This window comes from Pinus tabuliformis, chromosome X (assembly GCF_031772625.1).
Source record: "Pinus tabuliformis cultivar Carrire ecotype Pingquan chromosome X, CPIR1, whole genome shotgun sequence".
Lineage (NCBI taxonomy): Eukaryota > Viridiplantae > Streptophyta > Pinopsida > Pinales > Pinaceae > Pinus > Pinus tabuliformis.
In genome coordinates this window covers 1,490,028,447-1,490,172,625 of record NC_142308.1, presented here as the reverse complement: position 1 = coordinate 1,490,172,625, position 144,179 = coordinate 1,490,028,447, and the positions used below count along the sequence as shown (strand labels likewise).

Here is a 144,179-nt window from a genome sequence, read left to right as displayed (position 1 = left end):
TTACATTTTTTTACTCTTTGAGTTACTAATATATAAGGGAATATTTGTATATTCCATCTGATTCTCTTATGTTTCTAGTTATTTTGCAATTATAATATCTATATACATGGTTGTGTTTCAATTTTAAAGGGTTAAGGGACACTATATGACACAAACCTTTTTTAAATTTGTTTTTACATTGCTAGGAATATTACTCCCTAATGAGTATTATTATGCTAATAGAATTCCCAAATTCCTTATATACTCAAAGATATAGGAATTGCATTGTTTTCCTCAAGAGATTAAGGTTTTCCAGGCCCTAAGGATAAAGGAATTCTAGGTACTATAGCTCTTTGATATATTAAAGAGATTCAAATAGCAGTACTCAATTGAATCTTTCATGGAACTAACTAAGAAGGATACATTGTACTCTTATCTATACTACAAGATTCCTTAGTATGTGGTAGTGATGTTTCTAAGTGTTTTTCTCAGTGTATTATAGCAACATGACTATTACATATTCATTAAGGAAATTTTGAGGTAAAAAATAAGCCTCGAAACAGAAAATGTACTAAAAAAATTATCTTTAAAAGAACCAATAGGATTCAAGATGATGATGTCATCCCTAGGGGAGAATATTTTGGAGTGAAAAGAAGAAAACTGCATTTTTAATTGTATTTCCAACTTATATCCTTGTAGGTTTATTCAAATCTTAAGTGTAAACACTAATTGGATGTGAAATTAAATTCCACATCCAACGTACACCCACTATGCATACCTCTGAGTAGACCCACATCGAAAAAATTGAAAATACATGAAAAAAGTGTGTGAACATGCTCTTTTTTCACTGTGGGTTTACTCAGAAGTATGCGTAGTGTGAACTCATTAGATGTGGAATTTAATTCAACATTCAACAAGTGTCTACACTTGACATTTAAGTAAACCAACAAGGAGATAAGCTGGAAATACAATAAAAAAGTTGTTTCTTTTATTTTTCTTTAAAAAATCATAATTATTATTTTATTATTTCAACTATTATTTTATTATTTTCCTTAGGAGGCCCATTTTAGACCTCAAAATTCCCCTAATGTATGTAAAGCTAGTTTTAGGTGTGTAGAGAGCTCCTGATATTTTTAAAGAAAGGAAAATGTCAACCATTTCTATTGATAAAAAAGGAGTACATGGCTAGCTGTAGAGCAATACTTATCATGCAAGGAGAGCAAGCAATTATATAAGGATTTTACGTGTACAAGTTGTGGAAAAACCATTAGCAATAGTTGTATACAAAAAAGACATATAGATTATTTGATAAAAGAGAAACATAAATTGACTAAGATTTTTAGATATAAGTTCAAAGTTATAGTTATATTGAACAAGATGATATGCATAGATGATCCGATGATACCCCGAAGAATAGAAAAAAGTATTGTGACATTCACATACTTGTAACAAAATGAAGGACATGGTTACTCCACAGGAAGTTCATAACTTGTGGACAAATGTATTCTCTCACATTTTAATAATAAGTTGCCTTTCCTTTCCTCAAAAACAATGGAGCCTTATTCTACATATAAGGCCGCCTTAGATAAGAAATTCGTTAGAATGTTCCATTCCCTATGAACATGATGGAAATAGGGGAAAAGGAACTTTTCCTTCAGATTTATGATCATATCTTTCCAATATATCAAATATAAAACCTCAATATTTTGTCTTCCAAATAACCAATCTATGATGCACTTTGAGTCCTTTTATACCTATAAAGAGTCAATTTACAATGTGAGGAAAAAAACAAGAGCCCCAGACATGTAATAATCTATACCTTGGTGTTTGTGGCAAGTCCCAGGTTTAGCCAAATATGGAAGGAGAGATCCCCTTGGAAACGTAAGTATGCACCCCCACCACAACTACCTTCTTATGCTGCACCATTGAAAAAACCAACATTATAGGATAGGGGGCTCATTGGAAACCTGAAAGACCAACCAAATTTTTGCTTCAGAGGTATCAAGAAGTATTCAAAGAAGCCAAGTTTCTATGCAAAAATAACTAGCTAATAGATAAGGTGAATTTCAAAGATAAGCTTTTTGCGGACCTTTCATATGCCCCAAGAAATGAAGACAGCTAAAGATTTGTAAATACCCATATTTTTATCCCACCAATAGAGGAATGACTAAAAGGAAATATGAAGTCCATCAACATGTGTATTGAGAGGAGTTAAAACATCATACCATAGATCAGAAGAAATTGTGCAATTAAAGAAAAGGTGATCTATCAATCCAAACTCTCTCAGGAAGATAAAACAACCACTAAGACATGTGAAACTCCTGTGAGATAATTTATCCTAGGTGAAATTACAATTCTCCAAGGCAATCCATACAAAATATCTAAGCTTTGGTGGTAAGGTCCATGCCCAGATATTCTTGTGCCACCAAGTGACCTTCTGGTCAAGAGAGGAGGCATAAATGGAAACATAGGTCTGATTGGTATTGATGTGCCCTGTATATATGTGTTCCAACTCCATACAACAAGATCCTCTTCATTTTTTAGATAAATCCCACTAGATGAGATATTTTTAATAAAAGTATCCCATTCGATGGCAAGAGAAACCTTGAAACCCAAAACATGAGAAATTTTACAACAACAGAGAGATACAACTACATAGCTAGATAAAGAGGCATGGAAAAGCCAAGATATGCTAGAGGCATTGAGATAGGAAATAAGTTACGGAGAGAGATGATAGAAAAAAAAAATTCCCAATAAAAGGGTCCTTCCTGAGGATTACCTTGTGGCCATTTCCCACCTTCCAGACAAGCCATTTAGTAATCCAAGGAAAGCCTCTAAAAGACCCCTCCAAGTAATCAACCTCGAAGGGGATTTCCATACATGAAAGGACCTCAACCACTCTCGAAAAGACCTATTATGTAGATATTTATCATAAATAATCTAACTCCAAATTCTAGTACCCGAAACAACCCTCCAAAATCTTTTCATAGCAAGAGTGAGGCCAAACTAATGAATGTTTTTACATCCTCACCCCCCAAAGACCTTTAGATGTGAGAGAAGTTCCTATTTAGCCAGATGAAAGCTAGTGTTATTCTTCTTACTGGACTAGAGAAAAATAAACATACAATTTCAAATTCTTCTAATGATTGTTTTGGAAATATTGGATAGAGTAAACCAATAAACCAGTATACTTTCTAGAATAGATTTAACCATTGTCATTCAACCACCCAAAGAGAACCACCTGTAACACCATTTGTTGATCCTGCCTTCAATCTTTTTGATGAGCCATGATAATATTGGTAGTAATTTGGTTTGAGATGGTAACCCAAATAGATGAAGCCAATGTCTATAGGAGCCAACTTCAATGGAAGAAATGAGGTGATGGAATTAATGGTCTACTCTTATACATTGTACTGGAGAAAGAATGATTTATGAGCGTTGATCTCCATACCAGTCGCAAAACAAAAGGTAGTGAAGATGTGATGAAAATGAGTCCATTCAGAAACAAAGTTGTCCCCAGAAATTAGAACATCATCTACAAAAAGTAGATGTGTTAGGTAAAGAAGCCCAGAAACTTTAACTCCCTTAACTATACCATCATCTCTAACCTTAGATATCATCCTGCTAAGACCTTCGATAATTAGAAGAAATAAAATGGGGGATAAGGGATAGCCTTGGCACATGCCTCTAAAACATGTGAAAAATGTAGTAGGGGAACCATTGACCAGGATAGAAAAATTAGTAAAAGAAATGCATCCTGTGATCCAATTGGTAACCTTAAGATTGAGACATGTATGTGTGAGAAACAACCTGAGAAATGCCCAATTCACCCAGTTGTAGGCTTGGACCAAGTCCATTTTGAGGATCATTTCACTACACTTTTTGTCTTGATTGAATGGAGAGCCTCTTGAGCCACTCCAATAGTTTCATGGATCGTGTGGGCGCAGAGGAAGTCAAGTTTTTCAGGAGATGTGAACGAGGAGAGAAAATTTTTGAGTCTATTGGAAATGACTTTAGCAACTTCTTTGTATATCAAGTTACATAAATATATTGGTTGAAAGTCATTAAATGTGAGGGATTTTTAGAATTTAGTGATAAGAGCAATGAATGTGGCATTTATTTCTCCATAAACCCTCCCTAATGTCCTGGCCTTCCACCATCTGCAATATATCATTCCCAAAAAGGTCAAAATATTCCAAGAATAGTTCAACTGTCCACCCATCGAGGCCAAGATTCTTGTCCTTTGCAAAAGAGTGAAGGACACCTTGTTGGGTGTGTTTTATATTCTTTCCATGAATATTTGCACACACAGACCCAAGGATGGGGGGCATACCCAAAGATGGTGGAAAAACCTACCAATGGTTTTGTGCATGGGTTTTGCACATGGTTTTGGGCATGATGGTTTTTGCCCATGGTATTTTGTAGATCTGATCAAGGGAACTACGGTTATGCTCTAATCTAGGGTTGGAGATCGACATGTATATATATGTATTGTAACATTGAAATGAATATAATGAAAATCAACCTGGTAGTCCCCGTTTTGGGATCTAAAGGAAAATATATGTGTATTTGTTTTACGTTCTCGCCATTGTATATTTTTTATTTTAAGAATTCGTTTGTAGGTAATTGTTGTACAGGGTTAAAACCTACTTTTGGTATCTGAGTTGTTTCGACTTCAAGAGGACGCCTTTGTTTCTAAGGGGTTTTGCTCCAGCCTGTGGTAGACCCTGTTTAGTGGCAGATCCGTGGGATCGATTCTTATGGTGAAAGAAGATGGCGAGCAGTGGAAATATAAAGATCGAGAAATTTAATGGTCAAAGTTTTGAGTTGTGGAAGCTCAAGATGGAGGATCTATTGGTGGATAAAGATCAGTGGATCATGCTAGATCTAGGTACTCAACCAATGGCTATGTCAGTAGAAGATTGGGCGAAGTTGGAATCGAAGGAAAATAGCATAATACGGTTGTTTATCTCGGATTTAGTATTGCTGAATGTATTAGGGGAAGCTACGGCGAAGGGTTTGTGGGTCAAGTTAGTGACTTTGTACCAATCTAAGTCTCTGATGAACAAATTGTTCATGTAGAAAAAGTTGTATAACCTAAGGATGAAGGATGAGGACTCAGTGACAAATCATCTAAACACCTTTAATATTGTGGTAAGCCAATTGTTATCTGTTGATGTAAAAATTTGAGACGAAGATAAGTGCATCAGTTCATTTTATTCTCTACCAGATTTGTGGGATAATTTGGTTGTTGTAATAGGTAGCAATACAACTACCTTGAAGTTTGATGAAATAGTCTCATCCTTGTTGTCAGAGGAGATGAGACAGAAAAATATGGAGAGTCAGAATGGAGATTCCTTTTCTGTACGAGGATGGTCCCAGAACAGAAATAAAAATAAGTCCTTGAGTGGGAGATCTAAATCTAGAGGGAGATGTAAATCTCCATGAAAAACTGTAAAGGTATGTGGGAAATGCGGAAAGTAAGGACACAACAAAAAGGATTATAGATCTAAATCTCCTGAGAAAGGAAAGGGAATTTATGATGCTCCTTTTGCAGAGGTGAAAACGACCTCAGATTAAGGTGGGGATGTGTACTTGTCTTCTTCTTCAAGTACATATGTAGATCATGAGGCATGGTTGATTGACTCAAGTGCATCCTTTCACTTCACTCCCCATAGGGAGTGGTTTTGCGACTATGAAAAATATGACGGTGGTGATGTCTTATTAGGGGATGATAGGAAGGCCAAAATCATCAAATGCAAAAAAGTCATGCTGAAGTTTCAAGGTGGAAGGATTAGAACACTTCCTGGTGTTTTGCATATTCCCGCATTGGCCAAAAATTTGATTTATGTAAGCAATATGAATGATGCAGGTGTAAAAACAGTGTTCGAGAAAGATACCTGCAAGATAAGCTTCTGGGTAGCACTATTATTGATCAGTGCAACAGTTCTGTGGTTCCTGAAAGTGGTGCAGAAAACCTAGTGGTCTCTGGAGAAAAGAGCATGTTATGGCATCAAAGGCTTGGACATATTGGAGAGAAGGGCCTTTGAATACTACATGGTAATGGTATGGTAGAAGATATGTCTAATTTTTCTCTCGATTTCAATTTCTATGAACATTATGTATATGGAAAGCAGAACCAGGTGAGTTCCCCCTCTGGTGCTAAGAGGGAAAAAGGGATATTATAGCTTGTGCACAGTGATGTGTTTGGACCTGTGTCGGTTCCATCACTAGGTAATTATGTGTACTATGTCTCCTTTATAGATGAATTATCAAGGAATACATGGATATATTTCCTCAGGAAGAAATATGAAGTCTTTGACAATTTTAAAGAATTTAAGGCTATGGTGGAAAATCAGACAGAGAAGAAGATCAAGGTGTTGAGGACATATAATGGTGGAGAGTTCTGCAAGAATGAATTTGAATAATTATGTAAGAAATGTGGTATAGCATGATATAATACTACTCCATACACACCTCAGCAAAATGGACTTGCAGAAAGAATGAACATGATGTTGATGGAAAAGGCAAGAAGCATGCTTAGTGGTGCCGAGTTAGGACAGGAATTCTGGGCAGAGATGGTGGAGATTGCATGTTACCTGGTTAACAGATCACCTTCATCAGCATTGGAGGATAAGACTCCACATGAGGCATGGACTGATAAGAAACCCTCTCTTTCACATCTGAGGGTATTTGGCTGTGATGCATATGTACATGTTCCAAAGGAGAAAATAACCAAGTTGGATAGTAAATTTGAAAGGTGCATCTTTATTGGGTATAAGGATGGTTTAAAAGGTTATAAGATTTGGAACCCATAAACAAGGAAGTTTGTGTACAACTGAGATGTGGTGTTTAGAGAGGTAAAAGATGTTATTAAACATGAATTCCTACCAAAGGAACCTGAGAAGATAGAGTTTGAGCTAAAGGAGAAAGAATCAAACTCTATAGCAAAACAAGAATCAGAAGATGAAAAGCCACAAACTCCAACTTTGAGAAGATTAGTTCAAGAGAGAAGGAAGCCAGAAAGGTATAGTCCATGATCTGCTTTCCGTTCAAATTTTTCTTTATCTATTACTAATGATGATCCCATAACTATTAGGGGGGTAGTAGATTCAAAGGATGAAAAACTCTGAAGAGAGGCCATGCTTGATGAAATGGCATCTTTGGACAAAAATGATGTTTGGGATATGGTGGAGTTGTCAGCTGGAAGGAAATCCATTGGAAGAAAATGGGTGTTTAAGAAGAAGATGAATGCAGAAGGCAAGGTGGAGAAATACAAAGCTTAGTTGGTAGTAAGAGTTTATTCCCAGGTGTCGGGAATTTTTTTTTGTGATATCTTTTCTCTTATTGCCAAGTGAGCTTCTATTATATTACTTTTATCTTTTGTTGCTTCTTTTGATTTTGAGGTAGAACATATGGATGTGAACACAACATTTCTTCACAGGGATCTAGATGAAGGGATCTATATGAAGCAACCTGAAGGCTTTACGATGAAGGGTAAGAAAGAACTGGTATGCAGGTTAAAAAATTCTTTGTATGGGTTAAAAAAGTGACCAAGGATGTGGCATCATAAATTTGATACATTTATACGGGGACTTGGCTTCACCAGAAGCAAAGTGGATCACTGTGTGTATCTTAAATTAATTAGTGATTGTGTTGTTTATTTGGTCTTGTATGTGGATGATATGTTTCTAATTGGAAATGACAAAGAAATTATCCAATATTTGAAGACCCAATTGTCCTCCAAATTCGACATAAAGGATCTTGGTGCTGCAAACCATATTTTGGGCATGGAAATTAAATGATATCGGGCAAAGAGAAAGCTCTGGTTAAACCAAAGGAAGTATGCCGAGACAATATTGCAGAGGTTTAATATGCAAGATAGTAAATTGGTGAAGGTTCCTATTCCTGTAGGTGTAAAGTTATCTGTTGAACAATGTCCCAAGACACAAGAAGAGGAAGAGGACATGTCTCGTGTTCCATATGCAAGTGCAGTCAATAGCTTGATGTACGAAATGGTTAGTACTAGATCGAGTGTTGCACATGCAATGGGAGTATTGAGCAGATTTATGTCAAAACCAGGGAAGAAGCATTAGACAACAATGAAGTGGGTTTTCAGGTATTTTTGTGGCACTAGTGATTATGGTTTATCCTACAAAGGAAGACCAGGATTAGACATATTTTTGGACATACGTGGCTTTGTTAATGCAGTCTGGGCTTGAGATCTGGATCAGAGAAAATATACAAGTGGTTATGTGTTTAACCTATTTGGAGGAGTAATCAGTTGGATGAGAAAGAAACAATTTGTACTGGTACTTTCCACTATAGAGGTAGAATACATGGCAGCTACTCATGCAAGCAAGGAAGCAATTTGGTTGTAGAGATTGTGTTAAAGTATGGGGTTAGTATAATGAGCTATAATGATAGACTGTGACAGCCAAAGTGCAATTTCTTGGCAAAGAACCCTGCTTATCATTCAAACGCAAAGCACATTGATGCTCAATATCACTTTGTGAGGGATATGGTTGACGACAAAAAGGTGTTGCTAGTAAAGGTGGACACTTTGAAGAATGCGGAGATGCATTAATGAAGCTTGTGAGTACTGAGAAGTTTTCTTGGTGTAGAGAAATAATGGGAAATGCATGGTTGGACCAATGACTAAGATCTCTTGTGACCCCCTGTGTGGAAAAGAAAACAACAAGTGGGATAATGTTTGGTGTCCGTTATACACTTTCCACGAATAGTTGCACGTGCGAGGGGGTTATTGCCCCCCCTTTTTGTTGCACCGGGCACAACAGGGGGGTGGCATCCCCCCCTATCAGGGGGTTTACGAGGGGGTGGTAGCCCCCTTACACGGGATCCGGGGCAACGCCCCGATTTTATATATATATATATATGTATATATGTATGTATGTATGTATGTATGTATGTATGTATGTATGTATGTATGTATGTATGTAGATATCATACATACATACATACATACATACATACATACATACATATATATATATATATATATATATATATATATATATATGCGGACCCAATAATTGGGGGCAGACCCAAAGATAATGATTGGACCTACCCATCGTTTTGTGCATGGGTTTTGCACATGGTTTTGGGCATGATGGTTTTTTGCCCATGGTATTTTGTAGATCCGATCAAGGGAACTACAGTTATGTTCTAATCTAGGGTTAATGGATTGGGGTTTATAAATTCTTCAGCATGTATAAATATGTATTATAACAATGAAAGGAATATAATGAAAATCAATCTAGTAGTCCCGGTTTTGAGATCCGGGAGAAAATATCTATGTATTTGTTTTATGTTCTCGCCATTGTATATTTTATGTTTGAAGAATTCATTTGTAGGTAATTGTTGTACATGTTTAACACCTAAACACCTTTAATCTCAACTAGTGAAACAAGCCCTCCCATACTTGAAGAATCTTCCTCCGAGAAGAATCGAAGAAACTGTTGAATAACTTGGAGCTAGTCTTGAATCCTATTAACACCAAGATCCCTATATATACCAACAAAATGAGTTATGGCTGAATTTTTGAAATCATGTTAGGAGTAGAAAGAGGAACTTGAATAATCCTATATGTCCCATATGGGATTTTTAATCCTCTTGTGATCAACATACATGTGGAAAAATTTAGTATTGTCACCCCCTTCCCTCACCCAAATCACCCTACTTTTTAAATGCCACCTCTGCTCTTTGACTTTGAGAAGCTAAGATTTACTTTCAACAAAATAGATTCAATTTCTTCCAACTCTCTTCTTTGCTCAAGGATATGGTCTTTAACCCTATGTTTGACACATATTTTCAGTTCCTGCATTTTAGATGTTCAATAATCCATCACATACATCGATCGATTCACTAGAATATGATTCTAGCAAGAGTGTATCAAAGATATGAAGGAGACCTCCTTTATCAAAGAGTGGTTGAATTTGAAGGGGTATTTGGAGGGAGAGATGTTAAACTCTAGCTAGAGGAAAATGGGGAAGTGGTCAGAGATGACCTCGGGCCCAATCTAAGAGTGGTATTTGCTTGAAGCAGTATCCAAGGAATATTCCATCAGGAATCGGTCTAATCACTTGGAAATCCCCTTATTAGCCAACCTCCCATTTTTCCAGGTTACAACTATGGGAAAAGGGAAAACATCAATGAGATTTGAGCCATGTATGAGCTAAGAAATGTAAGGAGTGAAGGGATCAAGCATGGCACAATCTCCCCAAACCTCGCTAAAGGAGGTGGTAAAGTTAAGGTCCCTAGCAAGGATGAAAGAGATTTCCTAAAGCAGATGATTTGAGGAATTCTCATATACTTGAAGGCACATGGAAGAAAATTTTGTATGCTAGCTTGATATGGTACTACACAAAGGGGTACCAACAGAGGTAAACCTAATGTCCAACAAAGTGATTCCTCTTGCACATATTCTTCCATGATAGTAGATGTACTTGTAAAACAATAGATATTTATGTTTTTAAGGATGTTTCTAACCTTAAAAGAATCTACTAAAATATGGTTACATGTTGGCCAAGGAAAGATCTCTAATACCATTTGTAGTGTATGTACTTTAACTCTTAGACTTGAATCGCATAAAAGGTATTCAAAGAAAATAAATTGAAAAAAATATTGAAGACAATTGAGATGAAATATCCAAAACATAACCCTTGTATTAATGATTTTTTTAAGAAAGATAGTAATATTCACAAGTATTTTAAGGTAGGATGTCATGTCACTAAGTAGAGCTCCATGTATAAAATCACAAGACAAAAACATTCCATAGTCTTCTAACTCTATAAATATATTGCCAATAACAAATCCCTACCTAGTGGGCATTATATTACAAAGAGGAGCCTTTCACATTAAATAATTATCCACTAACAATTGCAATAGCCCTTCTTTAAATGACATTTTATATTCATTGATTGACTAAGTGCTAAGTACTCTATAGTAGGTAGGTTAGGGTAGGACCCTAACACAAATGACCTTCTATGCTTTTTAAAAGAGATCATGGACCAATCAAGTGTTACGTCATGGATCTACAGTTATTGATATTAATAAGAAGCTGAACCATCTAGAACATAATCATGAATGTTAGATTAGATTACGAAAACACACTTTACCTAGAGACACATTAAGCCAAGTTGAACTTAACTAATTCCTAAGTATTTTAATATCCAAATAGAAAGTGTTATTGATAACATATCCAAATATTAGACCTTGATTCAAAAAAATGAGAGTGCATTGATCAAAGTACTAAACCCTGATTACTATTGGAAATTAGAAAAAATGTAGAATAAGGCTAAAACAAACTAAAAAACTTTTTAGATGTGTATGATTTACAGAACGCAAGAGATGCTCCTACAAATAATATATAAACACACGTATAATCATTAACTTAAATCTAATCATTTTTATGTGAATAAATAGTTTATGCATTTAGACACTCGTTATTAATTTCATAAAATAATAATTAAGAAGAGAAAATATCCATATCTATAAGGCACATTTCATTTTTCAGTACACGCTAAGTTTTTTATCATTAACAAAAAGATAAACAAACAAATTGAGGAAAGTTTTTTATCATTAACAAACAGATAAACACACAAATTGAGAAAAGTATCTATGTTTAGAGATGACAAGATTATTAATGTTTAGAGACGTTATATGTCATGTTGTGATGCTACTTACGATAAAGCCAAAACTACTCAATAAAACATGTAGACTTCAACGCTTTACATAATATTATATTTAATGTCTAAAAAATAATAATTTATAATATATATAAGTTAAGATAATGTTTTGTAAATTAAAATTGTGTTACAATAGTTATGTATATCGAATTATTCATAGTATATACTCAATAACAATGTTAATATACCTAATTGAGATGAAAAATTTTAGCATAAAACCAAACCCCTTAAATATAAGGGTAAGGGTATGACATTAGAGTGAGATATCTTGAAACAACATCAAGACAAGAGATCTAGAGCTAATTTAAAGATACCCACTATCGTCCACAGCTAATTTAAAGATACCCACTATCGTCCACATATGACACCTCTTTCTTTTGTTTATTCCTTTACCATTGAAGGAAACTCTATTTTCCCTATCATGTTATCTTCTGTATCATGCCTAACTCTTAGTAATATAATATTTATGTTTTTTTCCTTATGAAGGATGGCTCATGTTTAACTCTTAGTAATATAATATTTATGTTTTTTTTTCTTATGAAGGACGGCTCAGTTGACAATCTATCTACTTCATGTTATTCTCTTTTATAATGACACTTATTATATTTTTTCGCATCTCTACAATTCAAGTTTAGAATCCCTTCTCCTTTTGTTTCTAAGGCAATTCAATTGGGCACTTTATTCTTTTTTGATTTAACACTTCATTACATTATTTTATTTAATGTTTTACTGCAACATCTCCCCCATATTGAATTATAGAGTGTCTTTCAACGCAATTTTATTGCAATATATCCATATATCAATGATAGTGTCTTTCAACACAATTTTGTTTATACAGTGGGAAAATCTTTCATAACTCATTTGTCAAACCAACAATGGAGATAGCCATTGTTGTCTGTTATCCGGGAATGCAAGCTAACTCATTACTTTTATTCAAGGAAAACCACACCACATAGAATTACCCACTAGTGGTCCATAAGGGGTTCACTCTTGCTAGATGCCTTTGGGTCTTGGGTGTTAACTTGTTTCCTTACATCCGAGAAAGACAATATCTTAACCAAGCAGAAGCAATTTTAAAACACACTGCAAGCCATATTCAACAAAATTATACACAATAAAATGATTTTCAAAACTATTATCAAAATTTACCATAATAATAAATAACATTAAATAAATAAAACCATCCCAAAAAATCATGAGAGAAATATGTATACAAGATGGACATAGAGAGACTTTTGGAGAGGGTATCCAGCAAGAATGTTAAATCCTAAGTTTTCTTAAAACCCAAAACATTAATAAATTCGAAATAATGTTCAAATCTAAAGCACAAGTGTTCAAATCTAAAAGTATTTTAATAAATATGAAATCTAAAAGTATTTTAATAAATGTGTTCAAATCTAACCTTTAGTGATATGTTCGAATCTAAACTAACTAACAACAGTAAATGCTTATAGTTGGCCTTCTAATAACGTATATTTTAAAATTACTATCCTACATATATTTTAAAATTACCATCTTCCAACTAACCAATCTATGATGCACTTTGAGTCCATGTATACCTACAAAGAGTCAATTTTACATTGTGAGGCAAAAAACAGGAGCGTCGGACATGCATCAATCTCTGCCTTGGTGCTTGTGCCAAGTCCTAGTTTTAGCCAGATATGGAAGGAGAGAGCTTCCTATCAATGTAAGTATGCATCCCCACCACACCTGCCTTCTTGTGCTACACCATCAAAAAACCAACATTACAGGACTAGGGGCTCATTGGAAACCTAAAAGACCAACCAAATTTTTGCTTCAGAGGTATCAAGAAGTATTTAAAGAAGCCAAGTTTCTGTGTAAGAATAATTGGCAGATAGACAAGGCGATTTTCAAAGATAAGCTTATTGCGGACCTTCCCTATGCCCCAAGCAATGAAGACAATTAGAGATTTGTAAATACCAATCATTTTATCCCACCAGCAGAGGCAAGAATCAAAGGAAATATGAAGTCCATTAACATGTGTATTGAGAGAAGTTAAAACATCATACGAGAGATCAGAAGAAATTGTGCAATTAAAGAAAAGGAGATATATCAATTCAAGCCCTCTAAGGAAGACGCAACAAACATTAGGACATGTGAAACCCTTACAAGATAAGTTAACCCATGTGAGCATACACTTCTCCAGGGCAATCCATACAAAACATTTGATCTTTGGTGATAAGGTCCATACCCAAATCTTCTTGTGTCACCAAATGTCCTTCTAGTCAAGAGAGGAGGCATAAATGGAATCATAGACCTGACTAGCAGTGACTTGCCCCGTAGACGTGTTCCAAATTGATACAATAGATCTTCTTCATTTTTGAGATAAATCCCGCTAGATGAGATATTTTTGATAAAAGTATCCCATTCGACATCAAGGGATCCCTGCAAACCCAAAACATGAGAAATTTTCCAACAACATAGAGATACAACCAGAGAACTAGAGGAATAGCCATGGAAATGTTGGGATATGCTATAGGCATTAAGATAGGAAATAAGTTATGGAGAGAGTTGATGGAAAACTTCCCCCCCAATAAAAGGTTCCTTCCCGAGGATTACCTTGTGGCCATTGCCTACCTTCCTAGCAAGTCATTTGGAACTCCAGGGAAAGCCTCCAAAATACCCCTCCAAGTAATCAATCACGAAGGGGATTTTTGTACATGAAAGGACCTCAACCACTCTCGGAAAGGCCTATTATGTAGATATTTGTCATAAATAATCCGACTCCAAATGCCAGTACCTGAAACAAACCTCCAATATATTTTCATACCAAGAGTGAGGCCAAAGCTATGAAGGTTTTTAAATCCCCAGCCCCCAAATACCTTTACCTGTGAGAGTAGTTCTCATTTGGCCAGACAAAAGCCAACGTTATTCTTCTTAATGGACTAGAGAAAATTAAACATACAATGTTGAATTCTTGTGATGATTGGTTTGGAAATCTTTGATAAAGTAAGCTAATAAACCAATATACTTTCTAGAACATGTTTAACTAATGTCATTCGGTCGCCCAAAGAGATCCACTTGTAGCACCATTTGTTGATCCTACATTCAATCATTTTGATGAGCCACGATAGTCTTTTACTTGGTAGAAATTTGGTTTGAGATGGTAACCCAAATAAATGAAGCCAATGTCTATAGGAGCCACCTTGAATGGAAGAAATGAGGTGATGGAATTAATGGTCTACTCTTTTACATTGTACTGGAGAAAAGATGATTTATGAATGTTGATCTCCATTCCAGTCACAAAACAGAATGTAGTGAAGATGTGATCAAAATGAGTCCATTCAAAAACAAAATCGTCCCCATAAATTAGAACCTCATCTACCAAAAGTAGATGTGTTAAGTAAAGAAGCCTACAAACTTTGATCCCCTTATCTATACCATCATATTTAACCTTAGATATCATCCTACTAAGACCTTTGATAATTAGAAGATATAAAATGGGGGATAAGGGATAGACTTGGCGTAGGCCTCTAGAACATGTGAAAAAAGTAGTAGGGGAACCATTCACCAGGATAGAAAAATTGTTGGGTTGTGTTATATTCTTTCCACAAATAGCTCCCCTAGTTAACCAGGGGGGTTAGAGGGGGGGTGGAGCCCCCCCTCGTTGCGCCGACTGCGAGCGGAGGGGTCACAGGGGGGTTTGGGGGCCGGGGTGATTAGCCCCCCTCTATGGGGTCCGGCGTAGCGCCCCGCGGAAATTTTTTTGGACCCTATATTAGGTTGGGCGGACCTAGCTATGGTTTTGTGCATGGTTTTCGCACATGGTTTTGGACGCGATGGTTTTGGTCCATTATATTGGATGCTTTGGCATGTATAAATATGTATTGTAACATTGAAAGGAACATAATGAAAAATCAAGCTGGTAGTCCCGGTTTTGGGATCCAGGGAAAATCTCTATGTATATGTGTTTTATGTGTTATGCTCTTGCATTGTTTATTTTATGTGTTTTAGAATTCGTATGTAGGTAATTTCTGTACAGGGTTAAAACTTGTTGTTTTGGCTTCAAGGGGATGCCTTTGTTGCTAAGGGGTTTCGCTTGGGCCTGTGGTAGACCCTGTTCAGTGGGAGATCTGCGGGATTGATTTTGGTGCTGAAAGAAGATGGCAAGCAGTGGAAAGATAGAGATTGAGAAATTTAATGGTTAGAGTTTTAGTTATGGAAACTCAAGATGGAGGATCTGTTGGTAGATAAAGATCAGTGGATCGCGGTAGATCTAGGTACTAAACCAATGGGAGTGTTCGATGAAGAATGGAAGAAGTTGGATGGGAAGGCAAAGAGCACAATACGATTGTGTGTCTCAGATTCAGTATTGCTGAATGTATCAGAGGAAGCTACGGCTAAGGCTTTGTGGGAAAAGTTAGGGACTTTGTACCAATCTAAGTCTCTGGTGAGTAAACTGTTCCTGCAGAAAAAATAACTTGAGGATGAAAGATGGAGACTTGATGACAGAATATCTGAACGCATTTAATACTGTGGTAAGTTAGTTATTGTCTATTGATATTAAAATTTCAGATGAAGAAAAGTGCATTATTTTGTTGTGTTCTCTACCAAATTCGTGGGATAGTCTGGTTATTGCAATAGGTAGCAATGCAATTGCCTTTCAGTTTGATGAAATAGTCTCATCCTTGCTGACGGAGGAGATGAGATGGAAAAATATGGGGAGCCAGAATGGTGATGCCTTGTCTATACGAGGACGGTCCTAGAACAGAAACAAAAATAAGTCATCGAGTGGGAGATCTAAATCTAGAGGGAGATCTAAATCTCCAGGAAAACCTGTAAAGGTGGTGTGCTGGAAATGCAGAAATGAAGGGCACTACAAAAGGGACTGTAAATATAAAGCTCCTGATAAAGGACAAGGATCTGATGATGCTCCTTCTGCAGAGGCGAAAACCACCTTAGATGAAGGTGGGGATCTGTACTTGGCTTCTTCAAGTACACATGTAGATCACAAGGCATGGTTGATTGACTCAGGTGCATCTTTTCACTTCATTCCTCGTAGAGAGTGGTTCTGTGAGTACGAGAAATATGATGATGGTGATGTCTTCTTGGGGGATGACAGGAAGGCTAGAATAGTTGGTCGTGGAAAAGTAAAGTTGAAGTTGCAAGGTGGAAGGGTTAGAACACTTCCGGGTGTTCTGCATATTCTTGCATTGGCCATAAATCCGATTTTCGTAAGAAAGCTAGATGATGCAGTGTTCGAGAAGGATACCTGCAAGATGGTGCGGGGAGCACTGGTATTGATGCGGGGAGTTCGGATTGGAACTTTGTACAAGCTGCAAGGTAGCAATGTTGTTGATGGGTGCAACAGTTCTGTGGTTCCTAAAAGTGGAGCAGAAAATCTAGTGGTCTCTGGAGAGAAGGCCATGTTGTGGCATCAAAGGCTTGGAAATATTGGAGAGAAGGGCCTTCGAATACTTCATGGTAAAGGTATGAGTAATATCTCTGTGGATTTTGATTTCTGTGAAAATTGTGTATATGGGAAGGAGAATCGGGTGAGTTTCCCCTCTGGTGGTAAGAGGGTGAAACAAATATTAGAGCTTGTGCACAGTGATGTGTTTGGACCTGTGAAGGTTCCATCACTGGGTAAGTCTATGTACTGTGTATCATTTATAGATGACTTCTCAAAGAATACATGGATATATTTCCTTAAGAAGAAATCTGAAGTCTTTGATAGGTTTAAAGAATTTAAGGCTTTGGTGGAAAACTAGACAAAGAAGAAGATAAAGGTGCTGAGGACAGATAACGATGGAGAGTTTTGCAGTAAGGAATTTGAAGAATTCTGTAAGAAGTGTGGTATATCACGGCAGAAGGCTACTCCATATACACCTGAGAAAAATGGAGTTGCAGAAAGAATGAACAAGACATTGATGGAAAGGGCAAGAAGCATGCTCAGTGGTGTCGGGTTAGGACAAGAATTCTAGGTAGAGGCGGTGGAGACAACATGTTACCTGGTCAACAAATCACCTTCATTAGCATTGGAGTATAAGACTCCACAAGAGGTATGGACTGGTAAGAAACTCTCTCTTTCACATCTGAGGGTATTTGAATGTGATGCATATGTACATGTTCCAAAGGAGAAAAGAACCAAGTTGGATAGTGAATCTGAAAAGTGCATCTTTATTGGGTATAAGGATGGTTTAAAGGGTTATAAGCTTTGGAACCCAGTAATAAGGAGGGTTGTGTACAACCGAGATGTGGTGTTCAGAGAGGTGAAAGATGTTATTAAACATGGAATCCCATCAAAGGAACCTGAGAAGATAGAGTTTGAGCTAAAGGAGGAAGAATCATACTCTACAACAGAAGAGGAATCAGAAGATGAAGAGCCACAAACTATGGTTGTGAGAAGATCAGTTCGAGAAAGAAGGAAGCCATAAAGGTATAGTCCATCTGCTTTCTATTCAAATTTTGTTTTATCTATTACTGATGACGATCCCAGAACTATGAAGGAAGTAGTAGATTCAGAGGATGGAAAATTCTGGAAAGAGGCCATGGTTGATGAAATGGCATCTTTGCACAAAAATGAGTCTTGGGATATGGTGGAGTTGCCGGTTGGAAGGAAACCCATTGGCAGCAAATGGGTGTTTAAGAAGAAGACAAATGCAGAAGGAAAGGTGGAGAAATACAAAGCTCGGTTGGTAGCAAAAGGTTATTCCCAGGTGCCGGGAATTGATTTTGGTGATATTTTTTCTCCTATTGCCAAGATAGCTTCTATTAGATTACTTTTATTTATTGTTGCTGCTTTTGATTTTGAGGTAGAACAGAGGGATGTGAAGACAACATCTCTTCATAGGGATATGGAAGAAGAGATCTATATGAAGCAACTTGAAGGCTTTGTGGTGAAGGGTAAGAAAGAATTGGTATGCAAGTTAAAATAGTCTCTGTATGGGTTAAAACAATCACCAAGGATGTGGTACCAAAAATTTGATACATTTATATGGGGACTTGGCTTCTCTAGAAGCAAAGCAGATCACTGTGTGTATTTTAAATTAATTGGTGACCGTGTTATTTATCTGGTCTTGTATGTGGATGATATGTTGCTGGTTAGAAATGACAAAGAAATTATGCGGGATTTGAAGACCCAATTATCCTCCAAATTCAACATGAAAGATCTTGGTGCTGCAAACTATATTTTGGGCATGCAAATTAAAAGAGATCAAGCAAAGAGGAAGCTCTGGTTAAACCAAAGGAAGTATGTCAAGATAATACTGCAGAGGTTTAATATGCAGGATAGCAAACCAGTGAAGGTTCCTATTCCTATAGGTGTGAAGTTATCTGCTGAACAATGTCCCAAGACACAAGAAGAGGAAGAGGACATGTCCCATGTTCCATGTGCAAGTTCAGTCGGTAGCTTGATGTATGCAATGGTCTATATTAGACCAGACATTGCACATGCAGTGGGAGTATTGAGCAGGTTTATGTCAAAACCAGGGAAGGAGCACTGGACAACAGTGAAGTGGGTTTTCAGGTATTTGCGTGGCACTAGTGATTATGGTTTGTTTTACCAAGGAAGACCAGGATTGGACAGAGCCTTGGATATTCATGGCTTTGTTGATGCAGACATGGCTGGAGATCTGAATATGGAATAAAATTTTATATGTTAACTTGATAATAGATTTACTGGTCAAACAATAGGATTTTATGTTTTTAAAGGATGTTTTTAACCTTAAAAAAGCTACTAAAATATGGTTGTATGCTGGCTAAGGAAAGATCTCTAATATCACTTACAATGTATGTACTTTAACCCTTAGACTTGAATCACATAAAAGGTATTCAAAGAAAATAAATTCAAAAAAATATTGAAGACAATTGAGATGAAATATGCAAAACATAACCCTTGTATTCATGATTTTTTAAAGAAAGATAGCAATGTTCACAAGTCTTTTAAGGTAGGGTGACATGTCACTAAGTAGAGCTCCATGTATAAAATCACAAAGCAAAAGCATTCCATAACCTTCTCGCTTTATAAATAGATTGCCAATAACAAAACCCTACCTGGTGGGAATTATTTGATAAAGATGACCCTTCACATTAAATAGCTATCCTCTAACAATGATAATGACCCTTATTCAAATAAGATGTTTTATGCATTGATTGACTAACTACTAAGTACTCTATAGTAGGTAGGTTAGGGTAGGACCCTAACACAAATAACCTTCCATGCTTTTTAAACATAGATCATGGACCAATCAAGTGTTAAGTTATGGATCAAGAGCTATTGATATTAAGGAGAAGATGAACCATCTAGAACATAATCATGAATGTTAGATTAGATTACAAAAACACTCTTTACCTAAAGACACATTAAGCCAAGTTGAACTTAATTAATTCCTAGGTATTTTAATATCCAAATAGAAGGTGCTATTGATAACATATCCTAATATTAGACCTTGATTCAAAAAAATGAGATTGCATTGATCAAAGTACTAAACCCTGGTTACTATTGGAAATTAGAAAAAATGTAGAATAAAACCAAAACAAACTAAAAATCTTCTTAGATGTATAGGATTTATAAAACTTGAGAGATGCTCCTACAAATAATATTTAAATATGTATAATCATTACCTTAAATCCAATCATTTATACATGAATAAATAGTTTATGCATTTAACAATACCTATTAATAATTTCATAAAATAATAGTTAAGAAGAAAAAATATCTATATCTATAAGACACCTTTCATTTTTGAGGCTAAGTTTTTTATCATTAACACAAGATAAACAAACAAATTGAGAAAAATATCAATATTTAGAGATGACAAAATTATTTATATTTAGAGAAGTTATATGTCATGTTGTGATGCTACTTACTAAACATCAAACTACTCAATAAAACATATAAACTTCAACATTTTACATAAAATTATATTTAATATCTAAAAATAATAATTTATCTCATATATAATTTAGGATAATGTTTTGTGAATTAAAATTGTATTATAATTTTTGTATATATCAAATTATTCAAAGTATATATTAATAACAATGTTAATATACTTAATTGAGATGAAACAAATTAGGATAAAACCAAACCCCTTTAATATAAGAGTAAGGGTATGGCATTAGGGTGAGTTCTCTTGAAACATCATTAAGACAAGATATTTTGAGCCAACTCAAAGATACCCATTATCCTTCACATATAACACTTTTTTCTTTTGTTTATTCCTTTACCATTGAAGGGAACTCTATTTTTCCTATCATGTTGTCTTCTTTATCATGTCTAACACTTAGTAATATTATATCGTGTTATCTTCTTTATCATAACTTAGTTGTCAAATTAATAGTGGATATAGACATCATTGTTTGGTATCTGCGAATGCAAGCTGACTCATTATTTTTATTAAAGAAAAACCACGCCACCTAGAACTATCCACTAGTAATCCATAAAGAAGCAAGATTTCACCCCTGCTAGATGCCTTTAAGTCTTGAGGGTTAACTTGTTTCCTTACATCCGAAAAAAAACAAACTCTTAACCAAACAAAAACAATTTCAAAATGCACTCCATACTATTTTTCAACAAAATTATACACAATAAACTAATTTTCAAAAACTATTATCAAAATTTACTAAAATAATAAATAACATTAAATAAATAAAACCATCCCAAAAAAATCACGATAGAAAGATGTATACGAGATGGACATAGAGAGACTTTTGGAGAGGGTATTGACCAAGAATGCTAAATCCTTAGTTTTCTTAAAACCTAAAACCTTAATAAATTTGAAATAATGTCCGAATTTAAAGTACATGTTTTAAAATTTAAAAAGCATTTTAATAACTATGAAATCTAAAAGTATTTTAATAAATATGTTTAAATCTAACCTTTAGTGATATGTTCGAGGTTACAGCTGGCTATTTGAAAATTACCGTCCTACTAACCTGTACGATTATTTAAGAATATGCGGCATCCTCATTTCCACTATTTTAATAATTACAAGTGTACAAGAATCCGCCAGCAGATAAGTCGATTACAATCGATTACAATGATTAAATCATACGCGTCTCTTTTCGCTGGTTCGGTCGGCAAGCCATAAATCCCATGTTATAGGGATTTTAATGTTTTATAGTACGCCTTTTTATGTATGACCATAGCTATTTCATGCTATGGTTACGGCATCTGTACATTACTGGTTTCATGCGATGGGTTGGTACGGTATATTGGTGTATTTTCCCGTGTACAGTGGGCGACGGCGACCCTTGTCACATTGCAGCTTTAGGTTCCGAGGCTTATGCAGGTTTCCTGCCATATCTCATGCCACTCAATAAATGCAACAGTGATATGACCATAATGTGATATAAAATGGAGTTGTCTATAATGCGACTTTTTGGAGATTCTGGTGACGGAATCCGGCGGAAGAAATTGAGGTTAAATCTTGATTTGTTGCAGTTAAAATGGTTTTTTAACTGCATATTTGGATTCAGCACCCTGAAAAACCCTTGGGACGCTTTCATTGTGCAGAAACTAGCTATCAAACTTGCGATTCCAATAAATTCCTCCCGGATTTCGACCGGAAAAACCCGCCGGAAAAGCTTTCAAAAAGTCGCATTATAGACAACTGCTATATAAAATCACATAGTTTATATTTTCTTAAATGCAGTGATATGAGCATGATATGATATAAAATCGTATAGTTTATATTTTTTTTTAAAGTCAATTTTTCATAGGAATTTTTAAAAATCACTAATGGTTTAATTTAAAACATAAAATATTTCGGAATTTTTTCAAACTACTAAATCAATATATACATTTAAAAATATAAAAAATCATAATCTCATCTCCATTTCCTCATATCTGAATAAATGTAATGATATAACCATAATATGATATAAAATTACATAGTTTATATTAATTTATTTTTTAAAGTCCATTTTTGTTAAAATTTTTCAAAAATCACAACTTGTCTAATCAGCAAAAATAGAATGTCTCCGAAAATTTTCAAGCTACTAAATCGATATAAACATTTAAAAATATAAAAAATCATAATTTTACTAAAAGCTATTTCATGTATTACTTAAACTACATCGTATAAAATTACTACAAAATTACTGTTCTATAATTTTTTCCACTCATTTTAATTAAATATATGGTCCGTCAAAGCTCCGGTTTTTGTTTCGGGTGGCGTCCTTATATCAATAGTTCTCGCATCTAGGCCTGATATTGGTATTGATATCGTTGTTTATATTTTCATATGTCTTTGTTAATGGCGTGAAACGAGAAGCATAAAAAAAAGGTGTTTTTAAAGAATTTTAAATAAAATATTTTTTTATATTAATTATTGAAATAAATAAATTTAGAGATTTTAAATTACAATCAATAAAATAATTTATATTAATATTAAATTATATTAATTATATCATTTATAAAATTTGAAATTAGGTTGAGAATTTAAAATATAAATAGAAATGAAATATTATTATATTAGTATTATTTATATAATTTATAAAATTAAAATTAAAATTAAATATTTAAAATATAAATATAAATTATGTAAATTTAATATTATTTTGAGTATTATAAATTTTAATAAAAAATAAATATTTATTTATGTATTCAAGTTTTTTTATCCATAATAAATTAAGCAAAGTCTTTTGGTAGAAATCACATAAAAAGATTTTTTGGGGGACGCTTTACCAACCAATAGGGTTCCTAATTAATATAATAAAAATAAAAATTTAATATATATTTGAAATAATATTTTTTATTATAGTAATAAATAAATAAATTTTATAAAAAGAAATTTAAAAATTAGACAAATCACGTGGTTCCTAATTAATATAATAAACATAAAAATTTAATATATATTTGAAATAATATTTTTTATTATAGTAATAAATAAATAAATTTTATAAAAAGAAATTTAAAAATTAGACAAATCACCCACTGGAAATTTAATATATATTATAATAAATAAATTTTAAAATTTTAAATATAATATTTAAGTTTTCAAATATTTTCATGAAAAACTCATTCAATATAATCTATACTAATTTTAATTATACATATATACGTTCAATCACATAAGAACTTGAATTTCAAAATACATGAACTCTTTTTATATATATATCAAAAAAAGCACATAGAGTGGGGATTAGAGCTCAACATATTTATGTAAGGGCTATAATCCCCACTCCGTGTGTTTTTTTGAAATAAATACCCAAAAATATAATTTTATATATACGCACAAAATAAAAATAGAGTTCATGTATTTTGAAATGTATGAAAGTATGTATATATGTATAATTAAAATTAATATAGGTTATATTCAATAAGTTTTATGTGAAGTGATAAATGCGCTGAGATAAACTATAAATGAGAAATCATAATTGTAATTAAAATGCGGTAGAGATAATTTATACAACTAAATTTGGTAAATCTCAAATGTTCAAACTTCAAAACATCATTGACATTTCAGAGGTAAATACTAAAAATCCATCAATGATTATTTGGTTTGGTCAGGAGACTTGGAAAATAAATACTAAAATTCCATTAATGGTTGTTTGCTTTGCCTAGATTAGGAAACAATTCAACTTCAACTTGGCATTGCCTAACAATTTGCAACAATTCATTAAGTTTCTCTTCAGGGAAATGACATTTTTGAATCCCGTGACTCGTGTTCCTTATAAATGGGTAGCTACCCGCAAGGTAAATGACCCTAAACATGACTCATACATTGCACAAATATTTGTGACAATTCATTAAGTTTTTCTTCAGATAAATGACATTTTTGAATCCCATGAATCGTGTTCCTTATAAATGGGTATCTACCCCTGAGGTAAATGCCCCTAAACATGACTTTGCATTTATTGCACAAATATTATGGAACATAAATTTCATTTTCAAGTTTATTGATGAATTCCAAGAATGCACTGTTAGGTAGGTCCATTAAATCAATGTTGGAAGTTGAAACATCTGAAAAAGGAGTTTGAAAACATCAAAATAATTAAATATGAAATACTTAAGTAAATAGTATGACTACGTATGGATGTCTAATTTGGAACCATATAAAAAACATAGTTAGCAAGTTAAAAATTTAGTACATAAATATTAAATATTAAAGATAAATGTTTATGCTTTTGAATTATTCAAAAGATGATATTAGAGTTTATGAAAGACAAATCACCCACATCATATTGATAAAATTCCCAAAGTAATACATGGTTCAAAACTTTAAAAAATGGTTGAAATATTGTATAGTCTAAAACTTAGAAAATGGTCAAATTAATAAGTATTCCAAAATTCCCAAAGGCTAAGGCCAAAAATGTATCATTAACAATGAATATTATCATAAATTTTGATCTTCAATAACAAGGCTATTCATGTAAGGTTGAGACTCACTCCGAGCTACACCTCTATCATCACCGACACCACCACAATCATTATTTCCAAGATTAAATGAAATGTCAGCTAAGGGTATGCCCACCAAGTCTTCTTTTAGTGAAGGATTATTACTATTATCATCAATCTAAGTAGCATCTTGGACATCCACATCCCATTGTACTGTATGGCCTTCTAAATACTTAAGTAGCCTACTTAAACAAAGTTGAAGACTATTATGACCGTAAACTTCTTGCACCATATTAGAGGTAAGCATATTACTCTTAACAAAGTGGGTGACACTATGGAGGACATTTGTTTTTCATCTATTTAGGAACTAACAACTTGAGATAACAAGTGTAAAGCAAGTTGTTGAATCTCTTGGACTTTTCCCCATATATTCTCTGCCATCCAATGGGATACCTTTTTGCTTAAATTTTGATGTCCTTCTTTGCATCCTAAGTGAATGTATAGGAACTAAGGCACAAAATCAATAAATTGCACTCACATCACACCTGCATCATCAAGGTATACATCTTCCTTATGGCAGAAGGAACCCATGCTTTTCCCATTCATCATCAATGGGTAGAACTTTGTTTGGTGTTTCAATATATCACTTTGAATTAAGGGCATATAGAGAAATGCAAAGAGAGGTATTGAGTTTTATCCATCTCTTCTCTACCATATTGTAGATTTATTAGAAAACCCTAAACAAAGTGTTCTCTAATGAATTATGAGTTTTATATTTTCCACCATGCTACCCATACATTAATATATTCTCCAAAGAGTAATGGAATCAAAATCTATATACCTAATCAACATCATAATTGGAGTTGTAAAAGAATTGACATATCTACACTCAAGCCTCAACTCTTCTTCAAGAAGGGTATCTTTTATCTTTTTTGTTTAAGTTGATTAATATTTAGGCAGTGCATTACACTCTTGAGGAACGATAGTGGCATGTAAGGATGCATGCACCTCATTCATATATTAAAGAAGAATGAAGCATGTGGAAAAACATTGTTTGTTGTTGGAGACAATTTTTTTGGAAAAATTATATGTCGAGAAATTATAATGCTCGATATTTTGGGTGAACACTTCACCCATATTTAGGAACTGTAAGCTTAAAAAAATCACGATGAAGAGAGAGCAAGATCAGTTACTTTAAAGAGGATTATCCTTAATTATCCATTGGAAAAAAAAATAATTAATCAATTAAAAGGGGTTTTGAAATATTTTTCATAAATAATATAATTTTAAATAAGTTTTAGAGTTCAAAATTCAACTAAATTGGAATACAATTAAGAATAAAAAATAAATTAGAAATAAGTGTGGGTAAGACTAATAGAAGAAATGTCATAAATAATTATTAAATAATTTTAAGTAATTAAATAGTACACTATAATGATAAAAATATATTATAATTATCAGTGGTGGGAGGAAAAATTAATTGATTAATTAAAATGTTTTGAAAATTTATTCTTAAATAGATTAAATAAATTTAAGGTTGAACACTCAAATAAATTGGAAAAAAAAATGAAAAAAGATGAAATAAAATAAAACAATAAAATAAAAATAAGGATAAGTAAGATTGAGAAGACAAAAGTCGAATTCAAGCTTTTGTGATCCATATGATATTGTATAAGAATTTTTCAGAAGAAATCATCGTGTCTTGAAGATGAACCACACCATTGGTTTGAAACGTGTCGACCAAAATCTTCAATGTGATTTCTTCTGAAAAATTCTTATACAAAACAAAAGTCATAAGTCATTATTAAATAATTGTTGATTAATAAAGCAAATTATATAACAATAAAAATACATATAACAAAAATATTATAATAATTAGTAGTAGGAGGAAAACATAATTATTTAATTACAAGCTTTAACAGTGAAATAAATTGGGAGAAGAAAATTCATGGTAAAACAATAAATTAGAAATAATAGTAGTAAGATCAAGAAAGAAAATGTCGCAAATAATTATTAAATAGTTAATAGATTATTGTAATGATATTAAAAAATTAATAAAATAGTAATAATTATTACAGCGTTATTTTATAAAATTAATATTATTATTATATTAGGATTATTAATTAAGAAAATTATTATTGCTAGTAGTAGATATGGTTTATTTAATATCAGTGTTAATATTATTAGTACTAGATCATACTATTTTTTTTCTAAAGAAAAAGGCAACAACTTTCTATTAATTAAAACGGAGAGTTACATTGTAGTATATGTAATGAAGCATCCCAGAGTTGTCACGAAGGACTTGTGTGCATGAAGCACACAGAGTAGCAAGACTCGTGTGCATGAGGCACACGAAGTAGCAGCGCTACCCTGGAAAAATAAAAAGAAAAAAGAAAAAAATAAAATTGATATTACTCTTTTCTCCCTTTCTTTTTTTCCACTTTTCTCCAACTTCCGGTGTTGGGAGTGGTTACAATGGAAAGATGATTTTCACTTGTACGGTTGGGAGAGTCTTTGTCAGATTCGGATCCTTCTAATCCATGAGTTCGCTTGATGCCGATTATTTCCATTTATGTTGGTTGAGTTTCTTGGTGCTGCAATGGGTTGTTGGGGTCTTTCTCCTCATTAGGTGTGTTGTTCTCTGTCTTTTACTCCTCCATTTCTGCTTTGTATTCTGTTGTTTTTGCTTATTCTTCTTCTTCCTCCAAGGGGGTTGTGTATTGCCATCCTTTTGGTTGTTTTTGTTGGTTCTTGTTACATCTAGGTGTTTGTTTGGCTTTCGGGCATGCGCTGTGGAGGTGTCTTGTTTGTAAACACCCACGACATCGGAATGTTGTATTTTCGTAGTTTAGCTGTTGTGTCCATTGTGTATTATTAAAGTTCAATGTTATGCTTGCTGGTAATCCTTCACTGAGATCTACCTCAATACATATCCTGGAAAAAGTAAATATTCCTCTTGTAAGTCTGTCCTCGTCGATTTTAAGGAATTTTCCCAATGTATTTCCTATGGTGACTAAAACATTGTGGTTCTAGAAATGTACTGGGAGGTTGTGCAACTTGACCCAAACTGGCATCTTTGATACTACCATTGTGTTGGTGTCAAAATATGGAAACCAAGGGGTCATAAAAAGTCCTGCATTGCCCTAGAACCATGGTCCCTTGTTAAGGATATTTTCCCTTTCTTGTACTGTTCTGAATCGGACTATAAAGAATCCTTTGGGGCATAAGTATATTTCACAGTCTCGTGACCAAGAATCATATATCCATTGGTGTAGCATATCAGATTCAGGCTAGAACCCATTGAATCTGCATATCATTGATTTGGAATAGAGATCTATGTACAGGTTGTTTACCTCAGGCATTGCGAGGGTGAGAGCAGGATTCTCAGATTTTTATTCTACGATGTAAGGTCCTGGTAGCTCGGGTAGAGTTGTTGTATTGGCTTGTGATTTATCCTTACCTTTAACTGCGTCCTTAAAGGATCCAGTGCTTTTTGAGCTAGTTCCAGTGCATCAATCCCTCAGACATAGGTTAATCATGATGGTTGAGTTTGTGGCAATGCCATAGTCCTGGAGTATGTGTTGGTCCTGTACGTTGTAGCCTGAGTAGATCAGGTTTTGTCGGTATGCTGGTATATCGAGGTGGTTTTCGATTTTTAACCTTAGCTCTTGAATCCTCCTCCCCTTCCAGATCCTCCAGTAAATAGTCTTGCCCTCCAGTGCTTTGATGAAGATTTGTATCAGATCCTCCTCAGTAGTGGGTGGATCTATCTGAGGAGGGGCTCGATCTGTTGCCCATGTGCCCTATGGTGACAAATCTAAGTATAGCGATCCCATCCAGGTGCCCCATACTTTCACTTGCACTTTTGTGCTCGTCATAGAGGGTTTCCCTTCCACTGTTGTCGCAGGTTCTGCTTGCCAGTGGTAAACGATGGAAATTGGTATGTAGGTAGCCAGATGTGGTCCACTTCTGAGTCGATCTTCTTTCTGGCTTCCCTCTTCATCTTTCCCATGGTCAGATCCATTAGGAACGCTGTGTTTCAAGTGAGGGGGGGTCCTTTGTGTCTGCAGTGGAGGTTGTTCTTTCACAACGGTTGTGTACTCTGTTATCTGGAATCAACAAGGGTTATACACTACTGCTAAAGCGCCCCTGTGGCCAGGACCCGTGACCTGAGAGGTATCCTCAACCGACTCTCCACCGTTCTTGGTCTGTTTTGTGTGTTCTACGATACCCTTCAGCTGTTTCCAGTGAGAAGCCTAGAGGAGCACGCCAGCCCGATCCACAGTAGGCCACCCAATCTGGTCTGAGCCCTGGCTAGGGTTGCTTTGCGTTGCGGGGGCGAGGTTGTCTAGTGTGTTGGCGGCCTGGTTGGTTGTTGTAGAAACCCTCGCGCGCGCCATCTCCCCAACCTTCCTGTCTTTCATCATTATTCGACACTACAACCTGGTAATGAGATCATACGATTATATTATATTATATTTCATATTATTATTGATTATATTAATATATTTTAATATTCTAAATTAGTATAATAATATTATAATTGATTGATAGATAATGAAAGAAAGAACTCTTAATTAAAGGATCAAAATAATAAAGAAAAAAAATGAAATGATATGAGAAATATTACATGATGAAGTGATTATATTAATAACAGATTGTAATATTATAATCAATAGATAAGGATTTTAAGGAAGAGAAAAAAAACCTTAATTAGAGGATCAAAATAATTAAGAAAAGAGAAATGAAAGGAGAGATCTTAAAGGATTAGGTTTGTTTATTATTTACTCTGTCGTTGAAAATAAATAATAAGTTATTGGTTTAACATTCTTTTATTTAATTTTTATTGAATATAAATAATATAATAAGGTATGTTTCTAAGATTTTTTTTTTTAATATTATTAATATATTAAAACAATAACGAATGTTTATATTATAATATTTATTTTAACATAAAGCGTAGAGGATAATAAAATATGATTTGTGAATTTGTAATTTGAAATAAACATCAATTTCGAAATAATTTTTATAATATATACATATATATAATTGGTTAAAAATGTTAATAGAATAAAATAGATTAAAACAGTGATAGAATTATTTTCAATTAAATTTGAACATAATAATAATATATTAAAATTTTTTTTATTTTTTTTTATAAGGAAATTATATATATATATATTATGAGTGGTTCACGGACACCCTGATCAACGGTCAACGGGTGGCCTTACGTATGACCATAGCCATTCCATGCCATGGTAATCGGCCACAATAAATGTGGTTACGACATCTACACATCACTGGTTTCGTGCGATGAGATCAACCAAAACGGCAAGAACATCATACGGAAAGGCTTTTCGATACGACCATTATATTACATTGAATGCAATAGCATTAAATATTACATTCCGATCGTACGTGTCAATTCAATCGGAATTTGGTTTTTGTTTGTATCATATTTGTTAAACTTTTATGTTTTTAAATGTTTTTAAAAATAATATGTTATAAAATATAATTTATATTTAATAAAAAATAATTATTTTTACAATTACTTAAAATATTTTAAAATACATATTTATGAATTAAAGATTATAAGTTAATTAAAATGTTATAATAATTTAAATTTTTATTTTTTTATAAATAATAATTATTGACATATGGATATGATATAATTTTATATAAAAAAATTTATATATAATTTATAAAAAAATTGACAAAATTCAACATAGACATCAAACTTATTATTTAAATCTCATTTATTATTATCATTTTTTTATAAAGAAGAAATACATTGAATATAAAGAATAGATTTTAATCATGGAAATAATGGTATCTATATTAATACCAAATAATAATGTTTATGTTAATGTGATTATAATAATGATAATTCATGTTCATTGAGATCAAAATTAGTTTATCTCATTTTTAAAAACCAAGATTATTTAAATTTTTTAAAAATTTTGTTTTTAAAAGGGAAAGTTTATTTAAATTCATTGAAATCTTGTTTTTATGCTTTAAAAGTTGTAAGAGAAACATTCCAAGATTATCATAGTTTTTTAGATTTGGGAGGTTAGAAAGGTAAATGAGTTTTAATTTGAGAAATTGATTTTCATCTTCAACCATCACAAAGGTGACAAATTTTTACATCCCACGGTTTTAGGAATTTTCCCAATGACCATTGTAGTTATGTAGTTCATGGGAGTTGGTTCTTGTTTTAGTAATGTTGATTTCTTTTTTATACTAGTTAGAACTAAAAGATATTTTTGATCTTTTAGAATCCAAGTTACTCCCTCGTAATATCTTGGCTTCCTTTTAATGTCTAACTCTTCTTTGCACCACAAATCCTCTTTAAATTTAGATACAATTATATTTTTAATATTGTCTGTATGGGTAGGATGACATCCTGCTATATTCCCTAATGATTTAACCAACACATCATCTTGATGCCATCTTTGCTTAAGGTGTTGATAGTAATGGATAGAGTTCAATTTTTTTTTGGGGATTCTCTTATCATCCATGTTGTTTATCTTGTTCATGTACATTAGGTCCTTAACCATAGTTGATCTATAAACTATCATGGATATTCCACTAGATAGTCCATCAAAACATATATGTTACTTAAATATAAATCTATACTATGAAGGGTTAATTCCTTTAGATTCTAGATCCCTTATTACCAATTTTGTTGTTTATGTATGCAATAAATTAAATGTGAAAAATAAAGAAAAGTATTCACAATCACTCACAAACCACAATGAATGCCAATTATTTTATGGAAAACCCTTTCAAAAGAAAATTCATTCGAAAGGTGAATCTACTATGTCCTCTTTTATCTCGAATTGAAATAATGCAAGTGCAAAGGAGAAGACATTATCTATGTAGTTACCTGAGACATGTGGTCCATGGGCTATTACAAAATGTAAACCCTCTCAATTGTGCTCTCTTTGTCTCTATCCACTCTGAGCTACCTAAACTTGACATGTGGCACATATTCTATAAGGTATTGTAAAGTTCAATAGGATACTTAATTTGATCTACCTAATGGAATTTACGTAAGACATTATGTTGCATTGAGTTGTGTACATTATGTTACAGGGCTCCAAAGATAAATAAAGGAATTGTTAATATATATATATATATATATATATATATATATATATAATAAAACTTAAATAATACTACACCACTTATCAATAAAGTTTTCATCTCTAAATGTTAGTAGTTAAGTGGTAAAGGCTCAAATCATTATCTATTTTTGCAGATTTTCTTATATGGCATGTATAGTGTACTTTTCTTTTTCATATATTCAACTTTAGTTTTCTTTTTCATAAATAAAAAATTAAAATAAATCTAAATCCATATATATGCTCTCTTCATGTACATGATACATCTATTATTATAACTAAGCAAAGTTCCTTGGTAATGATATGTTTTTTCACGCGTGCAACATTGAGTAAGATATAAATATAAAAGTAACTTAACTTGCAAACTTGATAACTTGTACATGAAACAAATAAATCCATTCTAACTACATTCCTCAAAACTAATGTAACATTGATAGAATATAACATCAAATCCACATCATGAATTTAAAATTCAATGAAGACATTGTCATACACACAAGTTCAAATTCATGTATTTGTATTCCAAATTTGTCTAGTTATACATTTTTCTTTTCTACAAAATGGAACTTCATTCCCAACATAGATAATGGAAGTTCATGCCCATGGATGACATTATGGAAATGCCGCCTCACGACTGATCTAGAAATTGGGTGTATAAGTCACCATCGCCACTCTTGGCACTCCCAAGTGCATTTCCAAAGTGATATTGCTGCAAAAATTCAATAAACAATTAGTTGTAAAATCCAAAATGCATATAATCAATTTCGTTAATTAATGATAAGTTTTTGATCAACTACTCATTCTCACCATGAAGATCTAAGGCAATGGAGAAGACTGCCCTTCCTGGGTAGGTGGTGGAGCACTTGGTGATGGATATAGGCATGGTTCAGGGGTGATGGATAAAGGAATGGTGGGAGAAAAATTGGAAAAATGTAGTGGGTTGGGGCGATGATACATCCCCATTGGTTGTACGATAGTGGGAATAACCCTAGGGCGAGCGATCACCCTAGGGGGGAAATTGGAATGTTAAGGGTGGATGATTGGAACAATGAGAAGGGCGGATGGTTAAAGGGTAGGGGTGGGAATTGGGAAGGGTTTGGGGAGTCGGTTATAGGCATGGGAGAATTTATGAAGGAAAAAGGTGGTGGGTGTGGCCGACAATACATCCCCATTGGTTGTACAATAGGGGGAAGCACCCTCGGGGAGGGAATTGGGATAGTACTGATTGGAGAAGTGCTCCCAATGCTATAGTTTCTTTCATCGACATGCTCATCAAATAATTGGAGTCGACAAGTTGGCCCGTCAACTGTAACAACAAAAAAAGTTCATATAGTTATGCTTATGCATTGCAAATGATAGTATATCATATTTCACATGAAAAAATGCATAACATCAGATTTACCATTTTTGTGTATAATAGAATGTTGCACTAACTCAGGCATGTGGTCCACAGTTCTTTGTCGTTGAGAAGACAACTCCAACTGTTCATTCATGCTCTTTTTTTTTGCACGAACTCGTCCAACCCTTTCAAATTGTAGTTTATCTTTCCCTGCATTTGACTTGTGACCACAACACCTTTTCTTATTGACTGGGCTCAAGAAACTATGTTTTCTCTTGGTAGTGATCTTGGATGGAGTTATAGTATTGAAAAACATTTTGTTGTATTCTTGACATACTTTGTCTACCAAGTTGTTTAATGCATATGCCTGTTCCAAATTTGTGGGTATTATGGAACTCAATTTCTCATGAGTTGATGAGTTAACACGTTTCATCTCATCATCTTCAAATAATGCACTATCTGGTCGTACATTGGTCGTTTCAACATTATATGAGAAATTATCTAAATCATCATTGCTTGTTTCATTATGATAATTTAGAATGGGAGGAGAATCAAAGCATGGTAGAAGCTCTGTTTGGATTTCTGGGCCCAATATAGGTGACTCATTCAAATCAAATAAAATTCTAGGAATTTCTGTAGTAGGATTAGTGACATTAGGGAATACATTTTCACCCAAGCTAATGTTACTTGCCAACATCTCAACTTTCAATACATGTTTACAGATGTTTCCATTTAAGGCCCACTTGCAATTACAAAAGTGTAGAGTGGAATCTTTATATATGACATTGTACCAAATATCACGAGTATTGTTATTTTGGCTACGAACCCAATAATCGTTGTTACTCTTTTCATCAGGCACATAATCTTCATTTGGGATTTGGTTAGCTCTACACCTGGATGAATTCAACTGTTCCTCAATTTTTCTGGGTCGTACAAAACCAGCTTCTTTTAAACGTTGCATATGATTGTAATATAATACAACCTTTGTCAACAACACATAAATCAACCAATCAACCCGCCTATGGCATGCATTGTTTTTCTCACTTAGGTACCTCTGCTTGATATACCGATGGTAAGACTCAATTGCATTATTTGTATTTTGATTGGAATGTGGAAAATTTCTGTACGCTTTTGCCCACATATCTGTAGAAAGAAATTTATTGGTTATGAATTAATAACTATACATATGACATGCAAAAAAGAGTCATTAAAGCCACTTATAAGAAACTTACATATTTTGTTGTTGGCTAACCAAGTTGCTTTAAAATATTCCAAAAACTTTGTATGGTCACTGAATCCTTCAAATAAATTTTCAACTGCCTTTTTTACAGATTCATCATCTGCACATGTGTGCATGATTTCTCCTAAAGCACGGAAAATTCGGATTTGGTTTTCCCTTCCTTGGACTTTGTTTCCAACATTCTTCAACCATGCACGACGAACATGCCACACACATAATAATATTGTACAGTTGATTGAAGACCTGGAATAACATAATTTTTAGAGAGAATATACATTAAGAATATTTTTATGTCTCTTATAAAAAGAATAAACACATCACCTTAATGCTTCAATTTCAGCAGTAGCATCATCTGTAATGAAGGCTTTAACATGCCAATCTGGTTGCTCTTTCTTCCCAATGGCAAAGAGAGTTGACATCCATTTACAAATATCAACTATAGTATTGCGTGATGATATCACCCAAGCTACTGGAACCCCATTGTGATGTTTGTCGAAGACCATTAAAGTGTAAAGTTGATACTACATTACAAACAAAGTACATAATTATATTTATATAAGATACAAGCATTAAAATGGTGTTGAATAAATGAATTAGATTTAGGGTAATTTTGTACTCACCCCGTACTTATTTGTACCAAATGTTGAATCCATTGAGATTATATTGTTGTGAGAATATTTTAGCATCATTGAACGCATCCACTTTGTCTGTATGCCTATGATAAAAGGGATGTTTTCAACAAGATCTTGTTTCTGGTAGAAGAAAAAGCTCTCAGCGTGTTCCTTATACTAACATTCTACACTGATTGGATCACTTTGATCTTTAACATACTCTAGCCTTATGGTATCATTGTAAATGTTTAATATATCTTGTGTTGTCATGTATGTATCTCGAGATGTCCCTGTGTATAACTCACCGAATCCATCCTTCACATCAGAGATGAACTTATCCCATATCATTGTAACATTAAAACCTCTTTGGATTAAATGTTGGACAATAGATCGCATATCCCTTGTTAAATGTGGTGCATGACTGAATCTCATAGGCCTACCGATTGCATCTTTTCCATGACAAACAACATTGGATTTATCAATATGCCTACATGCAGTATATATTATTACAACATCATCTGGTCTAAGTTGAAGTCGCCGCACAATGAAGTGACATTGGCAACCAACTTTAATACTTTCATGTTGATTGTGTTTTTTGTTTTGATCTGAGGATGCACTCATAATTCTGTTGTTGCACTTCGGACCATATGCACACCAATAACTATATATAAAACATTTACAACAAATTAGATATAAAATTTATGCATATTGAAAAGAATTATACATATATTGAAAAAAGATATAAAGACTCACATCATGTACTCCAGATATGTTGAAAAATATGTTTGTCCAATATCCTCTGCTTTTTTACTTTGTTGAAAAGCAAGAAGAAATTGAGTGGGTGCCCGTTCACTCGATTCCTCTCCTCTTATAAAATCATCAAGTCGACAATATGGAATAATTGCAACTTGGTCCCCATTAATCTCTATCCATGTTAAATCTTCTGCTGAAAATTCAATCATATCCTCTGGGTCTTCAACTTCCAACTCATTAATCCTCTCCCACTTCTTCATTCTTCCAATACCTATAAAAATTGCATCAAAAATAATTTGGTTTGAGTAGATATTATGGTCTTGATTAATGCATATCACTAAGAATAGCAATCACATTTTTAGGTAACTATTTTATACTTTTCAGGTAAACCACTTTGGTAAAGGTAATATTTGGGTCATTAATCAACTTATAGATTTCATACAAATTTAGACTAACCATGTATGACATATGATGTCTTTGTGGAGGTGGTGTCACCATGTTGGTCTCATGGTACAACTTGTGATGAGTGGTTGAGGTGGAAGGGGTCGAAGGGAAATACAATTATAGATTAGTTGGGTTTTATGTTTTTTTAAATCTTAATAAAATGAGATATACTAAAGTAGTGTCTATTGTTATTGATTATGAATTGATATCTATTATTTACTAGTCATCTAATTTATATGGTTGCAGTAGTTTCATTGAACTTTTCTAATCAAACATATTGTTTTTCAAAAACACAAGCTTTGGAAGTAAATTTTTTTACTTTGATATATATTGATATAAACTTTGTGGCTAGTTGTAAGAATTAGAATCCTACTTTTGTCAGTACATTTGATGAACTCGGTAGGTTATTTATTTATTCAATATGTGTGTGCTTTTATTAAAATATGTTAGTTGTATTTCTTTCTCCACTTATAAATAAATGTTAAGAACATTGATTTGGCTCCTAAGACATAAAACTTAATAAACCATAACCGGTTCTATATCATTTGGTAACAAATTTCAAAATCTCAATGACAAATACGTGAATTATTTCCATTTTAGTATAACAAAATTTCCATTTAGATATTAACAAGAGTATTTTCGGAACATATTTCAATTTGTACAAAATAAATTATTTTATGGCCCCTGTGGGGAAATTTAGTTTGTTCAAGTTATGATTGCTTTTAGGTGTCTTCCTTCACTTATGGTGTGAAAAAGTAAGCTCAAATAAACTATTTTCAAAAGCTCTTGAAACTTGATGCCCTTTGTTCAAAGTCCCACTGCTAATGAAGTAAAAATGCTTTGGTTAGTAAAAAAATATGTGTGGATTATGGACCACTTACTCCTTTACTAATTAAGTTATGTGACTTGTGAAAAATAAAAAAACAAATTAAAAACGATGTCACACTTCGTTTCTCTTAAGAGGCTAGCTATAAACTTTCATTCACAAATATGTAGTGTTCAATTAAATAAACAAAATTATATCTCATCTCGCAGCTATTTTCGAAACCAAAATATGAGTAGATATGCATTTTTGAAACAAAAATCATAACAAATTCATATGTAAAATTATGCCAAATTAAATTAAATTAAATTGAAAAATCATGCAACCCAATATAGTTTTGGTAACCAATTTATTTTAACATTGCAAACTAATAAATAGTAACTAATACAAATAAACCAAATTATATAAACAAATATTATTTTGACTCAAAAGTAAATGTAATTAATTTTTTATAGAAAATAATTTATATTCCATAAAATTTAATTATATGTTAAGAAACTCGAACTGATCCATGCTATTGGGCCATTATTCCTTTCAATTAATGATTTTGACTATTTTGAAGAATGTTGAGGTAAAAAAAAAAAAAAGTCTTACATGATTTGAACAAAACACATGTCAACTTTTAACAACATATTTATTTAATCACGAATCAACCTTCCTTTAAGCACCTCATGAATGACTGAATTCATAGTTAAATCCTCATGGCATCATGCAACTCTGAGGTAGAATACCCTACACTTTTTAAATTAAGCCATGATTATAATGTTACTAGGTAAAATCAAAGACATTGTTCTACCGTTCAAAAACGACCAAAATTAGTTCATAAAATAACATTACCAATATGTGAGTTAATCGGTAAACACATACATGTTCTTACATCCATTATACATGTCGGTAGTATTCTATAAGAACATTTATCATTAATAATTAAAATTCAAGGTTAAAATTACTCGCTAATTAAACTAGAATCACTACTCAATCTTATTCCTATACACTACCATGGCCTCGTACACACATAGAAAATCATTAGTAACATATCATCATAGTGAATACTATCACATAATCTATGTATGCTAGTTTATTCTATCATCAACAAGTAACATCATCTAATAATAGATTCATGTCAACTTTTAACAACATATTTATTTAATCACGAATCAACCTTCCTTTAAAATCAATTAAAAACTAAAAAACTTCAAAAATAGGTGCACATAGTTAGTATTTTATCGAAATTCCTCAAACATTCTCTGACATATGTGGAGGCAAAAAGAGACAGTGATACCACTTTTCTGAAGAATAATAGCGTTAATAGCGTTAGTAAAGTTAATAGCGTTAATAGCGTTAGTGATACCCATTATCATTTCATAAACTAGCGTTAATAGCGTTAGTAAAGTTCCGCCATTTCTCTCCTGTTTAGGGTTGCGCTTGTAGAATAAGGCAGAATAATGGGTATCAAAGTATCAACAACTAATCGCTCATACAGTATCAAAGTATGAACAACTAATCACATTATTCTGAACTCTGCGGGGAATAGCAAATCCGCCCTTATATTCCGCTAATCCATGCTATTGGGCTATGCGAAATCGTAATGTTAGCAGAATAAACGTAATGTTAGCAGAATAAACTTACCTGTCAGGGCTGAGAACGCAGCAGTAGGTCTGAGTACGCGGTCGGAGTACGCAGCTTCAGCTCTGAGAAAAACTGGTTTCAAAACGCAGAAATGGATATGTCGATTTCGCCCATCCGCTGTTATTTAAAAGGCGGAATTCATTTATCAGACGGCGGGAAAATTATAAATTGGTAGATACGAGCCGATCCGGTCGTAAATGCCAGCCGCAAATCTATTGGGGTAAGCCGGAAATCTCGGTCGGATCTATACATCAGATCCATTCGCAGCATTGCATTTACTGCCGGAGGATGCCATGGGGGCGGGGTATGGTGCTGCATACGATGGCAAGCCATGAATCCCATGCTATAGGCATAAGATGGGGGTATGCATTAATGGCCCAAGATAAACAAACAAATTGAGAAAAATATCAATGTTTAGAGATGGCAAAATTATTTATATTTAGAGAAGTTATATGTCATGTTGTGATGCTACTTACGATAAACATCAAACTACTCAATAAAACATATAAACTTCAACATTTTACATAAAATTATGTTTAATATCTAAAAATAATAATTTATCTCATATATAATTTAGGATAATGTTTTGTAAATTAAAATTGTGTTATAATTTTTGTATATATCAAATTATTCATAGTATATATAAATAACAATGTTAATATACTTAATTGAGATGAAAAAAATTAGGATAGAACCAAACCCCTTTAATATAAGAGTAAGGGTATGGCATTAGGGTGAGTTCTCTTGAAACATAATTAAGACAAGATATTTTGAGCCAACTCAAAGATACCCATTATCCTTCACATATAACACTTTTTTCTTTTGTTTATTCCTTTACCATTGAAGGGAACTCTATTTTTCCTATCATGTTATCTTCTTTATCATGTCTAACTCTTAGTAATATAATATCATGTTATCTTCTTTATCATAACTTAGTTGTCAAACTAATAGTGGATATAGACATCATTGTTTGGTATCTGCGAATGCAAGCTGTCTCATTATTTTTATTAAAGAAAAACCACGCCACCTAGAACTATCCACTAGTAATCCATAAAGAAGCAAGATTTCACCCCTGCTAGATGCCTTTGAGTCTTGAGGGTTAACTTGTTTCCTTACCTCCGAAAAAAACAAACTCTTAACCAAACAAAAACACGCCATCTAGAACTATCCACTAGTAATCCATAAAGAAGCAAGATTTCACCCCTGCTAGATGCCTTTGAGTCTTGAGGGTTAACTTGTTTCCTTACATCCGAAAAAAACAAACTCTTAACCAAACAAAAACAATTTCAAAACACACTCCATACTATTTTTCAACAAAATTATACTCAATAAACTAATTTTCAAAAACTATTATCAAAATTTACTAAAATAATAAATAACATTAAATAAATAAAACCATCCCAAAAAAATCACGATAGAAAGATGTATACGAGATGGACATAGAGAGACTTTTGGTGAGGGTATTGAACAAGAATGCTAAATCCTTAGTTTTCTTAAAACCTAAAACCTTAATAAATTTGAAATAATGTCCGAATTTAAAGTACATGTTTTAAAATTTAAAAAGCATTTTAATAAATATGAAATCTAAAAGTATTTTAATAAATATGTTCAAATCTAACCTTTAGTGATATGTTCGAGGTTACAGCTGGCTATTTGAAAATTACCGTCCTACTAAACCTGTACGATTATTTAAGCATATGCGTCATCCTCATTTCCACTATTTTAATAATTACAACTGTACAAGAATCCGCCAGCAGATAAGTCGATTACAATGATCATACGCCTCTTCTCGCTGGTTAGGTCAGTCAAAGGGTGCCGCCGACATTCAAAAGGTGAGACGGGTACAATTATAAGGCCACCCATGTGGCTAGGTTCATGAATGTGTTGGTTAGTCTTATTCGTTGGATTTAAGTAAGTAAATTATCTAATGGCGTTGGAATTGAGTTCCCTTTGGCTTTTTTATTGTTATGGGCTCTTTGTTTCTCATTTTTCTCATATTCATATCATGCCCCTTACCCTAAACAGATTGCAGTTACTGCCCGTCACGCTAAACAGATTGCAGTTCCGGGTAGGCCGTCCCTTAAATCCGATTCGGATGGCCAATCTACGTTGTGTTTGAATCAAGTCTGGATTATAAGGATGGCCAATCTGCGTTGTGTTTGAATCAAGTCTGGATTATAAGGATGGCCATTCTGTGTTGATCTTGGAATGGAGTGTGAATATGGAGTAAAAAGAACTCCATATGGCCGAAGTCAGGGTCCAAAACAGGGATGTTTTCTTCCAATTGACTAATATCCTACATCTGTTATGACTCCACCGATAATGGTGTCTGTGAGTTCCTGCACCAAATCAGTGCTGTGGGGCTTATTATTCAACAGATCACCACATCATTGCTGTTATGCAACAGATCTATGATGGTATTCATTTGGAAAAAAAACTTTCCAGTTATAAACACTGTCTTCTCCCATATAAAGTCCCCCTTCCTCCATATTCACATTGGATTCCAATATCAATACAGAATGCTGCCGAATCCTAAATTGTGTTTGATTGCTGAGGCACTGAATTCGAAATTCCATGAAAGCTTCGACAATGATGGTATTGTGTGCATCTCTTGGAAAGAGAATATTTTTAGAATTTTTTGTTTTTCCCATACAATGATAGAAAATATTAGATTGTCTCCATGTTTTTTTTTGTTGATTTAGGTGTCAGATTTGGCAATGATAAGGGCAGAAAAGTCCTGATTTCCACTTGGAGATTAGAGGTGATTGCAGAAATGGGGAAAATGAGTGCTCCCCCTCCGAAGAGAAAGCATGGGAGTTGTTGCAGAGAAAAGCTTTCACAAATGGTGTTGCTCTCCACAAAAATATAGAAGATATTGCGAGACATATTGCCATGGAATATAAAGGTTTGCCATCGGCTGTAAATGCAGCTGGTACAGCAATGAATCTCAAAAAAAGTCTGGAGGACTGGAGTCGCGCTTTACTTCTGGTGAGAAATACAAATCCTAATTTTCTAAATATTCACAGGATCATTGATGCACAACTCTATCAACTGTTAAGTATAGTTATAATGGTTTGCCTGATAACTAAAATACATGTTTTTTGTTAAATCTATCTATTGTGCCGCCTTTCTCCATGTTGAAAACATTACAACATTACAATTTAAAAGATTAAATAGGTCAGAGAATCAATCATGATTATTTAATATGTGGAATGAAGAATTAATGCCTAAACTTCAAGAGTTTAGAAAATTTAGTTGCTCATTGTATGGGGAATAAGGTTATCCAATTTAAAGCTCTCCGCTTGTATGCTTCTGTCTTGACTGATTGTAAAACAACAATCCATTTTTGTATATCATAGTTGTCAATGCTGCTTTAGCCCATGAAGCTAACTGATGTTTTTTGAAATGCCATTGTCGCTGTGACAAGGATCCTAATACCCTTTGCCACAAGAAATTCACAAACTAGCACATAGCCTTGACTTTCAAATTGTTTCTTTCCATCTAGAAACAGAATAAAGGCACCTATAAAATACGGACCTACGTATGATGCGCAAGTTTCCAGTGCTACTAAGGATGCAGTCAAAAGTACTTCCTTCCAGAGAGAAAGGAATAAGCCTTTTGCTAATGACCAGTATATTTGAAATTATGAAATTATGGTATATTTTATGAAATTATGGTATATTTGACCTGCCCTCTCCACATCTGCAACTTGGGGTACATCATCAATGTGCAAAGGGCTCTTATAACCAACAACAAGCAAAGGACTCATCCAAGAAAATGATAGCCAACTGAGAAGGTTGGCTCTTGCATAAGTAGTGACTGCCTTAATGTTTCCACATTTTTGGGAAATTGTCTTTCAAGAGAGGTTCTTGAATGGTCTGTGAGGAGGAATCTTCACCACTTTTGGCACAACAACTACTATAACAAAAGAAAGCCAAAAAGGGAAGAACCATAATTTCAACAAAGATATCAACATCCACGCTTCTTTGTTCTGTCAATTGTTGAATGTCGAGGAAGATGAAGAAAGTACGAAGAATGAATGATAGGCTCCACCACGACTATAATAAAAGTGGGAACTTGTCTTTACCTTCTTTTGTGATGGAGTGATGAACATAAGCTGACATTGTAGACCAAGTCAGAGCCTAGAAAATATACTTGCCCACATTTGCAAAACCTTCATGCTTCTCCTTCAGCCACCAATACATAGGGATCCATATCCCGAGAACACTGTAGCATATAGACAGGAAAATGCAACCACCTACAGCTAGCTTTTGCATAATTCCCAGTTTAAACTTGCTGGAAAAGCTGTCAAATGGAACAAGAGGTGTATGTGGCCGAGATGTGCAAAATTTACACCACGTCCAACACAGTTCAAGGATGACAGAAACAAGAAAGAACAAATTAAGCCCAATTGCAAGTTCATGTCGAAAGAAATTCCCTATAAAAATAGCTCTAAGTCCCTCCTACCCAACTGTTTCACCCATTTCCAGCTAGAGGGTACTGTTATTCTTGTACAGTGCTCAAATGGCTTCCATGACTGCAAGTAAATAATTTACCAACAATATCAACAAAGTTCCTTATGGGTATATCTACTTTAGTAGCCACATGAAAAAATTCTAACAGAACTCTTGGTTACCATTTACAAATGCACATACACATTGGACTTCATACAACAAGGATGTTGCAGTGCAAAAACCTTGTTTATTGTACTACATAACTCAAGAAGAATCATATTAACATAACTAGCACTGAGTGATGGTGAAATTGAATCACAGGGCAATAGTTGATACTTATATGCTTGACATCTCTGGGTAGCTGGATGCATGCACTCTTCCTCTTTCATTGTGGTTGGCAAGCTGCAAACATCTGAAAGAATAGAGAAATGGGTGTATGAATTGAATGTTTTTGTTTAAATATTTATTTATTTATTTAATTTTAATTTTAATTGTCCCTTTCATTATACTTCTGGGACCTATCTTCTCATCTCAGTAGATTGGGCTCCTCCAAGGATTTGAATTTCAAGTCTCTTTATTTACATAATACAACAATTGAGCTGCACCCTGGTGACGCTTTCCATTAGAATATTATACCTGCTTTCAATTTTCAATGAATTTGTGAGTAAACCACTAGGCTTGCTCTCTCGATTATTGAAATAAACCAGAGTCCACAGTCACAAAAGGTCCTTTCCAACACAATAATTTAATTTAGTCTCAGTTTTCATGATCAATGTCAAGGCAATGTGAAACTCACAATGTGTCTTACAACAGTGGTTCATTCATCTTTTATAGCCTCTAGGCAAGCCAAGCAGACAGATTCACATCAAATCAACTAAAGAACACCCATAGAATTTCCTTTTCAAGCCAAAACTACCAATCTTGTGTGGTGTTCCACCAATCAAGAGCATGTTTACCCCCAGGGAAAAGGACCCTAAACCGATTGGGAAGAAGAGATCTAAATTGCTGATAGGCACTCTGTTTTATTGCAAAGGTCTTTAAAGCATTATTTGAAGGAAGGATAATCCCAAAAGGAGAACGTAACACTGAAAAAGGTCCTTTGGAAGGATTTCATAAGGAATTTTCAAATGGTTTGAGGCATACATGATATGATATATATTGTTGGTAGGATCTACAAGATCAAACAATTAATAATTGTTGAGACTCAGAGATTTGATAGAGATTTTGCCCTGATTTGAAATGTCTTATGTGGACTTCTTTCTGCCATTCCGATGTTGATATTTAAAGCTAATATAATGACTGGCCTTATAACATTAAAATCAACATCACTCAGATTCTCAGGCTTGTTTGAAAAGTTGTCAGGTGTCAGTAACATCTGCATCAGTAAAGATGAACTTTTAACATCCCCCAACTGTCTTGAGGACTTGGTTTATTTTATGCTTATAAGATGCGGGAAATTTATTTAGAACAAATGAGGACATTTTAGATGCAAATAAAAGGAATATTTTAACACCCAAGGTGCATCTTCTAGTACAGCTTATTTTACTGTAGAGGAATGGTGAAGATATTTGTCGTGTTACATTTGTAAAAAGAGTGATTGTAGCAGCAATAATCTCTAGAATAAAGCAACGACTTGATTACCTTTCATTTGTCATCAATCACTACTTATCTATAGCAAATTCTACAGATTGTGGGAATAAGTAGCAAAAAACACTGGGATGTTTTCAATTGGCAAGGTAATTCCAAAGGCAAAGTTTTCTTTCAAGCTTGTACCAGAAGCTGGAATTAGAATTATTCTCTGTGGAGTTGTCAAAAGTAATGCTGATATAATACAAATATCAGAACATGAAGGGGGCACTAGAGAAAGTTTGATAAGTTCTATTAAACACACAGGAATTTTGGGAGTCAAATGATGATCGTGAAGAACTCCTAGCAGCTGCAAATACTGCTATCAATGCAAGTGAAACTGCATGTTCACGACCATATTGGAATAACTGGAGCCTGTTTTTGCATTCTTCACTTAGGATGGCCTAGACCTCCTCAAGGAACAAATCAAATAGGTAGAGGACATACATGCATCTACAAATTATATGTCTGGAGATCATCAGAATGGAAAGGCTGGTCTCATTATTACAAGCAAGCAAAAAAATAGTCAAATGGAAGTGTGAATAACGAGGCCTCGAGGCCTGGAAGTTTGAATGACACAAAGGATATGGAGAGTTCCTCTAGAAAACAGTGATCGCTTGAAAATATGTTTCCAATTCCTCAAAGGGTGCTCTCAGCTTTAAATATTGAAGGCGGCCTCCAAGAAGCCAGCATAATTCTATATGATGGACACCGGGACGACTCTGTTCAATGCACTAGTGAGGATTCTCCTTATGATACTATCTAGATTATCTGTGACACTAAGAACATAAACAGTCACAATGCCTAAGGTAAATGGCTCCTCCAAATCACAGACTATGTACCATGATTTCAAAAAAAAATGGGAGAATGTTCCCCTGTAAGCCTTTTTCAAATTACGCATAGCATCCAACATTACCCTTATTGCTACAACTCCAACCTACCACAGTGTAATTGGTAAGGGTTGCATCATGAAGAATTGCAAAATTCGTGCAATTGATATGTTGGAACGTCTAAGAACGGATTCTGGTAAAGTCATTCTGCTTAAGCTTTATTTGGGAACACAGAGGACTGGTTGATATTGAACCAATCCAATAAGTTTGACGATTATACTGGAGGCCTTTACCTTTAAATTATTTGTTGGATAGATTCCATGATGAATCAACAAATTAATTGACAGCAGGGGATTCAAGTTATATTAACTAGAAGCACACCTTGCAAGAAAAGTTCTTTTGATGGATTCATCTTTGGCTGCATGGTTGGATCAAGTACATGGTGCGAGCTGACAGTGTTGAACAATTTATATGCATGCAAATTGATAAGAAATAATTTCATACAGAAATTGATTTCTAAGGAAAAGATCAAAGATGTGTAACACAAATCTGTTGTCCAAGTACATCAGGTGTTAAAGGCTTTGTTCTAACACTGGAGTAGGAGCACAAACCAAGCTCATCTATAACACTTTTAAGTGAAGTTGAAAAAGTCGATTGAGAAATAGAATTAGAAGTCAAAGTAAAAAATAGTTGTCAAGAATATGTTGAAATGTCCAATTCAAAGCCTGTACTTGATGTAAATTCCAACCAGCTTGTGACGTTGAAGAACAATAGTTTATTAATTGCAGTTGTGGCAAGAATTATAAGTCATTGGGATTTGATGTATGTACACAATTAACTTAGTGATAGTAAGAACTTTGAGGGGGTTGGAAGGGCAGGAGAACATAACTCTCCTCTATTGTCTCAGAATTGCAAATAGAATCATTGGTATTAGACAACTAAATAAACAAAAAAGGATTCCAGCTAAATAGAGATGCCTCTTTTACAATGATCAAGGCTTATAGTACAAGACTATGCCCAAACTGGACATTTTGATTCAATGAGAAGTAAGCTCTTGGAATTAGTTAAAACTTAAAATGAATGTTGGTGAATCACCACTGGATGACTAGTCTAAAGGTGTGCAAAACGATATCAAGAGAATGGTGAACCCATGAGTAACCAGAATGTAGTTCATATAGTCTCAGGTGGTTTTGATGTGGAAAAAAATACATTTAGAAACATGTGGAGGCAGTGTAGATCAGTAAGTTCTCACGTGAAGGCAATTGTACAGATACATTTGATGGCGTTTGCAACTATTTGTTTTGAAGGTGTATCTTTCCAAGTTAAATACACCAAATCATCAGATACTAGAATGACACATGTTTGTTTGAGGCATTGTATTTATCTCAAGTTTTATTAATTTTTCTATGCTAAGGTTAGCTACAGTCAGGCTTGAAAGCATTAGTAGCTGGAGAATGGTGGCTTGGGTACCTGGCTATACAATAAGAAGTAAAGCAAATGTACATAAAGTGGTCAAAGAGGAGATTGGGATAAGGTAGGAGACAAAGAACACCAAAGTTTTTCAAAGAGTTACCAAGAGCAGGAAGAGGTTCTATTTCCAGAAGCTCTATTACCTCTTCCAAGCTCTGTTCTATACAAACATAATTATTTCCAGAAGCTCTGTTACCATCTACCATGTCTTCATGTTTCCATAAAATCCTCCTTAATTCTAATAAATTTGACCTGCTTGAGACATAAATGACAAGCCTCCATATTTGGGTGAAGATTGTATAGAGAGAGATTGAAAAGGCTCCAAATAGATCTGTCTCTATTAGTGAGTAGGCATGACTCAAAACCACAACTTGCAAATAGTTCGAGTAAAACTCTCTCTGTACCACTTCCTAGGGCTTATAAACAAATCCACACTCCTAGAAATAGAGTATAAACATTGGGAAAGCATGCATTATCTGACTAAAAACCAAAATCAATAGACAAAGCGTGAACTAAATGTTAATAAGAAGTTAAGAACAACTACCTTTCTGAGAATCAAGGTTGGTTGCAAAGGCCAAATAAACATATAAGCCCACTTCCAGAGAGTAAAGTACAAAGATTTAAACTCAAATGTCCAATCCTCAAAATTTCAAATTCAAAACTAGTATGTCCATATCCAGAGAGATTAGAGATACAAGAAGCCAACCTCTGACCACAAACTATAGTCGACAGAAGAAGAACAAACAAAGTGAAAAGTGAAAAGTGAGCAAGAAGAGGTAACAGAGCTTGCTCTCCAACATCGAATCTAGAATTCATTACCTCAGCTAGAACAGAACTTTGCTTGCCTTAGACAAGCAATTCCACAGAGTATCGCCTCCCTTAGATAGGACAGAACGTCAACTCCACAGTCCTTCATTGGCATTGAATGGAACAAACACTCAATTCCACAGAACCTTGCTCGCTTAGATAGAACATAACATCATTATCCACAAAAACTTTGTTGCCTCAGATATAACCTTTGCCTAAAAATAAAGAGAAGTAATAAGAGGATGTCAACTAGATTGGAATCTTTCACCACCGAAATTGACAAGAGAAAAAGGGTCTTAAAACCCTTAGGGCTAATGCTCAAGAAACAAATGAGATTCTCCACATTTGATGATCCAAAATGAATTAAACCCTATTATATTTATAGATTTCCTAGAGGGGTCTCTTCTTCTTAATTAATTGAGTAAATTTTACTCCAAACCCCATTTTTGGGTTTCTTTGCCCAATTGCCCCAAAACTTGCCCAGAATTGGGTATTTTAGGGTTTTCCCCTTTATTTAGGATTGTAGCCTACGGGGATCGATAGCCTATTTATTCCTTCATTAATTCTCAATTCGTAGAGGACATTATAGTCCCCCATGCCCGAAATTGCTTGCCCTCAAGCAATTGTAGATTCAGGTGCTGCAAAATTCGTTCTCCTTCCCATGTTACGTCCTCCTCTGGTAGATTCTTCCATCTGATAAGGTATTCTGGAATGACTCTCCCTCTTAAATTTTTTTTTTGTACGATCATGATCGTCTCCATAATTAGTTCTAGTTGTCCTTCTTTGTCTAATGGTGGCAATTCGATAGAGGTGGTGACATGCTGCCCCACAACCTTCTTGAGGCATGATACATGAAATACATTATGGATTTTGTTGTCTCTCGGTAGTTCTAATTCACACGCCGCTTCACCAATCCTTTGGAGAACTTTATAAGGTCCATAAAACTCGGGCTTCAACTTTTCTGCACCGCTTTTCCTGAATGTGAATTGTTTGTAGGCTACAATTTTAAGAAAACAAGGTCTCCTACCAAAAAGTTGTGTTATGTTCGATGTTGGTCTGTGTACATCTTCTACCGATTTTGAGCAGCCTCATTGTTTTCCTTAAGTACCCTGAGGATATCTTGACTCTCCAATGTTTAGCAATGGGTGCTTTGTTGTCTCCAAGTATCCTATCAATAAAGGAGGGTGCATCATATCCATATAGTTCTCTGAAGGGTGTCATCTGAATGGATAAATGGCAGGTTGTATTGCATCAATGCTGCCCAAGGTACAACCATTTGATCCATGCTTTTTGTTGACCTGTCACAAAATTACGTAAGTATCCCTCAATACACTTATTCATGTTTTCTGTCTGCCCATTTGTTTGTGGGTGATAACTAGTGCTATGGGTTAATTTTGTTCCCACTAGCCTGAAGAGCTCCTTCTATAATGCACCCATAAACTTGTTGTTCCGATCACTGACTATATTTTTAGGTAGTCTATGGAGCCTAAAGACTTCTTTGAGAAGAGTTTTGTTACTTGTTTGGCCAAATAGTCAGTTGCGATTGCAAAGAAGTATGCAAATTTCGTCAATCTGTCCACCATGGTATAGATACAATCTTTGCCTTGCGTCTTGGGTAGCCCTGTGATGAAGTCCATTGAGATGCTCTCCTATTTTTGTTCTAGAATTGGTAGAGGTTGGAGAAGCCTTGTAAGATCTATGTGCTCGACCTTGTTCTATTGGCATGTCATGCATTCCTTGATGTATTTTATCACATCTTCCTTGAGACCTTTCCATGAAAATCGTTCCTAATCTGTCAATAGGTTTTGAAGAACCCCAAATGTCTAGTTGATGGAGTGTCATGCATAACCTTCAAAATCTTCTCCTTGAGCACAAATTTAGGAACCAGGTATATCTTGTTTTTGTAGTAAATAATATCATCGACTATTTTGTACTGTCATCTTGAATGAGTTGGTCAATGCACATGCACATGTATAGAGCTACATGTATAGTGTGTAGCATGAAGGGCAAAGATCATCACATCAATCATCTTTGTTTAGTCCTATTACCACAAAATTTAATGACCTGGTGCTAGGCCGCACTAGGGCAAAGATCATCACATCAATCATCTTTGTTTAGTCCTATTACCACAAAATTTAATGAACTTGTGCTAGGCCGCACTAGATCCCCAGCAACAATAGGATCCACCACCATCATCACCTTAGTAATGAATTCCCCTATTGTTTTGTGGGAGGATATTATCCCCATAACTATGTCTGACTCAGTCATGAAGCCATGGCAATGTCTTAGAGTAATGTGTAGTAAATGTAAAAAGTAGGTTTTCAAGAACTACCTACAACTTGGGGCAATTTGACTATCTTTATGTTGAATAACATATGTAACATTATTGTTGGTCCAACAACTCATGATATATAATAGCTAGATACAATACAAGTACATGAGTTATACAGGCGCCTTGAGCCTTACAAATACTTTTTGTTTCTTTCTATTGAAAATTTTGAGGTGAGATAAGTACAAGATAACACTCAACAATAACTCAATGGTTAATGATCTCAATCTGGTTTTGACAGCGTTACAGATGAACTTTGTAGACCACAACATATAATATTTTGTATATTGGAGCATTATCCCACTGCCTTTGCAAATTGAAATGATCACATGGATATTATTCCTTCCTAGTGTTATTTATAAGCAATGACAAACATAACCCATTTATGCATATCTGTGTAGTTTAGTGAGCACTTCATCTTAGTTATGTCTCGGTTGAAGTAATGAAGATACCAAGGCATGGATATCCCAACAAAAGCCAATAAAGACGATATTGTGATTTAAAGCAGCTAGGAAACCTGCTAATATTAGATAACCTAGTCAGTAATATTTTTGAAATGGTGATCAGTGATCGAGAGAAATTGCTACTGCACCACACTCCAAATTTGATTAATCATTTAGCCATCACTTAGTTACAAAATTAGTGTATATTTTTGGTAGTGTGATGGTTACCAAAAATAGTTACTTTCATTCCTATAACAAAACTAGTGATTCACTCTTTTTTAAGCTTGTCTAGACAAATTTTGGCCACCCAACTATAATCATGTCCTACAGGGATTCTACATTTCTCAACAACATTTGGCAAGCTCATGAAAGTAGTTTGGAAAAAAATTTCAATATTGACTTCGTTCCACATTGAGATTGATGGTAAAACTGGGGCGGTGCTGAGTTTTTTGTCTTTTCTCTAGACTTAGACTAGGTCCAACACTGTTGAAGTTTCTAATTTTACTTAGTTTAGAAACCCTTCATGCACTTTTTCTGATTTATTCCTACCTACTTGTTATTTTTCTTTAACAAGTTATTTACAAAGTAAATATTGAAAATAAACCCCATTGCATGCTCAACATATTATAGATCAGCAACTAAAAGAAACAAGAACAAACACACCACATGACACCATTATATTTGGACCAATGTCCCCGGAAAAACCCAATGCGGGAAAACCAGTGCAGCTATCTGAGGGTTTTCTTATTAAGCAATATCAGAGTACAATATGGGTGTCGTAACTGGTCTTCCCAACAGAGAATTTCCTTAGAAGCTATACCTCACAGTTTGAGAGAAATCTCCTGGCTAAAACCCCGGAAAACCCTTCAGGCAGCTCCTTAGCACAAAACTGCTCCTGCAACCCCAACTTTTGCCTAATCTGGACTGCGTCAGCCCCTCTCTGTCTCACGCTGGCCTTGCGTCAGCCCCAGGAGGCTCTGCGTCAGCTCTTGGAGCCTCTGCATTAGCTTCGTTGGCCCCTCTGGTGCTCTGCGCAGCACTTGGCTGCCTCTGCGTGAGCCCTTGCAGGCTCTGTGTCACCCTCCTTGGCTGCTGCGCTGCTCTCTTAGCACAATCTCTGCCTTCTCTGTTCCTCTGTACTCAATTCCCCTCAGCTGCTCTCCCGATCATTGATTCTATCTCTCTTAGCAAACCTCGCTCTAGAGAATAGAATCACTGATCATCTGGTATAATCTCTAAGTGACCCTTAAGCCTCCTCTTATACTTTCCTGTTGACGATTCAACGGCTGAGATTAAGTCCCTAATCAACGGCTAAGATTAGATCTGGCTTGATCCATGTCTTTTTGACCACTCTAACACAGATTCATATTAATACTAATTAATATTTTATTTTCCCTAAGTTCAAACGTAGGAACTCCATTAAAAATATTAATTATTTTAATATCTCATGATCTGTTTAGAATCTACGCAAACCCTTTTTGGGTATTGGAGATCTCATGTGCCCAACCTCTCCACCAAATTTCGTGGTTAGAGCACATCCGATGCTACCCCAAATCAACACTCCCTCTTAGCAAGGACTGTGCTCTAGCAATACTCCTCACTGAGTATTACTCTGATCATCCGGCATCGGTACCTGCGTTGATGCTAGGCCTTCCTGCCCAACATCCTCTACACTGCTGCCTCCTATACTGCTGCCCATGGTTCTGCCACTGCCACTGCTGCATTTGTACGACAACTCCCTCTGCATCCGTGCTGCTGCTGGTCCTTTCTCCCAGCACTACATATGCACTACACCTGCCCTCTTCATGTTGCATCGTGCTGCCCACTGCTGCACTGCAACTCAGTTACTGAGAAGTAAGTAACTGATCTCCCAACTAACCTCCCCATTGGGCTATAAACACCCACTGATGTTGAAGCTCCCTCTGCTGCTGACAAGTGCTCCCTCTCTCTGACCTCTACGCTGCTGCAACAACTCCCTGCATCTCGCACCGTTGCACACCTCGTTGTGCCTTCTGCACTGGTGCAACACTCCTGTGCCTCTCGCACTGCTGCAGCCTGCTAGCTCTGCGCTGTCTTGGGACTCCTGCACTGTAGCTCTCTTTGTCGCTCCATCCGCATCTGTCTCTACCCACCCAGCCAGTCCTGCTACTCCTCGTCGGGGCTCCCGTAGCAAGGTCTAATCCAAGAGGCTGGGTACCTCAAGGATCCTGCCCCTCATCGCCTGTAGTCCATTTGACTACAGCTCGATGTCTCCCCACTTCCGCTCAAGTGGTGCGTGTGCACTCATGGCACAGTCATCGTCTGTCAAAACTTCCTTCTCTGCCTGTGTTGGCGCTGCCTTAGTCTCGGAAGACTCTCCCGTACTCTTCTTCCTTGGGCATTGGGTCGCATAATGACCCATCTCCCCATAATGGAAGCACTTTATCTTGAGAGATCTTTCTTCTTCTGCTTCTCCTGGGGGCCATTTTTTTTCCTCCTCCTGCTTGACCTTGATCCCTTTGCTGCTGCTACCTGTTTTCGACTGTCGCCTAATCTCTTCCTGGCGAAGAGTTGCCCACATCTCGTCCCAAGGTAGGAGAGTCCCTCTACCCAGATTGCTCTTGACAAACACTTCCCACTCTTTTGAGACAACATTCAGTGTTGTCCTCACCATAAGCTCCTGATCCGGTGTCGCTCTATAGCAGTCAACTGGTCTCAGATCTCATTCAGTCCTTCGAGGAAGGGGAGTCAATCGATTGACCCTTCTTCATCTGATAAGACCTCATCTGGTTCTCGAGTAGCATTCTTCTCTGCACAAAAGTATGTTGGTATAGGTTCTTGAGAGCCTCCCACATCCCAACTGCCGTTTCCTTCTCGGCTATATGTGGTACCACATGATCCTTGACCCCGTCAAGGATAATGCACTTGGCCCTCGCCCTCGCCTCTTCGTACCTGTCATTATCATTGGGGTCCACTGGGATAGGTACTACCTTCAAGGCGAAGTTCTTGACACGATTCTTGTCAAGCACTGATAAGATTCTAGCCTTCCAAACTGAGAAGTTCGATGCTCCATCTAGTCTATCCTGGTCTCTTACCCCGTGTAGTGCCATGACGCTCCTCTACTTCCCTCCTGGAAGTTCTTTGTTCGACTCCTCTGAGTCTCTACTTCCCGTTTGGAAGTTCTCTTCTGGACTCCCTCTGAGTCCTGATTTCCCTCCTGGAAATCCTTCTGCCGCTTGTCGAGATGCCCCCTACTTTGATCGTCTTGTGCAACTGCACTGCTGATCTGGATTCCTCGGCTAGAAACCCTCGATAATAACTCCTCTGGCCTTGCTTTGTCAAGTACTGTTCAGACTACAGTACCTCACCAGCTCCACTCTGCAATATTTCTACAGCCTTCTAGGCCCCAACAATTGCCTCTTTGTGAACTGCGTCAGCTCTTCTCTGCCCCACGCTGGCTCTGCGTCACCCTGGATGGGTCTGCGTTAGCCCTGGGATGCCCTCTGGCCCTCTGCATCAGCGATGTTGGCCTCTTTGAGGCTCTGCACAGTCCCCAACTTCTTCTGCGTGGCTCTGGCTGGCTCTGCGTCACACTTCCTGGCTTTTGCGCTACTAGAAACAACTTCTGTCACCTCGGGACAATTGTTTTCTGCTGCTATTGCTCCGCTTGGCTGATGTTTCTTAGTCCTCCTGTGATCTGCAATCACCCTCTGATACCATGTTGAAGTTTCTAATTTTACTTAGTTTAGAAACCCTTCATGCATTTTTTTTGATTTATTCCTACCTGCTTTTTATTTTTCTTTAACAAGTTATTTACAAAGTAAATACTGAAAATAAACACCAATGCATGCTCAACATATTAAAAATCAACAACTAAAAGAAACAAGAACAAACACACCACATGACACCATTATTTTTGGACCAATGTCCCTAGAAAAATCCAATGCGGGAAAACTGGTGCAGCTATTTGAGGGTTTTCTTATTAAGCAATATCAGAGTACAATCTGGGTGTCGTAATTGGCCTACCCAACAGAGAATTTCCTTAGAAGCTATACCTCACAATTTGAGAGAAATCTCCTAGCTGAAACCCCGGAAAACCCTTCTGGCAGCTCCTCAGCACAAAACTGCTCCTGCAACCCCAGCTTCTGCCCAATTTGGACTGTGTCAGCCCCTCTCTGTCTCACGTTGGCCCTGCGTCAGCCCCAGGAGGCCCTGCGTCAGCTCTGGGAGCCTCTACGTCAGCTACGTTGGCCCCTCTGGTGCTCTGCGCAGCACTTGGCTGCCTTTGCGTGGCCTTGCGTGAGCCCTTGCTGGCTCTGCGTCACCCTCCTTGGCTGTTGCGCTGCTCTCTCGGCACAATCTCTGCCTTGTCTGTTCCTCTATACTCAATGCCCTGCATCTGCTCTCCCGATCACTGATTCTATCTGTCTTAGTAAACCCCGCTCCAGAGAATAGAATGACTGATCATCTCGTGTAATCTCCATGTTACCCTCAAGCTTCCTCTTATACTTTTCCTGTTGACGATTCAACGACCGAGATTAAGTCCCTAATCAATGGCTAAGATTAGATTTGGCTTTATCCATGTCTTTTGGACCACTCTAACACAAATTCATATTAATACTCATTAATATTTTATTTTCCCTATGTTTAAATTTAGGGACTCCATTAAAAATATTAATTATTTTAATATCTCCTGATCTGTTTAGAATCTACCCAAACCCTTTCTGGGTATTGGAAATCTCATGTGCCCCAACTTCTCCACCAAATTTCATGGCTAGAGCACATCCGATGCTATCCCAAAATCAACAAATACTTCCACCTTTAACTGAAATAAAACATCTTTTGCTTTTCTTTTATTGGCAATCCACCATCGAAAGTCTCCTGGAGAACAACGATGGCTTCAAATCCCTCAAGCCATTTCAAAGCCACATCTTTGCAAGGGATTTCACTTGTAATATCCAAAATTTTGTTGCAACAAGAATCCCTCATAATAAGTAGCCATTAGCAACTATTTGACTCCAAATGAGTGATAATTTATTCTGTTAAAGCCCTATCTTTTCCATTTTTTCTTCAATTTCCTACACCATCTTTGGTACATTGGATCTATCCAAAGTTGTCTTCTCCCTATTTTCCTACTTTGTCGATATAGACTCATATCTTTGAGGAGGAGGATGAAGAAGATTGCACCTCCACTCCTGGATGTTATTCACCATCTTTCTATTCCTTAAAGCCTTCATTTATTTTGTGATATTCTTTCTATCCCTTCCTTCTTAATCCTATATGCTTCATGCATATTCACAGTGTTAAAGTGACCTGTAATTATAACAATGTAGGAAATGCAGTGAGGTCCAATCCTCTCCCTATCATTTCATTCAAAAAACTACTTGCACTGTTGCAGATAATTTAATGAGACCTTATGACCTCATCTTGAACTTCATTTGCAACTACTATGATTAAGCCCACAAGCAAAAGCTTTGTTTTTTCATTTTAGAGCTTGATACTTAAGTGCCTATTATTATACAAGCTAGTAAACGTTTCTATTGTATGTTATTGAACAAGAAAAAGATGATTGAGCCTTGAATTGCTTAGTCAATACTTGTTCAGTAAATACTAGATTTACCACACTTGAGTTTTTTACACTCCCCTCAACGACCATAAGGGTTGAAGCTAATGCTCCAATTGTATTAGCAATCTAAGAATCATATGTGCAAGGCTAAAGACTTTCACCAATAATTGAAATTACTAAAGATAGTCCATGTGATATGTTGGCCATAGCACACATTACATTTTCTTGAAATGCTTGTGCGAATTCTCCTTGCATCAACTCTTTTGAACAAGCAATTATTGCAACTATCAAACTTGAAATACCATTAGCATTTATAATATCATGTCTTACATCCTTCAACTCCGAAGAAGAGTTTTGAGCACGCCAACAGCCTCTATTCAAATTAAGATTTCATTTCCAAGTTGAAAAAGCTTAAGTAGTTGTTAAGTAGCTCCAGATTACAAAACTTGGGAGCAAACGAACTCTTCTACCAACATCATACTAGTAAGGAGAAAACATGCATTTGCCCGAGCAATCTAATGCCCATTTGTTAGTAATTTTACTAGGATATCCACAGCTCCTACTCCTATTGTTGTTAGCCAAAACCCCTCTGTATTATTCTTTAATGCTCCTGTAAGAAGACCATCCATATATTTCCCAACCTTAATGCCTAGTCAGAGCTACTCCTCAACCAATGGGAACAACTCCTTCAATTGAAAAAAAATAAAAAATTGAACCGACATTATCTTTCATATCACTTTGCGAGACTGCATACATTTCTTTTGCTACAACCACTTGAGCTTCTATTGAACCAAACTTGAGGAGGAATGAATCTGTCTTTGAACACCAGCACGTCATGCCGTCAGAGGGACTTCAAGCTTGGGGAGGAGGGTAAATTACTTATAGTAGTACCCTTCTAGTTGGAATGTTTGTAATGGCCAACAAGGTCACAATTTTAATATTTAGGCCATGTCCAAGCCGACTCAGGGGAAAGCCTTCTACTTCCACATTTGTAAAACACTTTATCATCAATAGAGATCATAGCTTCTATTATTACCAAAACATGTGCCATTTATTGGAAAATAAAATCAAGATATATACTACTTCATCTCAACACTTTTGTATAAGTTCTCTCAACCTAAAACCAAAAGTTTGTTATGACTGTCTTTGAGGGATATAGTGTTGGGAACCACAACATTTTTCACAATGATCTATTGAAAAAAAAAATATATGCTGGGATGTTAGACAGAGTGCCTAGAAAAATAGTCCAACGGAAGTGTCCTGTAGAACTTAAAGCATAACAATGTTTAAAAATTTTTGATGCATTTGTACAGGTTCAAACAACTTCCCGAATTTTTTTTTTTTGGGTGAGGGGTGGCCAGTTTCAACTTTCAACCTTTATTTGTGACTAGGTTTATTAGAACTAGCACCGACAAAAGAAAAAAATTAAAATTAAAAGTTAAAATGTCTTGGATTCAACTAAAAGGGCATGGTGTTGACTCCGGGGCATTGAGATTGTCATATTTTTGGTCAGTTTCATTTTTTGAACACGTAGATTTGACTAAAAGGACATAGTGTCAACTACAGGGCACTTAGATTGTCATATTTTCAGCCAAGTCTTGTTTTTCTAGCTAGTCTAAATTTATGCATTGATAAAATTCCAAATCAAACGCGTTAATTAAATTTAATTTCGATTGACAAAATTTTATATAAAAAGAAGCGAGGTTGCAGAGTTTTCTTGTTATCTATGTAACAATGGGAAAGAAAACCAAAACATGCACTGCCCAAATCTTTCGAGAAGAGCTCAAAAATGATTTAAATTCAATATATAACTAAGACAATAAACATAATAAGAAAGCTAAAGCCAAAAAAATACTTGCATTTCACACGAAATATGGAAAATGAATTGGAAAATAGTCCAAAAAAATTTCAAATCGATATATTTTTGAATGAAATTGCAATGCTTTGGATCTCAAAACCAAAAAATGTCTATCCTGTGTTCCTTGTTGGGTGAAATGGTTAGGTTGGGGATTTAGTGGCGGTTTTTCTCCTCGCGCGTCTCTGTGTTCCTTGTTGGGTGAAATGGTTATGTTGGGGATTTAGTGGCAGTTTTTCTCCTTGCAGCACCTCATGTATTCTGTGCAATTTTATTATGTAGAATTTTGGTGGCTTCTTGGTTGTTTTTTTTGGGTGGTCGGGTCATATTTAAATTTTGGCGGTTTTGTTTTGGGAGGGATATTAGATAGAGTGGTTGTTTAGGTATGATGTTCGGGACTTTATTTTTAATGTTGGTATTTTTTCTTACTATTAAGCATTCATTCTTTGAATAAGAGGTATAAGTTGTCTCCTCCTGAGACAATCGAGTGTTAGGATTTCAAGTGTTAGATGTTAAGGGGACGAGGGGAATGAATTGTCTAATTGTTGGAGGGTAGTGTTTCATGGTGTATTTGTATGGGGAAATATGTGGATGTAGGATCTTTAGGTTGATGATTTATTTTGTTAAAGGTTTGAGCTTAAGAGGTTGAGGATTAGAGGGCTAGTTGGTCAACACTTAATGTCTTAAATAAGGTTTATTGATTAGACCATGTGGGTTAAAGGGAAACAAATTATCCACTAACTCAAAGAAAACAAATGTTTATGAGCAGTTACTCAAAGAACACAAATGTTTTGAACACATAACTCAGATGTTTTGAACTTAAAACTCAAAGAGAACTTCTTTCATATTATAGAAACACACGGAAGTTTACAAGTGCCTTGAGTTGAGGTTTGTGCTCCCTCTTATAGGATGAGCCCCCGAGGTGTTGCTCAAGCGTAGGATTCTTCTCGATCCCTAAAGTGATTTGGCATATCACATAAAATCTTAATGATATGATACAAAGAGGAGATTTCATCTGGGGGAACCCACGGAAGCAATAATGCATGTACTAAAAAGGGATACAAAGTGGAGATTCCGACTGGGGGAACCCACAAAAGCAATAATGTATGTACTAAAAGGTTATATACAATAGATATTCCATCAAAGGAATTTACGGAAGTAATCATGTCTGTACTAAAAGCTGATACACAGTGGATATTCCAATTTCTTGAAACCCGCGAAAGCAAAACTAGGTACAATGATTATTGACACAGAGGAGATTCTTTTAAGGAGAACCCTCGAAAGTTTAACACAGACTAGGTACAATGATTATTAACACAGAGGAGATTCTTTTAAGGAGAACCCTCGAAAGCCTAAAATAAAATCTCTTTAAATATTTGGTTACCAGACTTTGGGGCTATGGTCAGAGTCATAGTCAGGATCATAATCATATTCATATTCTTCAATATACCTATCAAGACTTAACCCATGAAGCTCTTGTAACCATGATGGTTCCCTTCCAAAACTGGCTGAAAAAGTTGAGAAACACATAAATGGATCTAGCTTATCTGGGGGAATTCAGACTTTGCCAAAATAGTCAATTCCATTAGTAAAATTATATCTTGTAGGAGAAGTACTGTCTTGGTTGATCTCAATGTAGGTGCCCTTATATAACAAATCAAATTCAAATATATCATATCTCTCTGCTCCATCCTGCATGTCATTATACAAAATAGAAAGGGCAAACTGCTGGCAGAGCCTGCCTTGATCTTCTTTTCTGGGAACAAGTGAAACAAGTAGGAGATTCATCCAACTACTCCAATAACTGAATAGAGACATGATATCTTCACAATACATGATTATTGAAATTCTTTCATAAGCATGGGCATACTGAAGAATAGCATAATATTATATCCATCTCAGATTAGGATCAAAAATATATACTTAGTCTGTGATATGGATATCTTACTGCACCAAATTAAGCACGATTATTGTTAATAGGTGCTAATGGAATATCATAGTTGTGTCTTATATCTGAAGACCAAAACCACTTCTCCATAATGATCTTTTGGATTTCCATAGGTAAAAACTGATTTTTTTCCAAAAGGCAATCCACACAAAAGGAATAATGGCATGAAAAGCATAATGTGACTTGGGTTTTCTTCTTGGAGGAGGATGAACATTCACCAAATTCAAGTTTTTTGACTGCATATTCTGTTTGTATAATTGCTCCTTCTCTGGTCATTGAATCTGCAAGATAATTCTCTTTACCAGCTTTATATATGATATCAAAATCATATCCGTCTAACCATAGGGCCCATCTTAGAACTCTGGAATTACCTTGTTCTAGCAGTCTTTTGTTTTGCAGCGTTCCCTTCATGTGCCTGAGATCTATCTTAACAATGAAATGGACACTTTTAAGGAATACCCTGAATCTCTTTATACCTTTTTTTACTGTTAGAATTTCTTTATGGGAGGTAGGATAATTCTTTTCAGCATCTGAGAATGTGGCTGAGGCATATGCACACACTTTTTCCTTTTTGCCATGTTTCTGTAATAAAATGGCTGCCCAACAGTAATATGAGGCATCTGTTTCAAGAATAAATGGTAGGTCACTGTAGGGAAGAGCCAATGGTGGTAGTTGTTTGATTTTCTGCTTTATATTCTTGATGGCTTTGGTCATTTGGTCATTCCAACTGCTACCCTTCTTTAATCTTTGTTGCAAAATCTTTGTATCTGCAGCTTGCTCCGGATAAAATTCCCTGATGTAGTTCAAACATCCTAAAAATCTTTGCACAGTCTTAACATCTGGCAAATAATCTGGAAAATTTGATAAAGAATTTAATACATGTGGTTGTAATTCTATTTTGCCTTGAGATATGATTAAACCCAAATACTCAATCCGGGTTTGTGCAATGATGAACTTATCTGGGGAGGCAGAAAGAACCAGACCATGTTTGAAAACAACTTGATAAAATATTTCTAGGTGTTTTTTATGTTCACTAATATCTTTGCTGAAAATTAACAAATCATCTATGTAGATAATGATAAAAGAATAATCTCGGAAAAGATCTTCCATTCCCTTTTGGAATTCTGATGGAGCATTTTTCAACTCAAATGGCATAACTGTCCATTGAAACTGTCCTCGAGTTACCACAAATGTTTTTTTATATCTATCCTCAGGATGAATGCCAATTTTCCAAAACCCACTTTTAAGATCAAACTTACTAAACATATTAGTTTTAGCGATCTTTGATAACAACATTTCCTTATTAGGTAAAGGATATTTAATGGGCACAAGAGTTTCATTCAGATCTTTGTAGTTGATAACTAACCTCTTTCTTGCACGTTTTTGCTCATAGTGCTTGTTGACATAAAGGCCTTGGCATGCCCAAGAACTTTTGCATGGTTTTATCAGTTTTCTTTCTATTAAATTGTTAATTTCTGCTTTGCAAAGCTCCTGTTCAGACGGGCTCATGTGATTTGTTGATGCTTTTCGTGCTTTGACAGAGCCTTCTTTTTGAAATGGAAGTGAAACAAAATATTTCTCCTTGAACTAGAATGCATCAAGGTGTTCTGTTGTACAGTCATTTTTCAACTTATTTACAATATCAGATAGAATGGTAGGGCCATGGATTTCTGCATGCTTAACAATTTTCTGTATCTTGGGAAGATCTGTTACTGCTTCATCAAAATTGCTTACCTCATCATGTTTTACCCTGAGTGTGTATTTACTCTTTTAGTAGGGACTTGCACCTTTTCACCTTGAATGCTGAAAATTATCAGATTCTTTTCAATGGTAATTGGCATGAATCTTTTCATAAAACCCCGTCCAAGCAACATATCAGCACCGGTATCATAATTATATAAAGTGACATATGCTTCTTGTGATCCTAATAGTAATGGAAAGTCCGGAGCAATGTATGGAATTTTTATTAGCTGTTTATTAATTGCTCGAAACTGGACTTGAGTGGGTTGCCAATAGTACGCAGGAATGACTTTGAATTTACAACAACTACTCATGGCTCCAGTATCAATCTGAGCATCAAGAGTATATTCCTTGTAGCCTGATACTTTTATCATTATAGGGATGACCATCCTATCATCAATACCACTGAGATCATGAATGTTTTCATTACTGTATTGATTGGATGATAGTAATGGAGTTTGAGAGGAAAGGAAAGTAGAAGAAACAAACTGTGAATTCAAATTATCAAGTTCTTGCATGTTGACTTGAATCCTTTGCGCAAGCTGCTTCATCTGGTTTCTGTCTCTCTGGAGATCTTCTTCTACCCTTTTAATCTTGTCCAATAATTTTTCTGTAGTATTGTCAGCGAACTTTTGCGATGCTTTTGGTGTTGTATGCCAATCTGAAATCCCAAATTCTTCTCCTTCATTTATCCTTTCTGAAAGAGGTTGAGGAATACAAGCCTGCAATTGGTCAATTTTTTCTTGAAGTCTTCTGCGAGGAATAATCAAGCTAGGATGAAGAGAGGCTTTTTGTCACTGGATTTCTTCAATTTGATGTTGGAGATCATAAAATGAAAACATAAAACAATTGGACAAATATATACACTCGCTATTGTCACTATTTTTGTCTGAAAGAGATATTTTTTGAAATTTTTCGTCAACCTCATAGCTATTGTTTGAATCAGAACTATGAACAAAAAAACATTCAAAGTCAGAGTTTGTTTGGGAAACTAAGTCCCAATCGCTAGATCATATGAAGATCTGAAAATTTCAGTGATCTTTTTCTGGATTCCTTTTTTCCCTTTATTGGGACATCTATTAGCCCAATGACCAGTCTGACCACAAATAAAGCATTTGGACTGCTTAGCTGGTTTAGATCTTTTTCTGAAGACAAATCGTGACCTTCTGGCTGTGGGAGATCTTGACTGATATTGCTTTTTCTTAGTAGTAGGATATCTCGACTTACAAGAACATTTATCACTTTGGTTTTTCTGAGAACCTTTTTTAGAGGGGTTCTTATAACACCCAAAATGATATGTTTCAGTAAAGGAGTCACAGATGGTGGGGCTAAAATGCCACTGCTTTTTGACATTCTTACGAGTTTTGTAGGAGGCACACTCATTTTTCAGAATAGTAAGAATGTGTTGGTGAAGTGCAGCTAGAGACAATGTATCTATAGAAATATGTTGTGCTGACAGTGATTGTTGAACTAATTCAGGTATCTTGCCTAGCATGGAAGCTATGTAATGCCGGAGATAAGCCACATTATGGTGATCAGGGATTTTATAATAAAGACTCTGCATTGTGCAATAATACTCTGATAGCAAATCTAAATTGCACAATCGCTGACTCATAAACATTTGGGCATAATGTTCATTATCAGAGGAAATAATTCCCAGAAATTCATGGGAGAGAGCCATTAAGATAGCTTCCAAAGGATCATCATTTTCAAGAATTTATGTTTGCTCTTCTTTTTTAAGCGTTTCCCACCATAGTCTAGCATTCCCTGTTAGGTTCCATGTGATTAATATGACTACATCTTTCCATGAAGCTTTAGTGTCTGCTTTTCTCTGAGAAGCTATGCATTAATCTGTTGCAGAAGAATTAATGTCTGATCCCTGTTTAGACAATCAAAGTTGATGAAGAAAGTATTGTTTTGATTTCCAAATTTTGTTTGAACACTCATGTCATCTCTAACTTCTGCAGAGGCAAGATGTTGAGTCCAAGAATGGAATGGACTCTTTTTATGATGGGAACTAACTTCACCTTCTGATGTCTTTGCAGCTTTGTTAGAAAAGCTGAAGGAACCTGTTCTTTTCCGCTTAGTTGTGGAAGATCCACTTTCATACCCTGACTGGCTGGCCATCTTTATTTCTCTGGTGTAAAGTTCTGAAATCTTCTTTTTCAAAAGATTTAGTTTTTCTCGTGCCAACTCAGTACCTTTTGCTAAAGCTTCAAATTGACTTTCATTCTTTTAAAAAACTTTAAGAGTGAGAGAGAGTAGATGAGGACTGGGAAGCTTTTAACAAAGTGAATTTAGGGCCTTCCTCTTCTATTCATTCTGTTCAAATAGCCAATTACTTGAAAAAATTAAAATTGTTTTTTCATTAAATTTAAAAATACTATTTCATAACCAATTTCAAATAGCCATTACTTGAAAAACAATGAAAAATAAAATGTTAAAATTAGTAACAGTCGGATTGATATTCATCATCTACCAATGGATCTCAAATGTCCAAATCTGACGAGCTTGGTGTTTAATCTGAAGCATATTACGGAACCGTTTCTGTCCAATGTCATGTCACTTAGGGTTCTGGACTGTGTTTTTACTGGTCTAACCTTTACTTTATTGAAAGTTTATTAGAACCAGCAACAAGAGGCCGCCTGTGCTATAATCAGTGTATTAGTCTTTTCTGTTAGCGAAAGTTTATTGCAATTTTTAAAGGTGGCTCTTCATTTAATTGTCGTACAGCTGTAATTGCTAGAAATGGTGTTTTACAAGATAATAGTGTATTAAAGTTAGTTGTTGTCAGTTTGATAACAGTAGAGGTGAACAGTTTTAATGGGTTTTTAAGAGCTTAGGTGAACAGTTTTAATGAGCTTTTGGAGGAGGCAAGACTCCACAAAATAGCCAATTTCTTACTACAGATCTATAACAGCATAATCAACATGGAAAATAATCTGAATATGGTCTAAGTTGATAGTTGGTGGTCCCTTAGACCGTGAGGGATGTCTTTAAAAATCAAAGTAGTCTTATTTATAGACGAACTTGTATTTTTCACCGGAATTCACCAAAATACGGCAATACAATTTCTAGATTTTATGTTGTTTAAAATAAGTTTTTGGATGAATAAATGGATTCGGCACCATTCGTCTATAAGTTAGACTAGGCCTTCAAAAATATAAATGAAGACCACCCAAATGCTTTAATAAATGTAGTATAGTGGAACATTAATTTCAAAATATAAGTTACTGGAACGACAATTGTAAGCATTTACTTATGGTGGTTCTAAAATTTTTAGATCTAATATATCTATTAAAATGTGTACTGTATTTTAATAGTTTTGTCTATAAAGTAAGACTTTTTGAAAAGTTTTCTGGCTTATTTTCCAATGAAATTTGTCTAAAATTTGGTAGGGATTCATTGAAATTACAAGTTTGACAGGTGCACTATTCACAATTGAAGTGCCTCAGGAGTTTTTGAGAGTGTTCAATCCATATAAGTTGTCAAAAAACCAGTTTAAACAATACAAATCAAGATTTCACGAAAAACATATTTGTCAGATTCCTACCAGAAATCTGCCAGAAACTCCAAAGAATCTCACATATAAACAACTCCTACTTTCATTATGCACTAGAAACTCCAAAGAGTCTCACATATAAACAACTCCTACTTTAATTATGTGGAGTTTTTTTTTTAGTTAAATTTTGTTTGAAATTTTGAAGTGTTGAATTTTGCTTGAAATTATGTTGAGTTTTTTTGGACTTAGAAATTTTGATTTTGTAATTTGTATAATTTTGAGTGTTTGTTGGTTTTTTTATATGTTGATTTTTTTTTTAAACAACTAAAATTCATAATATTGGCAAAAATTGTAGAGTTAGATTTTAATAAAAAGGGTAAAACATCTAATAGTTAGAGTACATTTTATTAAAATACTTTAAATTTGAATATATATACTTTATATTCAAACATTATTTCAAATTTGCTTAAGTTTGTTGTACAGATTGTATGAGTAAATTAAGGATTTAGCATCCTTTACCCTCGTTGGAGGATATAACATTCTTGTTTGGTATTGTCTCCATAAGTTTCTATGTCCATCTTGTATTCATCTCTTAACCATTTCTTTTTGATCTATATATGTATGTTTCCACATCTTGTCACAATATCATATGTAGTTTTTTGGATTTATAATGTGAGTAGAACTTTGAGTTGTCCAACTTTTTGGGTGGACTCATCACCCATAATCAAGGAGATCAAAGTCCCTAATCTCAACTTCTGCTCACAATAAAAATCCGAAAACCTACATATAACATGTTTTGTTTTGTTTTGTATTTATTTATTTACTTTAGTTTTATGTTTCCAACCCTTTAATGTTATTAAAATGTGAGAATATTTGTTTGAAAGTTATCTCATTGTGCGATAATTGATATTAGTCTTTTGATAGTGAGAAAAAAGTAATAACTTTGTAAGAATATGGTGTTTGGAGATTTGGGTATGTGCTTAGTTTGTATTGCTTATGGTAATTTTATGTTCATTATAGATTCCAAAATATTGTAGAAATTGAATGGGCATGAACAAAGTCAACCATTTAACTTCACTCATACTTGATTGATTTCTAAAATATTCTAGAATATACGAAGTGTTCTTAATCACGTTAAGCAACTTCTCTTTTTAGAAAATACACAAGTGAGAGTGTTACAACTTTTCACTAAACACAAGATGGTACAGTGCCCTCTAAAACAAATGTCACATGTCAGATATGAGGAATCTAAAGAAAGGAGGAATGTGGAAACACCTTTAAATCTTGTAAAACTGATGAGAAGCCTAAAGGTTGGACTCCAAAGTTGTAGAGTAGATAATGAAATATTAATCATGGATTAGGAAAAACAAGTGAAATTGAATGTCATGTTGCTAAAAATTCTTTTTGAAATTCAAAAGCAATTGCAGTAGGGACTAACTGCAATTCTATGTATGTATGTGTGCATGTTCTTTCCTTCATCAAAGTTAACTCCGTAGTTCTGAGCTATGTGGGGACAACCCATTCTTCATCGCTGACCAAAATTATGTTCCTAGTGATAAGTCTATATATATTGCTCCATATTCTACTTCTTCAATGATAGAAAATTGTGTATCATGCCAAATTCCACTTCTCATCAACAAAAGGTTATGTATCACGTGGTTCCAGACTTCCAGTTAACAATACAAATTAATTCTTAATGTGCCAAGGTATGGGGCTTACTTAGCAATGAAGACAAATTTGAGCACAAAGGACATTTATGGTACCGAATAGGATTTTCAAGGCGAAGGTTGGTTCATATCAATAAAATGATCCCTTACTTGGATAGTCCCAACACTATCATCTTCCAGTGATATGGATTATGTAATGCTTCAAGAAGTCAATTTTATGTGAAATGGTTACCTGTATTAAACAAGACATCACTTTTTTGGCAATACAATGACATGTAATTCTCAAATTTCTCCTTTCCAATTATACAAAGGTGGGTATCATTAAAAAATACATAGGTATGGAGAGGATGATAGACATATCACATATATGTGTCTCTTTTAGTGAGACAAGGGGAAATTGGGCTCATCATGCCAAAAGGAAGGTTACCAATCTTAAATCACTACCAAATGACATGTTTTCTAGTTAAAAGGAATATTTAACCAAGATTAAGTTTAATCGTGACATGGAACATAACTATAATTTGTTCAAATTACAATTTTCTTAGCAATAAAGGAAGTCGAGCGTTTAACCTAAGATTTTGGAAAATCCATTGACACGGGTCCCAACTAATTTAGAAATCAAATGGAGGAAATCCCAAAGGTTGCATGTTGGGGCTTGACTCAATGACTATAACAATGGTTTTGGGAGGTGTGTAAAGATTTGATTCACACCATTAAAGGAAAAGGCCTCACCAAGACATTCTCATGCCTAAAGCCTTTAGAACTATATGTTGATCCATGCTTGGTCTGGAAAGGACCTAATGGTAGATTTTTCACTACACCCATTAGTTTACCAGATTTCGCTTCTTAAACCTTTAACTTCAATGCTTGATTTGTAAGTTAAAGAGTAACTATAAGGCCCACCAATACATACTTAACACTAGTAATCCATTAGCATTAACAAAAAGGTTATCTCATTTCCCATTTTATTAGATACAATCTCTAATCATTTCAATATTGAGAACATGAATTCCAACCAATAGTCATGATAACAACCAAGTCATTTTCTCTAGGGATACCATGTTTCCAAGGCTTTAATTAATTTCATTAACAATTTAAAACTTACTATGGTTATCCTTGTAGAATTTGGGTAAGAGTATGCCCCACCTATCATGGCCAATATGTAACTCCAGCCTATGGCTTGTGACATGAAAATATAATGAAGAATACGTGCTTTTACATATGTATGTATACAATTGGGTGAGTTAGCCCATAAAGTAGCATGGTTGCTAGGCCTAAATTTTGTACTCCTTAGCTCCAAATTAGGTCATAAGTTTTCAATAATATATTAAGAAAAGCTATGAGGACCCTTATGGTAAAATCCAAAGCCCTCACATTTCCATCCAATCACTAAAGAGGGAATTATCCCTTCAACCCAAGCTATACTCAATGGAAGGATACTATTTGAGGAATATTGTGAGTGTAGGGGTGAGTCTGAGGAGTAACACCAACCCCCCACATGCTTTCTAGCTTGAGCTGACCCTAGACCAAAGTTACCAGGGAAAGTGAGTATATCAAGGAATATTTTACAACACAACATCAAATGCTCTAGGAATACTATAACCCATTTAGTCTTCTTCTGAAACATAAGATTTTAGTTGTGAAGCCTATCATCAAGCTAAGTATCCAAGCTTTCAACGTCATCTTCAAAGACACTCTTCAATAACCCCAATTATTTAGCTATGATAGAAAAATCATTATCAATAATCCAAACTACATCAATCTCATAAATTGAACAAGTAACACAAGATGTACATGGAAACCCTTTCGAGAGAAAACAACAAAAATTCTTTATATGAAATATATTTTAGGAATCAACCCACTATTACATTAACATGTAGGTTACGGGATCTTGGCATTATGGCTATATGTTGTCCTTAATGTCAACCTAGATTATTACTAATGACTTCACATGAGCTATACAACATTCACATGAATAGTATAGGTGCATAACTGAGTAGGTTAATGTTGATTGATCATCAAGTCAAAGTGAAGTTAATTTGGATAATGTTGATTGGTTATTACTCAGTTGGTTAATGTTAATTGGTCATTGGTTATGACACGTGATGGTTATCATTGTGGAGATTAAATCTATTGGTCCAGTAAATTGCATACAAAATGTTTTACTTATTGTGGAGGTCACCATTATATATGGTTGTGGAGTTGGCCACGGGTGGTTATACTAAATTCATTAATGGACCAATTCACTTTCATAAAATATTTTTTTTCTTATAAATTATTCATGTGTGGTCTAAATTATGGAGATATGTATTCCGGTTGTAGAAGTCGATTTTGACATCCATAGGTGGAGTAAAACAATAATTTACATTTGGTAAATAATATCCTTGGAGTCTGTTCGAATTGGTCAGTGACGGTTGGGGGTAAATATTTGTTTGAATAAAGTAAATAAATATAAAAAAAATTCATTAATGATGAGGCTTGGTTTCAAGGTCAAATACCATCAACTTTTCAATATTTTGAGTTTGTGGTTTTCCTAATGGAGTAGTCTACCTAAGCGAAGGAATGGCCTGGTTTCCGTCACCGCCCGGAAAATCGTCCGACTCCAGCTGCCGGCAATCCCTTCGCCCTCCGCGACCCTCCCCTAGCTCCGCCACCCTCCTTCTTCGCCACCCTCCCCTGGCAATCCTGACATTCCCTGACAGAAAATCCGATCGGAGTTGGCAATCCTGACAGATCGGATCGAAGCTGGAATTGCAGCCGCGGAGAGTTATTGCCATTTCCAATTCGAAATGAGGAATTGCGATCCCGCGTGCTGCTCACTCACCTTCCTCCTCGACTCGACGCCTCCCGCTCTGCAATTCCTCTGCTCTGCAGCTTGCCACCCAGGTACAATTTGGTGGCACCTCCGACTCTGTTAACCATTGATTGAGACATGCACCATTTCTGTGAAAGTCGAGATCAAAAAATTAAAATTAAAATGCCTGTCGCGAATAACCATCTCTATCTCTGTGGATTGAAATTCCCTAAAATGCGAAATTGAAAAATTAGTAAAATCCTTCCGATCAATGGTTGGATTTGCGACAGGTTCCGTCCGAAATCGAGATAAGAAATCAAAAGTCTTAAGTTCTCCTAGGGTCATCGAATTCGTGAAAATTTAAGACTAGACATATTCGGGGTTAGTGGCGTTACCAAATCACGAATGACCACGAGTTGGTATCAACAAGGCGAATTTCGTTTCGCATTCAGACGGGTTGGTATTATATTATGCCCTGTTGAACCCATACAAGAAGATAAAATCGCCTGAGCGAATAATGCAGACACACGGCAAAAAAATTAACAGAAACTAAAAGTGAACAGTGCGAAATCAGAATGACCACGAGTTGGTATCAACCAGGGGAATTTCGTTCCGCGTTCAGACGGGTCGGTATTATATTATGCCCCGTTGAACTCCAATAGAAGAAGATAAAATGGCCTGAGCGAATAATGCAGACACACGGCAAAAAAATTAACAGAAACTAAAAGTTAACAGTGCGAAATCAGGCATCTCACAACTAGGTTAATCACCTATACCACACCAGAAGAAGAAACCTCCATATAACTTCTAGGTAATGAAAAGCACATCATGACCCAAAAACCACCCATGATGGTACTCTGAGCAAAAAGTACAAGCTAGAAAAACCAGCCATCATGGTGTTTTGACTAGAAAGCACAAAGCCATTGTTTCAATCTATTGTTGATGAACTACAACAGCTAATCCAAACCATTGGTTCATTAACTACTCCTTTGGATTTGCGACATTACTAATTTGAGTCTGTGGCTGTAAGGTTAATGCATTTCTCTATTTTCTGCCTATGGCCTATTTATGAGATACAATTCTATATGTATTCAAGTAATAATACCTCAACATGTCGTAGTAATAATTCAGGTCCAAACATGTCGTAGTAGTCAAGGTCATACTTAGTACTCCCATTTACAATCATATATAGGTACTAAGCATCGGCAGTCATGGAAGAGGAAGTGATATGTCATCACTTCCTTGGCTTGTGTTGTGTGAAGAAATAGATTTCTATGAGATAAATTTGCTGAAAGAGCTCATCGAGCTCTGGAGTATATCATGACTGTTGATTGATGTAGAAATTTCACTGGAGAACAATATGAAGAGTCAAATTGACACACTATTTTGTGCAGAGTAGAGCTGAGCTTTATAGTTTTGGCTATAACTAAGTTCTCTGTTCTTGATAATAGTGCTGGGAAATAGCTTCAAACAATGTCTCAATTCTCTTGTATTTGATACGTCATCAGCGTAATCTTTTCTTTGCGATAAAGGTTTTTCTCTACATATAGGAGCTTCAGTTCTATAATTTTAGATTTAGATACAAAGCACCATTCTCCATAGATGCAATGTTCATGAGACATAAGTTGATTTCCTGAGGAAAGGCAAATCACTAGGGTGTGGTCTGAAGGATATTTTATAAGGAGTTACCACATTTGATGGTGTAGTTGTTGCTAGGTACAAATATTATTTTTGGTGAGGTGTTTTTCATTATATAGTTGAAAATGAATGTGCTAATGATATTTGAAAATCATCCTAACAATCCTCAAAAGTATTCTCATTGATGTTCTTTTATAGAAACACCCACAGGGGAAAGAGACGATCATCAAGAAAGAAATCAGATGGGTCAAATACCATTTATTGACCTATACTTGGACATAGCAGAAGGTAACAATCAGCTTCCCTTACAAACAAATCAAACCCTTGCATGCCTTAATTTGGTACTCCCAATGATTAATTTATTAATTAGAGTTTGTCAAACAAGATGCCCAATGAAAAAACAATTTCTTTCAGCAAAGATTAATATTCATGACTCTTACTAATTATTTATTGTTCATTAACTACTCCTTTGGATTTGCGACATTACTAATTTGAGTCTGTGGCTGTAAGGTTAATGCATTTCTCTATTTTCTGTCTATGGCCTATTTATGAGAAACAATTCTATGTGTATTCACGTAATAATACCTCAACATGTCATAGTAATAATTCAGGTCCAAACATGTCGTAGTAGTCAAGGTCATACTTAGTACTCCCATTTACAATCATATGTAGGTACTGAGCATCGGCAGTCATGGAAGAGGAAGTGATATGTCATCACTTCCTTGGCTTGTGTTGTGTGAGGAAATAGATTTCTATGAGATAAATTTGCTGAAAGAGCTCATGGAGCTCTGGAGTATATCATGACTATTGATTGATGTAGAAACTTCACTGGAGAACAATATGAAGAGTCAAAGTGACATACACTGTTTTATGCAGAGTAGAGCTGAGCTTTATAGTTTTGGCTATAACTAAGTTCCCTGTTCTTGATAATAGTGCTGGGAAATAGGCTCAAAAATGTCTCAATCTTCTTGTATTTGATACGTCATCATCATAATCCTTTCTTTGTGATAAAGGTTTTTCTCTATATATAGGAGCTTCAGTTCTATAATTTTAGATTTAGATACAAAGCACCATTCTCCATAGATGCAATGTTCACGAGACATAAGTTGATTTCCAGAGGAAAGGCAAATCACTAGGGTGTGGTCTGAAGGATATTTTACAAGGAGTTACTACATTTGATGGCGTAGTTGTTGCTAGGTACAAATATTATTTTTGGTGAGGTGTTTTTCATTATATAGTTGAAAATGAATGTGCTAATGGTATTTGAAAATCATCTTAACAATCCTCAAAAGTATTCTCATTGATGTTCTTTTATAGAAACACCCGCAGGGGAAAGAGACGATCATCAAGAAAGAAATCAGATGGGTCAAATACCATTTATTCACCTATACTTGGACATAGCAAAAGGTAACAATCAGCTTCCCTTACAAACAAATCAAACCCTTGTATGCCTTAATTTGGTACTCCCAATGCGTAATTTATTAATTAGAGTTTGTCAAACAAGATGCCTAGTGAACAAACAATTTCGATCAGTAAAGATCAATATTCATGACTCTTACTAATGATTTATTGTTCATTAACTACTCCTTTGGATTTGCGACATTACTAATTTGAGTCTGTGGCTGTAAGGTTAATGCATTTCTCTATTTTCTGCCTATGGCCTATTTATGAGATACAATTCTATGTGTATTCAAGTAATAATACCTCAACATGTCGTAGTAATAATTCAGGTCCAAACATGTCGTAATAGTCAAGGTCATACTTAGTACTCCCATTTACAATCATATGTAGGTATTGAGCATCAGCGGTCATGGAAGAGGAAGTGATATGTCATCACTTCCTTGGCTTGTGTAAAATGAATGTGCTAATGGTATTTGAAAATCATCCTAACAATCCTCAAAAGTATTCTCATTGATGTTCTTTTATAGAAACACCCACAGGGGAAAGAGACGATCATCAAGAAAGAAATCAGATGGGTCAAATACCATTTATTCACCTATACTTGTACATAGCAGAAGGTAACAATCAGCTTACCTTACAAACAAATCAAACCCTTGCATGCCTTAATTTGGTACTCCCAATGCTTAATTTATTAATTAGAGTTTTTCAAACAAGATGCCTAGTGAACAAACAATTTTGATCAGTAAAGATCAATATTCATGACTCTTACTAATTATTTATTGTTCATTAACTACTCCTTTGGATTTGCGACATTACTAATTTGAGTCTGTGGCTGTAAGGTTAATGCATTTCTCTATTTTCTGTCTATGGCCTATTTATGAGATACAATTCTATGTGTATTCAAGTAATAATACCTCAACATGTCATAGTAATAATTCAGGTCCAAACATGTCGTAGTAGTCAAGGTCATACTTAGTACTCCCATTTACAATCATATGTAGGTACTGAGCATCGGCAATTATGGAAGAGGAAGTGATATGTCATCACTTCCTTGGCTTGTTTTGTGTGAGGAAATAGATTTCTATGAGATAAATTTGCTGAAAGAGCTCATGGAGCTCTGGAGTATATCATGACTATTGATTGATGTAGAAACTTCACTGGAGAACAATATGAAGAGTCAAAGTGACATACACTGTTTTGTGCAGAGTAGAGCTGAGCTTTATAGTTTTGGCTATAACTAAGTTCTCTGTTCTTGATAATAGCGCTGGGAAATAGGCTCAAACAATGTCTCAATCTTCTTGTATTTGATACGTCATCAACATAATCTTTTCTTTGTGATAAAGGTTTTTCTCTATATATAGGAGCTTCAGTTCTATAATTTTAGATTTAGATACAAAGCACCATTCTCCATAGATGCAATGTTCACGAGACATAAGTTGATTTCCAGAGGAAAGGAAAATCACTAGGGTGTGGTCTGAAGGATATTTTATAAGGAGTTACCACATTTGATGGCGTAGTTGTTGCTAGGTACAAATATTATTTTTGGTGAGGTGTTTTTCATTATATAGTTGAAAATGAATGTGCTAAATGTATAGGCTTTGTCACCGAGTAAGTGAAAAATTGAAAATGAATGTGTTGAACGTATAGGCTTTGTCACCAAGTGATACATTTAGCACATTCATTTTCAATTTTTCACTTACTCGGTGACAAAGCCTATACGTTTAGCACATTCATTTTCAACTATATAATGAAAAACACCTCACCAAAAATAATATTTGTACCTAGCAACAACTACGCCATCAAATGTGGTAACTCCTTATAAAATATCCTTCAGACCACACCCTAGTGATTTGCCTTTCCTCTGGAAATCAACTTATGTCTCGTGAACATTGCATCTATGGAGAATGGTGCTTTGTATCTAAATCTAAAATTATAGAACTGAAGCTCCTATATATAGAGAAAAACCTTTATCACAAAGAAAAGATTATGTTGATGACGTATCAAATACAAGAAGATTGAGACATTGTTTGAGGCTATTTCCCAGCACTATTATCAAGAACAGAGAACTTAGTTATAGCCAAAACTATAAAGCTCAGCTCTACTCTGCACAAAACAGTGTATGTCACTTTGACTCTTCATATTGTTCTCCAGTGAAGTTTCTACATCAATCAGCAGTCATGATATACTCCAGAGCTCCATGAGCTCTTTCAGCAAATTTATCTCATAGAAATCTATTTCCTCACACAAAACAAGCCAAGGAAGTGATGACATAACACTTCCTCTTCCATAATTGCCGATGCTCAGTACCTACATATGATTGTATATGGGAGTACTAAGTATGACCTTGACTACTATGACATGTTTGGACCTGAATTATTACTATGACATGTTGAGGTATTATTACTTGAATACACATAGAATTGTATCTCATAAATAGGCCATAGACAGAAAATAGAGAAATGCATTAACCTTACAGCCACAGACTCAAATTAGTAATGTCGCAAATCCAAAGGAGTAGTTAATGAACAATAAATAATTAGTAAGAGTCATGAATATTGATCTTTACTGATCAAAATTGTTTTTTCACTAGGCATCTTGTTTGACAAACTCTAATTAATAAATTAAGCATTGGGAGTACCAAATTAATGCATGCAAGGGTTTGATTTGTTTGTAAGGTAAGCTGATTGTTACCTTCTGCTATGTACAAGTATAGGTGAATAAATGGTATTTGACCCATCTGATTTCTTTCTTGATGATCGTCTCTTTCCCCTGTGGGTGTTTCTATAAAAGAACATCAATGAGAATACTTTTGAGGATTGTTAGGATGATTTTCAAATACCATTAGCACATTCATTTTCAACTATATAATGAAAAACACCTCACAAAAATAATATTTGTACCTAGCAACAACTACTCCATCAAATGTAGTAAGTCCTTGTAAAATATCCTTCAGACCACACCCTAGTGATTTGCCGTTCCTCTGGAAATCAACTTATGTCTCGTGAACATTGCATCTATGGAGAATGGTGCTTTGTATCTAAATCTAAGACTATAGAACTGAAGCTCCTATATATAGAGAAAAACCTTTATCACAAAGAAAAGATTATGCTGATGACGTATCAAATACAAGAAGATTGAGACATTGTTTGAGCCTATTTCCCAGCACTATTATCAAGAACAGAGAACTTAGTTATAGCCCAAACTATAAAGCTCAGCGCTACTCTACACAAAACAGTGTATGTCACTTTGACTCTTCATATTGTTCTCCAATGAAATTTCTACATCAATCAGGAGTCATGATATACTCCACAGCTCCATGAGCTCATTCAACAAATTTATCCCATAGAAATCTATTTCCTCACACAACGCAAGCCAAGGAAGTGATGACATATCACTTCCTCTTCCATGACTGTCGATGCTCAGTACCTACATATGATTGTAAATGGGAGTACTAAGTATGACCTTGATTACTACGACATGTTTGGACCTGAATTATTACTACGACATGTTGAGGTATTATTACTTGAATACACATAGAATTGTATCTCATAAATAGGCCATAGGTAGAAAATAGAGAAATGCATTAACCTTACAGTCACAAACTCAAATTAGTAATGTCGCAAATCCAAAGGAGTAGTTAATGAACAATAAATAATTAGTAAGAGTCATGAATATTGATCTTTACTGATCGAAATTGTTTGTTCACTGGGCATCTTGTTTGACAAACTCTAATTAATAAATTAAGCATTGGGAGTACCAAATTAAGGCATGCAAGGGTTTGATTTGTTTGTAAGGGAAGCTGATTGTTACCTTCTGCTATGTCCAAGTATAGGTCAATAAATGGTATTTGACCCATCTGATTTCTTTCTTGATGATCGTCTCTTCCCCTGTGGGTGTTTCTATAAAAGAACATCAATGAGAATAATTTTGAGGATTGTTAGGATGATTTTCAAATACCATTAGCACATTCATTTTCAACTATATAATGAAAAACACCTCACCAAAAATAATATTTGTACCTAGCAACAACTATGCCATCAAATGTGGTAACTCCTTATAAAATATCCTTCAGACCACACCCTAGTGATTTGCCTTTCCTCTGGAAATCAACTTATGTCTCGTGAACATTGCATCTATGGAGAATGGTGCCTTGTATCTAAATATAAAATTATATAACTGAAGCTCCTATATATAGAGAAAAACCTTTATCGCAAAGAAAAGATTATGCTGATGACGTATCAAATACAAGAAGATTGAGACATTGTTTGAAGCTATTTCCCAGCACTATTATCAAGAACAGAGAAATTAGTTATAGCCAAAACTATAAAGCTCACTCTACTCTGCACAAAATAGTGTATGTCACTTTGACTCTTCATATTGTTCTCCACTGAAGTTTCTACATCAATCAGCAGTCATGATATACTCCAGAGCTCCATGAGCTCTTTCATCGAATTTATCTCATAGAAATTTATTTCCTCACACAACACAAGCCAAGGAAGTGATGACATATCACTTCCTCTTCCATGACTGCCGATGCTCAGTACCTACATATGATTGTAAATGGAAGTACTAAGTATGACCTTGACTACTACGACATGTTTGGACCTGAATTATTACTACGACATGTTGAAGTATTATTACTTGAATACACATAGAATTGTATCTCATAAATAGGCCATAGGCAGAAAATATAGAAATGCATTAACCTTACAGCCACAGACTCAAATTAGTAATTTTGCAAATCCAAAGGAGTAGTTAATGAACCAATGGTTTGGATTAGGTGTTGTAGTTCATCAACAATAGATTGAAACAATGGCTTTGTGCTTTCTAGTCAAAACACCATAATGGCTGGTTTTTCTAGCTTGTACTTTTTTGCTCAGAGTACCATCATGGGTGGTTTTTGGGTCATGTTGTGCCTTTCATTACCCAGAAGTTATATGGAGGTTTCTGCTTCTGGTGTGGTATAGGTGATTAACCTAGTTGTGAGATGCCTGATTTCGCACTGTTAACTTTTAGTTTCTGTTAATTTTTTTGCCGTGTGTCTGCATTATTCGATCAGGCCATTTTATCTTCTTGTATGGGTTCAATGGGGCATAATATAATACCGACCCATCTGAACGCGGAACGAAATTCCCCTGGTTGATACCAACTCGTGGTGATTCTGATTTCGCACTGTTCACTTTTAGTTTTTGTTAATTTTTTTGCCGTGTGTCTGCATTATTCGCTCAGGCCATTTTATCTTCTTGTATGGGTTCAACAGGGCATAATATAATACCGACCCGTCTGAACGCGGAACGAAATTCCCCTGGTTGATACCAACTCGTGGTCATTCTTGATTTGGTAATGCCACTAACCCCGAATATGTCTGGTCTTAAAATTTTCACGAATTCGATGACCCTGGGAGAGCTTAAGACTTTTGATTTCTTATCTCGATTTCGGATGGAACCTGTCGCAAATCCAAAGGATTTACCATTAATCAGAAGGATTTTACTAATTTTTCGATTTTGCATTGAAAGGAATTTCAATCCACAGAGATAGAGATGGTTATTCGCGGCAGGTATTTTAATTTTAATTTTTTATCTCGACTTTCATAGAAATGGTGCATGCCACAGGACAGAAATGGTGCATGTCTCAATCAGTGGTTAACAGAGTCAGATGTGTCATCGAATTGTACCTGGGTGGCAAGCTGCAGAGCGGAGGAATTGCAAAGCGGGAGGTGCCGAGTCGAGGAGGAAGGTGAGTGAGCAGCCCGCGGGATCGCAATTCCTCATTTCGAATTGGAAATGGCAATAACTCTCCGCGGCTGCAATTCCAGCTCCGATCCGATCTGTCAGGATTTCCAACTCCGATAGGAGTTTTTGTCAGGGAATGTCAGGATTGCCAGGGGAGGGTGGTGGCGGAGCTAGGGGAGGGTGGCAGAGAAGGAGGGTGGTGGAGCTAGGGGAGGGTGGCGGAGGGCGGAGGGATTGCCGGCGGCCAGAGCCGGACGATTTTCCGGGCGGTGACGGAAACCGGGCCATTCCTTTGCCTAGGTAGACTACTCCTTTCCTAATTCGAGACAACCCTTCGAAACTTATAAATTTGTAATCCAAAACAGACTATTGTGTGTGCGATTGATATGAGATTAATATGGTCTCTTTAAATTTGTAATCTAAGACAGACTATTGTGTGTGTGTTTGATATGAGATTAATATGGTCTCTTTATGAGGAGAATACAACGTGACTTGGTGAGATCGATCTGAAGGAGACAGAGCCTTTTTTTTTCAACGATGGGATAGATTGGTTATGATTTGAATTTGTAAATTGCAGTGATATACACACAGTATGATAAAAAAAGATATGAGAACATGACTACTATACACACTTTTTTCTCATAATTTTGTCACGAATTATCTTTATTGTATGATTTTATCTTATATTGGAGATGCGTTGTTCACATTCTGAGTTTCTTTTAACTTCTGAAGTGTGCAATGAAGGGATGAAGATGGTCATCATTGACTGAGCAATTATAATATGTGAATTTGTATTGTTTTCCATTTGATTTTTATTAATGTTGCCTTCTTTGAAGACACACAGAGGATCGATTACGTATAGTGTGCATAATGTCTTTGGAGATTTAGATTGTTGCTTTGATAAAATGTTTGAACCTAAGCTTGTTTTCTATTTGGGTGAAATGTCAAGTATTGACCCTCATGTTCCTCTATTTGAATTTGTTTGATATTAATCGTTCATGGCAGAACTGTTGTATGACATGGGATCTGGATTGTAGAATTTTGTCTTCCTTGTCGAAAATCAACGCATTGTGATTGGGACAAAGTATATTTAAATTTATGGTTATGCACATCTATTATTCAGTATTGGATCTAGCTAGAGTGTAGGTAAATCGATTTATGCATTTATCTTGATATTGAAAAGGAATTGTTTTAGAGGTATAATGTTTTTCAAGAGGTCATATATGAGACTAAGGACAGTCAGTATGTTTGTATTGATGGCTCCTATACCCATATGTTGTGTGGCTTGCATTATTATTGAGCAATGATTTGAAAGAACATGTATGGCATCAATTGTGTGATGATTGTAATGTGTAGAAGTTTGTGGACAGAGAGTTTGTTGCTACTTGTTTTCTGGAGAGATAAACTCAGGCTCCTTAGGGCTTATATTCTTCTTATGTTGAATGAGGGACATATATTTATAAGTCATGTTGTTGCCTGTCTTTTGTTGAGAAGTCTTTTTTACTGATGTGGTGTGTCTACTAGATGGTTTGACAATGATTCTTGTTACACCATTGTTCTTCTTCTAATAACAGTTTTATTCTTGTGACTACAATATTATTTTGGTGACAAAGTTGTTTGACTTACTTGATTGGTATTGATGACAAAATGTCCTTGATATATATGACAAAATTTTGATGATAGGGAAACTCTCTATTGGTTGATTTACATGATTTTGCTTGTCCTTTACGTGTCTCTTGCCTTCATGAATGCTTATTGATGATGTTGCAGCTTCTAAGATATATTGAATAATATGGTTATAGTTGCATATATGTATTTGACTTGGAATTGAGACAATATGCATTGAGTTGATAGTTGGATCATGTTATACATTCATAGAGAAGGTTTGGCATAGAGAAGGTTTGGCATAATAATGATGATGTATTGTTGAAGGGTTTGGCTAGGTATGGCTTGACAGTGTTGACTTAGTACTCAATAGGATTTGGCATTTCACAATGTTGTTCAGTTAGGGTTTGATAAGAAAGAGATGTGTTTGACAGTGCAATGAGTTTTGGCTTGACTTTATACAACGTTGAAGGGAAAAACTTGATCTAGTTATGGCTTGGTATTGACAGTGATCTGAATTGGCTTGATTAGTGATTTAGTGTTTGATATTCAGTTATTCAGTGGTTGGTATATTGGTGTTCAAATTTTTTGTTTGATTAGTATTTGGTATCTTGGTATTGAGCATATGATTAGTGTGGGTTTGGCGACCTACAAGTTTTGGTTTTTGATGGTTGATTAAGACAGATGGATCCAATATGAGTATTTTGAAATGTGGCCCACAAAGGTGTTGAGGGTTGTAGCCTCTAGTGAAGGAGTAGGAGCTTCCTTTCTGTGGTAGTCAGTAAATTTTTTGAGGGAGTAGGCGCTTCCTTCCAGCAGGAGCCAATAAAATTGATAATGGAGTAGTAACTTTCTTCTAGTCGAAGCTGGAGAAACTGGAGTTGGAAACCTCCCGTGGGTATGACCTTGCGTACTGGTAAGATTTCACACTAATACAAGATGTAAAATATTTAATTTATAATAAGAAAGAAGACAAAGACAACAATAACGGTGGTTTTCTCCCACATTGGGTTTCCACCTAAAAATCTCGGTGTTCCTATGTGTCTTGTGTTGATGTTGATGTGTTATGGTTGACATGCTTTTATACTTAAAGTTGTTCATGGTTTATAACACAATATCCTGCTAATGAAATAATGGTTCAAGATAACTTTGAAATGAAAGCATAAATTAAGTAAATTTAAATTGGGCATGAAATATTGATTCACCTCCACCCCCAAGTTGATTCACCCCCACCCCCAAGTATTTCTAACAATTACTATCAGAGCAGGTATCTCTAGTAAAGCTTGATTCCTTAGAGTAGATCAAGGACCATGAGAAGGAAGCACAAGAAGAAGGCAACTCAAAGAAAGATGCCAGTTTAGAAAACTGTTACAATGATAGTGATGTATCCGATGTCATGCAATATATGCAATCATCAATCATGGACAATCAATAGCAGAACGAGGCAATTCAGAAACTATGGATAATAAAGGTACACTCATACTTAATGATGCTAACTAACAGGATTTTAAAGAATGGATGAAGTCTAGGATAATATCTCTCGGATCTTATGTTTGGCATTTAGTCTGTAACAATTATACTAAAATCCCACCATTTGGGTAAGAACTCCAGAAGAATAGTCAGGAAATAAATGAAATCTTTTACACCGTACCTAATTCAGTATTAGAGAAAATCATGCATTATGAAACCATAAAGGAGGTATGGGATAACCTGCAGGACATACATGAAGGAGAAAGAAAACTAGTAAAGAAGGAAGTTTGTTCATCAAGTAAATTGAAAGGTAATCTTATTTCTGATAAATTTGAAGGATCTTGTAGTCTATCAGAAGATGAGTGTGACCATGAAAAATCCTTTACTATATCAGAAGGAATTATTGATTCAGAAGAAAAAATGTTAGACGAAGTGTTTAATCTTAGAATAAAACTTTCTTTTGCTTTAAAAAGGATTAATGGTCTTGAGAATAAGTTGCATGAATGTGAAAACAGGGACCATAAGTTAGTAAATGTTGCAGAACAACTTAATGAAAAGAAACAATATTGTGAAGGACCTTAAGCAGAGATAATCTCTCTCAAATTGGATCTTGAAAAGTCAAACAAACGATATGAGGAGATACTTCAAGTATTTGAAGAACAAGAAAATGACCTTAAAGAAGAGATATCAAATCAAGAACATAGTTGGAAGAAGGAAGAAAAATCGAAGAATGAATGAGAAAATAATATAAGGAAAGAGAAGATCAATGTCAAAAATTGGAAGTTGAGGTAAGTATTCTAAAAGGTAAATTAGCAAAAATGACAAGCATTTGAAATTTCACGATAATACCAAGATATTGGATAATCTTCTTAACAGTCAAAGGTCTCCCTCCATCAAATTTGGTTCTGGTTTCAATGAAACAGTGAAAGGAGAATGCAACTCACAAACTTGTGCAAGCGAATTTGAGGTTAACAAAGCAAATTTTGAAAATCATGATAAAGAATTTAAAATTCAGCCACCAACAACCAAGAAAAGTGATTTTTCAAAGGAAATCATTTGATCCCAACAATAGAAATAACAATCCATTCTCTCCTTTGGACAATGATATTGAATGTTTTATTTGTCATAACTTTGGACACATTGCAACCAATTGTAGAAGCAGATTGTTTAGATCTTAAGCAAATAGTCTCTTCGCAGGAAGAACATCAGTTCCCAATCATCCAAGTTTTTTTAAAGGGTATTGTTTTACATGCAATGGATTTGGTCACTAAGCTATTGATTGCAATAAGAAAAATATGAAGCAAAAATATTATGTTTCTTTTGCCCCCTTCTTTAGTCATTTAAGGAGTTATACATGTAATAAACTTAGATATGTAGCAAAAGAATGCAATACCAATTCAATGAATTCATACATACATTTTAGAAAACAAGAAGATTCCCTCGAAAGCAACCTAACAATAATGTTGTTATCAAAAGATCTGAAAAAGATGGATCCTTTCCTAATATTAAGCAGAAGGAAGAGGAACAAATAAGGTGTGGCCTTGTTCTATGCACATTTGAAGAAGAATATCAATGGTACATTGATAGAGGATGCTGTCATCACATGTTTGGAAATAAGAACAAATTTATCTCTCTCAAGAAAGACAAGAGTGGTAAAGTTATTCTTGGAAATAATGCACCTGCAAAAGTACTAGGAAAGGGTAATGCTAATGTTGATGTTAAGAATAGAGAAGAAATTGAAGTATTATTGGTTGAAGAGCTAAAGCAAAACATTTTAAGTGTAGGCCAAATAGTTGATAAAGGGCATTTAATTATATTTACATCCACTGGATGCAAGATTATAGAAGAAGACACTAGACAAGTATAGCAGAAGGATTCATAAATGCAGACAAATTATATGTACTAAAGAAGAATCCAAGCAGAAATAAGAGGTCTAGCTCCTCTTCTTCAGATTCAGAGTAAGGAAAGATAGTCCCCATTGTATTTTATTATATCTGATGTTTATTTCTAAAGGGATTACAGAAGTACATGTGGAGTAGTTCGCAATCAGGTCCATAGGATCAGTGGTGCATGATCTCATGGGGAGCCTTGCAATGATGATGATTTCATATGTTGTTTAATTATTATTTTGGTGATGATTTATGTGTTGGAAACTAAATCACTACTTGGGGGGGGGGGGTGAATCAGTAGTGATGGCCTTTATACCATTTAAAAATAAATAAATTGAATTCTCAATTAGCCACATGCAAAAACATTATTAGATTATCAAAACATGAAGGCTACAATAAACTTAAAGAATAATAACCATGAGAAACATCGAAATAAGCATGCACACATAAGAACACAAGTATTTCTGGTGGAAACCCTTTCGAGAGAAAACCACCCAATTATTGTTGCGTTGCTCAATTCTTTTATTAATCTACTGAACAAATTGTATATGGATTATATTACACCCAATAAGCTGAAAGACTCCGCTTCCTTCATAGTATGTTGGTCTTTTCAGATAAGAAATATGTTTCTCTCACAAATGTACGAAATATCTATTCGCTGAAAGCTCCCACGACCAACGGTCCTCGCCAAACTACCATTGGACTATCCAACTCCTCTTAGATGGAGAAATTTGTTCCTTTTACTGAAGCCGCCAAATCATTGTCTACTCTGAAGCCTCCATGCCTTCACTTCCTCCATGCAAATCATGTTTCATATATTTTTAAACTGGGTTCTCAATTCACTCAACATGAGAAAACCAACAACTATAATTATTCTTCTTGATGTAGGAGCATCCAGCGCAGGGAGGTCATGGCTGGGAGTTTGTCTCTTCTAATAGTTTGAGTTTCATTAGATTTCATTTTCATTTACATTTTTAGGAATGGCTGTCTCAACCACTGTTAGTGTTTTGCTTATGTGTTCTTTTTAACTTTTTAGTTTATTTAAAATTTGCTTTTAGTTTACAAAACAAGAAAAGACAGTTATTCAGAAACCACTTAATGTAACTACTGGTAGTTTGCTAACTGTCCAGTGTTCTCTACAAAACGAAAAGAGGAAACGACTATTGTAATCTTTTTGACCATTATAGAATTGAATAGAGAAAATTCATAGAAGCATTCTGAAGAACAAACACATCTGAATCCATTCATATTACAACTTTAACATCTTTTCTTCGAAATACAATTAAATTCATTTTCTTTTCTATAAGCACAATGATGACAGATAGTGAACAATAAGCACCGAAGCGAGGAGAGCACCCAAACAAGTTAGCAACGTAACATAGCAAGCCTACAGGAGAAACAAGAGAGCCACAGTCGGAGGAATACTAAGAAAACAAGCTACAGTTACAGAAACGAACGCATAACCATTTTCCTTGCAAATTTTTAACAATCAAAACTACTATATATATATATATATATATATATATATATATATTTGTCAAAGCCGAGCCTCCACAGTTCATTGTTCAGAGACCAACAAATAAAACAGAGTTGACAAAACTATAAACCACCGCGAGGCCATCACAGGATCGTATCAAGACAACCATGGTTACAATAGCAGAGCCATAAAAATATACAGTAAAGCTACAATCACAGTGAGGTCAGGGTGTAGCAAGGCCGAAGCCAAAACTCAACTAATGACCCATAAAACCCTATGAACAGCGAAACCCTCAAACAGTCAAACAGGAAAAACACCGAGGAGCGACCCTACCCGGTTCAGGGGTAGGGGACAAGGCATGAGGACGACGAATGAAGCCCGTCGCGCCCCTGCATTGGTCAACAAGCAGGCCATTAGAACCGAAGAACGAAACCACAGTTACAAAAAAAAAAAAGCAGAGGAAAGGGTTATTAAGAAACTCACTGAGGGAGAGCCGAGCTTGTGCACACTAGAAGAGAAGCCATGGAATTAACGTTACAGTCGCAGAGGTGCTCGCTGCCCACAAGGAGCCAAGACTGTCAGTGATAGAGGAAAACAAAGCAGAAAAGACCAGCATGGAGAGAGAACTCACCTTTTGGATGACCGCCAAGTGAGAGCCGAAAGCCGAGCCACTCCACAACCACAACCTGTGTCAAAAAACCAAGCAAACAATCAGACTGCGAAGCAAGTGCATTGAAGACAATCGTATACAACCAAAGCCTGCAACTGGAAACATAACCAGAACTGAGCGAAACTGATAACAGAGACCGAGACCAAGGGTTCCAGACCCAAAGCCTCAAAACCAAGCATGGAACCGGAAGCACTGAGAGCATATGCAGGTGGAAACCCTCGCAGAGTTGCACGCCCAGGCATAGTGAAACGAAACACCATCAAACTAACAGAGCAGACCCTCATTTTGTGAAACTGCAGACCTCGCAAGCAGCATAGAGAAACAACAATGGAATGAACAGTTTAGGGTTTCAGAGGATAGTAAGAGCGGGAAGGAACGAGGCCCAAGGCTAGGACACATGTCCTCGTCACAATTAAACTGTAGTACAATACCATAAAGGTCAACCAACCACATCATTAATATCATTCAATCAACAGTTAAATATTAACCCGCAGATATAAAGGGCTGGTCCCATCAAATTTTGGTATCAGAGCAGGTACAGTTAACTGTTTTTCTCTATAAAATGGAAGCTGGAAGAAGAGGTCGTGGCAGAGCTATTCGAAGAGTAGTAGATGAAGGATTGAGGGAAGAGATTAGGATCCTGAATGCTCGTTTGGTGGCAGTAGAAGCAGGAAGGAGAAGGGATCCAGAAGTAGGGGACGACAGTGAAGAAGAAGCTGTAGTTACGACAGATGGATCAGATGAAGAAGGACCTGAAATCAAATTGTTAAGGTCAGTTTTGTTGGCTAGCAGTAAGCCAAAGCTTGAAATTCCGAACTATGATGGTAGTTTGTCCACAGAAGTGTTGTTGGACTGGATTAGTGAGTTAGACAAATATTTTGAATGTGAGGAGGTCAACGAAGATAGGAGAGTTAAATTCGCTGCCACCAAGCTGAAAGGACATGCAGCCTTATGGTGGGACAGTGTCCAAGCAGAGAGGAGAAGATTGAATAAGTTACCCATTAAAAAGTGGACCAGAATGGTTGCCAAGATGAAGGGTAAGTTTTTGCCCAAAGATTACCAGATTGCTCTGTATCGGCAGGTGCAGAATTTGAAGCAAAGGGGAATGGCGGTGAAAGAATATATTGAAGAATTCTATCGGGTGAATTTGAGAGCTGGTTATACTGAAGACACCCCAGAAAAGACAACAAGGTTTGTGAATGGCCTAAGGTTGGAGATATTGGACGAGATAAGTATTCTTTCTCCAAAAACCATAGAGGAAGCATACCAGAGTGCCTTAAAAGCAGAAGAAATGTCGCAAGGAAGCAGAATGCTAGGAGAGGATGAGGAATTGGCATAGGGAAAGGACAATCCTTTGGCAAAGGAAGAACTGCCAACAATAGTGAAGAGGGCAGTAGTTCAAAGACCTCAGGGACAACAGAAAAAGAAGGTAGCACTAGGGGAGAAAGGCCATACCAAAGAGGAAGGGGAAATGGCAGGGGCAGAGGAGCTGCCTACCAGTGTTACAAGTGCCACAATTGGGGTACAGGTCCTTTGAATGTCCTGAAGGAGAATAGGCTGGTCAAAGAGGAGCATATGTTGCTCAGATAGAGGAAGCAGAGGCATCGCCTCAAGAGGTAGAGAATGTACCGGAGACAAGAGAGACCTTAGTCTTGAACAAGGCATTGCTAAAACCGGCAAAGGAGACAGCTGAACAAACAAAAAGGAAGGCATTATTTCGGACTGTGTGCAAGTCACATGGAAAGTGCTGCAAACTGATTATAGACAATGGAAGCACTGATAATTTGGTTGCAACAGAGATGGTGGAGAAATTTGGTTTAAAAAGACTGAAGCACCCAACTCCCTATAAGGTGTCATGGTTACAGAAGGGTCACCAACTGCTAGTTGATGAGCAGTGTGAGGTGGAGTTCCATATTGGCAAGTATAGGGACAAAGTGATTTGTGACGTCATGCCCATGGACGTGTGTCATATTCTGCTAGGTAGACCATGGCAGTATGACCGAAAAGTTGTTCATGATGGGAAAACAAACTATTACAAGTTTGTCAAGGATGGGATTAAGCATACGCTAGTACCCATCAAGGAAGAAGAAACAACAGAAACTAGTGGGACAAAAGTACTGCTGGTGGGTGGAAAAGAATTTCTAAAATAGATTGAAGATGACGAGGTAAAGTATGCTGTTGTAGGGAGACTAATAGTAGCGCTGTTGCACACTGAAATTTCTGACTTACCTGAAGAAATCTAGGAGATGTTGCAGGAATTCAACGACATTGTGGTGGATGATTTACCGGATAAATTACCACCAAAGCGGAGTATCAGTCATCACATAGATTTCATCCCTGGAGCTAGTTTACCGAATAAAGCTGCTTAGTGGATGAGTCCCAAGGACAACGAAGAGATCAGGAAGCAGGTACAGGAATTGTTGGACAAAGGCTTGATACGGGAAAGTTTAAGCCCCTACGCAGTTCTGATAGTTCTAGCTCCCAAGAAAGGAGGCAAGTGGTGGATGTGTACAAATTCACGAGCAATAAACAAAATTATGATCAGATACAGATTTCCATTGCCACGAATGGATGACATGATGGACTGCTTGAGTGGGGCAGCATATTTTTCGAAGATAGATCTGAAGAGTGGATACCACCAGATTAGAATTAGAGAAGGGGACAAATGGAAAACAACTTTCAAAACTAATGAAGGGCTGTATGAATGGCTGGTGATGCCATTTGGGTTGAGTAATGCCCCTAGTACTTTCATGCACCTGATGAATGAGATGCTGAAGGAGTTCATTGGGAAATTTGTGATTATGTATCTTGACGATATACTGATTTTCAACAAGACCAAGGAAGAACATTTTCAACACGTTCGATATGTTCTAGAGGAGTTACAGCTAAACAAGTTGCTAATAAATTTGAAAAAATGTACTTTCTTTCAGAAGGAGTTAGTCTATTTGAGTTTTGTGATTGCAGAAAATGAGCTGAAAATGGACCCAGAAAAAGTTGCAGCTATACTTAGCTGGCCATCCCCTAAGAGTCTGTTCAAAGTTTGAAGTTTTCATGGGTTGGCAAGTTTCTATTGCAAGTTTATAAAGAATTTTAGTGGAATTTGCGCACCTATGTTGGATACCATCAAAAAGGAAAGTCAACCTTTTCAGTGGACTGAAGCTGCAGAGAAGAGCTTCCAGATATTGAAGAAGAAGATCACTGAGAGGCCAATTTTGAGGTTGCCTGATTTCAACAAACTTTTCCAAGTTCGTTGTGATGCTAGTGGTACAGCCATTGGAGCCGTACTCAGCTAGGAAGACAAATCAGTAGACTATTTCAGTGAAAAATTAAATGAAAGCAGACAAAAGTATACGTCTTATGACAAGGAGTTTTATGCCGTCGTCCAAGCCTTGAAGCATTGGAGACATTATCTGTTGGGTAATGAGTTTGTCTTGTTTTCTGATAATTTTGCATTACAGTATGTTATGCAGCAACATAAGCTGAATCACAAACATGCAAAATGGGTGGAATACTTGCAGAGTTTTACATTCGTATTGAAACATATTAGTGGTCAAGCGAACAAGGTAGCAGATGCACTAAGCAGAAGAGTTCTACTCTTACAAGAGAGCACAATACCAGTGTTGGGATTTGAACACCTGACGGACTTGTATCAAACAGACACAGATTTCAAGGAGGCTTATGAAGCCTGCCAGAATCCATTGTTGAGGAACAATAGTCCATGGCTAGACTATAACTTGCAGGAGGAGCTGTTATTCAAGGGAGGACAGCTGTGTGTTCCAGAATGTTCGATGAGGGAGAACATCATCCGGAAAAACATAGTGGAGGTCTAGCTGGACATTTTGGTGTTGATAAGACCTTGGATCAGCTTAGTCATTTCTATTATTGGCCGAAGATGCGAAGAGACGTGCAACGATATGTGACCAGGTGTAAGATATGTCAGTTGGCGAAAGGGCACAGTCAGAACACGGGGTTGTATACACCCTTGCCTATTCCAAACAGACCGTGGGATTCAATCAGTCTGGACTTTGTCCTGGGTCTGCCCAAAGCACAACGGGGTTTTGATTCCATCATGGTGGTGGTGGACCGATTCTCGAAGATGGCACACTTCATCCCTCGCAGAAAAACTAGTGACGCTACCCATGTAGCACACTTGTTTTTCACTGAAGTCGTCAGATTGCACAACTTGCCCAAGTCCATTATTTCCGACAGGGATGTGAAATTCACAAGACATTTCTGGTGCACCTTGTGGAAAAAGTTGGACACGAAGTTAAATTTCAGCTCTACTTATCACCCATAGACTGATGGGCAGACGAAGGTAGTGAATAGAAGTTTAGGAAACCTGCTGCGGAGTCTAGTTGGAGAAAATTCACGAATGTGGGATCGTGTACTTGCTCAAGCAGAATTTGCTTACAACGATTCACCGAATCAAAGCACAGGAAATAGTCCTTTTCAGATTTTGTATGGAATGCATCCCTGAGGAGTGCATGAACTACGAGATTTGGGATAGTTAGAAAGAAGAAGTGCTGACGGGGAAGACTTTGCAAGAGAAATTAACGACCTACATGAGCAGGTGAAGACGAAATTACAGGACAGCAGTCAAAGGTACAAACAGAAAGCAGATCTAAAACGACGGGAGGTACAATTTAATGTAGGGGATCAGGTTCTAGCGCATCTGCGCAAAGAAATATTTCCTAAGGGCGAATACAATAAGCTGAAATTCAAAAAAATTGGACCTTGTAAAATTCTGCGTAAATTTTTTGCAAATGCCTATGAGCTGCAATTGCCTCCAGGTATAGGAATATCGCCCATCTTTAATGTGGCAAATTTATTCCCATACACTGCCAATCCGGAAGAGGATAGTTCGGCACAGCCAAAGCGGGATACCCAGGGAGAGAGTAGTTCGTGGATGAGACAAATGCCTTCAGCTCAGCCACTTGAAATCGAAGGAATCCTCGATACACAGGTGGCCAGGCGGACTCAGAGAAAGGAGTACCTACAATACCTCGTCAAGTGGAAGAACTGCCCTATTGAGGACAGTTCGTGGCTTGATGCAGGACAGATACAATGTGCAGGGTATTCTATCAAGGAGCTCATGGACCGGAGCCATGAATTTTCACCTACCCCGGGAGCCTGATGCAGGAGCATCCAACTCAGGGAGGTCATGGCTGGGAGTTTGTCTTTTCTAACAGTTTGAGTTTCGTTAGTTTTCATTTTCATTTACATTTCTAGGAATGGCTGTCTCAGCCACTGTTAGTGTTTTGTTTACGTGTTCTTTTTACTTTTTAGTTTATTTAAAATTTGCTTTTAGTTTACAAAACAAGAAAAGACAGTTATTCAGAAACCACTTAATGTAACTACTAACAATTTTCTAACTGTCCAGTGTTCTCTACAAAACGAAAAGAGGAAACGACTATTGTAATCTTTTTGACCATTATAGAATTGAATAGAGAAAATTCATAGAAGCATTCTGAAGAACAAACACATCTGAATCCATTCATATTACAGCTTTAACATCTTTTCTTCGAAATACAATTAAATTCATTTTCTTTTCTATAAGCACAATGATGACAGATAGTGAACAATAAGCACCGAAGCGAGGAGAGCACCCAAACAAGTCAGCAACGTAACAGAGCAAGCCTACGGGAGAAACAAGAGAGCCACAGTCGGAGGAATACCAAGAAAACAAGCTACAGGTACAGAAACGAACGCATAACCATTTTCCTTGCAAATTTTTAACAATCGAAACTACTGTATATATATATATATATATATATTTGTCAAAGTCGAGCCTCCACAGTTCACTGTTTAGAGACCAGCAAATAAAACAGAGTTGACAAAACTATAAACCACCGCGAGGCCATCACAGGACCGTATCAATACAACCATGGTTACAATAGCAGAGCCATAAAAATATACAGTAAAGCTACAGGCACAGTGAGGCTAGGGTGCAACAAGGCCGAAGCCAAAACTCAACTAATGACCCATAAAACCCTATGAACAGCGAAACCCTCAAACAGTCAAACAGGAAAAACACCGAGGAGCGACCCTACCCGGTTCAGGCGTAGGAGACAAGGCGTGAGGATGACGAACGAAGCCTGTTGCTCACCTGCATTGGTCAACAAGTAGGCCATTAGAACCGAAGAACGAAACCACAGTTACAAAAACAAAACAAAAAGCAGAGGAAAGGGTTATTAAGAAACTCACCGAGGGAGAGCCGAGCCCGTGCACACCAGAAGAGAAGCCACGGAATTAAGGTTACAGTCGCAGAGGTGCTCGCTGCCCACAAGGAGCCAAGACTGTCAGCGACAGAGGAAAACAAAGCAGAAAAGACCAGCATGGAGAGAGAACTCACCTTTTGGATGACTGCCGAGTGAGAGCCGAAAGCCGAGCCACTCCACAACTGCAACCTGTGTCAAAAAACCAAGCAAACAATCAGACTGTGAAGCAAGTGCATTGAAGACAATCGTATACAACCAAAGCCTACGACTGGAAACATAACCAGAACTGAGCGAAATTGATAACAGAGATTGAGACCAAGGGTTTCATACCCAGAGACTCAAAACCAACCATGTAACCGGAAGCACTGAGAGCATACGCAGGTGGAAACCCTCGCAGAGTTGCATGCCTAGGCACAGTGAAACGAAAAACCGTCAAACTAACAGAGCAGACCCTCATTTTGTGAAACCGCAGACCTCGCAAGCAGCATAGAGAAACAACAATGGAATGAATAGTTTAGGGTTTTGGAGGATAGTAAGAGCAGGAAGGAACGAGGCCCAAGGCCAGGACACATGTCCTCATCACAATTAAACTGTAGTACAATACCATAAAGGTCAACCAACCACATCATTAATATCATTCAATCAACAGTTAAATATTAACCCGTAGATATAAAGGGCTGGTCCCATCACTTCTCATCAAATCTGAATCAAAACTTTGTGTAGAGAGGGTTATTTATTCTCTTCTACTCACAACTATCTTTTCACTCTTAACACACCACAAATTGTCAATTATTCTCCACTCTACAACACATAAAATCTGAATTTTTCTTCCCAAATCATCTCTGAATTCTACATACAAAATTTTGATATCTCTGCAATACTGTGTGAATATTTGCAAAAATATCTACTCACTCACAATGCCCGCACAATGGAATTATCTCACACTCTCAAAACAACCAACCAAATAGACTCAAAGCCTTCCTCTATTTATCATTTTTCTGTGTTGAGTAACTTAGTAAATGATACAAGTTATGGACCACTCAACAATTATTTTCACACGCTTCAGATTTGGTTGAGATAGGCTTCTTGACTAAATCAAACCAATTGCTCCACTAGGATTTTGACATCTTCAACCTTGATAAGCTTCTAGAGACCCCATGAACTTTTCCAACCATATGTCGAGAAGTTTCAAACAAGAATGTCGCTATAACACCAAATTAGTTGTGTTGCGCGAAGAATGCAGAGAAAAACTCATGAAAAGGCTCGTTCACATGCACACCATTGCAAAAACTCAAGTGGATCTTCTTAGTCACTCCCACAGGACTTCCTTCCAACGACTGGAACTTTTCAATCACTACCATGACTCATCATCCATGTGACTAGGGTAGAGGATGGTCAAAAAAATATTTCCTTAGCTCAGAACATGCCCAAACTTCTTCCAAAGCTTGACAAGCCTCTATAGGACCTTTAAAAGTCACTAGCACCTCTGCAATACTTCACCAAATCACTGCCACATCACTATCATCATTATAAGTCAAACTAGGTTGACTAGGATGCCAACCAACAACCATACTAAACATCTGAGCCATCAAACTGCTCCACAACATCTTTGCAATCAGTATGTAACTCCAAAATATATCAGACATCCTCCAACACCTGTACAACCAACTTAAGCATTCACCGACGCTTCTAGATCTTATCCAATCTCTATGTATCATAACATCAACGTGTAGACCTAATCCGGGACATGGAGACCTAATCATAAGGCTCCTCAACTCTAACTCTTGTAGCAGCCACCAACACCTGTATGCAACAACATGATCAAGAAGATCATCACATCTCCAAGCTAGTCCCATCTACACATCATCCATACACAAGCATAACCAACTCACATGCAACTCAAGCAACCAGGTTGACATCAATGCCAACTAACAACACATTTGCAACACACATCAATGTCAATAATCTCCCATTTGGCATTGATGGCAACCCCAATTGAAACAACCATTTGAAACTGTCCTCTGCAAATTGATCCTCGTCCTCACATTCTCCCCCTTTGACATCAATGGAAAATGTCTAAACATGTCAAGGAAAAATGCTATATGCTCCTCTCCATGCAATGGGATCCATCAACAAAAACATAAACTCCACTCAAAATCATATGCAGGTGATGAAAAATGGAGTGCAAGACTGAAAGACAACAACACTCCCCCACATAACTGAAAAATATGTGCAATAAAATCCCCTTGGACATAAGCTATGCCCAAACAATAACACACTAGAGCAACAATATACATCTCCTATCAGAAGTAACAATAAACTCTCTCACTCCTGAGGCAAAATGAAAATAAGGAACAATAGAAATAACTGAAACACATGCTCTCTCTCTTGAAGCAGTAGCAACATAATCCATGTCATAATAGTAGCAGTAGATCAAATCACCAATGCATAGTAGTAACAACATAACGTGACCGACTAGAAGCAACAACTCTAATCAACTCCATAACAACAACAACATATATCCAACCAACTCTAAAGCGACAACATCAAATAGATCCTCTCCATAATGTACTCTCCAACAACAGAAAACTCATACATCAACAACAACAATGACTATCTAGAACTAACATATCTCACTTTTATGAGAAGCTATAACATCCTCTAAGAAAAACATGGTGGAAGCAAATGCATGATGACAAAGTCACAATAGCATGACCAACCATACTCCACTGAATGCAAACATCTCTATGGCTGAATGTGCACTGATATATATATATATATGTATGTATTGTTGTCAATGCCACTTTTCCATATGCAAGAGACTACTCCACATGGACCAATGACTATGACCAAATGATATGCAATAGAGTACAAAGCTTCATATGCCTATTACATGGCTTCTAAAATGATAATACATGATTGTACAATTACATCAATGGGATCATATATGGCTTAAACATGACTCATATACCTATCTCTCTTAATGCATGCATGGATCTAGATTGTCTCTCCATGAAAGTGTGAGAGTATACATGAATAATACATGAAATACATGGCTACAACAACACTACCAACAACCCATACATAGCTAGACTAACTCTCATGACTCGTTATGCAACATATGCCAAACATGGCTCTCATAACAATCCTCTCATCAATGCAAGTCTTGTACAATGCCATAATGCAAGTACATGGAGCATATAATTAGTGACATGTTGTCTTTATGACAACAAGATAGTATCAATATAAATAACATAAGAGACATGTATCAACCTCTCCAAATCATCAACCATGAATCGATATATCAGCAACAGTAATAAGCAACGCATAACAATACATAGTGTCCCAACAATAGCATATATCAGCGTGATCATAAACCAACAACATAGCACACCAATCGATCCAATATATCAGCTCTCTATAGTTATACATAACAACCGCAATAATCATCATATGGAGCATGAATCTTTGCAATATAAATTGAACCGACAATAGCAACAATATGTAGTGACAGCAACAACATCGCATCAACAACATCACATCAACAACCATACTCAGAAATATAAACACCATCCACCATCATACTACTTCATAGCAACATCACATGCAAAATATCATCAAACCAAGATGCATAATACATGCCAACTGCATGTCAACTCATATAGGCAACATATAATCCATGCACAACCAAATTACAAGCTCTTGCAACAACCTCATGTTAGATAAGCACATAGCATGGAACATATAGTAAACTCATCCAAGGAACCATGATGCCATCAATATCATTGAAAACATTGGAGGCATATGAGATGCTCCCCCTGAGCATGTGCCATCCTTCTTCCTAATCACAATAACCTTAGCAAAAACAACATCAGTAGCAAAAATCCATCATCAAGAAATCATAATCAAAGAAATAAGCATCATTAACATCACAACCTAACTACGTGCAAAACAAGATGTGCCATATACTTCCCCTGAGCCTATGAAGGCTTCACATTCATTTTGCAGTCTAAAATATCTATCATGCAAGAGTGGACTGCAATATGTGTTGATCTCTTTTACTCAGAATCTGAAGATGAAGAGTACTTCTTTGATATCCTTTCTTTGCTTACTCTTCCCTTCAATACATAAACATTATCAGGTGTCTTGACTCCTTTAGCTATCACCCTCTTTGATCCTTCTTTTCGAATGAAACAACCTTTGGAGTTGAAGACCACTTCCTTTCCTCCATCAACCATTTGGCTCACACTTAGAATATTGTGCTTAAGACCCTCAATGAGACATACATTTTATGCATTGGTCCTCATTTCACCAAGGTTGGTCTTGCCACTTCCCAATATTCTTGTTGGCTCACTTCCTTCAAAAACAACATGACCACTTTTGATTTTCTTCAAGAAGTGAAATTTGCTCCTATCTCCTGACATTGACGTGAACATCCTCTATCAATAGACCATTTATCCTCCTAATCACATGAACAAAGAGAAACACCACACATTCTTAATTGTTCCTCCTTTTTCTTCCACATAGCTCTTGGTTGGTTCCTTTGTTGTGCATGCTTCTTTGGTTGTTGCTTTTGTATCGAAGGTCTCATGGATCTAGGCATATGGAAATCCTTGGTCATGTGTCCAAAGTTGTGACACATATAACACTCTACATGACCAAGATAAGAAACTAGAGGATTCAATATTTTTTTACTCATGCTAGATTTCCATCTTCTTGTACTAGATTTGCAATCAATGGCCTTATGGCCAAAAATGTTACAAGCATAACATAAACCACTAAACAAAGTTGTATACCTGAAAGAAGATCATCTTCTTTTTTGTCCAAGTTGCATAGATGTGTCCAATTTGCTCCTACGAATAGTTTACACGTGTCCAAACTATGACAATTGAAACAGTGAATCTCATTCAACAAAGGGGAAAATGAGTTATGATTTTGCCTTTGAACTCTGCTGCTATCAACTCTAGGAGTGTATGGTTTTCTTGACATAGAAGCTCCTTTCGAATATCTTCTTTGTTGCTGATGATGAATTTGTTGCCTCTTTTCTCCAACATTGTCATGGCTGCTCACAATCTTCATTGTAGGCTTCTTTGGTTCTGCTGTGTTCATCTTTCCTACATCTGAACTTGTCTCTCCTATTTGAGGGCTAGAGCTAGATCTGTTCACTGCTATGTTTCTTTATACTTTTTCAAGATGTTGGTCTTTTTCTTCAAGTTGCTTTCTCAATTTATCTACCACATTTTTGAGTGCTTCCATATAGTATTTCTTTTCCTTTTTCTTGCTGCACATGAATTCTTCGATTATGTTTGAGTCTACTAGCTGGGTCCTCAAGGTAGTGAGATCCTCCTTGAGATTTTTCTCTCTCACCACAAATCTACAACAATTTCTCATGATCACTACATGTAGTTGTTAGTCTATCCACTTGAGCAGCTAATTCTTGATTACAACCATTGCTAATTCATATTTAGCCTTAATACGAGCAAGAACATTTGCTTCTTCACTATGCAACTCAACAGAATCATCAAAATCATAATTCAAAACTGCTTTCAACATATTACCCTGTGACACAACTTCTTTGGATGATATTTCAAATTTTACTGCTTCATTTGCAATGGACTGAATATTTTCATTCTTTAAACCCTTCTTTTGAGACATCCTCTTTTTGCTTTTGGCCATGACCCACAATCTACTCTCCAAGCAGCCAAGCTTCACTGAAGAGCACTTGCTCTGATACCAATTGTTGGAAACTAGATCACTACTGAGAGGGGGGGTGAATTAATAGTGATGGCCTTTATATAAATTTAAAAAAAAAATCGGATTCTCAATTAGCCACATGCATAAACATTATTAACATATCAAAACAAGAAAATATCAATAAACTCAAAGAAGAGTAACCGTGAGAAACATCAATATAAGCATGCACACATAAGAACACAAATATTTATGGTTTAAACCATTTTAGGAGAAAACCACCCTGTTGTTGTTACACTGCTCAATTGTTTTATTATTTTGCTGAACAAATTGTACATAGATTAGCTTACACTCATAAGCTAGATGACTCGGCATCCTTCATAGTGTGTTGGCCTTTTCAGACATGAAATTTGTTTCTCTCACGAATCTACAAAATATCTATCCGCTGGAAGCTTTCACAATCAACGATCCTCGACGAACTACCATTGGACTATCCAACTCCTATTGGATGGAGAAATTTGTTCCTTCTATTGAATCTGCCAAATCACTGTTCACTCTGAAGCCTCCACCCCTTCACTTCCTCCATGCAAACCGCGTTTCATATATTTTCAAAATGGGTTCTCAATTCGCTCAACATGAGCAACCCAACAACTACCATCGTTCCACTCATAAAATTTGAACAAAAAATTTACTTGGAGAGGTTTATTTATTCTCTTCTACTCACAACTATCTTTGCACTCTAACACACCACAAACTGTCATTTCTTCTCCACTCTACAACACATAAAATATGAATTTTTCTTCTCAAATAATCTTTGAATTCTGCATACGCAATTCTGATATATCTATGCAATATTGTGTGAATAGTTGCAACAATCTATACTCACTCACAATGTCCTCACAATGGAATTCTCTCACACTCTCAAAACAACTAACAAAATAGACTCAAAGCCTTATTCTATTTATCATTTTTCTGTGTTGAGTAACTTAGTAAATGCTACAGTTTACGGACCACTCAACAATTTTTTTCACACACTTCATATTTGGTTGAGATAGGCTTCTTGACCAAATAAAACTACTTGCTCCACTAGCCTTTCGATATCTTCAACCTTGATCAACTTCTAGAGACCCCACGAACTTTTCCAACCATATGCTGAAAATTTTTGAACAAGAATTTATCCATAATACCAAAATTAGTTGTGTTGCATGAGGAATGCAGAGAAAGACTTGTGAAAAGGCTTAGTAACATGCACAACACTGCACAAACTCGACTGGAGCTTCTCAATCGCTCCAATACGCTGCTTTCTAACGAATGGAACTTTTTATTCGCTCCATGACTCATCATCCATGCGACTGGGGCAGAGGATGGTCAAAAACATCTTTCCTCAGCTTAAAACATGCCCAAACTTCTTCCAGAGCTTGACAAGCCTCTGTAGGACCTCTGGAAGTCATTGACACCTCTGCAACACTTCACCAAATCACTGCCACATCACTATCATCATCATAAGTCAAACTAGGTTGACTAGGATGCCAACCAACAACTATACTAAACATATAAGCCATCAAACTGCTCCAAAATATCTCTGCCATCAGTATGTAGCTCCAAAATATATCAGACATCCTCCAACACCTGTACAACCAACTCAAGCATTCACTGACACCTGTAGATCCTCTCCAAACCCTATGTATCATATCATCAACATGCAAACCTAATCACAAGCCTCCTCAACTCTCCTGTAGCGGTCACCAACACATGTATGCAACGATATGATAAATAAGATCATCAAATATCCAAGCTAGTCCCATCTACACATCATCCATACACAAGTCACCTGCAACCATACATACACAAGAATAACCAACTCACCTGCAACCCAAGCAACCAGGTTAACATCAATGCCAAGCAACAACACATCTGCAACACTACAACACACATCAATGCCAACATTATGCTACTAATGTTTCATCTGCGATTTACAAGATAAGATATGACATGTTCAAGGGGAGCTTCTCATTTTCGACAACAACACATTGTTGGCATCATGGTTCTAACATTAGTTTACTGCAGACTATTGATCTAATGTTTGGGTGAGTTGATTTATGATGTATGCATCTACTATGATAAGGATCATTGATCGGCACAAGTTCAAGGGGAGCTCTCCTATGCTTCCAAATTATTCATTATCGGCATTATGATTTGTTATGGGAACTACCTATCTAATGAATGCATGGCTTACTGTTGGATGATGTTTATGTATATATATATATATGTGTGTGTGTGTGTGTGTTGTTTTCATGATTGATATGTTGTTGATAAATCCTATTCTACTTAATGGCTTGTGTTGTTGTGTTTACATATGTTTATTAGTCATTATGATATCATATGCCATTGTTGATGGATGCTTTGGTCATGTCCTATATATATCCTTGTTGCTTTGGGTGATTCATGTTAACATGGGATCATAAAATCAATAAATGTGTTAGTCATGCTTATGGAAGGATGCATTTCGAGGCCCAATATATTATTAAGGGGAGCATGGTCAGTATGAGAGGTTATGTACAACAATGTTTCTTATTTCACATAATCATATCATATTTATAGTGTCGAGCATTGCAGGAGGAGAATTTCTCTCAGTTAGGTTCTGCCCTTTTCCCTTGATGTCAAAGGGGGAGAGAATACTTGGTGTTGTTTTGCAGGAGGTTGACATAAAGTCCAAAGGCGGATATTTTTGGCATTATGGCTATATGTTGTCCTTGATGTCAACCTAGAATGTTACTAATGACATCACAGGGGCTCTACAACATTCATAGGGATAGTATAGGTGCAAAACTCAGTTGGTTAATGTTGATTGGTCATCAAGTCAAAGTGAAGTTCATTTGGTTAATGTTGATTGTTGTTATTTAGTTGGTTAATGTTAATTGGTCATTGGTTATGACACATGGTGGTTATGATTATGGAGATTAAATATATTGGTCCAATAACTTGCATACATAATGTTTTACTTATTGTGGAGGTCATCGTTATATATGGTTTGTGGAGTTGGCCACTAGTGGTTATACTAAATTCATTAATGGACCAATTTGTTTTCATAAAATAATATTTTAATATAAATTATTCATGTGTGGTCCAAATATTTATGGAGATATTTATTGCAGTTGTAGAAGTTGGTTTGGACATCCACGGGTGAAGTAAAACAATAATTTACATTTGGTAAATAATATCCTTGGACTTTGTTCGAATTGGTCAGTGACAGTTGGAGGTAAATCTTTGTTTAACCAAGTAAATAAATTAAAAAAAATCATTAACATTGACGCTTGATTTCATGGTCAAATACCATTAACTTTTCAATAGTTTGAGCTTGCACTTTCCCTGTTTTGAGATAACCCTTCAAAACTTATAAATTCGTAATCCAAGATAGAGTATTGTGTGTGCATTTGCTCTGAGATCAATCAATTTGGTCTCTTGATGAGGAGAATACAAATTGTAGTGATATGCACACAATATGATCAGAAAAGACACGAGGTATATGAGATAGGAATAATGCATTGCTATACGCACTTTTTGCTCATAAGTCTGTCACGAATTACCTTTGTTGTACGATTTTATCTTGTACTGGAGGTTTGTTATTCATAGTTTGAGTTTCTTTTAAATTCTTAAGTGTGCAATGAAGGGATGAAGATGGCCATCATTGACTGAGAAATTATAATGTGTGAATTTATATTGTTTTCCAATTGATGTTTATTAATGTTGCCTTGATTGAAGACACATAGTTAATCTCTTACATATAGTGTGCATAATGTCTTCAGAGATTTAGATCGTTGCTTTGTAAAAATGTTTGAAACTGAGATTTTTTTTCTATTTGGGTGAAATGTCAAATAGTGACCCTCATGTTCCTCTATTTGAATTTGTTTGACATTAATCATTTATGGCAAAACTATTGTATGACAAGGGATATGGATTGTAGAATTTTGTCTTCCTTGTAGAAAATCAACACAATGTGACTAGGACCGAGTCTATTTAAATTTATGGTTATGCACATCTATTACTTAGTATTGGATCTAGCTAGAGCATAGGTAAATCAATTTGTGCTTTTATCTTGATATTGAAAAGGAATTATTGTAGAGGTATAATTTTTTTCAAGAGGTCATAAACATGACTAAGGACAATCAATATGATTTTACTGACGGCTCATATATCTATATGTTGTGTGGCTTGCATTATTATTGAGCGGTGATTTGAAAGAACATGTATGGAAGAAATTGTGTAATGATTGCAGGGTGTAGAATTTTGTGGATAGAGGGTTTGTTGCTACTTGGCTTATGCAAAGATAAACTTAGGCTCTTTAGGGCTTGTATTAGTTCTCATGCTAAATGAGGGACAAATATTTATAAGTCATCTTGTTGCCTTCCTTTTGTTGAAAAATATTTTTGGTGATGTGGTGTGTCTAGTAGATGGTTTGACAGTGATCCCTGTTACACCAGTGTTCTTCTTGTAACAACAATCTTATTCTCGTGACTGTAGCATTATTCCTGTGACAAAGTTGTTTAACTTGTTTGATTGGTATCGATGACAAAATTTCCTTGATATCTATGATGGGAAACTCTCTATTGGTTGATTTATATGATGTTGCTTTTCCTTTATGTGTTTCTTGCCTTCATGAATTCTTATTGATGATGTTGTTTCTTATAAGAGATATTGCATAATATGGTTATAGTTGCATAGATTTATTTGGATTGACATTAATATTGTTGTATCTGTTTCTTGAAGGCAGTGCTTGGTTGTCAAACTACGCCGAGAAATGAACTTGACCAAACTTTAAGTTCAAGCTGGCCCTCAAACTAGAGGGGTCTCCCTCAACTGTTACAAGCATTTTTAATGTTGTTCACTATCACTGGACAACAACCTATGAAGCACAACGACCATATCTAGGATTTGCATAGGTGGTTGTTGATGAGTATCCAATCTATGATCAGAAATAAATCCCTCTCTTGCAGAGGCCTTATCAAAGTGCCAACGTTTAACATCAACAAAATACCATAGCTTTAAAGAGTTTGGTAGAAGAATAGAAGAGAAATTAGATAACTAGGTATCCTTCTTGAATACTTAATCATCTAACAAGAGCAGATGCGCAATGGATAATATTTGTAACCCACATAAATATGTTTAAGAGCCGACAGAAGGCAATAATTTAATGATGTAGAGGAACTAATTTAAGCAGACAGTTCAATTAGCTAGTCTCAGTGTAGATGATAACTTTGTAATGGGTTGTCAGGGAGGTTGATACTCAAACCTATCCTTGTCATAACTTCTATATAACCTCAAACATATTATGAAATCATTGGAAAAGACATACATGAGAAACAAATTATGTCATAAACTAAATCCAGAAACCTTCAATTAAAAACTCTACAATAGAAGTCTTTACAAAAATGGCAGGGTTTTGGCTTCAAAAGGCAACCCTTTTACATTCAAAATCATACAATATATAGACCATTACATCCAACTGATTGTATCTAGCTTCCTGGAATAAAAATCTAAACAATTCACTAAAAATAAAAATAATCTCTAAATAATTGCAAGAATCTGGAGCTGATTGAAAGTCTTGTGCCTCGAAATCTGTGAATTGGCTCACTGATTGTTGATTGATTTCCTTTATTCTTGTAAATGATTCCTAATTTTTTGTCACAAATATGCCTTAATATTATGCTTGTTGATCCTTTGCCTTAGAATCTGGAGGTTGTTAAAGTTGCTCCCTTAAACTCTGTTATTTTCCCTTTAATCCTGCTCAATTCTTCCACCTATTCTCCAATTGTCCTTTAACTATTCATGGTTAAAATATGGTTCAATTTTCACCATAGTTAATGATATCCAAAGCAATATTTGCTAAGGAATTCACCTCACTTCTTTTATCTATAATATTTTTCCTATTCCATTTAAGTTATCTCTAAGATTACCATTAGACATATATTTATCCACTAGTAGTCTTTGAACTTTTTGTCAACTGTATTTTGTACAATAGCCCATGAGTAACTCAACCTGGATAAAAGCTCAACTTCAACTAGGAAATCGTTGTTTGTATTAGGTATATTTCAACAGACAAGTTGCTTAACATGAATATTTTTTATTTTTAAGTTGACCTTGATAGACACTGTTACTTCCTCCATGCATCCAATAAGACCCAACTCTTCTTTCTGGACAGCCACGTTGTTAAATTGTTTCATGGTGAATGTCTGCTTGACTGGTCTATTTCTTATGTCGCTTGTCATTAACCTTTAATAACCCTGTAACTTTCCTATGCCCTGATAATGTAGATCCAATTAAGTTTATGAGCATGTTTAATTCCAACAAAACTGGAACAATTATCTTCAAAAAATTTTAAACAACTGCCTCAGCGATAAGAGCATCACACATCACTGATTTTCCATGCCCTTTCAGTTATTTCCAACATTCTTCCACTTTGGAGCAAGTTTTTAGCCATATCTTCTGCAATAACTATTGTCATTCATCGATGAATCAATCTATATTTTGTTATAATATAGATATCATAAAGAAAAGATAGGAATCTCACTGCTATGTTAACGAGAAGAGGAAGAAGCATAATGTACTGGAGAAAATAAGATGAGTCGACAATTGATCTTTTTTGTTGGGGTCCATTTTCTTTGATGAAATGACCTTGCTTTTCAACTATTATTCGAGCCCATTTTTCTTATATGTTTATTTTATGTAAATGTCCTTCCTGTAACAAGTTTTCCAAGGAATTTCCATAATTCTTGGGCTTCTCAACTCCTCCATCACTTGGATCATTTTCTACAGATGCTACACTACCTTGGAATTCAACTCCACACTTTTCATCACTTGGATCATTTTTCTACAGATGCTACACTACCTTGAATTCAACTCCACACTTTTCATCACTTGGATCATTTTTCTACAGATGCTACACTACCTTGAATTCAACTCCACACTTTTCTTCACTCTTGTATGTATTTTTCTTAAAGTGCTCTTTCTCAAGGAATGCTGGCTTAGACTCTTCCTTCAACTCATTTGCAAACTGCTTCTGATTTGACTGATGAAGCATCCTTTTTGAATAAAAGAGATACTTTATCATCCTCATACTGAAAATTAGGCAAATGAGTTCAATTTATATAATCTCTAGTGTTTGATCTTTGCCACATAATCTGGAATGAAACTCGAGTGCAAGACATGTTTTTCCATTGTCAAATGTTAATTTTATTTATTTATTTTACAGCTGATGAAAAATCACCATAAAATGTTTTTTCCGATAGAATTTCCCTTGCATACAAGCACTTTTGATTGCTATAGATGCACTTGATAGGATGTTGATTTTTCTTGTACACAGAAGAAAGGTTGCAGGTATATTGATAATATAATCCCAATAGTAGGTGATCTGAAAATAGGTAGGGGCATTGGAACTATCCAGGCTTAAAAAAGAATTCACAAAAGCATTGATTACACATCATAATTTATTTTTCAAATAGAAGATTTGATCTAGAATATGGTGCTCATCTTTTCCATAATTGTAATTACACATCATAATTTATTTTTCAAATAGAAGATTTGATCTAGAATATTGTGCTCATCTTTTCCATAATTGTAATTTCGCTGAAACGTTGAGATTGATTTTCAATTCTTGGAAATTTGGAATTATGTTGATGCTTTTCTCTCAAATTTGAAATAAGAATTTGTTTCTTGAAAATGCTGCCGTTTGTTTACTAAATATTCCCAAGTCTGGAATCAATCCTTTGAATACTTTTCATTGCTGCCAGGTGCTCAAATGATGCTTGAACATTGTGTTTAAATCTTTGCAAATCTGGAAATGACTTTTATTGACCGCCACCTTTCTATCCAACTGTCATATAATATTTTTGCCTTTGACTTGGTGTTTGCATCTCATGCAATTTTCTATATTTTAATTGATGACTGCAAGAATGGTGAATGCTAGCTATGAGGCTAGCACAGTTTTGATGCATGAAATCCGAGTTTTCATTTCTGCGTTTTTTTAATGGAAGGCACAACCAATCCTAAGTCAAATGGCTAGTCCCTGGAGTAGGATATTCCCAAGCTTAATTTTACTGGATATTCGATTTTCTATGAGCTGATCTTGGTCGTTGCATTTGTTGGATGTCTTTCCAGTCCAACCATTTACAAAATATGAATGATTCCCTTTTAAAGAACCCACGAAATCTCTCAACCCATTAATAATTTCGCGAAAATTCTCCCGAAGGATCTAATTGATGTTGTTATACACAAAACCCATGTTCCGGATATTGAAATTTGACTCCAATTGCCCAGAAAACACATCTGAAATTTGTTGTTTGTAAACTGCCACAGAATTTTTCCAAGTCTAACACGCAGTTATAGAATATTTGTACAATTTGGATCAAAACCACTAAATCATTTCATTGATTTTCCGTTCAAAATTTTTGGGACCCTTGCAATATCCTCAATTTCGAGAATTGAACTCCTCTTTTTAATGGCGTCAAAATAGAATATTAAGTTCTCTCCATATTTCGACATTATTCAACTCCTGGTCAAATAACTCTAGCAACAACAATGTCAACACATGGATAAACTTATTGGAAGAGGACGATACCTTGCTTCACTTTAATTCAAGATGATGCATGTGTATTATGTTGAAGAAAGTGTAACTAAGTTCGGTCTTCATAACAACTTGTAATTGTGATTTTATGTAAAGAAAAAACAAATGTATTTATTGTATTCCTTGCATCATGGGTTTCATGAGCAAGAAGTGTTTTTCATAGATCAAAGACGTCTTGATGTCTTTAGGAATTTTTCATCTTGTCATAAATGTATAATTCAGAGTCTATGAAGTGTTGTTACACTTGTAAGAAGCCCTCCAAATGACAAGCACAATCCTCTTCATCATGTCGGCCTGGAAAATAAATAAAAGACAGTCATGTCGGCTCAAGTAAGGAGACACAATGGTTCACTATCATGTTGGCTTATATACAAGGCTAACCACACTATATAGGCGTGCAAAGAATCCACATTATAGGCAGAACAAGAACTCATATCCTCTGAAATCTTGGACAAGTACAGTGGCTCAGAAATCTCAGATGAGTATAGTAGTTCAGTGTTGAAGAGGGAGAAGGATTTATGTGTTCTTCGGTGCTGTTTCACAGTCTTAATGAGCATTGTCTCAGCATACTAAGGTGCAGTCCCAATATCGGCATATGTTTGATAAAGAACTCTCAGTATTACACTCTCGGCATAATTAATGATGGAGAAAAATACAATAATGATCTCGGCATACCTATGAAGAAGAAGACCTCGGTGCAGGAAGAAAAACACAATATCAGCATAGTTGTGATGATCCCATAGTAACACACTCTGTCTCGGGATCCATTCTAAACACAATCATGATCTCGACATAATGATAATCATGATGAGGACATAGTGACAAGGTCATGATCTAGATGTACATCTCGGTGCTGCTCTCATACATATAGAGACCTCGTTGACATGGTGATGATCTCAGTGAGAGTGCAGCAACGATCTAAGTGAAGATGGAGCTATGGTGCAACGGAAATGATCTCATTGTTATGATGAATATCTCAGTGAAGGTGCATGAATGATGACCTTGGTGAAGCAACAATGATGATGATTATCTCAGCGATTACAAAGAAGAGGATTGATGTCTTGATCTTGGAGTGTCTTAATAGGTCAAGGGTCATGGTCTTGGTATTCGTCAATTGGAATCTCTATAAGAAGAATTTTGTGTGGTGTTGTAGTGGCTACAACTACCCTCCAAAATTTTTCCTTAGCTTCGTTTTGGAGCCTCCCTACCAACCTTTCACAGCAGCATGTCTTGCCTTGTCAAGTACACAAGCTTCAGTGATTTTCTTGCAAAATGACAGCCTGTCCATCAAAACTTGTTGCATCCCCCTCACAGGCTATTTCACCGAACTTTGTCTAGCTGCAGGCTGAGCAACGCCCTCAAGAAATTGTGCAATTCTGGAGGGGAACCAGCGTTCCCTCTAGAAATTGCACAATTCTGTCTGGTAGCCTACTGGGCTCTAGAATTGCGCAAATTTGCCTGTCACTATTCACTGGAAAAATTGCGCAATTCCTCCTAATGGGACTATTCGGCCCAGAAATTGCGCAATTCTCGGCAGCAATTAGCTGCTCTTCCCAGAAATTGCGCAATCCCTTTGGGCAGCTAGCCCAGCTCCCTCCCAAAAATGCGCATTTTTTCCTCCTAGCTGAGTAGACTGTTGCATGTGCAATTGAATTGACCGGTTCCCTCCAGGACAGAGCAAAACTGATTTGCATGCATGGGCTTCTCCTCCGAAGGCAATATGCAAAGACATCATTTGATTCAAGGATTTATTTTTAGCAGTTGGAGGTTACACACAAGGATCATCTTAAAAACCTCCCGCCAAGTGTCGCTTTTCCTATATTTGTGGCATGCGCGTCACAACCTCGATTTTATCAAAAACTCATCAACTAGATGCTGCAGATCTCATTCCTCCCATCGACCTTGTAGCTCTGGCATCCCACATTGCATCTAGGAGTTGTCAGCACATTCAGATCCATTGTCTTGGGGTAAGCTCGCTGCTCATGACTTGTATTGTGTTTTTGTTGCTTTTTGTGTTTCGCTTTGTGTGAGTGTTGTCTGCTCGATTTCAGTGAGCGCTTGCTGTCATTTGCATGCATACTAGCTTGTACTAGCACCGTTTCAGTTTTCGTTTGCATCTCACTATTGTCGCATGCATGACACTATTTTGCACAGACGGTCGTCATTGCAGCAACTCGCTTCACGCACATGCATGCTTTCATGTTTTCTGAATCTTGCACTTGCTGTTTGCATGAATGATCATTCACTCTCATTTGCACTCATCTAACCATGCATTCAGACTTCTCATGTTTTCAGTCGCCCGTCAACTGGACTGGGCTACCTTGGCCCAGACCGTGCCTTGCTCCGCTAGCACTGCGCATTTCCGGAAGCGAAGGCTCTGCTTTCCCTCCAGAAATTGCGCAAGTATAGCCAGACACTGACCTCCAGGTTTGTATTGCGCAATTCTTGGAGGCAGTGTCCCACTGGCCCTAGAAACTGCGCAATGCAGTTTTCTGGTTGCATGTCACTGCTGATTGAAATTACGCATTGTGCAACTTCAGTCCTTAGAAGGCCAGGCTAGACTATGCATTGCGCAGTTCAAGTAGCGAGTCAGCCTCATGACAGCCTGGACTGTGCCTTGCGCAGTTTTGGTAGTCAGTCTCTCGACCTCCCGACGAAAATTGCACAACCTTTATGATCAGTCACATAGGGATGTTGGAAGTCAGTTCTCAAGTTCGTTTTGGTTTTCGACTGATAGATTGCTTGCCATGAGTGTTGCCATGTCTCCAGGTATCGCAGGTGTTCATCTGCCTCTTAGCAGCACAAGTAAAATGGCCTTCAGGAGAGTAGAGTCAAAGGACATCGTTGGGAGCACAACGTGGGTTGCAGCCAAGCAAGTGTCTATGAGCTTGCCTACCTATGAAGACATCAATTTGTTCGTAGACAAGGACATCAAGATAAGATGGCACCAACATCACAACGATTAACATCATAGCGAGCAGTACCATCAGCAGTAGCAGAAGGCAGCACACCCGCATGTGGTGAATGCAAGAGGAAGGTTGTTGACAATACAAAGGCGGAACAAAGTTGCAAGCTCGTGCATATCCACTTGTGATGAAACCAACTTTGGAGATTGAGGCTATGAGCTGACGGCGCGACAAGACAATCGTGCGAGAGCAGAGAAAAGAATAGAGGAGTTGCAGGTGACAAAGCAGAAAATCAAGGAAGAACAATAGTTGCACAGACGAGAGAATGAGTTGTAGCAAGAATAAGTACAACAGGGGGCGCAACATGCATAGACAGATGAAATTGCTTCCGTACAAGCGATAGATCCATCTCGACAGCTAGCACAGAGTAGACATGGTGAGTGGTGTTGTTGATTGCATGCAAGGGAATTCAATAACATGCATGCGATCTAACCCATTTGGCATACTCACCGAGGGAAAGACAAGAAGCAAGTCCCACTGAAGCTAAACATGCAGTTGACAGTTGATGCGCATGATCACCAGCACACACCGGAATATCAGCACAGACACTTTGCATCAGTGTGTTGCCGGTTCGGTCGCACCCAAGAAGACCATGCGCATGCTAACAGACAAGTTGGATGGAGGAGCCATACCAATGCACCTAGATGCAACAAAGGCAAGAGTTCGCTTCAGCAAGATGTCACCATGGAGTGCATGCACACCATCATGGATGACTAAGCTTGGCATTAGCTCACCACCTTCACCATCACAAGCATGTCAAAGAGTTGGTCTCACCACAACGGACCAAGTGTCAGTGATGTCTTGCATGGATTGCTCAAGCCATTTTGTCTCACATGGGCACATGTGCATTGTAATGTAATGTCTTGTCAAGTGAAAGTTCAAGTTTTGATAGTGTGACGCAGGCAAGTTCCCTCTACGGATAGAGGCAACCCCTCTAGCTCTAGAGTGGGTCTAGTCACAACAAAGACAATACCAAAGCAAATTTCCTTAGAAATTTGATGCCACGAAGGCTTACCTTCAAACCGTTGTTCGATGGAGTTCCTGTTGTGTTGCTCCAACTTTCGTTCTTCTAATCACTTATACCTGAAATCAACATACATAACACAACCACGAACATAATAGAGTACGACAAAAACTATCTACTTAAAGAGTCAAGGAGCTTCAAGCTATCATTACGCATTTAGACATATGATATAGGAAATAAGCTGTTGATTTGTATTAATATAAATCAAAGTAGAACCTAGAACCAAGGCTTGACGTCGTAAGCCTCCTTGAAGGGTCCTGTCAGCATGTCCCCGCAAGCATTCACTTGTATACTGTGTCCCAAAAGATGAACAACTCTCTCTCTCCTACCCAAAGGCTAATGTTAGAATATTCTTATAATCAAGTTAACTCCACTCAAAACCATCCCAAGCTAAGTTACATGAGAGGCTACTTCCACACTCTAGCAAAAACTCTCTACCCTTACTATTGAATTCTTGGACTCTAAAGCCAGCAAGCTCAATCATGGAGGACATATTTATAGGAGGAGCTTCCATAAAAGATGGGAGAAATAGCTTCTCTTTGAGAGGTTGCACAAAAGGTGGAACAACTATCCCAAAGGAGAGATGCCAACCCATCTGATCCAATGACCAACCCTAGGATCACCCATGAAGTTATTATACTTTGAAGCTTCGACGAGTTGTTTAAAAAACTTGCCAAAAGTAGCTCGTTGCTGGTGCAACACAGAGACAGAGTGAAGACTTCACTAGGGATAGTGCAACCTTAGACATCTTTGCAGGTGGAACAACTGCTGTCCCGCGACGACCCAAAAACACAAGTAAAAAAGGGTACGCTCCAGGAGAAGTAAACTGAGATATTCTTCTTGAGATGATAAGGAAGATATTGACACATAATTTGCAATATGACACAAGGCAGATGTCAATAACACAGACCGACATTGTCTAGGATTAGGGAATGTGGGGTCGGTGACAATTTACTGTGTAACAGATGCCCCCTAAAGCATGAAGGCCGAGAGAGTGGGAGGGGTAAAATGCTTTACGAAGCCATAACTGAAACAAAAACATCATCGTGGAGAACCTGCAACACAAGTACAACTGATATCTCTGATACATGAGTACATAGTGAAAGGAAATATATGTGCATAAGGCATGGGTGCAGCCATCCATAAGATAAACATAAATGGTCTATGGTATGGACGCAACCACCTAATCAAAAGGACCATATGAAAGACTCAGGTATGGTCGCAGTCATCCAATCAAAAGGACCATATGAAATAATCAGGTATGGTCGTAGCCATCCAATCAAAAGAGTCGTGTACAATCATAAACCAATCTGTGCAACCTGGGCTCGTGTAATCTAAACCCAGAGTCTTGAATCCCAACCCGATCAATGGTACAAAATCTAATATGTGAATAGATGCGCTGAAGTCTAACATACTAGAAAATCGCTTGATTACCGGTCAATGATGAAAACCGTTAACAAGCGCGAGAGAGACCACTAGTAATGTCAATGGTTCTCAAGGTACCGCCAGTACAATCCACGAAGTGTGAAGAATGATCTGAAGTTGAACACCCGTGAAATCACTCGATCGAAGGCCAATGATGAAAGCCTATCATCGAATGCGAAGAACTTGCCATTAAGGCATGCAAGCTCCAAGGTACCAGAAAGGAGTCTCTAGATCAACTTCCCGGATAATGAGCTGAGGTCGACAGGAAGCGATCTGTCGAAGGAGGGCCATAATATTTCCCACATCATCGATGCGAGACAAAGGAACAAGATGAATGTGGATGAAACAGAGATTCAGAGGAAGATGTGTAAGGGCACAAACTGCAGAAGGATTAAGGTTTTGAACATATCGACGACACGACTTCGGAGTGTGGCAGCATTTTGGTACCAAGGGATCAAAGGTCATGATGATGCAACAGGGATCAGATGGAATGAGGCAAAATGGATGACCCAAAACCTGGAAGGCCAACGATAAAGTGAGGATATCCCACCTTGACACCAAGCAGAAAGAGTGTCGGTGTTCAAGAGTGACAAGCTGCCGTAATTAATACAACCAATAGGTTACTTCCAAATTTTCCAAATCTGGCGAGTACTCCAATTATTTTTGAAACACAAGATTGAAGTGTATAACATATGCTTGTAATGTAAGTTTGTCCTTCGGACAAATCCGACCTAGTCAGTGTTTAACGAGCCCTAGGAAGGAGAAGCTCGGTCTCGTCATAATGACAAGTCTAATGTCGTCAGGGTTTAATGAGTCCGACATAGGTAAAACTCAGTCTTTTTGATATTTAGAGAGTTTGAAAAAGACACAGAAAAGAAAACTCTAAAGGTCCCTTTTCGTAAATTTGTCCCTCGAATCCGAAAAGGTAGAAAACAATACCTAAGGGAACCTCTTGACCATTTCAGCCAAGGAGTACCTTTTTCGTAAATAGTGCCTCCCAACCCAAAAAAGGGGTAAATTTATACTGGGCGCATGACATTTCACATCTATTAACGAGTTCGAAACAACAAGGGCTCTACCATCTTTTTGTTTTTAAAGGGTTGGAAAAGAGCTGAAAGCAGACTCCCATTTTTATTCTCTTTAACGAGTCAAAAAGGGAAAAATACTCTGCAATCTTTTCATCTTTTACGAGTCAAAAAAGAGCTTAAAGGTGACTCGTCCTGGATGAACGAGTGGTATAAAGAGTTGCAACTGGTTCTGACAATGGTGGAACTGCTCAAAACATGTAATGGTTAAGAGACTGGCTAATAAAACCACTCATCGCTGCGGTCCCTCATGAAAGGACAAACAACCAAGTGAAAGCATATGATCGGCCAAAGAGATGGTGGCGATGGAATGAAACAACCAAGGCTCATCTATCGTAAACCAGCTGATAAAAATGGCGATCACGAGATGTACATTGGGTCATGGGTTCATTTTTACACAAGCTTGAACCATGGAAAACTTTGCTTGGATTCGGTTTCATGTTTACAAAAGCTTGAAACTAAAAAATATGCTTGCTATAAGTTCGCATGCCCCCGACATAATGACTCAAATCGAGGTACATGCCCCACAAGCTTTATTTCATTCAACTAGGTGAATGGAACGAAGGTTCACTTGCGAGATCTTGGAAAGACTCGACTGGGATTTTACGAGATCTTAATCAAAGACTCGATTTGGAAAAGGGAGTTGTTTCATTTTTAAATGAAGTTGACATAGTAAAAGAACTATCTTCATGACCCTTGTTTCATTTTTTAACGAGCTTGACACAAGATAAGGAACTATGCTCAGGACCCTTGTTTCATTGTTTTAACGAGGTTGACATAAGAACAAGAAACTCTCTTCATGAATCCTTGTTTCATTTTTTAACGCGGTTGACACAAGAACAGGAACTATCTTCAGACATCTTGATTCATTTTTTAACGAGGTTGACACAAGAACAAACTATCCTCGGACATCTTGATTCATTTTGTAACGAGGTTGACACAAGAACAAACTATCCTTGGGCATCTTGATTCATTTTTTAATGAGGTTGACACAAGAACAAACTATTCTCGGACATCTTGATTCATTTTTTAACGAGGTTGACACAAGAAAAGAATTGTCCTCATAACTCCTCAGTTTCATTTTTTAACGAGGTTGACACAAGAAAATAACTGTCCTCATCATATTTGTTCATGGACCATACGAGAACATGGCTCCCAAGAGGTCTTCACTAGACGGAAGGACCACGCTCCGGGAGGAATACATGTCATTTGGTACCAACGACAGATCGGGTTCCAATGCCTCCAGTACATAATGTACTATACCATCTGCGTGATCATCAGCAGATGCGGAGATGGAACAAGTAGCCACATAATTGACTTGTGGCGGGGAAGGTACTTATTGCAAACAAGAGCCGATAGGGGATGATGGTTGCAAAGGAGGCGCTTGGAGACCAATGAACGACAATTGATCAATAGTCATAATTCTTCCTTCATGCGGAAAACAAACCACACGGAAAGCGAATAAACAAGAGCTCCCATGACATAAATATAGTTACGTCCAAGGAGAAGATTGAAATCTAATGAACCTTGGATGACCATCACGTCTATATAGACGGTCTTTCCTCCCAAAGTAATAGGGAACTTCGGAAGGATCCCTAAGGGTTGACTGGTTCCTCCGTTGAAAGCCAACAGATTCTGGGTGACAGGCACAAGCTGTGGGGAACCCAAAGCTTGCCAAGTAGTAGAAGACATGATGCTAACAGACACACCTTCATCTAATAGAGTGCCAAGTACTACCATATTATAGGCTTGTACTGTAATTTGGAAAGGCACATAAGATGGGAGGTGGAAAGAAGTCAAGTGACTCCAATTAAAAGAAACGACAAAACTAATTGGTGGGGGAATTATATGATTGCCGCCATGCTCGTCAGGAATAGAAGAAGGACTCCCTTGAATAGCTGGGATGGGAGGGTCATTCTTCGATTCATGAGACTCTGAGGAGACGAGAAGAACATGAGCAGTATGATCACTAAGCTCTTCCAGAGCAGAGTGAGCAACTGGCGGTGAAACTAGGTCGATACTCTCTCTGACCAATGGTTGGTCGGGAATAGACAAAAAAGAGTTAGGCTCAGGAAGAGCAGGATGAGCAAGAGATGAATCCAAGTCAATCTCTTTACCAATCAAGGGAGGGTCAAAAGAAAGCCTTTGATAACCAATAGGGAGTTGGGGTTGAGGAGCTATAAGGTCTTCCAAAAATTTGGAAGCTTTATCCATAAGAGGACAAAGGTGAAGAAGATGCTCTCCTTCACATAGCCTACAGGGGAATCTAATCTTCCCTTTCTTCTTACCATTGCTAGTCAAGAGTGTAGCATCAACATGATATCCAGAGGTTGATGGGGATGGTCGATCCAGATTTTGAGACCATACCTCTAAGACTCTGGGAATGCCAGGACAGTCTCGGAGGAGATGGTCACCCTTACACAACGTGCAAGGGAATTTGACCTTCCGTGGGGATCATAAGGTTTGCCGATAGGAGGTGCATTTGGAGTGACAGCCGCACTGTCGGCCCTTTTCTTAGCTGACTTCTTCTTCTTCGTATTCTTCTTCTTTTCCTTAGCCTCCTGGTTACTACATTTGAAACTTTCACCAGGCGAAGTAGAAGAGGAAGGTGAAGAAATAGGAAAAGAAGGCGAGGGGTCAACCTTAGAATCATCATGCCGTGATTCGAATGAAGGAGACGACGGGGCCGGAGTTGAGACACTCTGGATCACTGAGGTTGAAAATAGCCAGACAGGTAAACCAATGGTTAACCCAGGGAGGGACAACGTTGCCATATAAGGAGCACCAGCGTTTCCAAAGGAAGGAAAAAGACCAGGATTCCTTTCCGAGGGGAACCCTTGACTGGTAGACTCCGGAAATGTTGCCATTGGAAACGACTCTAAAGAATTATTAAGGAAGTCAACTGTTACCAGGAATATTTCGTGGGAAGTTAATTTTAGAACACTGAAATAAAACTTTGTCTTTTCATGTTTTAAGAGTTGAGAAAAGGACGAAAAGTGACTCTATCTCTTTTGATTGGAAACGAGCTCGAAAGGACAAGTGCTCAGATGATCCTTTTACTTTTAGAGAGTCGAAAATGAACGAAAGTGACTCCTCTAGAACTCTAGGTAGAAGGTTTACTAGACAAGCGTGAACTGTAGAATACCTCCCGGTGAACCAAGAAGTACGAGCAGACAATCTCCCCGAATGCTGTGTTCGGTGTATCACGTTTGCAAGGCGTCCGACTTGGCTTCCTAGGGATGACATGATGGCAACCTAGTGGGGTCTCCCATCATATATGTAACGGTACAGGGAGCACAAGTTCGTACAAGCACTTACCGAATCACAAAAGGAGGAATCACCCAACCTTAGTGAAAACAACAGCCACTAGGTTTAAAGACACTGGAACATGTCTCTAGCCTAGACCTCTAGATATGAGCATTAAGTTTCAATGCTTCCTTAGGTTAATTCAATAAATTTTAACAGTTTATCTTGAATTAGATCTCAGTTTCAAGGCCCTACCGAATGTATCTTCAAAAACTCCTAGAATGCAACTAAATGAGAAAAGAAACCATTCCTTTTCAATGAACAACTAACTAAAGAAAAGTGAGAAGTTCATTTCAAAGCAAGCAAAGAAACAAGCAAGCAAATGCAAGAATGGTACTTTTCATTATCTCACAAGCAAACCAATCAAGAGGAAAGAGTTATGATGCTATATTTCACTAACTTGCAAGCAATCTAATTAAGAAAATGAAAAATACATCCTTTGCTTTTCAACTTCTAAATGTCAAGAATTTACTAATGCAAAAGATTGTTCTCATTTCCTAATGCAAAATAAGTGCAATAGTTTGTTCTTTCAAATGGATGACAAGCAACCAAATGCAAAACTCAAAACAATGCTAGTTTTAAGTCTTTTCCAATTGAAATCATTCAATAAGTAAAGAGAAAAATTCCACTCGGAAACTAATCAAAGACTCCAAACAAAGAATATGTTTCTTTTTGCAAAAACTTGAAAGCTTTCAACTGATCGGGAAGCAATGTGATCTATGCAAAAGTGATTGAAGGAAACCAAACAAACAAGACTTGCAAGTTTGATAACTAAACGTCACATACCAATTAGGAAGATGAAAGAATAGTCGATAAGGAAGAGCCTCAAACCAAGCACGGGATTGTTTCAAACACAGCCCAAAGATCCAAATGAACAAGTAACCCAAGAAAAGCTAATGTTTCAAGAAACCTTAAGGTAAGTAGGTCACACAGTTCAAAAGGAAAAGTTTCAAGGGAATAAAACCCGGAATCAAATACTCTAGCAATCAACAATTTGACACACGGTAAAGAGGCAGAATGGAAGATCAAAAGTATAGGACAAACTGGCCAATCAGCAAAAAAAACCTCAAAATTGAAACCTACAGGAATCGTTGTGAGCATAAAACCGACAACATGCGCCGACAATAAAACGTCGCACCACCCTAACTAGCAACCTTGCAACGTCGTCGTAGAAGTACACCAGTGAATCGCGCCGAGCCGATTTCAGAGCTCTTCGCGACTGTGAGGCGACTTAATCGTGTCAAACAGCAGGAGGCACAACTAAGCAGATAGCGCAGGCGCGACTATCTTTGTGACTGTCACAAAATAAACTGCGATGGCCCTGAAACAAAGGAAAATTTTCAAAAACTAGCTGAGGGAAGGCTAGATCTATCACTCATGATAGAGGGAAGACTACCAGGTGTAGTCAAAACAACTCAGAACATGAAAAATCCATCCCAAAAGTAAAGGAGACAATAAACCAATAACAAACTCAATTCAAGGGACAAAAAACAAATCGTTCCCCAGTGTGGTCGCCAACTTCTATTATGTTCGTGGTTGTGTTCTGTATGTTGATTTCAGGTATAAGTGATAAGAAGAACAAAAGTTGGAGCAACACAACAGGAACTCCATCGAATGATGGTTTGAAGGTAAGCCTTCGTGGCATCAACTTTCTAAGGAAATTTTCTTTGGTATTGTCTTTGCTGTGACTAGACCCACTCTAGGGCTAGAGGGGTTGCCTCTGTACTTAGAGGGAACTTTCTTGTGTCACAAGTTGGCGACTCCGCTGGGGATAGTGCAACCTTGGCCATCTTCGCTGGTGGAGCAACTGTTGTCTCGCGACGACCCAAAAACACAATTAAAAAAGGGTCTGCGCCAGGAGAAGTAAACTGAGATATTTTTCCTGAGATGATAAGGAAGACATTGACACATAATTTGCAACATGACACAAGGCAGATGTCAATAACACGGACCGACAGTGTCCAGGATTAGGAAATGCGGGGTCGGTTACAAATTACTTTGTAACAGATAGTCAGATATAATAGTCATAGAGTAGATGAAGAGTCATGAGGGTAGATGAATTGTCACAAAGGGGAATGTCAAGGGTCACCCCACCCTTTGCTATAAATAGAACATCATAACTCATTGTAAAGGCTTTTGGTCAGCCAAGTTTTCGATAGGACTATTGTAGAGAAAGCTTGGAAAATATTGTAACAAGCCTTGGCTTCTCCACTCCGCAGAGCTAGTACATCTCTTTGGAGGAGCAGACGGTTGTGGCTGTAACGTTCCGTTGTCAGAACTAGTGGTTAAACATGGATGTATTGTATGACTGGAACTTACACTTATTAATATAACAGAGTCAACATGTTTCATGCATATGTTGTATTGTATTCTATGCTATCTGGTTTACTCTAAATGATATATGTATTTGTTTGCTTACGCATGCATGTATGGACTTTTCTGTGTATGTATGTATGAATCTTTCTGAAACGTGTTGTTGGTTTAACCATCACTTTGGATTGCTAGCTAACTTGCCTTCCATGTTGTGATGCATCTTTGCTTGTGTGTTCCCTTCTTAAGTTCGTGCTATCATAGGTTTCCAAGGGGTGCACTCATCTCAACTCACGTGTGCTTGAACCTCTCATGCACCTTCCTTGGCTTGTTGCAGCTGTAACACCCTTGCTACCAACATAGACATCTTACTTGCCTCTGTGCGAAATCGCGGTCAAGGCATTACCATACGACCCACTGCTGGGACTCCTACACCAAACAGTCTGAGGTCTAATTGGGACTTCTTACCAGGGAGATCCCCTTACATGTTGGTGGGTCCAACACTGTCAAAATTTTGGCGCTAGAAAGAGGGCCAGATGAAAAGCTTAGTCCTCACATCTATTTTGAATCTCTACATATCTATCATGACTAACTACAGAGTTTCTCTTCCAGAGTGTATGTCTTATGGAAATGACTTCATTATCTCGGAAAAGCTCTCAGATAACTTGTCACATAAAACATTTGATGGTGGAGGCCACGTAGCCTTAGTTAGGCATGCGGTCGGCGTTGTAGGCTCATGCGAAAGACATGGAATCTTTGAAGAGTACATGACTTGCGTGTTGTTTGTCTACACGCTTTGAGGGCACCCAATGCACTGGTGTGCCACGTTGCACAAAAAATCTATTCATTCTCTTGCTCATCTGGTCACAGAGATAGACCATGCTTTTAATCACTTTAACCATAAAGCACTCGATCAAGAAATTATGAAATTATGAAAAGCACCCGATGAATCCGTTGATTAGTTTTACACACGTTTTTGTAAATTTGCATACCGATTTCCCGAAGATGAAATTGATTGGGAATTTATTTATGGAAGATTTTAGTATCTTCTTCACATATCCAAACCCCGCTTAGCACACTTCGGTGATGGAGCTGCGCAATCACAGGTTGACACAGTGGCTGTCATAAGTGACTGTCCGCCTTCACCTTATCAAACAACTCCACCACCGCAGAGTGATGTGGGAGATCATGCACACACATCTGTTGAATTTTCACATCATCCCACCCCACCCACTCTTGATATTTGCGTAGATTTGGCTTGTAATCCTGTTGGTTTTCACGTGGATTCGTTCCCTCAATCTCCGTCCTCACGTTCTGTTGATCCTCTGGATTGTACTGTCTTGTGTCCTTCCATTCCGGACTCCTTGCTTGCTGTGAACGAGGATGAAGCTGTTGACGAAGTTGGTGTTGTGCAGCCAACCTGTGCCATCATTCATGATGAGTGTCTGCGGGAATCTAAAGAAGAACCAGCGGTGAAGGATGATTCCCTTCCAGCCTTGCCTCATCTGCTTTACCCTAACATCCCTTATGATTATGTCACTGCTGATTTCCCCTGTGAAAACCCATTTCTGGATGTTTCTACTTCCGATCATTCACAGGACACGTCGAATATCAGTCTGTCATCACAGTGCGGAGATGACACATATTTCTCCAAAAATCTGTCTAATCAGTCATCTGTCATTTCTGAAAACGCAGAAGGTGAACATCTTTGCTTCTCATCTACCCCTCTGCCCGATTCATCAAATCATGAGGATGCCGACAAACATCCTGACTTTTCTGATCTTGGTTGTCGTGATCTCTCTACTTATCCATATTATCACGATGTTGATTTAATCGTTGTTAATATGTCTAAGAAATTGGTCTACGATGATCTATCTATCAACGAAGTCGAAACCCTACAGACTATCGAGGCACTTCAACCCGAGCTGATGGTTATGTTAGGCCCTCGCTGTCCCGAGGTTGGTTTCCCTTCTGGTCAGGAAATTGTTGAAACACTTAAAGCTCCTCATCACTCTCTGCTTTGCATTGAAGATCAACCAAACACCCAGATTTCCCTTCCTCCACTCGAACTACACGATCCCATCGTTCATGTGTTGGAAGAATCTTACACAACAAGAACACATGCACAACGTAAGTGGTCTACCTTTCTCACGTTTGCTTGCATGTCACAGTCAAGAGAATGCATACACTCGACATTTGCACGCAGTGTAGCACATCACCATGGAAACTCCACAGAGTGCATGTCATGCGCTTTCACTCATCTTTTTTCTGTGCTTACTTGTAAGCTTGGAGTGTGTCCGTCTTCATCGTTATATCTTTCATGCTTGCTGGTTTGTGCAACTGCGATGTTTTCAAACTGTGCCTTCACCAACATGGGTCAACCAATGCACCGGTGGCTGCATTGGAAGTATCACTTCACGTGATATGACCCATGCATTGTTAGATTAGGAGTAGGAGTAGTGTTTTCTTTTGAATTGTTTGCTTGCATGCATGTTTGCTTCTTTCTTTGAGTGTTTGTTTACTTGCTTTTTTGTTTTCTTGCTCCGTTTCCGTATTTGCTTTTGATTCTTGCTTTTATTTTTGGTTTGTCTGCTTGTTATTGTTCGTAGGTTAGTTTTGCATGGATCGTGTACGACTCTTGAAACAAGCTAGGTAAAGTACAAGAGGACTTGTACAACTATCAACATTTGGTTAGTTGTTGTTCGCTTTCTTTTGTAAGAAGTTATTGTCTTCAGTCCATGATACATCAATGGAAAATACATACTGTTTGAAGTGAACCTTGGTGAAAACACAATGCTTACGCGCTAACTAGTATCACCTTCTATAGTCAATTGTTTTTGGGTTAATCCTTTTCAGCTCAGTCAAGTAGAGTAAGGTGAGGGGGAAAACCTTAACAAGCACGTCAGAGGTATACATAAACTAATTTTCTGAAGGAACAACCCATTCGTCTCTCAATAAGTCAGGATCCCTCTTCCGCCAATGAAATGAATAAGTGCTATGGAAAGATATGAAAATGAAAAATGAAAAAAAAAAAAAAAAGTGAAAAGTTTCCAATGAAAAAAATAATAAAAAATGAATCAGGCGAAAGAAGAGAAAGGCTTCCTACGCAGAGAGGTGACGCAAGTAACTCCGTCAGGGTACTGACTTGGCTCGCTGGCAGCAGAGCGATGCTTGTGTTCTTGCGTGACTTTGTCGGGGTACTATTCAGGCTTGTTGGAAATGGAGCAACACCAGAGATGAAACTGAGACTTTGAAGACTATACTACTTGTGCACCAATATACCTCTCAACCCTATCAAAACAACTGTGCTGACTTGGCTTGGAATGTGTGTCAATCGACTAAGAGATTGGAAGCAAGTGTGGAAACCAAGACGAACTAAGAAATGGACAATACTTTTGGAGGTGTTAGACTTTCTTTTCATGAACAAGGTTCATTCAGAGAGCTGGAGTTCTACCAGCGTGTCACCAAGTGTTGTAGTGGCTACAGCCACCCTCCAAAATTTTTCCTTAGCTTCGTTTTGGAGCCTCCCTACCAACCTTTCATAGCAGCATGTATTTCCTTATCAAGTACAAAAGCTTAAGTGATTTTCTTGCAGAATGACAGCCTGTCCATCAAAACTTGTGGCATCCCCCTCACAAGTTGTTTCACCAGACTTGGTCTAGCTGCAGGCTAAGCAGCTCCCTCAAGAAATTGAGCAATTCTGGAGGGGAACCATCCTTCCCTCTAGAAATTGCGCAATTTTGTCTGGCAGCCTGCTAGGATCCATAATTGGCGCAAATATTCCTGTCACTGTTCACTGGAAAAATTGCGCAATTCCTCCCAGCAAGATTGCTTAGCTCATAAATTGCGCAATTCTGGGTAGCAGTCAGCTGCTCTGCCAAGAAATTGCGCAATCCCTCTGGGAAGCTAGCCTACATCCCTCCTAGAAATGCACATTTTTTCCTCCTAGCTGAGCAGACTGTTGCATGTGCAGTTGAGTTCACCGGTTCCCTTTGAGACCGAGCAAAACTGATTTGGATGCATGCGCTGCTCCTCCCAAGGTAGCATGCAAAGGCATCCCTTGATTCAGGGATCTATTTTTAGTAGCTGGAGGTTACACGCAAGGATCATCTCAAAAACCTCCCGCTAAGTGTCGCTTTTCCTAGATTTGTGGCACACGTGTCACAACCTCGACCTTATCAAAACTCATCAAATGGATGTTGTAGAGCTCATTCCTCACATCGACCTTGCAGCTCTGGCATCCCACATTGCATCTAGGAGTCATCGGCACATTTAGCTCAGTTGTCTTGGGGTAAGCCCGTTGCTCATGACTTGCGCCGCGTTTCTGTCATTTTTTGTGTTTTGCTTTGTGTGAGTGTTGTCTGCTTGATTTCAGTGAGCGCTTCTTGTCATTTGCATGCATACTAGCTTGTACTAGCACCGTTTCAGTTTTTGTTTGCATCTCATTGCTGTCACATGCATGACACTTTTTTGCACGGACGATCGCCATTGCAGCGACTCGCTTCACACACATGCATGATTTCCCATTTTCTGAATCCTGCACTTGCTGTTTGCATGAATGATCATTCACTCTGGTTTTCACTCATGTCACCATATATTCAGATTTCTCATGTTTTCAGTCGCCCATCAGTTGGACTGGGCTGCCTTGGCTCGGACCATGCCTTGCCCGTCTAGCACTGTGCATTTTCAGAGGTGAAGGCTCTTCCTTCCCTCCAGAAATTGCGCAATTCTAGCTATGCACTGACCTCTAGGCTTGCATTACACAATTCTTGGAGGCAGTGTCCCACTAACCCCAGAAAATACGCAATGCAGTTTGCTGGTTGCATGACAATATTGACTGAAATTGTGCATTGTGCAGTTTCAGTCCTCAGCAAGCCAGGCTGGATTGTGCATTGCGCAGTTCCAGTAGTCAGTCAGCTTCCTAAAAACTTGGATTGTACCTTGCGCAATTTTGGCAGTCAGCCTCTCGAACTCTTGGCGGAAATTGCGCAACCTTCATGATCAATCACACAGGTATGTTGCAAGTTAGTTTTCAATGTTTTGGTTTTCGACTGACAGATTACTTGCCATGAGTGTTTCCATGTCTTCAGGTATCACAGGTGTTCATCTGCCTCTTAGTAGCACAAGTACAATGGCCTTTTGGAGAACAGAGTCAAAGGACACCCTTGGGAGCACAACATGGGTTGCAGCCAAGCAAGTGTCTATGAGCTTTCCTACCTATGAAGACATCAAGTTGTTCGTAGACAAGGACATCAAGATAAGATGGCAGCAACATCATAGTGATTAACATCACAGCGAGCAACACGACCAAAGTAGGGGAATGCATCACACCCGCATGCGGCGAATGCAAGAGGAAGGTTGTTGACAATACAAAGGAAAAACAAAGTTGCAAGCTCAAGCAGATCCACTTGTGATGAAAGAAACTTTAGAGATTGAGGCTATGAGGTGACAGTGTGACAAGACGATCATGCGAGAGCTGAGAAAATAACAAAGGAGGAGTTGCAGGTGATGAAGCAACAACTCAAGGAAGAACAATAGCTGCATAGACGAGAGAATGAGTTGTAGCAGGAACAAGTACATCAGGGGGTGCAACATGCATATACGGATGAAACTACGCTTGTAGAAGTGATAGATCCATCTTGACAGCTGGCATGAAGCAAACTTGGTGAGTGGTGTTGTTGATCGCATGCAAGGGAATTTAGTAGCATGCATGTCATTGTGCGTATGCATGCGATCTAACCCATTTGGCACACTCGCTGAGGCAAAGACAAGAAGAAAGTTCGACTGGAGTTGAACATGCAGTTGACAGTTGATGCGCATGACCACCAACACACACCGGAATATCAACACAGACACTATGCATCAGTGTGTTTCCAGTTTGGCCGCACCCAAGAAGACCATGTGCATGATAACAGATGAGTTGGATGGAGGAGCCATACCAATGCCCCCGGATGGAACAGAAGCAAGAGTTTGCTTCAGAAATATATCACCATGGAGTGCATGCACACCATCATGGATGAACAAGCTTGGCATCAGCTCACCACCTTCACCATCACAAGCATGTTTTGAGTTGGTCTCACCACAACGGACCGAGTGTCCGTGATATCTTGCATGGCTTGCTCAAACTATTTTGTCTCACATGGGCACATGTGCATTGTAATGTAATGTCTTGTCAAGTGAAAGTTCAAGTGTCGATAGTTAAATGTAATAGTTATAGAGTAGATGAATAGTCATGAGGGTAGATGAACTGTCACAAAGAGGAATGTCAAGGGTCACCCCACCCTTTGCTATAAACAGAACCTCATAACTCATTGTAAAGGCTTTTGGTCAGCCAAGCTTCCGATAGGACTATCTTATAGAAAGCTTGGACAATATTGTAACGAGCCTTGGATTCTCCATTGCACAGAACTAGTACATCTCTTTGGAGGAGTAGGTGGTTTTGGCTGTAACGTTCCGCTGTTGGAACTAGTGGTCAAACATGGATGTATTGTATGACTGGAACTTACACTTATTAATATAACAGAGCCAACACGTTTCATGCATATGTTGAAATTGCATTCTATGTTATCTGGTTTACTCTAAATGATATATGTATTTGTTTGCTTATGCATGCATGTATGAACTTTTCTGTGTATGTATGTATGAATATTTCTGAAACATGTTGTTGGTTTAACCATCACTTTGGATTGCTAGCTAACTTGCCTTCCATGTTGTGATGCATCTTTGCTCATGTGTTCCCTTCTTAACTCCATGCTGTCACAGGTTTCCAAGGGGCGCATTCATCTCAACCCCTGTGTGTTTCAACCTCTCATGCACCTTCCTTGGCTTGCTACAGCTATCACACCCTTGCTACCAATAGAGACATCTTACTTGCCTCTGTGGGAAATCACGTTCAAGGCATTACTGTACGACCCACTGCTAAGACTCCTACACCAAACAGACTGAGGTCTAATTGGGACTTCTTACTGCGGAGATCCCCTTACATGTTGGTGGGTCCAACACCATCAACATGTGGGTTTTCCTCTCAAAAAGTGAGAGGTTTTGGCCCTGGAAGAAAGCCAACATTTTGTGTCCATGTCTCTTTTGTTTTGGTAGGTCTTTTATGAACTAAGAAGACACACACTGATAATATCAAGAGAAGATGTGCTAATAAGGAAAATTTAAATATGCCTCACAAATAGTTATTATGGCAATAAGAATCTTATTAACTCTCCTTCCCCTAGATTCTTCAACATGGTATAAGAACTAGGAACCTGCTAAATTCAAAGGAAGGGTAGGAAAAAGAGACATTCAAGGATCAATGTTCAAGAAGTACATCAAAGAAAATTGTAGGACTTTGTGTTTCAAAACCTATATCAATATCTAAAGGATTAGTCTATAAAAGCAGTCTACAACAACAAGAGCTTTTGTCTCCATAGTCATCATCAAAAGGCCACCAAGACCCTCATCGAGTTGTCTACAAAGAAAGGTAGCTCAAAGGACCTCAAAATTGAAGATCACATCATCTTGGAAAAGGTTGAAACCCTAGAAGCAGTCTTGATCTACACTACAAAGGTAAAGCATATTGAAGGCAATAAGGCATGCTCATCTTTAAGAAAGAATCATCTCCTTTCCCTAGAATAAGATCATCTGAGGAAGTAAAAAACCATCCTCATCAAAACGAGCAATCTTTTCTATTGAGGAAAGGCTCTCTCATTTGAAAGAAGGTCATCCAAGAATAACTCCTAATACATCTTCTTCTAACCATAATCAAAGTGATCAAGTGGAAGAGTTCATCTTCACTTGTCAAGTAAGTATCTTTCACTCTATAATCAAGTTTTGTTAAATGAATTCGTGTTTGCAAGGAGATCTATAAATTGGTTGGGTCATCAAGATTCCTTGCATAAGAAAGGAGGATAGATATAGTCCCCATAAGAGAATTCATTGATATCTATGGAAAAGTCTCTGAAGGTGAAGCATTGTTTAAATGCATGGGAAAGGATCAAGGGAATCATAGAAATCAGTCAAGGGTCCTCTCATCCCTATGTAGCAAGAGCAGACATAAAAGAGATATATAAAATGCTAGAAGATATATTCTCTGAAATTGCAGTGAAGAAGTTCATATCACTTAGACCTGATTTAAGGTATCAAAGGATGAAGGAATATCTTCAATTGGGAGACCTGGGAGAGATGATAAGAAGATGATCATAATTGATACACTAACTAATAAGTAAGGTAACAAATGTCCATAAACAAGGAAGCTACCTCATTCAACTTTTGGTCTCTATGCTAGATAGAGAAAGGAAAGTTGAAGGCAAAAGTATAGAAGTTTAAAGGAATCAAACAAGTGCAGAAAGGAAAGAGAAGTTTGGTCCTCAATCAAGACAAATTAGTATAGCTAAGATTCAATTCTATGGAAAGATTATAGAAAGAAGCTCATATCACCGAAAAGATGCAAGAAGCTAAAGAAAAGGGCCAAGGAAAGAGGGAGTAACAAATCTATACTATGATCTAGATGGTATCCCTCACAAAAGGGTCCTATAATAAGATCCTAAATCTTGTGTTATAGATATGACCATGATAATAAGATGCATCATGGCATCATGAAAGCATTAGAAACAAGAGCTCGTGACATCACCATGGGAGTCATGAAGGAAAAAATCCATGGCAGTCAATCATGAAGGATATAGTTATCAGGAACCTCACTGAACATTGAAGGAAAGAAAGGTGTCATCCAGGACAAGGCTCATCATACATCAAGGCAAAAGGAAACATCTGCCAGATGGGGATATGCAAGATCCTCAAGGTTCTCTGATGGAATCCTCATTGGAGGATTCAGAGGATTCACTAATTTAGAGAGGAAGAAAGTGTTTCATCAGGAACTCCAACTTATGGAATTCATGGGATGATGGCGTGATGACATGAGAAATGAAGCAAATCCAGGGATTGAAGATCCTTTCAATCAAAGAAGTAGTTGGAAGAAGCCTAGATGACCTAAAGGTAAAATGAGGTATGTATGCTTGTGTTTAATATTATAATGTCATGTCATATGGTTGTAGGTAACATGGACCATTACTTCTATCTTAATAAGCATGATCAAGAGAAAAAGTATCTCCTCCTCTGAAAGGATGCAGGAAGGCATAAAGTCACACTAGATGAAATAAACATAATATGTCCTCATATGAAGTATGAGGAGGTTGACTACAATTAAGAAAATACGATTGAAATCTCCTGGGAATGGAATGTGTGAGGAAGGAAGAGATCGTGAGATATGAAACCATGATGAAGGTGATCAACATCCAAAAGTCCAAGAACATTTGACTAGGAAATCTCTCGAAACGATATGAAGACTCTGACAAAAGTCTAAAAAGATGAAGGCCCTTAACAATGGATACCTTTGGAAGATGTGTCAACATGTATGCAAGATGTTGATACCTACATGAAGATATCATGATGAAGAGCCATATCGAACAATACAATTTGATTTAATGTTATGTTTTGATTTCTTGAATAATATCTGGATGAGTTCATGCAGGGCCATTGGAACAAGAATTGTAAGTACAAGTACAACAAGCATTCATATGGTGGATGGAAATCCCTAAAAGAAACATGATGAAGAAGTAGCCATATGACGAAGGTTCCAGATATGTATCAAGAAGGCCACTTTCCATGAAGAAAGTAGTGACATGACGAATCAAGAAGGAAAATGATGATGGCTAATGCCCTACAAGGAAGAAGCTCGACTAAATTTCATTACATCAAGGAAAGAAGTTGATCAAGTAGCTGAAGGACCTATGAAGAAGAAGATGTTGATGAAAAGGAGAGTCCCTTGTTAAGAGGCGGCTCTGACAAGTCCCTGATCAAGAGGAAGCTTGGATTGGGTCACCCATGATTAAGGAGTGGTAGTTGTGTATTTCTATTTCATGTATCGTGCACTAGACCAAGACTAATAGTCGTAAGTCTTAGTGAAGGCCATGAAGATAAATGTAGACACATGATGGATGTATCCTCCCTAATTGAGAGGGACAAATAGACATAACATTCTTGTCTTCACTTAGGGAGAAATAATGGAAGGATTGGGTAATCATCTGGCATCCGATGCTCTTTGAGGATGTGTAGGGCATCCAAGATAAGAGTAGGCAAGAGGACCGATATTCTTTGAAGGTTGGGAACCCAAGATAAGAATAGTCCTAGAAGGTCATACTTAGTGAACACCCAGGTGGGTATGTATCTTGAGAGACAATGATGAAGGTGTCTATAATCATTGGTCTCACCAACATTGTTCTCTGATCTAATGAGAGATAGAGCCGCCAGTCAAGGCCTTGCTGTGGAAACAATGTTGGTTACTATGATGCTATACAAATGGGTTACCAATCCAATTCTTCTTATGAGAAATTTTTCAGATTGATAATGACAAAGTACCATTATGAATACCTCCCTAGTTAAGAGGGAGTGTTTAAGAAAGTGTAACTAGGTTTGGTATTCATAACAACTTGTAATTATGATTTTATGTAAAGAATAAGAAAATGTATTTATTGTATTCCTTGCATCATGGGTTTCATGAGAAAGAAGTGTTTTTCATAGGTCAAAGACTTCTTCTTGATGTATTTAGGAATTTGTCATATTGTAATAAATGTATAATTCAGAGTCTATGAAGTGTTGTTACAATTATAAGAATCCCTCCAAATGACAAGCACATTCCTCTTCATCATGTCAGCCTACAAAATGAATAAAAGGAAGTTATGTCAGTTCAAGTAAGGAGACACAACGGTTCATTGTCATGTCAGTTTATATACAAGGCTAACCACTATATATAGGTGTGCAAGGAATCTGCATTACGGGTAGAACATGAACTCAGATCCTATGAAATCACAGACAAGTATAGTGGCTCAGAAATCAGGGATGAGTACAGTAGTTTAGTGTTGAGGAGGGAGAAGAATTTCTGTGTTTTTCGGTGATGTCTCACAGTCTTAATGAACATTGTCTTAGCATACTAAGATGTAGTCCCAGTCTTGGCATATGTGTGATAAAGAACTCTCAGTATTATACTCTCAACATATTTAATGATGGAGAAAAATACAATAACAGTCTCGGCATACCTATGAAGAAGAAGACCTCGGTGCAGGAAGAAAAAAAAGTCTTGACATAGTTGTGATGATCCCATAGTAACATACTTTGTCTCGACATCCACTCTAAATGTAGTCATGATCTCGACATAATGATAATCATGATGAGTACATAATGACAAGGTCATGATATAGATGTAGATCTCGGTGCAACTCTCATACATATAGAGACCTCATTGACATGGTGATGATCTCAATGAGAGTGAAGCAATGATCTAAGTGAAGATGGAGCTGTGGTTCAGAAGTAATGATCTCATTTTTATGATGAATATCTCAGTGAAGGTGCACGAATGATGACCTTGGTGAAGCAGCAGTGATGATGATGATCTCAACAATGACAAAGAAGAGGATTGGTTTCTTGGTCTTGGAGTGACCTAATAGGTCAAGGGTCATGGTCTTGGTATTTGTCAATCAAAATCTCTATAATAAGAATTTTGTGCGGGTTTTCTTCTCAAAGAGTGAGAGGTTTTGACCTTGGCAGAAAGCCAACATTTTGTGTCCTTCTCTCTTTTGTTTTGGTAGCTATTTGATGAACTAAGAAGACACACTCTAATAATATCAAGAGAATATTGTGCTAATAAGGAAAAGTTAAAAATGCCTCACAAATAGTTATCATGGTAAGAAAAATCTTATTAACTCTCCATGCCCTAGATTCTTCAACATATTAGTGAGTGCAACAACTTTAAGAAAAACACGTGTTTACCCAAAGAAAGGTTATTATCAACACAATTACAAAACCATGGGCAATGATGGTTTGCAAATCAAAATCAAAGCTTTTCCACAGTTGTGTTAGCATTTTATCCAATCTTCAAAAAATATTTCTCGAGTTCTCGAAACAACAAGAGTATATGGTTTGATTTCTATACAATCATAGTACGAGAAAAATACACAACGACCCTTTGCATTATAGAAATTTTAGAATTAGCCACTGATTTCTCCTTTGAAACAATTGTCATTCCAATTGAGAAGATGAGATGCCCTGTATCTGGGACATGGCCACATAAGAAATTTATTACCACCCATCACCTTACCTGGCATAATTAATGATTGCATTGTCTTTAAATTCATAACTGGATTGCGGGAGGGGGTCTAGGCGGTAAGCAATTTTTTAACAAGGGGGTGTCGCAATCCATTTGAGCTTGCCACATAGGAAAAATAGTGTTGGAGAAACAACCATTGCGGAACCCCCCTCCTTATTAAATGTCAGAAAGCACAGGGGTTGGTCAATTGAATCGTGGCTGTTGATTTTCAAGAGCCAACACCATTCATTAAAAGCTGCAAGGTGCTTAATCTTGTGCATCCGTCGTTGATTTGCCCTTTTGTGCTTGTTGAGTGTTGGGCTAGTATGGTTTGCCTATTGAATAGTCAAAGTTCGATGCTTAATGGGCAAGTTTGTTGGTGAACTTAGAGATAATGTGGCAATCCCAATATGTTTTTAATAATACAATTAATACATTAAATAAATAATTCTATAAAAAATATATAGACATATTTTTTATAAAAATAAATTGATTTTAAAAAATTAAAATTATTATTAAAAATAACCCAGCGTTTTACATAATAACCATTTTTCCATGAAAATTTGCATATATCCAAGAATCTGGTCAAGAAATTAATTAGAAAATTTCAAAGAAAAAAAATGTAGCCTTACTTTGACAAGAAAAGCCTACAACATCGGCTCCAACTGGGGACTACTTCCCCCTGCGGGATGCAGAGTACTTAGTAGACTTGTGCCTTGAATCTATTGATCGGGAGTCCTGCCATAAGAAAACTAACCATATACATTCTCAAACTTGCAATCGGTGACATGCAAATCTAAAACCATATTGCCTGCAGTAATCCAAAGACTAACTCACATTGAATAGGAAATCTGAAATTGATTCATTCTGGAAACCACACATTACAAATTAAATTCTAAAAATTGCTGCCAAAGAAGATTTAAAATTAACTGATCTATTATATACTAACACTTTTGAAATCACTCAATTCATAAATTGCAAAAATTCCATATACTGGACATTGGAACCAACTAATCTATTTGCACACACACCTCTTTCACTCAGTTGAAATTGTACAATGTTAGGTGTAATCATGATTCCAGTGCAACCATGTGAGCATTAGATTAACTAGCAGACCACCTTGCATGTAGTTGGAAATATTATACACTAAATACATTAAATTCCATGAGCTGTTGATACTTATCGGTGAAGATCAGTGAGATGATGAGACATAAAATATTGAAGAATTCCTCAAGAGGAAGAAAAATATAATGTTGATTGCAAACATCGTTGAGCCTTGCACAAGCACATTAGTAAAGACATCTAACATTTGGAACTAGTGGAGTTGATAACCTAGTGGAATCGACATATAATCTAGATCTCTTCGGCTACCGGAATTAACCAAGATCTTTTACTTCTGTGATGTTAGCATAATTGCATACAAAAGATTATAGAACAACCACATGTGCATGCTTTAAGGAATATGAAACATAATGACGATCAACAAATCAAGAACACATAACATATTGATAACGGAGTTCACGCAATGTGGGTTATGCCTTCGGGCCCTGGTGTCAAGAGTGGGGAGGTTGCTTCATTAATGTTGCAAGATGATGATGTGCATGGTATTTTCTTTGTTATTACAAGGCTGATACCCTCAACTAGAGTGGCATATCTTTCCACGAGACGTTCTCAGGAACTCTCACTCACATGGGCAATTCCCTCAACAAGAGTGGCATGTCTCTCCACGAGACGTCCTATAGGAACTCTCACTCAAACAAGAATTCCTTTAGCATGACAAGCTAATAAAATATCACATGATGTGGCAAACAAGTATCCCTCAACATAATAAAAATCAGGGATCTCAACAATAAAAAACACCATCTTAGCAAAACAGAATAAAAACATGACATAATTGCATGATATACCTCCACTCCTAGTGATGGCTAAAAAATGCAAAACTCAGCTGTTGAAATGGATTGCACCACTGAATCTTTGGACTTGTCCAACTCTGACACCATCAAAATCTGGGCCCTTGGGACTCTTGAAGATTCCCTCAACGATTCCTTCCTAAAGATGGCTAGAAAATCTACTGCTTCAATGAAGATTTTGAGCACACCATTGCGCTCCTTATGAAATTATGAGAAAAATGACTATAAATTCGGCATCATTCTGACACTAGCAAAAATCAACCTCCAAGGGAATATAAAGATTCCTTAAGATTCTCCAAATATTCTTTGTTATTGGACACCAGAATTTCTGTTGCTCAGATGGATATTATGACTACACGGTTGGACTCTTGGCGAGAAAACATGCAAAAATGACTATAAGCTTGACAATTTTTGTCACTGGCATCTCTGGCCCTCTAAGGGAACCTTTTCAACATCTTAAGATTCCCTTGGTTTAGGGTTCCACACCCTCTGTCCGCCCCTGGTTTCTCCGGGGCGTGGTTTTGTTGTACAAGGCTCTGCCTTCGCTCCGCTGCGATCTCTGGTCGAATGAAATGTAAGATTGATATACAAGTTCGAGGGCAGATTAAACAAGGTCATGGTCGTTGGCCTAGTAGTAAAGCACTAAGTTTAGGTTGGGGTAGGTTGGAGGTTCCAACCCCCGCCCAACCAATTTTAGAGTGCATGTTTTAAATATAAAATTCAGCGATTAATGCACATTGGCGTTTGTTGTGGAATAAGGCTAATGGTTATGATCACTGTCAGGTTATACTGTGGCAAGCAATTAAACACGTGGCATGGGCGGGGTCTGCAGTGCACGTGGCTCCGACCCTTTGTTTCTTTTGGTGTTATATATAATGTGTGGTTTGTGGGTGTTGGGTCCCTATAATACTAGTGATTACCCCATTACTATTGTAGTTATACCCCTTATTTATATTGTTGTGCCCCTATTACCCACATATTGTTATTTCTGTGCCCCTTAGAATCCCTCTATTATTATTTTTGTGGCTTTATATTATTATTGTTAGGTCGGCTGGATTATATTGTGACTCCTTAGACTCCTATATATAGAAAGGACGTTTTGTCATTTGTATCATCCAAGAATTGTTCATTTATGTAATGTAAAGGAGGTTGCCCCCTCGAAGAGGCTGAATTATAAGGCGTTGATCTTTCTTTTCTATCTTTACTTGAGCTGGTTTCATAACTTATACCTCTGTAAGAATTCCCAGCTAAAGCAAAATATTGGTACTATGGCATACAAATTGGAGCTTCCTGCAGCTTCTCGATTGCACCCAGTTTTCCATGTTTCATGTTTAAAGAAGGTTATAGGCGACAAGCTCCCAGTTCAAACAATATTGCCAGAACTTGATGAGGAAGGAAAAATTATATTGGAACCGGAAGTAGTCAAAGAAACAAGAACTCGACAGCTACGAAATCGATCAATTTCAGAGTATCTTATCAAGTGGAAGAACTTATCCGCTAAAGATTCCACATGGGAGGATGAGAATTTTATGCAGAAGTATCCAGAACTGCTCAAGCGTTGAGGACAACACTTTTTTTAAAGGAGAGGGGCATGTTGGGTCCCTATAATACTAGTGATTACCCCATTACTATTGTAGTTATACCCCTTATTTATATTGTTGTGCCCCTATTACCCACATATTGTTATTTCTGTGCCCCTTAGAATCTCTCTATTATTATTTTTGTGGCTTTATATTATTATTGTTAGGTCGGCTGGATTATATTGTGACTCCTTAGACTCCTATATATAGAAAGGAGGTTTTGTCATTTGTATCATCCAAGAATTGTTCATTTATGTAATGTAAAGGAGGTTGTCCCCTCGAAGAGGCTGAATTCTAAGGCGTTGATCTTTCTTTTCTATCTTTTCTTGAGCTGGTTTCATAACAGTGGGGTTAGGGTGGGTTCGTCAGGGGTGGCCCACTCGCCCCACTCATATTAATTCAAAATAATGCGGGGGTGGCAACCCGCCACCCCTATTATTATATTTTTTGTTTTATATAACAAATTGGCCTTTTTTTTAATTTTGTCAAAAATAAGGGTTATTGGGCTTTTTAACCATTCGACAAATTCACCTGTTCCAATAGTCAAATTCCGTGTGCCAGGTCTCGGCGAATTCGTTGTCTCCTTAAGCCTGCCACTTGGGCAAGTTTGACCAAAACTTTGACCAATTATAACTTGACCATACAAAGTTAGATTTGTGTCGTTTGCATCATTGGAATCAGGGTGATGAACACTACGCTCTGGTCCTAGTTTCATTCCCATCTGATGACTTTTATTTTTGAGCTATTATGAAGCCACTTCTGAATCTGAGCATGTCTGTATCCACCTAGATCATTCCTCCCCACTAAGGAGCCTTTTGTCTTCCAAAAGCATGAACATAATCTACAACTACTATGTACATCGTCTACACCACAAGTGTCCTGACAAGTCACCCTTCCTTCTCCTTCACCTTTGTCCTTCGTAGCCATAAGCGATGAGTCGACACATGCATCCTCTGCAAACTTTTAGTCCAATCTTTGCAAACTACATGCTCAATTACATGACCAATAATGACCCAAGCATCCCCCACACTTGCTAAGAGTTTATAACACATACTTTGTGGTCAAGTTTACATCATAATTGAAATCAATTCTCCAACTATCAACAAAAGGCCAAAACATCATTGTTGCTTTAACAAGCGATGGAAAACACACCATCACTTTTACAATTTAAATTGAAGCACATGATTTACAAAATGTGGCCACAACAAGCTACCATTTCTAGTAAAACCATCTATTACTCAACAAAGTGATCTACGAGGAATGTGGTGGATTTGCTTGTTGAACACCTTCACCAATTGGTTTATGCACGGGCACTTTGACCTTAAGACATTGCTCTGGATGGAGCCTCCAACATGTGGATTTTTTATTACCACCTTTGTTACAATGATTGCAAAAATTCTTCTTCCTCTAGACTTTCTTAACCTGCTCCTTCCCTGATGGGGAGAAGGCCTTTCACGCCTCATCCTCTTTCTCGTTGCCATTCTCGTCCAACACTCAGCAACCATATGGTTATGTAAACCACAAAAACTACATAGTTTTCTATACAATGATTTTTGTTCATCATTAACATGCTTGTAATCAAAATAAGCTTTAGAGTACTTAGAATTTTTATACCTCTCTTGACTATCTTTGGTGCAATTCTAGCAATGAGAGCTTTCCTTAGCTCTTCTTCTGCAATGTGCACTATCATGGGAGGATGGTGATGTATTCCCATCATTCTCTTTCCTTGACGGTCTCAACAATGTTTTGAAATCTTCTGACACCTTTGAGCACTCTCCTTCAATGTATCCCAAACCTACGAATCGAGGTCGTTGTACCACCTCCAATGGCTGAGTCATTCCTTATCCATTAACACCAAGTCCTCCTCCTTTATATCCCATCTTGGTAAGGAGTCTCATGCCAGAGCCTTAAATGGGTAACCCCATGTTTCCAACAAAAATAATGTCATGTGAAAAAAGAAATTGAAGAATGATTAACATTGTTTACCTCAACTATAGATTCTAAAACAGGTGATGATGGCTTCTCTAAGCCTTCGTTGCGCTTCAATTCTTCCAAGGCCTCTTGCATGGCTCGTAGCTGAAGTTGAAATCTATGCTTCTCCTCTTTCTCTTCTCGTAGAAGTCTCCTCAATTCATCATTATTTGCCTTAAGACTTTGATTGATCTCCTCATTTGAACGATGAGAAGACGATGAAGAAGATGAATGTACACTCAAGGGGTTAGATGGAGCATCGCCCTTTTCTCTTTCTTTCTCCCGTTCCTCTCTTGCCATTTTCTTCTCATAAGCTTCATACATTATGTCTACCATTTTTGACATCCTAAGGAAGGCCTCATACATATCTTTGTCATCCTCCATTTTCTTTCTTGTTGCACATTCAATCATGCAATTCACATCAACGAGAAGACTACTCTGATACAAAACTTGATCTGGATCTCTTCAGCTACTGGAATTAATCAAGATCTTTTACTTCTGTGATGTTAGTAGAATTGCATATGAAAGAGTATAGAACAACCACATGTGCATGCTTTAAGGAAGATGAAACATAGTGATGATCAGCAAATCAAGAACACATAACACATTGATAATGAAGTTCACCCAGTGTGGGTTACATCTCCGGGCTCTCGTGTCAAGAGTGGGGAGGTCGCTTCACTAACGCTGCAATATGATGATGTACATGGTATGTTTTTTGTCATTACAAGTCTGATATCCTCAACCAGAGTGGCATGTCTCTCCACGAGACGTCCTATAGGAACTCTCACTCAAACAACCATTCCTTCAGCATGACAAGCTAATAAAATCTCACATAATGTGGGAAACGAGTATCCATCAACATAATATCAATCAAGGATCTCAACAATACAAACATCATCTCAGTAAAACATAAATAAAGCATGACATAATTGCATAATATACCTCCACTCCTGGTGATGGCAGAAAATGCAAAGCTCAGCTGCTGAAATGGACCGCACCACTGAATCCCTGGCAATGAATGGTGCAAAATCCACTGTAAACTTGTCCAATTCTGGCACCGTCAAAATTTGGGCCCTCGAGAATCTTGAAGATTCCCCAACGATTCCTTCCTGAAGATGGCCAGAAAATATGCTGCTCGGATGAATATTCTGAGCACACCATTGCGTTGTTTACAAAATTCTAAGAAAAATGTCTATAAAGTCGGCATCATTCCGACATTGGAAAAAACCAGCCTTCAAGGGAATCTAAAGATTCCTTAAGATTTTTCAAAGATTCTTTGCTATGGGACCCCTGAAATTTTGCTGCTCAGATGGATATTCTGACTACACAGTTGGACTTATGGTGATAAAACGTGCATAAATGACTATGAGCTTGACAAATTTTGTCATTGGCATCTCTGGCCATCTAAGGGAATCTTTTCAACATCTTAAGATTCCCCTCGTTCAGGGTTCCACACCCTCTGCCCGCTCCTGGTTTCATTGGAGTGTGGTTCTGCCGTGCAGGTTTCCGCCTCCACTCCGTTGCGCTCTCTAGTCGAATGAAATGCAGGGTTGATATACAAGTTCGAGCGCGGATTAAATAAGGTCATGGCCTGGCAGTAAAGCTCTAAGTTTAGGTTGGGGGAGGTCGGAGGTTCCAACCCCACCCAACCAATTTTGAAGCACATGTTTTAAATATAAAATTCGACGATTAATGCACATTGGTGTTTGTTGTGGAATAAGGCTAATGGTTATGATTTCGGCATATACAATGGCAAGCAGTTAAACATGCGGCATGGGCGGCGTCTGCGGTGCATGTGGCCCCGACCCTTTGTTTCTTTTGGTGTTATATATAATGTGTGGTCCAGGGGGTTGGGGCAGGTCGATTGGGGGTGGCCCGCCCACCCCACTCATATTAATTCAAAACAATGCGGGGGTGGTGGAGGTGGCAGCCCGCCACCCCTATTATTATATATATTTTTGTTTTATATAAAAAATCGGCCTTTTTAAAATTTTGCAGGAAATAAGGGTTATTAGGATTTTTAACCATTTGACAAATTCACCTATTCCGGTGGCTAGATTTCGTGTGTTGGTCTCGGCGAATTTGTTGCCTCCTTAAGCATGCCACTTGGCCAAGTTTGACCAAAACTTTGACCAGCTATAACTTGACCATACAAACTTGAATTTGAGTGTCATTCACACCGTTGGAATCAGGGCGATAAACACTACGATATGGTCCTAGTTTCACTCCCATCTGATGAATTTTATTTTTGAGCTATTCTTAAGCCACTTTTGAATCTGAGCATGTCTGGAACCACTTGGATCACCATATAAACAAAGTGGAGCCGCTAGGTGAAGTAATTACAACCTATATCAAATGCCTACTCGTTATTCACCAGCAAGGAATAGATCTAGTATTGATCGTTCTCCGGGGAAATATTTCTTCGCTACTTCGTTCCTCGGCAACAACGCCAAATGTTGTATCTGTTTCTCGAAGGAATTTCATACTAAGAAATTATGTCGAGAAACCAACTCGACCAAACTTTAAGGTCAAGTTGGCCCTAGAACCAGAAGCGGCTCCCTCAAGTGTTAATAGGCTTTTTAATGTTGTTCACTATACTGGATAACAACCTATGAAGCACAATGACAAGATCTAAGATTTGTATAGGTGGTTGTTGACGAATATCCAATCTCTGCTCAGAAATAAATCCCTCTCTTGCAGAGGTCTTATCAAAGTGTCAATCTCTAGCTTTGACAGAATAAAATAGCTTTAAAGATTTTGTTAGAAGAGTAGAAGAGAAATTAGATCCCTGAATACTTAATCATCTAACAAAATAAGATGCATACAAAATAATATTTGTAACCCAGATAAATATGTTTAAGAGACGACAAAAGACAATAATTTAATGATGTAGAAGAACTAATTTAAATGAATTGTTCAATTAAGTAGTCTTAGTGTAGATGATAACTTTGCAGTGGGTTGTCAGGGAGGTTGATACTCAAACCTAGCCTTGTCCTAACTTCTATATTACCTCAAACATATGAAAAAACATATTATTAAATCACTAGAAAAGACATATATGAGAAACAAATAATGTCATAAAACTAAAGCCAGAAACCTTCAATTAAAAACTTTGCAATAGAAGTCTTTACAAAAATGTCAGGGTTTTGGTATCAAAATCCAATCCTTTTACATTCAAAATCATACAATATATATGACATTACATCTAGCTGATTGTTTCTAACTTCCTCGAATAAAAATTTAAACAATTCACTAAAATAAAAATAATCTCTACATAATCGCTGGAAATCTGGAGCTGATTGAAAGTCTTGTGCCCCAAAATATGGGAATTGTCTCATTGATTGCTGATTGATTGCCTTTATATTTCAGAAACTGATTGCTCATTTTTTGTCACAAATTTGTCTTAATATTCTATCTATTGATCTTCTGCCTTAGAATCTAGAGGTTGTTGAAGTTTCTCCCTAAACTCTGTTATAATCATGGTCAATTCTTCCATTTCTTCTCCAACTGTCCTTTAACTATTCATAGTTAGAATATGGTTCAATGTTCACCAAAGTTAATGATATCCAAAGCCATATTTGCTAAGGAATTCAACTCACTTCTTTTATTTATAATCTTTTTCCTATTCCATTCAAGTTATCCCTAAGATTACCATTAGGCATATATTTATCCACTAGTAGTCTTTGAACTTTCTGTCGATTGTATTTTGTATAATAGCCCATGAGTAACTCAACCTAGATAAAAGCTCAAATTCAACTAGGAATTCTTTGTTTGTATTCGATCTAGTTCAATAGAGAAGTTCCTTAACATGAATATTTTTTCATTTTTAAGTTGACGTTGATAAATGTTGTTACTTCCTCCCATGCATCTCAATAAGACCCAATGTTAGAAAATTATATATTACATAGCAATGGAACACATAGAATATTGCAGAAATATAAACACAGAAAACACATCAAAACAAGAGAGACACAGATATACGTGGTTCACCCAATTTGGGCTATGTCCACAGAGAAACAATCAATCCTTCCTTTTGTATTATCCAACAAAATAAGATACAACTTATAGCATATCCGTTGTACTTCCCTCTTCTCTGCATTCAATCTCCTCCCTCTTTCTCACTAAGAATACACATCTACAAAGACGCAATACAATTCCTTCATATGTAACGAGGGGTTTCCTTCTAGGGAAAAAAACTCTAAATTAAACATAACTTCTATCGTCAGATTTCCGCCTAATGAACAACCCAAATTGACTACGAAATTACAACATTTTACAAGGTAATTTTACATCTATTTTTAGCTTCCCCTTGCCAGTGCGCATAAACGGGGTCCAATGCGACAATACCTCTGAATAAAGAAGATAATCAACCTCCAAACCCAACAATCTCCCACTTGGAGATTGATTATAGCATTCCACCGCTGCTTCATTTGTTGGACAATGACTCCACTTTGGACCTAGTTGTTTCTCATCTTCATCATCATACTTGAAGACCAGTTGAAACCAAACAGAATCTCAGTTTCTCCCTGGTTACAACTTTTGTTAACATATTTGCAGGATTTTGGCTAGTGTGTTTCTTTTTCAACTTCAACTGTCCATCTTCCAACACTGAATGTATGAAATGGTACTTGAGCTGTATATGTTTAGTCTTGGAATGAAATGCAAAGTTCTTTGCAAGATGTATGACACTTTGGATGTCACTGTATAACCTACCCAACTCCTACTTTTTACCCAATTCCTCCAGAAACCTTTGTAACCAAATCATTTCTTTACTAGCCTCTGTAGCAGCAACATACTTTGCTTCCGCCGTTGAGAGTGCAACAACACTTTGCAGTTTTGAAACCTAACTGACAGTTGTTCCACCTACAGTAAACACATACCTTGTGGTGCTCCTCCTGTTATCTCTATCACCTGCCATATCTGCATCAACATATCCTTGTAGAGAAATGTCGGAACCACCAAAGCATAATGCTTGATTTGTGGTACCTCTAAAATACCTGAGAATCCACTTCATCTCCATCCAATGTTATTTTCTTAGTTATTCATGTACCTACTTACAACTCCCACTGCATGTGCAATATCAGGCCTTGTGCAAACCATTGCATACATTAAGCTTCCAACTGTTGATGCGTATGGAACTTTAGACATATAAGCCATTTCATCCTGAGTCTTGGGACACACATCCTTACTTAGTTTGAAATGAATAGCCAAAGATATACTAACTAGTTTTGCATTCTACATATTAAATCTTTTCAACACCTTTTGTATGTACTCACTCTGAGACAATGTTAATTTTCGATTCTTCTTGTCTCTAGTTACTCTCATACCAAGTATTTGTTCTGCAGCACCCAAATCCTTTATTGCAAATAAGTTTTCCAATTTTCTTTTGAGAACATTTATTTCCTGCATGTTAGAACCTGCAACAAGCATGTTATCTACATACAATAACAATATAATATAGTTGCCATCATTTTGCCTTTTGAGATAAACACAATGATCAAAGTGACATCTAGTATAACCTTGTTCAAACATAAATCTGTCAAATTTTAGATACCACTACCTTGGAGCTTGTTTTAAGCCATACAAGCTCTTCTTCAACCTGCACACTAGTTTCTCCTTCCTTTTGACCTCATATTTTTGTGGCTGTTGCATATATATCTCTTCCTTCAAATCTCCATGGAGAAAGTTTGTCTTTACATCTAACTGTTTAAGATGAAATCTTCAGCCGCTAATAGACTTAAAATGTTCTAATTGAAGTCATTTTAACAACAGGAGAAAATATCTCATCAAAGTCTATACCCTTTTTCTGTGCAAACCCCTTCACCACAAGTCTAGCTTTATACTTTTTTCTATCTCCATTTTCTTCCTTCAACCTGTAAACCCATTTATTCTGCAATGTTTTTTTACCTGCAGGAAACCTGATTAAGTCCCAAGTTTGGTTATGTGCTAAGGAGTCCATCTCTTCTTTCATGGCTTGCTCCCACTTCTTCATGGTTTCTACTTGCACTACTTCATAACATTCTAGTTCACCAGAATCAGTCAACAATACATAATATAATGAAGAAGAGTATTGTTCAGGGGGTCTACTTATCCTGGTAGATCTTCTAACACCACTTTCAGGCATTTGAGGTGCTTGTTGCTGTTGTGGTTGTTGTTGTTGTTTTGGCTATTGATCATTATGATTTTCAGGCACCTTCACTTTTTCTGTGATCTCATCAAGCATTGTGTATTCTCTGTTTTCTTTTTCCTATTTCTTTTCCTGCATCTAATCCTTATACAAAACCTTTTCATTGAATATGACATCTCTGCTCCTAATGATTTTGTGTTTTTCATAATCATAAAAGCGATAACCAAAATCATTAACACCATATCCAATAAAAGTACATTTCTTTGATTTTTCCTCAAGCTTTGTTCTATTTTCTTTATTAATATGGACAAAGGGTTCACAACTAAAAGTCTTTAAAAATGAATAGTTTACATTTTTACCTATCCATGCCTCCTCTGGAGTACCACCATCCAAGGAACTCAAAGGCCTTCTGTTTATTAGATAAATAGAAGTATCTACATCATCTACCCAAAATTGTAAAGGCAATCATGCATGCAATCTCATGCACCTTGCACGCTCCATGATTGTCTTGTTCATCCTTTCTGACACCATTTTCTTGTGGTGTTCCTGGAACTGTCTTCTCTCTATGAATTCCATTCTCTGAACGGTACATATCGAATTATTTGCTGCAATATTCACCTCCATTTTCTGATTTGATACACTTCAACCTTTTTCCTATCTCATTTTCAACCAAAGCTTCCCATTTCTTGAAAGTATAAAATACATCAGATTTATTCGGACTACAATAAATCCATGTTTTTTTGCTTGTATCATCAATAAAAGTAACATAATAATTAGAGCCACCAAGAGATAATACCTGAGCGGGTCCCCGTACATATGTATGCACAAGCTCTAATTTTTCTCTCTTTTTTTCATTCCCAATTGTGAGGAATCTGACTCTCTTCTGTTTTCCATAAACACAATTCTCACAGAATTCCAAATCAACATGCTTCAAATCTGGCAACAAATTTCTTGAGTAAAGAATTTGCATCCCCTTCTCACTCATATGCCCAAGCCTATGATGTCATATTGTCGTATCTGCCCCTGTAGAGGTTAAAACATTAACAAAATTAGAAATACCATTGCATAATTACAATGTACCAAACTTTTCTCCTTTTTCTATTATCGGGGCTCCTTTAGCGACCTTCCAGGTTTTCTTTGTAAACTTAGTTACACAACCTTCACTTCCCAACTTCCCTTTTGAAATTATATTTTTCTTCAGATTTGGAACATTCCTTACCTCCTTCAACAACCTTTGATTTCCATTTTACTGTTTTATGAAAATTGTACCCATTCCAATGATTTTACAGGGTTTATCATCACTAAATCGAACCTATCCAAAATCTCCTTGAACATAATCATGAAAATGTTTTCTATCAGGTGTGGCATGGAACTAGGCCGTTGAATCTACCACCCATGCATCAATAATATTTTTTAATGAAAGAATCAAAGCATCTTGCAAAACATCACCTGTCACATTCGCTTCATGATTGTTTTCTTGTTGTGTGTCTCCTTTTTTTCCCTTCCGAGAATTGCAGTCTTTCCTTGGGGTCCTTTCTTCCCACATTTCCAGCACACTATCACCAATCTGGACTTGGATATGCATTTCCTTGACTTAATGCGATATCCCGGGCTCTTTCCTCTTTCCATTTTTCTTTCCCTAATATCTGCAGTCAAAGCATTACCTGATGTCTCACCGGAGCTTTTCCGTCGTATTTCCTCGCTAAGGATTTCACCAACAACATCATCAAACTTTAAATTACTAGATCCAGAGACATATTTACTAATGGCCATAACTAAACCATTCCAACTTTCTGGCAATGAGCATAGAAATAACAGAGCCTTAACTTCATCATCAAAAGTTACCCCTACAGAACTTAACTGACTGGTAATTGTATTAAGTTCATTTAAATGATCAACAACAGATCCACCTTCTGAAATTTTCATATTAAATAAACGCTTCATAAGAAATACCTTATTTGAGGCTAAGGGTTT

At 36.8% G+C, this 144,179-nt stretch overlaps 1 protein-coding gene and 1 long non-coding RNA gene across 8 annotated transcripts; one reads left to right on the top strand and one right to left on the bottom strand.

Annotated features, from left to right (window-relative positions):
* Positions 1-32,745: 32,745 nt before the first annotated feature.
* LOC149145644 (uncharacterized) lies at positions 32,746-35,410 on the bottom strand. The gene is made up of 5 exons (XM_089452517.1): positions 35,018-35,410; positions 34,689-34,939; positions 34,283-34,599; positions 33,340-33,423; positions 32,746-32,826 (listed from the first exon to the last, which is right to left on the bottom strand). Exons 1-5 carry the CDS (start codon positions 35,197-35,199, stop codon positions 32,746-32,748), a joined length of 915 nt encoding a protein of 304 aa, XP_089308643.1. The 5' UTR covers positions 35,200-35,410.
* A 5,283-nt stretch (positions 35,411-40,693) lies between these two features.
* LOC149145643 (uncharacterized) lies at positions 40,694-103,075 on the top strand. Of its 7 annotated transcripts, XR_016264050.1 has the most exons (4): positions 40,694-40,788; positions 40,982-41,551; positions 41,659-41,944; positions 64,049-64,397. It is a non-coding gene; the product is annotated as an uncharacterized LOC149145643 (long non-coding RNA). The 7 variants fall into 7 exon arrangements; XR_016264052.1 differs by lacking the exons at positions 40,694-40,788; positions 64,049-64,397 and adding an exon at positions 102,529-103,075 and having other exon boundaries at positions 40,886-41,551; XR_016264051.1 differs by lacking the exons at positions 40,694-40,788; positions 64,049-64,397 and adding an exon at positions 102,525-103,071 and having other exon boundaries at positions 40,886-41,551.
* Positions 103,076-144,179: the final 41,104 nt, after the last annotated feature.

Coding starts and splice junctions, on each gene's coding strand:
- LOC149145644 (XM_089452517.1), bottom strand. CDS start 35,199: ATGGTCTTCGACAAACATCACAATGGGGTTCCAGTAGCTTGGGTGATA. Junction 34,600..34,688: donor GTTAGCCAACAACAAAATAT/GTAAGTTTCTTA, acceptor TTCTTTCTACAG/ATATGTGGGCAAAAGCGTAC. Junction 32,827..33,339: donor TGGGAGCACTTCTCCAATCA/GTACTATCCCAA, acceptor GAATTTTTGCAG/CAATATCACTTTGGAAATGC.